At 54.5% G+C, this 109,339-nt stretch overlaps 3 protein-coding genes across 6 annotated transcripts; 1 reads left to right on the top strand and 2 right to left on the bottom strand.

The window, feature by feature from the left end:
• Window positions 1-21,923: 21,923 nt before the first annotated feature.
• Window positions 21,924-63,266, bottom strand: FAM83G (family with sequence similarity 83 member G). Of its 4 annotated transcripts, none has more exons than XR_010408622.1 (6): window positions 62,057-63,254; window positions 49,560-49,727; window positions 41,924-42,048; window positions 39,907-41,152; window positions 22,864-23,215; window positions 21,924-22,739 (listed from the first exon to the last, which is right to left on the bottom strand). XR_010408622.1 is itself a non-coding variant. In XM_064583015.1 (6 exons), the coding sequence occupies exons 2-6, from the start codon at window positions 62,576-62,578 to the stop codon at window positions 35,146-35,148; spliced, it is 2,469 nt and encodes an 822-aa protein (XP_064439085.1). In that variant the 5' UTR covers window positions 62,579-62,719; window positions 63,188-63,266; the 3' UTR covers window positions 32,760-35,145. The 4 variants fall into 4 exon arrangements, 2 of the variants coding, with proteins under 2 accessions (XP_064439085.1, XP_064439084.1); XM_064583015.1 differs by lacking the exons at window positions 21,924-22,739; window positions 22,864-23,215 and adding an exon at window positions 32,760-35,553 and having other exon boundaries at window positions 62,057-62,719; window positions 63,188-63,266; XR_010408621.1 differs by lacking the exons at window positions 21,924-22,739; window positions 22,864-23,215 and adding exons at window positions 35,417-35,553; window positions 35,650-35,896 and having other exon boundaries at window positions 62,057-63,255.
• An 8,324-nt stretch (window positions 63,267-71,590) lies between these two features.
• SLC5A10 (solute carrier family 5 member 10) lies at window positions 71,591-79,134 on the top strand. Its single transcript, XM_045889751.3, has 5 exons — window positions 71,591-74,034; window positions 77,805-77,973; window positions 78,162-78,377; window positions 78,612-78,669; window positions 78,782-79,134. Exons 1-5 carry the CDS (start codon window positions 73,898-73,900, stop codon window positions 78,886-78,888), a joined length of 687 nt encoding a protein of 228 aa, XP_045745707.2. The 5' UTR covers window positions 71,591-73,897; the 3' UTR covers window positions 78,889-79,134.
• Window positions 79,135-80,231: 1,097 nt separating this feature from the next.
• Window positions 80,232-101,628, bottom strand: GRAP (GRB2 related adaptor protein). The gene is made up of 5 exons (XM_045889752.3): window positions 101,472-101,628; window positions 95,216-95,313; window positions 90,687-90,809; window positions 81,892-82,060; window positions 80,232-80,568 (listed from the first exon to the last, which is right to left on the bottom strand). Exons 1-5 carry the CDS (start codon window positions 101,547-101,549, stop codon window positions 80,383-80,385), a joined length of 654 nt encoding a protein of 217 aa, XP_045745708.1. The 5' UTR covers window positions 101,550-101,628; the 3' UTR covers window positions 80,232-80,382.
• Window positions 101,629-109,339: the final 7,711 nt, after the last annotated feature.

Raw genomic sequence — 109,339 nt, 5'->3', positions numbered from 1 at the left:
TGCAACTCAGAACTCTTCAGAGCAGAGGGACAACTCTTAAGTTTAAAGGCAGATGTATTAGCCACTCCTCTTGGGACAAACAATGAAACCATTAAAATCTTGGGAGGAAAGGCTAAGGAATGAGACACTTCACGGGGAAAGGGCTTTGAAAATCTCCCACATGAATGGGAGCGGGATATGAAGAGTGTGGGATTGCACAGAGTTGAGGACATGCTCAGAAAAGACTCAAGAAAGCTTTAAGTTCTCACCTCTGGCAGATTTGCAGGCTCTGTGCAAGCAAGAAGTGAGGGCTAAAGCAGAGTTGTAATCTGCCCAGCTGAGTGTTGAAGGCATGTCGTGAGACATGCAGCCCATCTGCAGACGGTTATTTTTCCTCCCTCCTTCCCTCCCTCCCTTTCACCCTTTCTTTCTCTCTCTCTTTTTTTTTTTTCTTTGTTTTCAGGCTTAAGGAAGCCTGTGATGACTCACATTCAGTTGGCCAAACAGAGATTTCAGTTACCATACACAAAAAGAATACAGACTTTACAAAAATTAGTTCAGAAAAGCCACTGAACAGACAACTACAAGCAGCAACAAACCCTGGGGAAGGAGGAGAATCTGATTTCCAGACTTCCCACATTATAATATTAAAAATGCCCAGTTTTCAACAAAAAAAAAAATTCTGGGCCCACACACAGGAAAAAAAACTTAATAGAAACCATCCTTGAGAAAGTGCATACATTAGATTTACTAAAGACTTTAAGTCAATGGTTATACATATGCCCAAAGAGCTAAAGGAAACCATGAGAAGGATGGCTCACTAAATAGAGAATATCAATAAGAGATAATAAAAATGAACCAAACAAGATTTGGGGAAGACAGTGGAGTGGGAAGCACCAGGAATCTGTCTCTCCACCTAGACAATTGCTGTGGTAAGATTTGATGGTTTTGAGACTCCAGAATCTATCGAGGGTTTGCAACTCCAGGTGGAGTCTTGGGCAGTAAATTGTTAATTTTGGTCAAATTCAGCTCTTAGTACAGTTGCAGATCTCTGACCCCCATACACGCACTCCCAGACTGGTGGCAGGCAGCCGTACCCGTGTTCCTGAAGCCACCTGCACAGCTTGTGGGTGCTGGGGTGGGCAAAAAGGACTCCGTCCTCCAAATAGTGGAGATCCGTGCTCTGACAGCTGGTTGCTGCTTCTGATCACGGAGGTGTAGACAAAGAGGCTGGGAGCTATTGTGATTGCACTTCCTTCATTTGTTGCAAGCCCTCCTCCTCCAGCTGATGAGAATTCTGGGAGATTTAAAGGCTGGTCTCCTTATTCCCAACCTGCACCTCCAATTTTCTCCTTTTCCCTCTTTGGGAGCCAGACATTAAAGATTAGGACTCCTAATTCAAAAACAACTGCATATACAGGGAAAATTAGAAAGTTACTGCACATGCTCAGAGGATATGCAGGCCCAGAATAGAACTGAAGAGACCCTAAGCTCATCCCTCAGGTTGATCCTTGGCACAGAGACAGGCTACAACAGCAACTACTACCAAGATGACTTTAATGAATACTGGGGAAGGGAGAGAAACCAATTTCCAGGGTTACCACATGATTAGATCCAAAAATCCAGCTTTTAATTAAAAAGAAAAAAAAAAGCATGCAAAGAAACAGGAAAGTATGGTCCATTCAAAGGGAAAAAATCAACAGAAATTGATTTCTGAAAAAGAACTGGTGGTAGATCTGCTAGACAGACTTTAAAGCAACTGTCTAAAAGATGCTCAAAAAACTAAAAACAAACCCAAAACAAAACAAAAAACAGATGTGGAGAACAAGAAAATAATGTATGAACAAAGCAGGATATCAATAAGCAGAAAACCTAAAAAGAAACCCAAAGAAATTCTGAAAAGTACAACTAAAATGAAAAATTCACTAGAGGGATTCAAAGGCACATTTGAACAGGCAGAAGAATCAGTGCACTTAAGAAAATGAAACTAAATCTGAGGGACAGAAAGAAGATTGAAGAAAAGGAAACAGAGCCTAAGGGGCCTGTGCGACTCCATTAAGTGGATCAACATACACATTGTGGGAGACCTCCTCCAGAAGGAGAAGAGAGGGGAAAGGGGTAGAGAGAATATTTGAATAAACAATGGCTGAAAACATCAACATTTTATGAAATACATGAATATAAACATCGAAGAAGCTCAATAATCTCCAAGTAAGATGAACTCAGGGACACCCACACCAAGACACATTATAATCAAACTTTAAGAAGTCAGACAAAGAATCTTGAAAGCAGCAAGAGAGAAAAGATGAGTCTGTAACATACAAGGGATTCTCAGTAAGATTATCAGATTTCTTATTGGAACTTTGGAGTTCAGAAAATGGTGGGCTCAAGAATTCAAAGTGCTAAAAGAAACAAAAGATGTCAACCAAGAATTTTATATTTGACAAACTGTCCTTCAAAAGTGAGGGAGAAATTGAGACAATCCTGGGTAAACAAACACTGATGGAGTTCATTACCACTAAACCTGGTCTGCAAGAAATGCTCAGAGGAGTGCTCCAAGGTGAAATGAAAGAACACTAGATAGTAACTTGAAGCTGTATGAAAAAACTATAAAGATCTCAATAAAGGCAAATACACAATTATAAAAGTTACTATTATTGTAACAATGGCTTCTCTTTTCTACATAATTTAAGAGACATATATTTTACAAATTATTAGTCTAAAAGCTAGTATTATTACAACATTAGTGTGTAACTCTGTTTTTGTTTTGTACATAACTTAAGAGGCTAATGCATTTAAAAGATTATGTTTTGTGGAACAAAATGAATAAAGATTTAATTTTATAACAACTGAAAAGGGGTGTAAACAAAGTTGTCAAAGAAGCAGAGTTTTTGTAGTTATTGAAGTTAAGCTGGTATAAATTGAAATTAGTGTGTCATAATCTTAGAATATTAAGTATAATCCCGAAGATAACCATGAAGAAAATAGTCATAGAATATATATCAAAGGAAATTGGAAATGAATTTCAATGTTTTACTACAAAAAAATAAACTAAGCACAAAAGAAGGAAATGAGGGACAGTTGTTAGGCATCTGCCTTCAGCTCAGGTCATGATCCCAGGGTCCTGGGATCAAGCCCCGCATCAGGCTCCCTGCTTGGCGGGGGGCCTGCTTCTCCCTCCCCCACTCCCCCTGCTTGTGTTCCCTCTCTCGCTGTGTCGCTCTCTGTCAAATAAAATCTTTAAAAAATAAATAAAAATAAAACAACTCCCAATAGAGAAAAGCCCAGGATCTGATGGTTTCACTGGTGAATTCTCCCCAACATTCAAGGAATGCCCCAAAGACTGTGCCCCAGTCTGAGGCACCTGGCTGGCTCAGTCGGTGGAGCATGCAACTTTTGATCTTGGGGTTGTAAATTCAAGCCCCACGTTGGGTGTAGAGATTAGTCAAAAAATAATAAAAAAAGAAACAATACCAGTATTTTTCAAACTTTCCCCCAAAAATGTAAGAGGAAAGAATAATTTATAACTCATTCTATGAGGCAGACTTACCCTGATAACAAAGCCAGACAAAGACACTATAAGAAAACTATAGATCAATATCCCTTATGAATATTGATGCAAAAACATCAACAAAATACTAGAAAACTGGTTTTCGGCAGCATATTAAAAAGATTATAGACTTTAACCAAGTGAGATGGTTAGACATATGAAAACTGGTCAGTGTAATACACCATATTAAGAGAATGAAGAAAAATAGCCACATGATCATCTCACTGCAGAAAATGTGTTTGAAAAAATGGTAACTTTTATGATAAAAACACTCAGAAAATTAGGAATACTAGAAAGAAATTACCACAACATTTTTAAAAAACCATGGATGAAAAATCTCCAGTGACCATCATACTCAATGGTGAAAGACGAAACTTTTTTCTAAGATTAATGACAAGGCAAGGATGCTCCTTTCACCACTTCTATTCAATGTATTGCTGAAAGTTCTAACCAGAGCAAGCAAATGAATGAATGAATGAATGAATGAACGAATGAGTGGCATCCAAACTGAAAAGGAAGAAATAAAACTGTCTCTCTTTGCAGCTGATATGATCTTATATTTAGAAAACCCTGAAGATTACACATGCGTGCACGTGCGTGCATGTGCGCACACATGCACACGCGCGCGCGCGCACACACACACACCATCTGTTAGAACTAAGAAATGAATTTAGGAAAATAGCAGGATACAAAGTCAACATGCAAAAATCAGTTGCATTTCTCAGCACTAACAATGGACAACCTGAAAGGGAAATGGAAAAAATGGTTCCATTTACAATAGCATCAAAAAGAATAAAATACTTAGGAATTAATTTAACCAAGGAGATGAAAGACTTGTACAATAAAAAACTACAAGGGGCACCTGGGTGGCTCAGTTGGTTAAGCATTCAACTCCTGATTTCAGCTCAGGTCATAATCTCAGGGTTGTGGTCCAGCTCTGCGCTCAGCACAATAAAGTGAAGTATGCCTCTACATTTATCACTAATCCAAGTCCACTTTTAAATAAAAGTGTACTGTCACAAATAGTTTGATTACCTTATAATAAAATAATCCCACTTCTTCTTTCCCCTCCTTATATCATTGCTGTTATTAACTTCATTTATACACAAGATACACATACCAAATACATTGTTGCTGTTATTATTTTGAACAGATTGTTATCTATTAGATCAATTAAAAATAAGAAAGATAAGTTTTTATTTTACCTTCACTTATTCCCTTTTTTAATGCTCTTCTGTTTTTTATGGAGATCTGAGTTTCTGACCTATATTTTTTCCCCTTCTCTCTAAAGAACTTCTTTAAACATTTCTTGCAAGGCCAATATATTGGCAACAAATCCCCTCAATTTTTGTCTCAAAAAGTCTTTCTTTTTTCTTTTTTCTTTTCTTTTATTTCTTTTTTCATAGGGTACAGAATTCTAAGTTGGTTGGTTTTTTCTCTCAACACTTTAAAATGTCACTCCAATTCTTAATCGCAGGAAACAAACTGAGGGTTGCTGGAGTGGGGGGTGGGGTGGGAGGGATGGGGTGACTGGGTGATAGACACTGGGGAGGTTATGTGCTCTGGTAAGTGCTGTGAATTGTGCAAGACTGTTGAATCTCAGATCTGTACCTCTGAAACAAATAATGCAATATATGTTAAGAAAAAAAAAAAAGAAGAAGGTAGTGGGAGGGGAAGAATGAAGCGGGGGAAATCGGAGGGGTGGACGAACCATGAGAGGCGATGGACTCTGAAAAACAAATGAGGGTTCTAGAGGGGAGGGGGGTGGGAGGATGGGTTAGCCTGGTGGTGGGTATTGAGGAGGGCACATTCTGCATGGAGCACAGGGTGTTGTGCACAAACAATGAATCATGGAACACTACATCTAAAACTAATGGTGTAATGTATGGGGATTAACATAAGAATAAAAAAATGCAAAAAAAAAATGTCACTCCATTCTCTTCTTTATTGCATGGTTTCCAAGGAGAAGCAGGATGTCATTCTTATATTTGTTCATCTATAGGTAAGATGGGTTTTTTCCCCCCTCTGGCTTTCAGGATTTTTTTTTTTTCTTTATCTTTGATTTTCTGTAGTTTGAAAATGGTATGCCTAGGTGTGGCTTTTTTGGTATTTAGCATACTTGGTGTTTCTGACCTTTCTGGGTCTGTGATTTAGTGTCTGAAATTAATTTGGGAGAAATTATTGTTATTATTTCAAATATTTCTTTTGTTCCCATCTCTATTTCTTCTCCTTCTGGTATTCCTACTACATGCATGTTATACCTTTTGTGGTTGTCGCACAGTCCTTGGATATTCTATTTTTTTTCAATCTTTGTTATCTTTACTTTAGCTTTGTAGGTTTCTACTGATATAGCCTCAAATTTGGAGATTCTTTCCTCATCTGTGTTTAGTTTAATAATCCATCAAAAGCATTTATTTCTGTTACAGTGTTTGTTTTTTATCTCTAGCCTTTCTTTTTGGTTCTTTCTTAAGATTTCCCTCTCTCTTCTTACATTGCCCATCTAGTCTTTCATGCTATTCACTTTATTCACTAGCACCCTTAGCATATTAATTATAATTGTATTAAATTCTTGGTCGGATAATTCCAACATCCCTGCCATGTCTGTTTCTGATGCTGGCTCACTTTCTTCAAATTGCGGGGGTTTTTTGTTTTCGTTTTTGCCTTCTGGTATGCCTTGCCATTTTTTCTTGATAGTTGGTCATGGATAAAAGGAACTGCTATAAATAGGTCTTTAGTAATATGATGAGGCGTTGGGGACAGGGGAAGCATTAAATTGTCCTATAACTAGGACTCAGTGAACATATATGCCTTTAGACTCTGAACTTCACAAATGTGTCTCAGTCTTTTTTCTTTTACCAGGTCATTTAGGCTTTGATAATACCCCAGCAATTTAGACTCTGGTTAACTAATTTCTCCTGAGGGCAGGCCTGTTAAGAACAGGATACTCTGACATATTTCAAAATGATTCCTTCTCCCCCTCCCCCTGCCAGAAGCACAAGGGGATTTTTCTCCAATGTTTACTGTGAGAACTTGGTCAAGCTCCTGGAGGTAAAATTTGCAAAAAAGGTGGAGACCACCTCCCCCTCTACCATGACAGGGTCCTCCTGAAGTTTTTAACTCTCGGAGTTGTCCATGCGGAGCTTCCTGCAATTCGCCAATTATTGTTCCGATTTTCCTACCCCAGCCCCACTTCTCACAATGATTTCCATTCATGAGTCTGCTCCCACTCTTGTGGGAGTCCCCAGAACTCACCTGTCTATCTCTCCAATCCTCAGGGCTGCAGTTTATTCTCTGTCCTCATCTCTTAGAGATTCAAGAAGAGTTGTTGATTTTTGGGTCAATTCAGCTTTTTGCTTGTTAGGACAGAGTGGCTCATTCCAAGCTCCTTACATGCAGTATTGGAAACTAGAAGTCCCCATGAAGGTATTTTTTAGTTGTGATTAACCTTTAAGCCAGTAGACCAAGTAAAGTGGATTACTCTCCATTATGTGTGTAGGTCTTATGCAATCAATTGATGGCCTTAAGAGAAGAGACCTGTTCCTTGAGGAAAAAATTCTGCTTCTAGAAGAATAAATTCTGCCTTTGAACTTGAGACTGCCAGGTCAACTCTTTCCTGGTTCTCCAGGCTTCCCTGATTCTTTCCTGCTGGCCCATCCTTACATTTCAAACTTGCTGGCACCCACAAGTGTGTGAGCCATGAGCCAATTCCTTAAAATGAGTCAATTTCCCTCTCTCTATATATAGATAGATAGAGATACAGATATATAGAGATCTATATCCATCTGCATCTATATAGATAGATCTATATAGATACTTCTATATATATAGATGCGATGGATATAGATACATGGATATAGATCTATTTCTATGTCACACACACACACACACACACACACACTTTGGTTTTGTTTCTCCAGAGAACAATAATACACCTGAATATATCAACCTAGTTTGAACTAATATCAATTTAATTTTTTAATTATATACAAATATATATGTATATATACACATATAAACTTGTATATCCCCTTACAGTGTAATTAACAAATTAAAAATTTATACATTGTGTTCATGAACATGAACTTAGAAGTATTGTTTTTTGTTTTTTTTTTTAAAGATTTTATTTATTTATTTGACAGAGAGAGACACAGCCAGAGAGGGAACACAAGCAGGGGGAGATGGAGAAGCAGGCTTCCCGAGGAGCAGGGAGCCGGATGCGGGGCTCGATCCTAGGACTCTGGGATCATGACCTGAGCTGAAGGCAGACGCTTAATGACTGAGCCACCCAGGCACCTCTAGAAGTATTGTTTTATGTAATTCTCTTCTAAATCAGATAGAAAAATAGAGTATTACAAACTAACAATACATTAACTTTTAGTATATGTGCTGCTGAGAGTGAGCACAATATTGACTTCTTTACTTATGTAGTTATCTTTAGTCTTCATGTGGACTTGGGTTATTTTATAGTGTCCTTTCATTTTAGCCTGAAGGACTCCCTTTAATGATCTTATAGGGAATATCTACTTTCAATAGACACCCTCAGCTTTAGTTTATCTTGGAATGTTTTAGTTTCTCCTTTATTTTTTAAGAATTGTTTTGCTGGATAACAGACTTAATGGTAGATGGCAGTGGGGAGGTGGGAGGTCCTTTCAGTATTTTGAATATATCATCCAACTACCTTGTGACCCTCAAGGTTTCTGATGGGAAATCAACTATTACTTACTATTACTTACTGAGTCCTCTGTGACAAATTGCTTCTCTCTTGCTGCTTCAGAAGTCTCTCCTTGTCTTTGGACAGTTTGACTATCATGTGTCTCATTGTGCACCTCTTCATGTTTATTGTATTTGGGATTTGTTGAACTTCTTGGATGTGGACATTCATGTCTTTCTTCAAACTGGGTGGAGTTTTCAGCCAGTATTTATTTAAATATCTTTTCTGCCCCTTCCCTCCTTTTTTTCTGGGATTCCCATTAGGCGTACATTGGTAAACTTGATGATATTCTACTGGTCTCTTAAGCTATGTTCGTATTCTTTTTGTTTCCATTTTTTATTATGGTAAAATATACATAAAATTTAATATCTTAGCCATTTTAAGTATCGAGTACAGTGGCATTAATACATTCATAATGTTGTGCACCATCACCACCATCCATGTCCATATCTCCTTTCATTTTGTGAATCTGAAACTCTATACTCATTAAACAATAACTCCCCCATTTTGCCCTCTCACCAGCCCCCAACACCTACCATTCTATTTTCAGTCTATGGTTTTGAGTAATCTAACTACATCGTTTATGTAGAATCATACAGTATTTTTCTTTTGGAGAATGGCTTGTTTCACTTAGAATAAAGCCCTCAAGTTCATATATGTTATAGCATATGTCAGAATTACCTTCTTTTTAAGGCTGAATAATACTGCATTGTAGGTATACGCAATACACATTTAAAAAAAAAATCCATCAATGGACACTTGGAATTCTACCACATTTTAGCTATTGTGAATAATGTTGCTATGAACATAGTTATACAAATAGCTGTCTGAGATGTTTTCAGTTCTTTTTGGGTATATACCCAGAAGTGGAACTGCTGGATTACACGGTAATTCTATTCTTATTTTTTTAAGGAACTGCTATACTGTTTTCCACAACAGCTGTGCCATTTTATATTCCTGCCAACAGTGCAAAAGTGTTACAATTTCTCCACATCCTTACCAACAATTTATTTTCTGATATTTGAGGCTTTTTTATAGTAGCCATCCTAATGGGTGTGAAGTGGTATCTCATTGTAGTTTTGCCTTGCATTTACCTAATGATTAGTGACATTGAGCATCTTTTCATGTGCTTCTTGGCCATTTGTATGTCTTCTTTGGATAAATGCCTATTCAAATCTTTTGCCTATATATTTTAAAGTAATCTCTATACTGAACATGGGGCTTAAACTCACAACTCCCAAGATCAAGAGTTGTATGCTCTACCGACTAAGCCAGTCAGGCAACCCTCTTTTGCCCATTTCTTAGTTAGGTTGTTTCTGATTTTTTATTGTTGAGTTTTAAGAGTTCTCTATATATTTTGGATATCGATGCCTTAATATATATTTGGACACATACAATATTATGGATATATCCCCAAGAAATCATTGCCCAATACAATGGGCTTTTGTCCTGTTTTCTTCTGAAATTTTATAGTTTTAGGTCTCACATTCAGGTTTTTTAAATTGATTTTGAGTTAATTTTTGTATATGGTGTTAGGTAAGGGTCCACACTCATTCTTTTGTGTTTGGACATCCCATTTTCCCAGCACCATTTGTTAAAAAGACTATCTTTCCCCCATTGAATGGTCTTGGCACCCTTGTCAAAGTCATTTGGCCAGGGGTGACTGAGTGGCTCAGTTGGTTAAGCATCTGCCTTCAGCTCAGGTCATGATCCCAGGGTCCTGGGATCGAGCCCCTAGTCAGTCTCCCTGCTCAGCGGGGAGCCTGCTTCTCCCTCTCCCTTTGCTGCTCCCCCTACTTGTTCTCTCTCTCTCTCTGTCAAATAAATAAATAAAATCTTAAAAAAAAAAGTCATTTGACCATATATGCAGGGGCCTATTTCTGGGCTCTATTCTATTCCATTGGTCTATGTGTGTCTTTATGCCGGTACCACAGTGACTATAGTAGCTTTGTAGTAAGCTTTGAAATCAGGAAATGAGAGTCCGCAAACTGTTCTTTTTCAAGATTGTTTTGGCTATTCAGGGTCCCTTGAGATTCCATATGAATTTTAGAATGGGTTTTCCTGTTTCTGTAAAAAACATCATTGGGATTTTCACAGAGATTACATTGAATCTGTAGTTTGCATTGGGTAATATTGATGTTTTAACACTAGCAAATTTTCCAATCCATTATTAGGGATGTGTTCCCCTTTATTTATGTCTTTTCTAATTTCTCTCAGCACTGTTTTATAGTTTTTAAAAAAGATTTTATTTATCTATTTTAGAAAGAGTGAGAGCGAGTGGGGGAGGGGCAGAGGGAGAGGGAGAGAGAGAATCTCAAGCAGACTCCATACTGAGTGTGGAGCTGACTTGGGGCTCTATCTCATAACCCTGAGATCACAACCTGAGCCAAGACCAAGAGTCAGGCGCCCAACCAACTGTGCCACCCAGGTGCTCCTTAATAAGGGATTTAAAGTATTTATAAAGACTGTCCTCTAAAAATTTCCTCAGATTTTTGAAGAGTAGTCTTGGTCCTGAATATCCAGTGTTATCCTGTATGTTTGAAAGGGTGATCCAGACATGAGAAGCAACTAGGTGGTGCATAAGAAGGGCCTACTTGGCTATTTCATAGCTACCTACAATTGACCAAAATTTTTTTAGGCCAGGAATTATTATTTAGTTTCTCTCCTTCTAATGCAAGAAACTGTAAGCTAGATCAGTAGTTCAACAGCTCAACAGTCATAAAATAGTCATTGTGCATGTTAAATTTCAACTATAAAACAAATTCAGTTTGTATTTACTTACTCATTGTGACAGTATTACTAAATAGGTAAGGATGGGAATATTTTGCTATACCATATATAGCAGATGTATTGCTCTGTCTGTAAAAACTGTGCTTTAAATGATATTTTCATATGTTTTGTTGGGGCCAGAGCACATTAAGTTTGAAAGCAACAGAAATTTGTTTTGAAACTGAAGGCAACTTAATGAATCACAATTCCTGCCAAGAAAAGGTGTTTGGGGTGCCTGGGTGGCTCAGTTGGTTAAGTGTCCGACTGTTGATTTTGGCTCAGGTCATGATCTCAGGGTCTTGAGATTGAGCCCTGAGTCAGGCTCCATGCTTGGTGTACAGCCTGCTTGGGATTCTCCCTCCCTCTGCCCCTCCCCCTCTGCTCTCTCTCTCTCAAAAGAAAAGAAAAACTGCTTATAAATATAAATGAAATCATATTTAAAACAAACTGCCTCTGACACAAAATAAAAAATAATAAAGAGAGAAAGATCTAAAAATATACTACTGTTAACTTAAAAATGGTCTATAACATGAAGTCTTTAAAAAACCCTCCACAACAACGTTTAGACTGGTTTGACCAAAAACTGGGTACTTAGCCAAGTTGACTCATAAAATAACCATGACATTAGGATATTAATTGTAATCCCCAGGGCAACTACTAAGAAAATAGGTAAAAATACATAACAAAAGGAAGAAGGGGATCAAAATGGTAGACTAGAAAATATCTATGTGACACAAAAGAAGGGAGTAGTGAAGAAATTGTGGTTCAAAAAAGATATGACATAGGAAAAAAAATAGCACATTGGCAGAAGTGCTTCCTTATCAGTAATTATGGATTAAACTCTGCAATCAAAAGACAGAGAGATTAGGAGACTGGATTTAAAAAAACATGATCCAATTATATGCTGTCTACAAAAGAATTACTTTATCTACAAAGACACAAATAGGTTGAAAGTGAAAGGATGGAAAAAGATATTTGATACAAAGAGTATCCAAAATAATTGGAGTGGTTTATACAAATATCAGAAAAAATAGACTCTAAGAAGTGCTGCAAGACAAAGAAGGACATTACATGATTATAAAAGGGTCAATCCATTAAGAAGATATAATAATTGTAAATATATCTGCACCTGACAACAAAGCCTCAATATATTGAAGGAGAAACTGACAGAATTGAAGGGAGAAATAGACAATTCAACAGTAATAGTTGGAGATTTCAGCACTCACTTTAATAATGGATAGAACAACGAGATAAAAGATCAGTAAGGAAATAGAGGATTTGAACAACACTATAAACCAATTAGAATTAATGAATATGTAGAAGACACACCACCCAACAACAGTGGAATATACATCTGTCTCAAGTGCACATAGAACATTGTCCAGGACAGACCATATGAGAGATCACAAAACAAGTCTCAATAAATTTAAAGTGATTGAAATCATACAAATATCTTCTCTGACCATAATGTAATAAAACAGAAATCAGTGACAGAAGGAAATCCAGAAAATTCATAAATACATGGAAATTTTAAAAACATTTTATTATTTATTTATTTATTTTTAAGATTTTATTTATTTATTTGACAGAGAGAGACACAGCGAGAGAGGGAACACAAGCAGGGGGAGTGGGAGAGGGACAAGCAGGCTCCCCGCCGAGCAGGGAGCCCGATGTGGGGCTCGATCCCAGGACCCCGGGATCATGCCCTGAGCTGAAGGCAGACACTCAACCGACTGAGCCACCCAGGTGCCCCTAAAAACATTTTAAAGAGGAACACTGGGCCAATGAAGAAATGAGAAGGTGAATTAGAAAAAACGTTGAGATGAATAAAAATGAAAACACAATAGCAAAGGTTATATGATATAGTGAAAACACTTCAGAAAGACATTTATAGCTATAAATGGCTATATTAAAAAAGAAGAAAGAGCTCATATAAATAACTTCATTGAACACTTTAAGACACTAGAAAAAGAAGAACAAACTAAACTGAAAGCTAGCAGGATGGAAATAATCAAGCTTAGAGTAGGGATAAGCAAAAGAGAAAAGAGAAAAACAATGGAGAAAATAGATGAAACCAAAAGTTGGCTCTTTGAAAAGGTCAACACAACTGACAAACTTCTAGCTGGATTGATTAAGAAAAAAACAGCAGGGGCGCCTGGGTGGCTCAGTCGTTAAGTGTCTGCCTTCGGCTCAGGTCATGATCCCAGGGTCCTGGGACTGAGCCCTACATGAAGCTCCCTGCTCCGTGGGAGCCTGCTTGTCCCTCTCCCACTCCCCCTGCTTGTGTTCCCTCTCTCGCTGTGTCTCTCTCTGTCAAATAAATAAATAAAATCTTAAAAAAAAAAACAAAAAACAGCAAAGGCTCAAATTACTGAAATCAGAAATTAAAGTGGGAACATTACTACTGACTTTACAAAAGCAAGAAGGATTGATTATAAGAGAGCACTCAGAGTACACCAACAAATTAGATAACCTATATGAAATGGACAGTTCCTAGAAGCACACAAACTACAAAACTGACTCAAGAAGAAATAGAAAATTTGAATAGACCTATAACAACTAAGGAGATTGAATCAGTATCCAAAAAACTTCAACAAAGAGAAGCCCAGTACAAATGGCTTCACTGGTGAATTCTATGAAACATTTATTTTTTATTTTTTATTTTTTTTTAAAGATTTTTTTATTTATTCATTTGAGACACAGAGATACAGAGAGAGAGAGGGAGGGAGAGAGCATGAGCAGGGAGAGAGGCAGAGGGAGAGGGAGAAGCAGGCTCCCTGCTGAGCAGGAAGCCCGTTGCGGGGCTCGATCCCGGGACTCCAGGATCATGACCTGAGCCGAAGGCAGTCGCTTAACCATCTGAGCCACCCAGGCGCCCCTCTATGAAACATTTAAAGGAGAACTGACACTAATTCTTCCCAAACTCTTCCAAAAAATTAAAGAGGAGTGTTATGGGTTGAATATTTGAGTCCTCCCAAAATTCATGTATTGAAGCCACAACCCCCAAATATGACTGTATTTGGAGATAAGGCCTTGTGGAGGTAATTAAGGTTGAATGAGGTCAAATGTTGGGGTCCTGATCCAGTAAATTAGTGTCCTTATAAGAAGAGACAGAACCGGGCGCCTGGGTGGCTCAGTTGGTTAAGCGACTGCCTTCGGCTCAGGTCATGATCCTGGAGTCCCGGGATCGAGTCCTGCATCGGGCTCCCTGCTCGGCAGGGAGCCTGCTTCTGCCTCTGACCCTCCCCCCTCTCATGTGCTCTCTCTCTCTCATTCTCTCTGTCTCAAATAAATAAATAAAATCTTTAAAAAAAAAAGAAGAAGAGACAGAACCTCTTTCTCTCTCTCCCTCTCTCTTTTTCTCTCTCTCTCTTCCATGTGAGGACATAGTAAGAAGGTGGCCATCCACAAGTCAGAAAGAGAGCTCTAGCCAGGGACAGAAACAGCTGAACATTTTGATCTCGACTTCTAGCCTCCAGCACTGTGAGAAAATAAATTTCTGTTGTTTAAGCTACCCACTCTATGATATTTTGTCAGGGCAGCCTGAGCTAACTAAGACAAGGAGGGGACTCTTCTTAACTCATTCTATGAGGCCAGCATTACCCTGACACTATAGACAGACAAAGATCTCACACAAAAAGAAAACTATAGACTCATATCTTTTATTGAATATGAATGGAAAAATTCTCAACAAAATACTAGCAAACCAAATCCAGTACTATATTGAAGGATTATACACATGACCAAATGGGATTTATTCCAGGAATGCAAGAGTAGATCAACATACAAAAATCAATCAACGTCATATACCAAAGTGATAGAATAAAGGGGGAAAACCCCACACATGATCATCTCAATGGGTGCAGAAAAACATTTGAAAAAATCCAACACCCTTTCATGATAAAAATATTCAACAAACTAGGAATAGTAAGGAAGTTTCTCAACCTGAAAAAGGATATATATGAAAACTCACAGCCAAGATACTTAATAGTGAAAGACTGGAGTTTTACCCTAAAATCAAGACCAAGATAAGATGTCCTCTTTCACCACTCCTATTCAACATTGTGCTGAAAGTTCTAGGAAGAGAAATTAGACAAGAAATAAAATAAGTCATACAACTAGGAAAGGAAGGAGTAAAACTAACTCCATTTGCAGATGACCTAATATCATATATAGAAAATCCTAAAGAATCCCAATTAGCGCTAATAAACAAGTTCAGCAAAGCTGCAGGATGTAAGACCAACAACCAAAAAATCAGTTGTTTCTATACACTAGAAACAGTCCTTGTAATCAAGAGTCTCCTCTGCCTCCCAGCACCTATATGCCTTATACACCCCTTAAATAAGGCATCTGGGGGGCTTACCAAAATCTTACCATTTGTATCTTCTTCAATTTCTTTCATCAATGTTTTAATTTTCAGAGTAAAGCTCTTTCACCTCCTTGGCTAAGTTTATTCCTAAGTATTTTATTGTATTTGATGCTATAGTGAATGGATCATTTTTTAAAATTTATTTTTCAGATAATTTATTGTTAACATATAGAAATTCTACTGATTTTTTGACAAACCATGAGAGACGATGGACTCTGAAAAACAAACTGAGGGTTCTAGAGGGGAGGGGGGTGGGGGGATGGGTTAGCCTGGTGATGGGTATTAAAGAGGGCACGTTCTGCATGGAGCACTGGGTGTTATACGCAAACAATGAATCATAGAACACTACATCAAAAACTAATGATGTAATGTATGGTCATTAACATAACATAATAATTAAAAAAAAGAGAAATTCTACTGATTTTTGTATGTTAATTTTGTATCCTGCAACTTTACTGAATTTGTTGATTAGATCTAACCATTTTTTGATGGAGTCTTTAGGATTTTCTATATATAAAATCATGTCATCTGCAAATACAGACAATTTTACTTCTTCCTTTCCAATGCTGATGACTTTTATTTCTTTTTCTTGCCTGACTCCTCTGGTGAGGATTTCTAGTACTATGGGGAATAGGATTGGTGAGAGTGGGCACCGTTGTCTTGTTCCTGATCTTAGAGGAAAAGCTTTCCAACTTTCATCATTGAATCTAATGTTAGCTGTAGGCTTATCATAAATGGCCTTTATTATGTTGAGGAAGTTCATTCTGTCTCTAATTTGTTAAGAGTTTTTATCATAAATGGATGTTGAATTTTGTCAAATATTTTTTCTGCATCTACTAAAATGGTCATAGGATTTTTTTTTTCTTTTGTTCTAGTAATGTGATGTATCACATTGATTGATTTGCGTATGTTGAACCATCCTTGCATTCCATGTATAAATCCCACTTGATCATGGTGAATGATCCTTTTAATTACTCCTAAATTCTGTTTGTTAGTATTTTATTGAGAATTTTTCTGACTATATTCATCAATGATATTGGTCTGTAGTTTTCTTTTCTGGTACTGTCTTTTTTGGGCTTTGAAATCAGAATGTTGGCCTAATAAAATGAGTCTGGGAGTATTTCCTCCTCCTTTTTTGGAAGGGTTTGAGAAGGATTGGTGCTAATTCTTTAAATGTTTGGTAAAATTCATCAGTAAAGCCATCTGGTCCTGAGTTTTTCTTCATTTGGAGCTTTTCAATTACTGATTCAATCTCCTCACTATTGATTGGTTTATTCAGACTTTCTATGTCTTCCTGATTCAGTCATGGTAGTTTGTATGTTTCTAAGAATATCTTTTTCATTTTCTTCTAGGTTGTCCAGTTTGTTGGTGTATAATTTTTCATAGTAGCCTCTTATGATCCTTTGTATTTCTGTGGCATCAGTTGGTTGTACTGTCTCATTTTTCATTTATTATTTTGTTGGTTTGGGTCTCCTCTATTATTTTCCCTAGTTAGTCTAGTTAAAGATTCATCAGTTTCGTTTATATTTTCATAACCAACTCTTAGTTTAACTAATCTTTTTTATTGTTTTTCTGTTTTCTATTTCATTTTTTTTTAAGATTTTATTTATTTATTTGAGAGAGAATGAGAGACAGAGCACGAGAGGGGAGAGGGTCAGAGGGAGAAGCAGACCCCCTGTTGAGCAGGGAGCCCGATGCGGGACTCGATCCCGGGACTCCAGGATCATGACCTGAGCCGAAGGCAGTCGCTTAACCAACTGAGCCACCCAGGCGCCCTGTTTTCTATTTCATTTATTTCTCCTCTAATCTTTATAATTTCATTCCTCTTGCTAAATTTGGGGTCAATTTGTTCTTCCTTTTCTAGTTCCTTGAGACATAGTGTTAGGTTGTTTATTTGGGAATCTTTCTTACTTTTTTTTTTTAAGATTATTTATTTATTTATTTGAGATTGAGAGCATGAGCAGGGGGGAGGGACGGAGGGAGAGGAAGAAGCAGACTCCCCACTGAGCAGCTATCCCAATGTGGGGCTCAATCTCAGGACCCTGAGATCATAACCTGAACTGAAGGCAGACACTTAACCGACTGAACCACCCAGGCACCCCTTACTTCTTTTTAAAAAGTTTTTATTTTAATTCCAGTGAGTTAACATACAGTGTTATATTAGTTTCAGCTGTACAATATAGTGACTCAACAATTCCTTATATCATCTGGTGCTCATCATTCTTACTTCTTTTTTTTTTTAAAGATTTTATTTATTTATTTTGACAGAGAGAGAGACAGCGAGAGAGGGAACACAAGCTGAGGGAGTGGAAGAGGGAGAAGCAGACTCCCTGCTGAGCAGGGAACCCAATGTGGGGCTGGATCCCAGGACCCTGGGATCATGACCTGAGCTGAAGGCAGACACTTAACAACTGAGCCACCCAAGCGCCCCCATTCTTACTTCTTAATGTAGGCGTTTGTTGCTATGAAGTTCCGTCTTAGAACTGCTTTTGCTGTTTTGGTATATTGTGTTTCCATTTTCATTTGTTTCAAGATACCTTTTTATTTCCCCTTTAATTTCTTCTCTGATCCATTGTTGTTCAGGAGAGTGTTGTTTAATTTCCATGTATTCATGAATTTTTCGGTATTCTTTTCATTACTGATTTCTAGTTTCATACCATTGTGGTCAGAGAATACACTTGGTATGAATTCAGTTTTCTTGAATTTGCTAAGACTTGTTTTGTCTAACGTATGTTTAGCTTAACATATGGTCTATCCTAGAAAATGTTCCATGTGCCCTTGAGAAGAATATTCTATTGTTGTTGAATATAATGTTCTGTGTATGTTAGGTCCATTTGGTCTATAGTATTGTTCAAATCTGCTGTTTCCTTATTGATTCTCTGTCTGAATGATCTATCCATTGTTGGGAGTCGGGCATTAAAGTCCCAACTACTATTGTATTGCTGTTTATTTGAAGAGGAACTTCTAAATGGATACAGGATTTTATGTTGGTTCAGCACATCTATACATACTATCAAGACCTCTAAAGCCTTTTAAATCCCAGAAATCTATTTTTATCAAGGTAAGATGTACATAACATAAAGTTCACCATTTTAAACATTTTAAAGTATACAATTCAGTGGCCCTTAGAGAGCTTCCGGATGGGAACTGGACACCAGAAAGACCAAGGCATGATGAGAGGGTTGGAACTTTTAGCCTTGAGTTAATCATCAGTGGCCAGTGATTTAATCCATCCTTCCTAGGTGATGAAATCTATGTAAAAACCCCTACATGATGAATAGCGTTCAGAGAGCTTCCAGGTTGGACCTCACTCTATGTTCTTCTCCATCTGGCTGTTCACCTGTATCCTTTATAATAATCTGTATCATATACTGATAATGACCAGTTTCCCTGAGTTCTGTGAGCCATTTGGCAAATTATGAAATCTGAGAAGGGGATCATGGGAACTTCCAACAATTATAGATGGTCAGTCAGAAGTACAGGAGGCCTAAGATTTGCACCTGCTGTCTGAAGGGGGGCAGTTTGGTCAGACTAAGCGCTTAAACTGTGGGGTCTGTGCTCAAGTCATCAGTGACAGAACTGAGTCAAATTTTAGGACCCCCAGTTGGCATCCAGAGAGATGGAGAATTCATTGGTGTGGGGGAAAAAAACCCCACACATTTGGCATCAGCAGTGGTGTTGGAAAACACGACATAGGGGCTTCCTCTTGGGACGGATGCAGCTTACGGTGCGTGATATGGCTGGCTTCTTGGCGGGGCAGGTCTTGTCATTCCTGTCCTGGGTGTGTTGGGCCAGAAGAGTTTGATCCGAGTGTGGGTCATGTTGGATAGGATAGGGTGGGAATATGGAATGTGACTGGGCTTAAGTGTGGAATTTCTCACGTCCTTCACAGCCACCCTCTCCTTGCCCCACCCATCCACTCCTTGTGACTTCTTTTCCCCAGAATTTATATCAGAAGGCAGGGGGTTGTTTCCCTGATGGTTTATTTTCTTCTGAGATGCAGACTGAGGCGAGGGGACCAAATACTGTTTTCCAACCACTTTATCCTTAGGAGACTGGTTTAATAAATCCAAATAATCTCCAGTTGGGTCCTTCCAACTGGTATAAAACCATCTTTTGATTCACTATATGCTTCTAGCAATGGCTTGGAAAGTGACCACCATCAGCGAGGCTAAGTGGCCGAAGGTGAGGGCAGCTGGGGAGGGGGCAATCTGAGCCTGCCTGAATTGACTAGAAACAGTGACTTAATTGTTCTTCTCCATCTAGTTTTGCATGTAATCTTTAAACAGTCTACCTCGGGTTACCGAGTAACAAGCACGGTTGCTTTTTGCAGGTCAATGTGTTCCCAGGGGTGGCGGCTCACTCATTAACACTTCTGTAAAAGCTGCGTGTCCCGGTTAAACTCCAAATGCTTCGCAAAGCCGCAGGCCATGTTGGAGACATCCACCAGGCTGTGCGTAATGATTTCGTTAGCGAGGACGCATCCAAGACCCTATGGGCTCCAATGGAAACAGAGCCATCACTGTCACCAGTGGGGAGCGTCTGGGGTCAAATCTGGAGCGGAATCCCAGCTCCGCCCCTTACATGGCCAGACAACAGGTGGCTCAGCCTCCTGGCCTCCATTCCTTGACTGTGATACAGTATCACCTACTCTGAGTGAGCGCAAAATGGGACAGCGCGCAGAAAGGCTAAGCATTGTCCTCAGCTCCTGGCACCTATTAGATGTGTCCCTCCGTGGACATCCTGAGGAGACCACGGGGACCCGAATAGATGGTCAAACGAGGGGCTTGAGATTGTTTCAACTGGCCTAGAAAAAGAAAGCAGAACATTTGGCAACAGACCTTATGGTCCGATACTGGGATGTTCTGGGGCCGGGACAATCTTGGCTGGAAGTGAGCCACGTGATGCAGGAGTCACTGTCCCAAGTCCCTCTCGGTCCACTCATGGCCTGATGGCCACAGGACATGGTTGCTCGCCACAGTGGTGTTCCCAGAGGTGAGGCATCTGTCCCCAACCCTCCATGCTTATACAAATTAAATATAGGTCGAGCCACACATCAGGTAACTGAGCCCTTTCTGGGACTATTCTGGTTGTCTTTGGATGCACGAAACTCCTTTTATTTATGATTATTGGTTTATTTAAAGTAGGCTCCACACCCAATGTGGGGATCAAACTCGCAACCCTGAGATCAAGAGTTGCATGCTCTACCGACTGAGCCAGCCAGGTGCCCCCTAAACTCCCTTTATTTTTCCCAAACCTCCTCTGAGTTTAGGGAGGCTGCCCTCCTCCAAGCCCCTTCCACTCTCCCCCCATCCTCACGGTCAGGATTTGCTTCCCCCCTGGGGGGGGGTGGGGGACACCGAGCTGCACTTGGAAGCCGTTGCCCTGCACGCGGCCACCTTGTGGGCTGGACATGCCACCATCGCGCTCGGTTTAATGATCAATTTATTGTCTGCCAGGAAGCCCTTTCTGACCTGGTTCGGCCCTCAGTTCCTCTTGCTCAGAGCCAGTGCCTGCTGCAGGATGGTGGCAGACAACTCCACCGGCGATCCCCGCACTCCCAGGCCGCAGCTGAGCGTGACCGACATCATCATCATCACTGTGTATTTCGCCCTGAACGTGGCCGTGGGCATATGGGTGAGAGGCCCGCGGTGGGCGGCCAGCCGGGAGGGGCACTGGGGTGTGGGAACCGGGCTGACCTGCTTCGTCTCCCCTGGAGGGAGGCCCAATGTCCTCTGGGGTCCTCCTCCCAGCCCTGGGGTAGATTTGTCCGAGACCTTGACCAAGCCCCTTTGTCTTTGGGCAGTAGCTGCTCAGGCTACAAAGGGAGGAAGAGGAAGACCTCTCTAATGAGCAGGCCTAGGGGGAAGCTCACTGGGCTTTTGTGCGGCCGACAAGCTGGGGGCCCAGTGCGGCACGTCCTCTTCTGGGGCTCCGTCTCCTCCGTGTCAGATGGGCTTGCGGGGTGAACGTTTGCCCAGCTGCACCCCACACCTGCTGGGTCAGAATCCGGAGAAGGGGGGTGCACACAGAGCCTGGGGATCTTTATTTTGCAAAGCTCCTTGTCCGCCTGCCTCTGCCTAGTTCCTAAGCCAGTTTCTCTCACTTTCGATAAGAAAGAGACGTGAGTTAGGCTGTCACAGACTCCAGTGGCAGTGAGGCCCCTCCTAAGCAAGCCCTGTGCTCATCACCTGGCCCCCGTAGCCTCAGGGCAAAGGCCAGCCCCATTTACGGATGAACCCCAGTGCTCTGCGGGCTGGGACTTCCGCAGTGAACCCCGGGTCCCTGCCCACAGGGGAGGCGTTCCTCCCGTCTACTCATAATGCTAACCTCGGAGGCCTTCCTGGTGGGGAGGTGAGCACAAAAGCCAGCTTTGGGTTTGCAGAGGTCAGGCTCTTCCTCCTTGTCCCCAGAGGTCCCCATCCCAGCATCCCTGAGACGTGATACGTGGTGGGCTCCATCTCCTGGGGGAGAATGAGTATCCTTTCTTTTTTTTTTTTTTTAAAGAATTTATTTATTTATTTGACAGAGAGAGACACAGCGAGAGAGGGAACACAAGCAGGGGGAGTGGGAGAGGGAGAAGCAGGCTTCCCGCCGAGCAGTGAGCCCGATGCGGGGCTCGATCCCAGGACCCTGGGATCATGACCTGAGCCGAAGGCAGACGCTTAACGCCTGAGCTACCCAGGCACCCCGAGTATCCTTTCTTACCTTCCCTGGCCCCTGATTTAAGCCCCGAGGGCCAGAGGCAGGAGACTGGTCATGTTCCCAGCTCTGGCATCCTAGGAAGTCGTTCGGCATTCTAGGCCTTGGGGCTCTCCATCTATAAGTCAGACACACCACCTACTTCACCCCAAGCCCTGAGGGCCTGAGTCAGAGGCGTTCTCCTCCCTGAGGTGCCCACACGGGGCACGGACCCTGCCGCTGCTCTCGGTTCCCTAGCAGGAATGGTGCGAGTGGTCCTGGTGGTGGGGGTGCTGGGGGGCTGCTGATGCTGGTGGGGGTGGGGGGTGCTGGGGTTGCTGGGGCAGCGAGTGGCAGCAACAACAGTAATTGGAATTGATTCTTCGGTGATGGAATCGTAAACCACAAGCCGTTCAGAGCTGGTCCCCACTCTGTGGACTTGGAGTAAGTTGCTTAACCTCTCTGGGCATGGCTCCTCAAACACACAATGCGGATCTGGGCAGCCCACTGCTCCTGGCGGTTCCAAGGAGCACAGGAGGTCTGTGGGTGTGAAAATCTGTTGCCAACCGTAGCCCGTTTCTGGGAGAGTTGCTGGCTGCGAAGTCGGGGGAGGGGGCGCCCGCAATGGAGGCTGTCTGGGTGAGGTGAGGTGAGAGCCAGAGGCTGGAGGTCAGCAAGATCTGAAGAAGGAGGAGGAGCAGGTGGGGGATTTATTGGAAGCGCACATCTGAGAAACTGTTTTGGGCTCCTGAGGCCAGGCCACCCGGTGACTGGGGCCCATTAGCCTCGCTGCCCAGGACTCACCTCTCCCAGCTTAGCCTTTCCTTGCAGGCTGGTGCCGCGGGCAGTGGGGTTGTGGGAGCTCTGGCCTGGCCCTCCAAGCAGGCCATGCTGGCCTAGCACGATGCTGATGGCCGGACGGCTGTGAGAGCAGGCAGCAAAGAACAGAGCCAGACGAGGAGTGTGCTGGAGCTGGATCGCACAGGGATCAGATTCAGCCGTTCATCACCCAAATGCAGACGGGACAAGCTGGGTTGGACAGGTGCACCTGCAAAAGTGCTCTGACGGTGGGGTTAGGAGAGCCCAGGGGAGGGCCTTTAAGGAGGTGTTCCTGGATGAAGGACCTTGAGCTGAGCCTTTGTGTCTATTAGGGTATCTGTTAACAAGTGACAGAAAACCTAGATCAGATGAGCTCGAACAATGAAGGAAATGTAATGACGTCCATCCTGAAAGGTCCAACAATAAAGAAGGCTTCAGGTACAGTTGGATCCAGGGGTTCACAGTGTCAAGGCTATCAGTGCGAAATTACTTTGGCTTTCTCAGCCTCCACCCCTGTGTGGCATTGTCCTGAGCCCAGTTTCCCACACAGAGGTGAGATGCCTTGATTAGCCTGGGTTCAGATCCTGACTCCATCACTTACTAGCCACTTTCATCTCTGGAAGCCTTGGTTTCCTCATTGGTAATATGAGGATGATCATAGTACCTACTTCATACAGGTAAAGCCCTTGGAACCAACTCTGCTGCCAAGGGGCCCTCAGTAAATATTAACTAGGTGCACATGGCTGCCAGTGTTCCAAGAGCCCTGGCTTCCTCCTCACCTCCTGGGAGGCCAGGAGCAATCCCAGCCTAAGTCCACGAGTGCCCTGAGCCAGGTGTGACAGCTAAAGAATGTGATAGCCTCCGTCACTTAGGTGAGTCAGGATTCCTGGAGCAGGAGACCCGGTCGGGACCACTCAAGCCACTTGCTAGGAAAGATGAGACCCCTTGAAGAAGGGAAAGGGCAAGAAGGAGGCAATTGGCAATGCCTACCATATCCTCGAAAGATGAGAAGACATGTTAGGAAAAATCACAAGTTAAGAACAGAGCTGCTCTGGAAGTTGCACAGTGCACAGCCTACACAGCTGGATGGGGCTGTCCTGGCCAAGACCATGAGAGCCTTCAGATAGTACGGCATTCAATGTGGCTGGATCACAGCTCACAGAAAGTGATGGGAACTCAGGCAGGAGAGGCAAGCAGGACTCATATCAAAAGCTTTGGATGGCAGATCCAGACAATTCAGGTGAATCATCTTGAATATGATGGGGTCTGTGTGTGTGTGTGTGTGTGTGTGTGTGTGTGAAATTAAAGTTGGGTAGAAAGAGGGCTGTGTATTGATTGAGATCGTGTGATCCAGCCTTATGTTAGGATGTATATGTTGCGAAAAAGGAATGCAAAATATATACCTAAATACACCTGCTGTGTCCTTCTTTTCAAATTTCTCCTGTTCTCAAGGTCACGTCTTTTCATTTTCTCCTGTCCAGACAGCACTAAGTGAGGTCTTGAAAAATCCATATAATCATTGACCCTTATCAGACACCTTTGTCAGAGTGTTATGCGTATTAACTCATTAAACCTCACAGAAGCCTGTGAGGGACTTTTCTTAGGCCCACATCACAGATGAGGAAACCAAGGTACATTGGTGAAGTAACTTGCCCAAGGTCACACGGCTAGGAAACAGAGGAACCAGGATTTGCCCCCAGGCATTTTGATTTCAGATTTTTAAAATTATATTATGGAGCACGAAATTCCATGCTCCCCCCAAAACAAAAGGTATGCAGGAATACTTGAGTGATAATTCTTGGAAATGTATCAGAGATTAAAATATTCGAAGTAAGAGGGCACCTGGGTGGCTCAGTTGGCTAAGCTTCTGGCTCTTAATTTTGGCTCAAGTCATGATCTCAGCATCGTGGGATCGAGCCCCACGTCGGGCTCTATGCTCAGCGGGGAGTCTGCTTGGGATTCTCTCTCTCACTCTGCCTCTGCCCCTCTCCCCACACCCCCCTCTCAAATAAATAAATAAAATCTTTAAAATATGAGAAGAAATCAAAGGCCAAAGCGTTCTCAGAATCCTTGGCTCAAAGTCCTCACCAAGAGGCAAAAGTCTCCGCTTAGGGGCACCTGGCTGGCTCAGTCAGTAGAACCTGCAACTCTTGATCTCAGGGTCATGAGTTTGAGCCCCACGTTGAACATGGAGCCTACTTAAACCATGTTAAAGTGTATAATTCAGTGGTATTTAGTACATTCACAATGTTGTGCAACCATAACCTTTCATCATCCCAAAAGGAACCCCATACCTATTAATAGTCATTCCTCCTACCCTCCTCTCTCCAGCCCCTAGAAACCACTACTGTACTTTCTGCCTCTATGGATTCACCTGTTCTGGACATTTCATATCCATGGACTCATACAATATGTGGCCTTTTGTGTCTGGCTCCTTTCACTTAGCAGAACGTTCCCAAGGGCCACCGTGTCCTAGCAGGTGTCAGAACCTCATTCCATCCTGTGGTTGGGTAATACTCCGTTGTATGGATAGACCCCATTTTGTCCATTCGTCTGGTGATGGGCATCTGGGCTGTTTCCACCATTGGGCTGCTGGGAACAATGTTGCTCTGAGCATCCAGGGACAAGTCTTGTTTGAACACCTGTTTCCAGTTCTCCGGAAGGTCGGAGGGGAATGCTGGGTCATCACGTAGGGGACTGAACTTTGAACGTGGAAGACTTTGAGGGGCCCGAAGACTGTTTTCCACGGCGGGGGCACCATTTTACGTTCCCTCCAGTGTGTGCGAGGTTCCAATTTCTGCCTCTGCCCTTGCAGTCCTCATGCCGGGCCAGCAGGAACACGGTGAAAGGCTACTTCCTGGCGGGCCGGGACATGGCCTGGTGGCCGGTGAGTGCTGACACCCCCAGCTCCTCCTTCTGTGGGATGGGGAACAGCATCTGACCGTCGGCACAGGTGCCGGCTCGGGGCTCATCCCTGAGGATGAGGGATGTCCCAGGCAGGCAGTGAGGGGGCAGGGTGAGGCTGGAAGGGCGTCCCCAAGCTGGGACTGTCGGGTTGGGATGCTGGGAATTGTGTAAAGGGTGGGGGCTTTGGAGTCTGGTAGGGGGAGCCTGCCAATGATTCCTTTTCCTCTCTGTCCTCCAGATCGGAGCCTCTCTCTTCGCCAGCAGCGAGGGCTCGGGCCTCTTTATTGGACTGGCGGGTTCGGGTGCGGCCGGGGGCCTGGCCGTAGCGGGCTTCGAGTGGCATGTGAGCTGCCGGCGGGCAGGGGCAGGTGCAGCTGCGGGAGGGTGCTGGATGGGCCTCCACTGGAGTCTGCCCTCGGCCCAAGGGTCAGCTCCCAGCAACTCCGGGCGGCCAATGTCTAGATGGGTGGTGTTCCTGGGAAAGGTTGGTCTTCAGAATGCCAAAGCGCTGGATAGGCCAGCAGGAGGAGAGCTGTTAGCCTTGGCCAGGGGCCATCAGTATACAGATGCACAGAGAGGGGATGAGGCCACTTCAGGTTCTCCTGGCAAGCCAGGCCTCCAGGCCGCTGGTCCCGGCTACGTCTCTAGAGCGGGTTTGGGGGGAGCTGCACCTGCTGTCCTCACTCTGCCTCTGTCCCCCTCAGGCCACGTATGTGCTGCTGGCCCTGGCTTGGGTGTTCGTGCCCATCTACATCTCCTCGGAGGTGAGTCCACTCCCGGGGCCCCAGGGTGACCTCACCTGGGTCGGGGCCTTGGTCCGGCTTGGTGGTGCTGATGAGCGGGAACCCCGGCTTCGCTCACAAGTTGGTGAGCGAACCCACTGCTCTCCGGGCTGGGTTATTAGTCCAACTAGTGTGCCTATAACTCATGAAGACAGGTCCCCGAGGACCTCAGCCTGGGGGCTTTGCTGGTTTCTACTGCCCCTGCTTGCCGCATCTGGGGGATGATGCTCCGTCTACTCAAGCACATAGGCGGCACACCTGGGCGGCACACCTGGGCGATACTGTCCCTGACTCTCGGGGGAGTGCTTAGTCCCTGCCCCCGTGTCTCCTCCAGATTGTCACCATGCCTGAATACATTCAGAAGCGCTACGGAGGCCAGCGGATTCGCATGTACCTGTCTGTCCTGTCCCTGATGCTGTCCGTCTTCACCAAGATATCGGTGAGCTGCGCCCCCCACTCCCAGCGTCCAGCCAGCACAGCCTGGAATCATTCCTGCTCTGGGGGCCCCTCAAACAGACCTGATATCCTGTCGTCTGTCTCTAGTTCAACAGCTGGGGAAACTGAGGCCCGGAGAGGGACAATCATTGCTCACACAGTGAACCTGGGATAGCTGGACCAGGGCTTCCAGAATGTCAGTTCGGCAGCTCGCATCGTCAGGGGACAAAGCAGGCCTTCTGAGTCCTGCTTTGCCCCAGGCCTAGATATGAGGGTGTTAGGGGTTCTCGCTATGAGGGGTCACTGGTGGGGGTGGGGGTCAGCCTGGGTGTCTTTCTGGGCCAGCGCGGAGGTGAGCCACGACTGCCCACTAGGGGGCGCTGAGAACGCGCACGGTCGCTGGTGGTTCAGAAGCCACCGGGAGCCCATCCTGTGGCTGGTCAGCTCCTTCGCAAAGCTGAACCCTGGCGGCACCCTCCTGGTATTGGGGTGCCGCCCTCGTGGGCACTCCAGGCCTCTTTCCCTTGGGGGCTTGGACTTGGTCCCCCTGGGAGGGTAAGAGCAGAAACACCCCTCGAATGTCAGTCAAGGCTCCCTTTGGGCTCGTCTTGTTGGAACCCCTGATTTCACAGATAGGGAAACTGAGGCCCAGGGCAGGAGAGTAACTTGTCCCAAGCTTCCTGGTGACTTCTTGGCAATACCAGGTCTTCTGGCTCTCACTCCTGAGTCCATGGGCACCCTGCCCTTGACCCCCGAGGCCATCTAGCCCACTTCAGCCCCAGCTTCTGGAAGGACTCGGGAGGTGGGAACCAGGGCCCGAGTCCTACATCGGTCTGCTTCTGGCTGGGTGCACCCCGACGAGACCCGGAGCCTCTGTTTCCTTGTTCGTAAAGAGGGCAGGTCATCTGTGAGGGGGGTGAGGCTGTGGAAGCGCTCTTGGGCTGCTAGTTTCCGACCCCCGGCCTCGAGGGCTGCAGTGGGGGATGAGGCTGCCGGGTTCTGATCGTAAGGGGCCGAAGGACCCAAGGGACCCTGGGGACTCAAAGCAGGGGACTGACACAGTCAGCTCTGCTCTGGCACCTCTCAGTGGGTGGACTGGAGGGGAGAGGAGCAGAGTGGGGAGTGCCCGGTGGGGCCCCATGGGGCCAACCTGTGTGCACGGGGCGGGGGCGATTCTCCTCCCCCCCCAGCTTCATGCTGCTATATGTCTGTGGTAGAGTCGCATCTCATTCAGGGGTGGCGTGGGTAGGACTCCAGAAGGACTGAGCCTTAGGAGGGGACGTCCTAACAGAGATCTCATCCTGCAAGCCCAGTTTACAGATGAGACAATCGAGACCTAGAGAGCAACCGTGACTTGCTTGCTCAGGCGGAGAGCATGGTTAGAACCCAGGCCTCTGCCTTCCCGCCCGGGGCCACAACCTCAGCTCTGTTGCACTGAAACAGCTGGGACTTGACACTTTAAACTCCTTACTGTGATAGGGGATGACTCGACTGACCCTCCTATAAAATGGAAAACAGGGGCGCCTGGGTGGCTCAATTGGTTGGGCGACTGCCTTCGGCTCAGGTCATGGTCCTGGAGTCCCGGGATCGAGTCCCGCATCGGGCTCCTTGCTCAGCAGGGGGTCTGCTTCTCACTCTGACCCTCCCCCCTCTCATGCTCGCTCTCTCTCTCTCATTCTCTCTCTCAAATAAATAAATAAAATCTTAAAAAAATAAAATAAAATAAAATAAAATGGAAAACAGCCCACTGACGTCAAGGCTGGGGCTCCAGAGCCAAGACTGGGTTGCCGGAGGAAGCCCAGAGGAACGCTAATTGCTTGGCTTGGTTTGGGCGGGACTGGGGCCGCCCTGGCTGATGGCTTTGGGCTGAAACTCTTTGAAGTGCATGCGCCCAGCTGGCCCCCGGAGGCCCTGACCGCACTGGGAATGTCCCAGCTGTCTGCACATTCAGCACCCGTCCCAGCTGCAGTCTGTCCGGACAGAGACCACCCGGCTCACCGGCTCCCACCCCTCAGGCAGGGACAGTGGTGTGCCGGGAGAACATTCGATGGCAGGGTGCGGACATTACCGCCCTGACCCTCAGATGGGGACTGGGGCCACTGAGCCCCATCACTGCGTGGCTCTGGGCTAGTCATTTAACCTCTGGAAAATAGAGAAACGTGGCACAAGACCCTAGGTCACGTGGAGTGAAGGCCACATGTGGCCTACAAGATCCTCCAAGATGTGGCCCCTACCACCTCGCCAACCTCTCCTGTCCCTCTCCTCCTGTCACACACATCATTCCAACCACACTGGCCCCCTTGCACATCCATGAACACACCAGGCGTGATCCTGCCCCAGGGCCTTTGCACTTGCTGTGTTCACTGCCTGGAACATTTTTCCCCTGGATATCCACATGGCTCACATCTTCATCTCTGTCAGGTCTTTCAAATTTCACCTTCTCAGTGAGGCCTGCCCCTCCCTGCTTTCCCTCTTTTTCATACTCGCACTATCTTCCGGTATGCTGAATAATTTACTTAGAATGTCTGTTGTCTGTCTCCCCCATTTCTTCTCTCTGTTCACTGATGTGTCTCTGGCGCTCCTATGTGCCTGGCATACCTCATGGGACTGAAGGAAAAAGTATGCCAGGGGCCAGCTAATTCTTTCCGGGAAGGGCCAGAAAGTCAGTATTTGGGGCTTTGCAGGAGTCATAGCTGTTACTCGACTTTGCTGCTGGAGTGCGAAACACAATACCAATGCGTGTGACGGGATTTGGTCTGTGGGCTCTGCTGTGCCAGGCCCTGGGCGAGCCCTGGGTGATAAATACATTCCTTACTTGCAGGGAGTGTAATGTTCCTGATGGAGAAGTACACAGGCCAATATAGTCGTAATAGTAAAGTGTGGTGAAAGAGGCAAAGGTGGGGCTGAATTCTAGAATGATGACAGCAGGAGGAGAGATCAGGCTCCCTTCGGAGAGAGTGGCCTGTGTTGAAAATGCCAGGTTTGCAGGAACAGAAGGAAGGGGTGAGGCTAGAGTGCAGGGAGCCGCATAGCTGTGAGTGAGGAAGGGGATGGGAGGGGGCTGCCTGCCGGGTGGCACAGGGCCTCTGGGCATGGCTAGCTGGATCTTATTCTATGTGCGGTGGAAATGCAGAGAACTTGATTTTCCTCTGGACAAGCCGAGTGCGGGAGGGGCTAGTAAGGGGCTTCCAAAGGGATGGGGCCGGGGGTGGGGACAGCAGACGTGGGAGTATTTTGGAGACAGCCCTGGCCAGTGGGTCGGGTGCAGCGAGTGTGGCAAAGGTGAGAAGTTTCTGGAGCCCTGAAGGGACAGTGATGGCCTCGATGGAGATGGGCAAGGTTTGGGGGCAGGACAGGCTCCCTTGGGGGGTCCTGCCCGCCCTTCCCCCCACCTCCCCGAGGGCGGGGCTCTGCAGGGGGATGGAAGAGGCTGGGCCTGCAATCGTGGCCTGTCTCTCCGCATCCACTTCCCCATTTTCCAGATGAGGGCCACTGAGGCTCAGGAGGTGAGGTGACCTGCTCAAAGCCACGTGGCCAGGACACAGCCGAACAGGGACATAGACCCGGCCCGTGTGGCTCTGGGTTTAGGGCTTTTAGCTTGTACCAGGCCGCAGCTCTCCTGGGCCCACAGAAGCCGGGGCTCCGGCTGTAGGAGAGGTCAGACTGGGTGCCGTCGCAAGTTCCTCGCTGGGACTCCCCGGGAGCCTGCAGGCAACCTCCTAATCGCTGCAGCGGCAAATCTTTTTTTTTTTTTTTTTAAGATTTTATTTATTTATTTGAGAGAGAGAATGAGATAGAGAGAGAGCATGAGAGGGGGGAGGGTCAGAAGGAGAAGCAGACTCCCTGCCGAGCAGGGAGCCCGATGCGGGACTCGATCCCTGGACTCCAGGATCATGACCCGAGCCGAAGGCAGTCGCTTAACCAGCTGAGCCACCCAGGCGCCCTGCAGCGGCAAATCTTTACTGCATGCTTTGCAGGGTCCCGGAGGGAAGAGTGCAGCCCAAGTCCCACGTCCACACCTTTGCCTGTGCTGTTCCTGACACGGTCTAAGTCCTCGTCCCTCCTTGGGGCTCACTGCCATGGAAGGAAGTCCCTGAGGAGGAGAGGTTAGGAGAGAGCATCCGGGAAGAGAGTTCTGGAAGATGGGGCGTGCAGATGGGGCAGCTCCAGGGCACAGGGACCTGGCCGGCCGAAGCCTGGAGGCAGCGAAGTGCAGGGTGTGCAAAGGAGACCAGGCTGGTGTGACCAGAGTCACCTGGGCTGGGAGAGATGGGTGGCCGGGGCCTGAAGGCCAGCCACACAGATCAGGGCTGAGCTCTGAGGGCGGCCTCCATCCAGGAAGGGGTCCTGAGCACCGGCTGGAGGAGGAGCAGGCCAGGGAGAGGGGGTGCTGCTTCCTTCTAGAGACTTCCTGTTCCTCTTCTCCTGGCAGCTCCATCTCTGATACCCTTCGGGGCCTGGCCTCAGGGAAGTCTCTCCCCTCCCCAGGCCTCAGTTTCTCCTCTGGTCTGACGGGGCAGGGGGCTTGAAGAGTCCTTCCTGCTCTGACGTTCACAACCCTGGGCTTCTCTCTTTGGGCTGGAGGTAGACACACTCTCCCCAAGACACATGCACTCACACTCACACACACACACACACACACACACACACACACTCACGTCACCAAAGCCAGTAGCTAGAGTGAGGGGCTGCTGTTCTCCTGAAAGCACCTTGTCAGAGTCCACACTGGCTGATCTCTCCAAGAGAGGGTAAAGGGGAGCCTGGAGGGAGAGGTACAGGGAATGCAGGCTTTGGAATCAGGGGGTCCACGGCCGACTGAGCAGTGCTGCTTGGCTCTATGGTGGGCCAGGCACTGTAGCTCGAAGGGGCCTCTGCCCCCTGGGCCTTGTGCTGAGCGGTCCCCCACATACACAGGCTCGGCTGACCCACTGGCCTTGCCCAGCCTTGTCAGGAGCCCATCGGCCCCAAAGGCTGTATTTCAGGTCATCTCCCCTCCACCAAGCAGGCCCAGAATGGCAGATTCGGAAACTCGGCAGGGTGGAGCCCCTTGTCCGGCCCCTAGTCCCATAGACAGAGTCCTGCCCTCCTTCCCTGGGCTCCCACAATACAGGTGGGGGTGGTGTTGGAATTAGGGTTGTAAGGCTCAACCCAGGACGAGGACTCCAGCCCCACATGCCACCCCGGGGTCTGGGATGACAGCGGCTGGATCCAGTCCAGCCTCTGGGGACCAGCCTGGGCCTGAGACATGGTCCTGGCTTCGGGTCCAGCCCCACCGGAGGGCAGTAAGCAAGACTGCCTGTCTGTTCCCCAGCCTGCCCCCCCACCCAGAACACATCTGGTCTCTTTTCAGGGCCCCCGTCTAATGGGGAGCAGAGAATAGGGGGCACACCCAGACGGATACTGGCCTGCAGACCTGTTTCCTGAGGCCCATTGGTCTTCTTTTTTTTTTTTTTTAAGATTTTATTTATTTATTTGAGACAGAGAGAATGAGAGAGACAGAGAGCACATGAGAGGGGGGAGGGTCAGAGGGAGAAGCAGGCTCCCTGCCGAGCAGGGAGCCCGACGCGGGACTCAATCCCGGGACTCCAGGATCATGACCCGAGCTGAAGGCAGTCGCCCAACCAACTGAGCCACCCAGGCGCCCCCCATTGGTCTTCTTGAGCCTCCCTCAGGAAGCCCTCCTGGACTCCTCCTTTCCCATCTCACCCCCCACCCCCCCACCCCGGCAGGGGCCAGACTCAATGACAACACTGCTCCTCGGTGGACATGGGCCACTTAGGACTTTATTAACATTAGCAACATTCCCTGCACACTGCTTGTCCACATCCAGGACCTCCTCCCACCCTCACGACAGTGCCGGCGGGGGTGCGGGGTGGCTGGGGGTGTCTCTCTCGCCTTGTCCACAGGGCACCGAGGCCACACGGCGCGCGAGTGGTGCCCTGGCTCGAGCCTCCGCGCAAGTTCCTCTCCCATTCCCCAGATCGACCTGTACGCCGGGGCACTCTTCGTGCACATCTGCCTGGGCTGGAACTTCTACCTCTCCACCATCCTCATGCTCACCATCACGGCCCTGTACACCATCGCAGGTATGGCGCCCCGGGGACCCCCCACACAGGGGGCCTGACCGCCAGCCGGCCCGGGCATCCCTGCGGTGGGGCAGATGCATGGGGGGCACGAGCAGGAGGCGGGGGCCCCCTCCTCCCACAGCCTGGCCAGTGGAGCCGTGGAGTTGGTGCTGCCGGCCCAGCCGATTGGCCCCACAGCTGACGCACCTGAGAGGGCAGGGGACACATGTCGTGGAGCTGCTGCCCCTCCCCCCTCGAGCTCCGTCGTTTCTACCCACAGGGGGTCTGGCTGCTGTGATCTACACGGACGCCCTGCAAACGCTCATCATGGTGGTGGGGGCTGTCATCCTGACCGTCAAAGGTGAGCGGGGGGGGGGGGGCTGCGCTGCCAGGACCCAGGTGCCAGCACTGGGTGGGGGTGGGCTCACGAGGTCAAGCCACCCGGCAGTCGGCCGCCCCCGCGGCGGCGGCCTCCCGACGGCGGCCCAGCTGAGCGTGTGGCCCGCCCCGGGCTGGCTCGGGGCTTGATGGAGAGGGAGGGCCGAGGGCACGTGTGCGCACCATCAGCGGACCACAGAGCCGCCCGGGCCTCTGGTCCAATTATTAAAAATCCTGTGCATCACGGCAGAAGCACTGCAACAGCCCGCAGGCCGGGGCCGGGGAGGAGGGGAGAGGGTTGAGACGCGTCGGTGATCCTGGCCTGGGAACCCGGACGAAGCTCCGAGGGCGGCCCCATTAGGGGCTATCAGAGCCAGCAGGATCCCACAGGGGTAAACCGAAGCTCAGACTGGAGGATCCCGTGGCCCGGCAATTTCTGACCTTTGAATAGCGTTCGTACGCTTGCTCTGAGTACTCGGCCCGGCCTGGGCTCGGGGCGGCAGAGAGGCCAGGGCCAGAGTGCCGGCGGCAGGCTCCCAGCCTGGCAAAGGCAGGGCAGAGGGGCGAGGAGCAGGCAGATGAGACAGAGCGTCCCCCGTATTCACACTTATGTGTGTCTGCCTCCTTTCAGACAGGGGCCCACATCCCTGGAACCCACTGCAGGGGAGGGAGCCAGGCAGCCAGGCCCAGGCTGGATGGGGGGGCAGTGACTGCAGACACAGCAGAAGCCACAGATGGGCCGGGGCTTGCCCATGCAGGGCCCTGACCCTGAGGTAGACGGGAACAGTGAGGGAGCGAAAGGAGGGAAATGACTTCTGGCCCGAGCCCCAGCCGGCTGGCCACGTGGCCTCGGTCACTCCTGTGCCCCCTCTGGGACTCGTTCTGTTCTCAGTGCTACATGACTGCCGGGCATCCTCAGCTCTGCCCAAGTCACATCCTTCAGAAGCCCCAGGTCAGGGCTTTAACACTTTAGACTCCTCGGGAAGGTCCTCGAATGCCAAGAAAAAGTACTTTTGCTCCCTTGAGTCAACAATCTGAAGCCTGGCAGAGAACCCCTCGCCCGAGGCCAACAGGCATCCAGGGCCCAAGGGGACACTGTAGGTGTCCACGTGCAAAATGCTCATTTAATAGTCTTATTTTAAATACAAATAGAACAGTCATTTGAATCCCCCACCCCCTTGCTTTTTAAACCCTCTACCCTCCATACCTTTCCAGAGACTGGGAAAGGTGAATGGGAAAAAGTCAAGTTTGATGCACTGGGAAGTGGGGGCCCTGAGTCAGGGCCACCAGCCAGCAACCCGTCCCTGCCCCGCCCTCTCCAGCTTTTGACCAGATCGGTGGGTATGAGCAACTGGCGGCTGCCTATGCCCAGGCCATCCCACGCCGGACCATCGCCAACACGACCTGCCACCTGCCGCGGGCAGACGCTATGCACATGTTCCGAGACCCCTACACAGGGGACCTCCCGTGGACCGGGATGACCTTTGGTCTGACCATCATGGCCACCTGGTATTGGTGCACTGACCAGGTGAGTGTCAACGTCGCTGGCCACCCCACCTTCCTGCCTTCCGGGCCGGGCTCTGGACGGTCCGGGCGGCCCGTCTGCCAGTCCCTGGCACAGCCCCACGGACACCTGCTTGGTGAGTCTGGGCTGGGGCAGAGACCACGGACCGCACGGCTCCAGGCCCAGGGACGGGGTGCTAGGGGTCCTTGCGGTCCCGGGGGGCCTGAGCCCTCTGTTTAGAATCAGAGGAGGCCCACTGGCCACTGCCCGTCCTGGCCTTCAGGTGCTTCGACTGGGACAGTTTGGAGTACGGGATTCCGAAAGGACTTGGCTGCTCTTTAGGGTGCCTGCCATCGGCCTGGGGGCTGGCGTTTCGGGCCGGCCTTGGGGTCCCGGGATCAGCCAGAGTGCGGGACATGGGGCCCGCCTTGACCTGCCAGGGGTATGGGCCTGCCATGGCCGGGCCCGCTTTCCTGGCAGAGCTCTGGGTGCCATCAGCAGCAGGGCGGCAAAGCGGGAGTCCCGAGGTCCTCATCGGCCGCAGGAAGCCATCTTTCTCCCTGGTCCCTGAGGCAGGGACCCTACAGTGGGCGATGGGCTGGCCCTAGAAGAGAAAGAGCAGAGACGGTGAGCCCCCCCAAGGGCTGGGGGCAGGCCGCAGCTAGCACACCTGGGTTTGCCTCCTGGCCTGGCCACTCACCTGCTGGTGGTCCTAGACAAGTCTGTTTCACTACTTTGTGCCTCAGTTTCCCCGAGTCCTATGGGAATAATCCCGCCTTCTGTGGTTACGATAAGGCAAGTTCCTGCTGTGCCCGCCCCAGCCTCCTCCATCCGTAAAGGGGGCTGGACGGGTTTGTTGGAGGGAGCACCTCAATGTGGGCCGGGAAAGTTCTGGTGAGCGCAGGGGCTGGGTCTTCTTCTGGAGTCTGACTCTCGCTCTCCCTGGGCTGTGAACACACCAGGGGACTGTGGGCAGTTCCAGGCAGCCGCCTGGTGGCAAAAGGTCTTGTGAAGCAAGAGATGACCATCTTGCCTCTGGACCTGGCTCCCCAAGGGCCCCACCATGGGCCTGAGGCAGCGAAGCCCAAGAGCCACCCCAGCCAGCCACTAGGGGATGAGTGAGGAGAGCCTTCCCTGCAAGAGAGGCCTGGCCAACCCCAGTCCCAGGCCACAACCCCGAGGCCCAGAAGGTAGACCTGGGATCCGCACCCAGAATAGAGTGACCTCCCCCATGGCCATGGCTCCCGCCCACGAGGGGAGTGTTCAGCGGGCTCAGTCCTGGCTCTCCCTCTCCCAGGCAGCAGGAGCTTAAGGACCGTCTCTGGGCTGTGTCAATGGGAAGTAATCCAGGATAGGAGGCTTCAAGAACCTTGGGAGGCTGGGCCTCAGTTTCCCCAGCTGTAACATGATTCTGGTCTCACACGTGGGCCTCTGGGGCACACACTGAGCTGACAGCAGGTGTCTACCCAGCATCCCGGGAGAGTGGAGGGCCCACCCATGCCCCTTCACCCCAGGACACCTGTCATTTCCTCCCTGGCATGACACTGGCATTTCTGGGCGGGATATTAGTCAAGAGATTTTCCCAGGAAGGCCAAGTGAGTCAGCACCCTGCCAGCCCTCAAGGTCAGGGCTGGATGCGCCTTACTGCCTGGATACCGAGGCAGGACGCTGCTGACCCCAAAGTGGTCCCGAGTACCACTGACATTGGGGCCTCATAGCCTGGCCTGACTTCCCTGTCGTCCTTTGGCTCAGGCTGGGTCTGCCCAGGGGGGACGGCCAGGCCTTGGCCCAGAACCTCACAATACAGGCACCTTTGCACTGAACCCCACGGGGCTGGTCCTACTCCGCCGTGACCCTCAGCAGCAAGCGGGGGCTTGCAGGACGCCAACCGGCCACCGGGCCGGGGCAGCCCTCCGAGACGCCCGGTCTGGTCGGCACCAGGAGGCGGCTCTGTGCGCTGCGACCCCGGGGCTTTTCACTGGCTTTGGACTTTTCACTGCCTCCTGGCTCGTCCGTAATGTGTAGCTGATGCTCTCAAACTCAGGAACAAGCAAACCCCGGCCCAGGAGGCAAAAGGCCCCATGGGCAGCGAGCTCGGCCACGCCCCTCCCTAACCTCGGTGGCCCTGTCTGAGCACCAGTTTTTTTTTTTTTATTCTTATGTTAATCCCCATACATTACATCATTAGTTTTAGATGAAGTGTTCCATGATTCATTGTTTGTGCACAACACCCAGTGCTCCATGCAGAATGTGCCCTCCTCAATACCCACCACCAGGCTAACCCATCCTCCCACCCCCCTCCCCTCTAGAACCCTCAGTTTGTTTTTCAGAGTCCATCGTCTCTCATGGTTCGTCCGCCCCTCCGATCTCCCCCGCTTCATTCTTCCCCTCCCGCTACCTTCTTCTTCTTTTTTTTTTCTTAACATATATTGCATTATTTGTTTCAGAGGTACAGATCTGAGATTCAACAGTCTTGCACAATTCACAGCGCTTACCAGAGCACATACCCTCCCCAGTGTCTATCACCCAGTCACCCCATCCCTCCCACCCCACCCCCCACTCCAACAACCCTCAGTTTGTTTCCTGCGGTTAAGAATTCCTCCTATCAGTGAGATCATATGATACATGTCTTTCTCTGTTTGACTTATTTCACTCAACATAATACCCTCCAGTTCCATCCACATCGTTGCCAATGGCAAGATCTCATTCCTTTTGATGGCTGCATAATATTCCATTGTATATATATATACCACCTCTTCTTTATCCATTCATCTGTCGATGGACATCTTGTGAGCACCAGTTTTTGACAACCAGGCCAGCTCAGGACCTGCCCAGAGAGCGGCGCCAGGGTCCCTATGCTCACGGGCCAGCATCGCACCGTGGCTGACCCTGAAGATGGACCCCCAAGGAAGTCTGAACTCACGGAACCTGTGAGCAGCCAGGCACAGGCTCGGCCCTCTACACAGTGCCTCACTCAGTCCTGCTAGCAACGCCGGGGGTCAGTGGTAGTACCCTGTCTTGCAGACGAGGTCCCACAGCCTCGGGGAGCTTCAGTGGCTGGGCCTGGGGAGTGAGTGCCGGCTTGGGGCCGAGCCTACGCTGAGATGTACTGGGGAGGCGGGAGCCCGCTGACCCCTCAGGGAAGGTCCCGGCCTTGCTGCCTGATGCTCGCTCTGCTGGAGCAGTGGGCCTCAGCTTCTCCAGCTGCAGAATGGGGAGACGGCAGCTGCCCCCCTCCCCCACCTCCCAGGGCTGGCCACCGTGAGCACAGAATAAAATGATGAGAGTTGATGTGCGGGGTTTTAGGGAAATGCTTTCTCTCTCCCACGAGGAGAGCAACCCCGGGCTCTGGCAAACCACAGGACATCAGAGGGGATGAACTACGGAGAACTACGTCTAAACCCCTCCTTGTCCAGACAGGGAAACTGAGGCCCAAAGTCAGGCAAGGACTTGTCCCCAGTCAGAGGCAGCTGTTGGAGAAGCAGGATGGAAGTCAGCCTGTCCTGCACACTCAGGGTCACCACTCTGGCACCCAATAATGATTGTTCTACCAAGAGCCACGTCTTAAAGGGAAATGCAGGGAAGCTCGCATGTTTGGAAAATAAGTTAAAACCACAGATTCTTACTTCTGAACTGCAGCTGGTGATTTCAACTGCAGAACACCAAACATAAACTACTTAAAAGCTGCAGATTGTCCAACCGTGCGAACGTACTAAAAACCACTGAATTGTACCATTTGGGTGGCTGAACTACACAAGAATTCTATCTCTGTGAAGCTGTTTAAAGTTACACTTGAGGGGCGCCTGGGTGGCTCAGTTGGTTAAGTGACTGCCTTCGGCTCAGGTCATGATCCCAGGGTCCTGGGATCGAGTCCCGAATCAGGCTCCCTGCTCGGCGGGGAGTCTGCTTCTCCCTCTACCCCTCCTCCCTGTTTGTGATCTCTCTCTCAAATAAATAAATAAAATCTTCAAAAAACAAAAACAAATAAAGTTACACTTAAAAAAAAAAAAAACAGAAACAAAAGGAAATTATGTCAGAGCTGGGAGGAATCTCAGATGCCATTGGTTCCAACCCATGCTTCCGGCTGGATTGCTGTCGGGCATCAGGCTCAGTTCTCTCAAGCAGCTCTAGGGCTAGAGGGACGGCACCCTATCTCCTGCCGCTCCCTGAGGCACAGCAAGGAGAAAGCCCCCGACAGATGCCCCTGAGGGGGCCTGGGACTCACCCCCTCCTCGTGCCCCCAGGTCATTGTGCAGCGGTCGCTGTCGGCCCGGGACCTGAACCACGCCAAGGCAGGCTCCATCCTGGCCAGCTACCTCAAGATGCTGCCCATGGGCCTGATCATCATGCCAGGCATGATCAGCCGCGTGCTGTTCCCAGGTAGGACAGGCACGGGGGGCTGGGCTGGGGCTGCAGGGGGCCCAGGATTCTGGGTCCTGGACCTGCAGCGGTCACCGGGAGGAGAGGCAATGACGAATGTGAGCCAGGGGAGAGGGGAGGAGAGTGGTCCCCTGGGCCCTCATCAAAGGGACTGACATGGAGGTGGCTTGACATGAGGTCCAGACAGGGACCACTTACTGCTGGGTGACCTTGGGGGGTGTAAAGGACATCTCTGTGCTATCAGCAAATAAGGGAGTGGACCACATGGCAGGGCAGGGTCAACTCCCTAGAACTCCGATGTCTGAAATCTCTGGGTATTTTAAGCGCGTTTCCTTTCGGCTCCCAGTAGCTGGCTTCGGTTGCCTTTATGGGGCACAGGGGCTCCCCAGCGTCGGTAGGGACCAGCCACATGTGTGGCCCTGCGTTGTTGCTACCTGCCCCCCGCCCCCGTTCATCAGTTTCCCCATCTGTAGCATGCAAGGCCATCTAATCTGGGGATCTGGTACCCCAGCAGACGACCACTCTGGCTGCTCAGGCCTGGGGGAGGGACCCCTCATAGGCAGGGACCCCGCCTCACCTGTGTCTCCTTGTCCGTGGAATTCGGAGCCTGCGTCCTCTTCGGAGTACCCGCCTCTCTTCTCTCCTGACCCGGGGCCCACGGCGAGCCATCCAGGGGTCCACCAAAGGTCCCGTGGGTCACGTGGGGGGCACTCAGCTGTCGGCGGGGGGGCTGGGCCGGCCCGTTGGCTACCTGCTCGGAGTGGCGCCTCTGGAGAGGGGCTGAGCGCCCCCTCACCTCAAAATACTCGTCTGACACAGAAGAGGAGGCCACCGAGGGCCGCCGGGGGCCGGGGCCATGGCTGGAGCTGCCCGAGAGGCTGTCCTGGTCACTGAGGGTCACGTAGTCATCATCATCTTCTTCCTCCTCCCCATCTAGCCCATTGGGGATCACCGCTCCCTGGCCGTCAGGGTCATCCTGGGTCACAGACAGCTGTCGCCGGAGCGGGGCGTGGCCTGGGCCCGGTGTCCGGGGCGATGCTCCATCTGTCCCATTCTGGGGCGTCTCCTCTTCTGGGGTCTCCAGGGCCCAGTCAACACCGCCGCTGTCCTGGGCGAGCAGCTCTGCCACAGGGACTGTCCGGGGCTTGGGCACGGGGGGCTGGGGCTCGGGGTCCCCCTGCGGAAGGCCGTTCTCCGCTGGGCCCCCGTCCTGGGGGGCACTGGGCCCGGGGCTGGGGCTGCAGTCCTGGCTCTGCTTCCACAGTTGGGTGCTAGCTTGGGACATGTCTCGGATCTTGATGCGGTTCATCTGGCTGGGCTGGGGGTTCCAGATGTTGGGGTCGATGATATTGATGTAGCCCAGGATGTCACTGCCGGGCTCCGGGTCCGGCTCCACCCACGTGGGCAGGTACTCAAACATGTTGGCCCGCTCCAGGTTGAGCAGGCCGGGGTGGACAGGCAGGGGCGCCTCCGGGACATTTCCGGGCCGCTCGGCCAGGGTGGCGCCCCGCAGTCCGGGGGTCTTCTTGACCTCCTGCTTCTCGGAGGACGTCTTGGCGATTTCATCGGCGCTCTTGGCCTTGACCAGTGCGTACTTGGGGTTGACGAGTTTCTTGGCTACGGTGCCCGAGGGCACCAGTGGCACCACGGAGGGCAGCACGATGGGCTCGGGCTCGGGCTCCTTCTCCATGGGGATGTCCTTGAGGCTGACGCCGTGGGACATGAGGTACAGCTCCTGGAACTGCCGGTCGAACATCTCCACCACCTGGCCCGACAGCACGGAGATCACGTTCCGGTCCGTCCTCGCGGCTGACCACGTGAAGCTGCAGCACAGGGAGACAGGGCGGCCCGGTCAGGCATAGGGGGGCCTGCCTCCTCCCTCCAGCCTCGGGTCCCCAGTCTAGGGAGTCCCCAGCCACGGCAGCGGGCGTGTGAGCAAGGCCCCGAGCACCCAGAGGCTGGCACTCATCAGACTGGCTACGGGGGCCTGGATGGAATCGAGAAGTGAGCACAAGCCTCGGGGTCAGACCTGAGTCTGGGACAAGTCACCTGCACCAGGGCCGCTCCCATCCGTCTAAAATAGCAGTGTGGCACTCCTGCGGGCTGTTAGAGGGCCCCGTAAGGCCGCTCACGGGATGCACAGTACAGCCCCGGCGCCGTCCAGCACACAGGGGCAGGTGCTATCCTCGGTGGCTTGGCTGCGTGGACGGGCGTGGCTGCGGACCGCCCGCCCCCCACCCCCGCCGCCCCCTGCATGGCGGGGTTTGCAGAACTGGGCCACGGCCATCCTCGTCCTGGCCCATCCCTGAAGGTGGCTCTCCGAGTGACCGCCCCGTGTGCTTGGCCCACACCCACCCCCAGGCCGGTGACACCTCTAGGTTGGCACAACAGTTTTGGGGACAGGAGCCCTCCCCTGCCTGCTTCCGGAGACAGGCGGGCGGCGTGCGGGCGTGCCCCAGCCCCGCTCACACCTCAGCAGTTTTGGGACCCACGAACCGGAATAACCAGGGTGTCATAAGGCAGGATGAAGGGCAGAAGCCAGCTGGGAACAGGAGCCACCTCTGTCCCCGGCCCCCAGAAAGCTGGAGAGTCACCTGTAGGAGCCACAGATGGCCCGGTCTCCATCCACGAACATGAACTTCTGGGCCAGGGCACCCTTGAACTTGGTGGCCGACCGTGTGAAGAACTCCGTTCCCCCGCTGCTCCGCACCCTGAGATTCTGTGTTGGGGGACAGGAGGCAGAGTTATGTGACCACAGCCCTGACCACACTGGCGGGGGTGGGGGTGGGCAGCAACCTGTGCCCGGGGCTCAGGCAGGGCTTCGGGGAGGGGGTGCAGAGGGGCTGGAGGCACGGGGTGGTGTGTGTGAGGACCACAGGGTCCCGGCCAAGGCGCAAAGCGGTAGGAAGACAGGAGGGTGGGGCTAGTGACAAAACGCGTGGCGCAGGATGGCCTGGGCGTGGCCTGAAGGCTGTCCACGGAGCAGACGTGGGCAGGACAAGATGTGCGCGGCCAGGCCAGCATGGGACAAGCCGTCACAGGTGGTGGGAGGCCGTTGCAGGGTCTTGAGCAGGAGGGGCGTGCAGACACGTTTTAGAAAAGTCCCACGGGAGCTGTGCAGGGATCGGGGTATTGCTGTCGGGCAAGTGTGTGGCTTTCCCAGGGCGAGTGGCCAGCCGGGCCCCTCTCCCCATCTTCCCTGCACACAGCTGTCTCACTGTCCCCGCTGAGCCCTGCTCACTGAGGACCAGGCTCGCAGCACTCTCCTACTTTCTCACAGGCCAGCTCGCCGCCTGCCACCCAGCAGTGGTTCAGTAAATGGTCAAACCCCACTCCTCACCGGGCTGGTCCTGTGGCACAAAGGCAAGCCACAAAGGCCCCTGCGCAGGTGCGAAAAGACAGGGTTAAGGCACGGCAGGCCCTGGGAAGGGCAAAGAGACCCAGGAGTGGAGGGGACCCCAAAGTAGAGCCTCAGGATAGGAAAGACCCTTGGGCTCTTTGGTCCAAGCACTGCCCCTGTTAGAAACCCAGGCTCCCGCCCCCCCCCCCCCCCCCCGCCCAGAGACGTGCTTCTGGAGGACGGGCGGCAGGCTGCGAGTTTCAGGTTTACCGCAAGCCCCAGTGAATCTGACACCTGCCCAGGGCAGAAACTCCCTCGGCAGCATCCTGCCGGTCCGTCTGCAGGTCCGTGACGGGAGTCACTCCCTCCAGAGGGGGTCTGTGCCGACTTCACTCCCTCCTCGACCCCTACCCAGGCCCCCAGCTGCAGACCAAGGGGATGGTGACGAGGACCCTGCACTGGAGGTGGGGGAGGAGGCAGAGTAGTAAGAACCCCAGCTCTGGGGGAGGGGCTGGGGAGGATCCTGGGTATAGGCTGACATCGGGAAGGCGGGGATGAGTGGGTCGGGTGGGAAAAGGGTGCAGCATTCCAAACGTGGGAGCACAAAGGCCTGGCAGCAGGAGCGGCATCTAAGACCTGGGAGGACTTCCTTGGCGGGAGGACGGTGGGCGATGGAGCCTGCAGAGCAGGCTCAGCCACATGCCGATGAAAGACCCTACCCCTGCTCAAGGGCCTGGCTCTACCCTGGGGGCAGTAGGGAGCCATGGAAGGATTCAGAGCGGGGAGTGATGGAGTTGGAGCTGCCCCTCCAGAATAGCGCCAGTCCTGGCATCCAGCGGGAGGGTGAATGAATGGGGGGTGGGGGGGGTGGGCAGGAAGTGGACAGGCAGGGGGTTTCTGTGAGTGACGGGGTGCACGGCCTGAGTCAGGGCAGGGGAGACAGGGAGGAGGGAATGGGTCTGAGAAAGCCGGAGCCTGCCCTCCATGCGGGCCCCCAGCCCAAGGGTGCTCCTGTGTCTGTTCCTTCTGTGACAGGTCCCAGACCCCTCTCTGCTGGGCAGCCCCAGGGCGGTATCCAGAGGTTACGTGGCCGGCATGGATGCCCACCTGGCCGTGGGGTGAATAATCGTTTGTTGTTGGGCCCAGCCCAGTAGGTAGATAAGCCTCTAGTCCCAGGGCCGGCTCCCCTGCTCCCCAGGCTGCCTGTCGGTACACAGCCAGCTCAGCAGGAAGCTGGCCATAACCCAGGACAATTAGTGCTCGTGACTTTGTACCCAACACAGAGCACGCTCGGGGACCAGAAGTTGGAACAAAGATCCTGGAGGCGGTTTGAGGCCTTCCCCCATCACCTGTGCCCGACCACAGCCCAGCTCTGTGGCTTCTGTGGCTCCCTGCGCAGAGCTCTGCCTGCTAGGGCCACAGACCTCTCCTTGGCCTTGAAGAACAGCCCCCAGCCTTAGTCCCGCTCTCACCAGTGTCTGCCCCCGCCCACCCCAAAGCCTGTCCCCGTGAAGGGCTCAGAAGGTCACCACCTACATCTCAGAAAGACCCAACTCCAAGTGAGAGGCCTTGGCTCCCCTGATTTGCTGTGTGACGCTAAGCAGGTCCCTGGGCCTTCATTTCCCTGCCTGCACGCTACACAGACGGCCTCGGACTCTAAGGCCCATCCGATCCGGGGGCCAGCAGCAGCAGGTGGGGGCTTGCACCCCCCGTTCCCATCATGGCAGCTCCCCTGCTGGTTTGTTCCTGGGTGGGCCCCGCCCCGTGGGATCTGGCCCAGATGAGGTAACGTCTCAGGACTCAGGGCTCGGGTGCGCAGAGGTAGGGGATCCCACAAAGCCGCATTGTCTCTGAGCCCCAGGGCACCCCCAGCAGAGCATGTAGCAGGCAGGGTGGAGGACACCCAGGCTGGCTCCCGTGGGGCGCCTGGGGCAAGGCCCTGGACTCTCTGGAATCTCAGCTTCCTCAGGCACAAAAGGGAGGCAGAGGTCAGTCCCTGCGAGGACCTCAGGGGAGGACAGCTGGGCAGTGCTCCGTCCGCTCCAAGAGTGGCTTTTGCCCCAACCACTGTGGGGCACGACGGGGTGGGCACCCTGCCTGCACCCCCCACTGGGCCTCCTATGCTCACAAAGAGGCCACCTGACCCCGTATCAAGCTGCCCAGGGCCCCACGTGGGCCAGTGGTAGGCAAAGGGGACAAGCTCAGTCCCCCACCGGGGCAGGGTGGGTCACTCAGGCTCTGGTCAAACATGGCTCCAGTCCCAGCTGGGCCTCCCTGGGCCTCAGTTTTCTCACCTGTGAAGTGGGCCCACTGAGCCTTCTGCTTCAGGGCTGCTGTGAAGCCTGACTAGAGCCACGATGCATGGGGTGAGAACCAGCAAGGTGCCCGGCGCTCGACGGGTGCTCCACGAATGGGAGGTGACAAAGGATGTGACAGCTCGTGTAGCGTGACAGGGACGTGACCCCTTCTGCTCGTGGGGGGAAAGAGGGGACTGACATGGAGGACTAGAAAATACCTAGAATGTCGTGGGTCAGGCCCATGGAGGCCAGGACCGCCAGCCATATGTGATGGTCGCGGGGGGCTCAGCGAGGGGGAGTGACCGGCCCACAGTCTCCCAGTCGGTGGGCTCCAGCCCCCCAGCTGTCCTGTGGTGGCTCTCTGCAGGGGCCTGCTGGCATCTCCTGGGCCCAACGGGGAGTCGGGAGGCCTAGAGGCCCTGACCAAGCCTGGCTGGTGACAGCGAGATCGGGCCAGCTGTGCAGACTGCAGGGGACAGAGAGCCCATGTCCCCGTGTCCTGGGCAGCCAACCAGCGTCCACTCACCTCTAAAGGGCCTGTTTCACTCTCTGTGATGGGGGACTGGGAGCCACACTCACCCTGGCCTCCCCGTGCCATCATGAAGCTGGGATGCAGAGGGGACGGGGCAGCGCTGAACCAGCCCAGCTCCAGGGCCTTGACGTCTGAGGGGCTCCTGGCTCCTCCCCCAGGCTGGGTTGCTCAGCCCCGGCACTGCTGATATTCTGGGCCAGGTGATGCCCTGTTGCAGGGTCTGTACACTGCATACAGCACGTTTAACGGTGTCCCTGGCTTCTACCCACCAGCTGCCAATAGTCCCCTCCCAGTCGCAACCATTAAAAATCCTCAGAACGTTGACAAACGGCCCAAGCCAGGCAAAGCCCGCTTGGTGAGAAGCACTGGCCCATCACAGAGCCAGGCCAGGATCAGAGATGGCAGGACAGCAGTGGGAGAAGCCCTGGGCGCCGGAACGGGGCCAAGGCGTGGAACCTGAGCCACAGGCTGCACCCCTGCCTCCTCACCAGGGTGGCTGGAGTTTCCTCGTTCATCAGACAGAGGTCCGGCCTTAGCCCAGTGGCTGCCGGTTTTTCCAGTTTGGCGGCACAAAGCCGACTACCTTTTCAGATCAGCCAGGCATCTCGCTGCTCCCGTCCTGTCTCAGCTGTGAGGCTCGGTCCTGTGTCAGCTGTGAGGCTCGAGGCCCAGCCTAGCTTCCCCTAGCTCCCCCTGCCTCTGGGGCATCCATCAGCTCTCAGTCTCACCCCGAATGTGGCCAGGTCACCTGGTGTGGCGCTGGGCCCCATGGGGACCAGAGGGCGGGTCCTCTTCTCGGGGCCTGGTCTCTGTTTGTAATTCGGGGCGCTCATTCCCACACTCCCTGCCTGAAGGAGTCAGGGGCCAGCTAAGCCAGCAGGCTGGGGTACTTGGGGATGGCTAGGACCCTCACACCCGGGGAAGGTGCTGGTGCATGGCCTGCCACCTCCCCTAGGAAGCAGGAGTTGGCTTGACCCAAGCAATGCAGCATCTGTTTGCAGAACTCAGAGCTCAGGAGGCACGAGGCTGGGGTGGGGGTGGCAGGCTGCCTGGAGGTGAGGGCGTGAGGGTGGCCCCCAGCCAGAACACAGCTGGAAGGAGGAGGGAAGCTCTTAAGACCAGAGCTGGGGTCTCATGAGGAGGGCTGAAGGACAGGTCAGGGAGAAGAGTTCATTACTGACTGCCCTGCCCCCACATGGCTTCTTTTACTCTTCAGAGCAGCCCTGCCAAATAAATGGGGCAAATTCCCATTTCTCAGACAAGGAAACTGAGGCCGACAAAGATTCAGTATCTTTGCCCAGGGTCACGGTGCAGGTGGCAGACCTAGGGCTCAGGCCTGGCTCCCGGCACTGCCCAGACCGGTGCCCGACACCCCCCTGGTCACAAGGATGACCCCACCAGGCACAAGCTACCCCGGGCCCATAGGAGCTGAGGGCAGGTCACTGCAGAGCTGGGCAGGGGCGGCGGGCGGCCGAGGGTGGGCCCAGGGATTACTGGCAAAGGAAGTGCTCCTGAGACAGGCCCGGGCCCAGCTGGCCCATGGGCAGGGAGGTAGACCAAGCAGGCAGGCCCTCGACAAGGTGACACTTGGCCAGGGCCAGGCTCACAGGAGCCTCTGGCCACCTGCCCAGGCTGTGGAGGGGACAGGCTCAACAGCAAGAGTGAGGAGGTCAGGGTCACCCATTCTTTCCCATGAAGAGGCCCGACTCTCCGTGGCATCTGGCTCCTGGGCACATCACTGCAGGGAGGTGGTGAGCACGGACCCCTGGTTCGAGCTGCCCCGACCCTGCTTCGGGCTATGGTCTCATTTCAGCCTAAAGTGTGGGGAGAGGCCGCATACCGCACCCTCCCCTGCCTGGGGCCTGGGGTTTATAATTCCTTAGAGCCAGCAGCTGCCTAACTGCCCTTACTTAGCACACGGAACACTTTTATAATCCTTGTCTCCTCTAATTTCATCCTCAAACAACCCTATTAGGCCACGAGGCGCTGGAGGCTCAGGCAGGTGGAGCCACGTGACCCAGTCCCACAGTGGGTCAGCACGGTGAGCCTTCGTGGGCAGCACTGGGACTGCCCCAATGGCAGGTGCATCCTCAGCCAGGGGCATCAGGCACCGAGGATCGTGCCCTCCTGGTCTGTGCCAACTTCTCATTTCTGGCGGTCAGGCTCAGCTGCTGACTTGGCGGAATGCCTCTGGGCGAGCCACAGCCTCCCTGAGGCCTCAGTTTCCCCACCTGCCACGTGGGAGCCTTGGCCAGGGGGCCCTCAAGGCCCAGCTTGGGCATTCCAGGCCCCTAGGAAGCTGCAGGGCTGCAGCAGATTCTGAGCCCCCCGATGACACCAGGGAACAGAGGGCAGGGTAGGTGGGTGGGCAGTGAGGGCCAGGAACCAACCTCCCAGGGAGGGAGCCGAGCAGCCCCTGGGGCCACGTGCTCCGCCCAGTCCTGCCTGCCTCCCACTTCCCAGGAGCTCCGGAAGCTCTGAGCAGGCTTAACACTTGAGATTTCCCTACCGAGAAGACACACCAGACAGGGGTGAGGCCAGTCCCAGGTTCAGATCCCGCTTGGCATGGACAAGCCCACTCCCTGCGTCTTCATCCCACACGAGGCACGCATGCGGGGGCTGAGCCACGTGACATGTGTAAAGCACCCACTGGGCTCACGGCAGGATGTGGGGGGCGGGGGGGGCCCAGAGGTTCTCTGATCTGCTGCCCACGGGGCAGAGGCTTCTGCAAGTCACCTTTCAAGAGACGCCTTTTCTACACTCCGGACCTCTCCAGCATGAGCTGTCTGTCCCGGGAGTCCATTCTCGGTGCTAATTACACGGCGGGCAGCGCGCGGGGTGAGCGTGGGGCTCGGGGTCAACCCACCACGGAGACCACATAAAAATGTCCCAACAGCCACAGACTCGCTGCCCAGAGAGCTCATAGCCACTTGAAAGGGCTCAGCTGGGATGGGTGGGCATACCTGACGAATACCAACAAATTACAGGCGCAAGAGCCCAGCCCCTTGTTAACCAGCCTGGCGTCGCCCCTTCTCCCGCGATCGTGTTCAGATCACAGGCCGGAAGCCCAAGGAAATCTGACCGGTCAGGAGCAGCTCTGGTGCTGGCCCCCACTCCCCTTACGCTTAACTTACTGGCAGCGAGTGACACCTGGACAAATTAACCAGTCAAGTGCCCAGGATGGGGCCGACCCAAGCCAAATTCTGTGAAAGTATTCGCTCTTGTCATGCATACTGATCCGTACTCTCTGGGGACCGTGCTGCACATAGCAGGGGCCGAGCGACAGCTGGGTGGAAAGAGGGCTCCTCCTGCCCCCAAACATGGGATCAAATTTAGGCTGAGTGCAAGAGCACAGCGACAGTGGCCCACCTGCCCCTCTTCGGGACCAGAGAGATCCTGGAGCCCAGAGACAGGCAGGGATGAGCTCAAGGACACACAGCAAAGCGCTGCTAAGAACCCAGGTTCATCCTGATCCCTCCCCCTCTGCTCCATTGTGTCCTTCCCTAGAAAGCCCTTTCTACCCTGCTCTCCCTCCTCAAATTTATTTCAAGTCTGCAGCCATCAGGGAAGCCTTCCCTGACCTCAGCCCGAGGAAGCTGCCTCTGCCGGAGCCAGATTCTAAAAGGGGCAGGTAGAACATCATACAGAGAAAGATTCTGGCTTCAGCCCAAGAAATAACTTCCTGGGAGTCAGAGCTCTCCAGATAGGATGTGAGCTGCGGGAGCCTGGGTGGTGAGCACCCCGTCACTGGAGGTGTGCAAGCAAAGACAGGGGATCACCGTGGCCTGGGCTGCTCGGAAATCATACGTGATAAAGCACCTTGCCTCGGCTCCAGGACCGGATTAGCCCTTAACCAGCGTTTATCTTATCTCTGACGGTCGGAGGTGGTGTCCTGTCCCTCTGGGTGGTCAGGCAGAGGTCAAGTGACCGCTTGGCAGGAGGCTCTAGGATGCCTGACCTCTCTGTGCCCAGCATAGGGCTCCATCCCTAGGAGGCAGGTGCTGCAAGTGTTTGTGGACCCACCGAATGACCGCTCGGTCAGTCCAGACCAGCCAGCTCACCTTGAGGTGCCCCAGGTGCATGCGGGCCCGCTCACACATGTGCAGAAAGTACTTGACGTTACTCTCGTCCACGATGATGTACACGGCCACCTTCCTCTTGAAGCTGGCGTCCAGCAGGTCCTTGAAGATGTCCACGTCGGTGAACATGTCCATGACCACGGCAATCACCTGTGAGCAGGAAGAGACCAGGGCTCTGGGTGGCAAGGCGGCGGGCACTGGCGCTCGGCAGAACGCACAGCCCTCCACACCCACCGCCCTCTCTGGGCGCCCCTGCTAGCCCTGCCCCACCCCCAGCCTCAGCACTGGGACTGGGCAGCGATGGCCTGGGGGCCTCTCTGGTCCCGAAGTTCTAGGGTTCAAGATTCTCCATCGGTGGCCAGACTGGACTTCGTGGAGCCGCGGGCCTGGAGAAGCACATTCGGCAGGCCCTCTGTCTCCGTAGTACAAGACGACAGAAAACAAAGCCCCGTCTCCTGGCCGGTGAGGCCCATGGAGGGAGGAGAGAATGCCTGGGAGCCAGGCAGGGTCTGCGTCCTGAGGTTGGGAGCGTGCTGGGGCCAGCCCCCAGGGCAGCCTGCCTTCCTCGTGGGTATCAAGGGCCCCGTTTTGGTCCCTTCCTGGCTTGCATTCCCGAGCCCGAGCAGCCCACACCTTCACCTGCCACCAGCCACCCTGAGATGCTGAGGTGGACCAGATGTGTCAACAGCCGGAAGGGCAGCAGCTGGTACAGGTGTTCTTGAAGTCACCTGCGCGTCCCTGCCTGGCGCGGACTTGGCCAGGCTTCCCGCTACCACCTCTCCTGTCTGTCTGAACGGAGCCCAAACCAGCAGGTGTGCCCTATTGTGTGACAACAGCGGACCTCCAGCCTCCTGGACCTGGCTCAGGGTGGGGGCCCAGAGGTCAGAGTGCATCCAGCCCAAGCCCTAGCCCCACGTGGGCAGTGACAGGCAGAGGAGAAGAACAGGGTGGTTGGGATGAGCTCACCTGCCTTGGGGGTAGTCAGCAGATGCTTGGGACGACTGGGGCTCAGTGACCATCTCTGGCCCTCTCTCTGGTCCCCCCCCCCATCCAACTGGGCAGCCAAGGGGAGCATATGGGGGGGTCTGGGCCTGAGGCGGACAACCAACACAGATAATCAGCCCCCTAGCCCTTCGAGACCGGCGCCACCGCCCTGTCCAGGGCCTGAGAATCTTCTGGAGAAGACTTAAGAGGCCAGGGACTTGGCCTTACAATGAGCTGGGAGTGGTCAGGCTAGAACCTACCCAGGCCAGCTAGGGAGCCAAGTTCACCCCCCACCCCCACCGCGAGGGTGGCCCAACAGGCTCCCCTCACTGGGATCTGTAGGCGCAGGGTGAAGGACAGGCAGACTGGGACCTGCTGGGGATGAGTCCACACACTCCGGTGAGCTCACCCAGCTGGCCTCTGCAGGCCCATGTGGGCTCCTCCCTGCCCTGCCCTGCCCTGGCCAGGACACGATCTGTGTGACCCTGAGCAAAGACACCTAGCTTCTCCAGGCCCAGCTCTCTCTGTGGTCCAATGGGGGCAGGGGAGCTGCAGGACCAGCCGGGCTCCATCATGGCCGAGGCCCAGGATTCACTCCATTCTCTGGGGGACAACCGCTCGCTGGCTTTGGGTCTCTGAAGGGCTGTTTCAGGTGGGGCAGAGGGCGTGGCTACAGGCCAGGCAGGGGCTAGGACAAGCAAGGGGAAGCCAACAGAGGCAGATGTTGGGGCCAGTTGAGGAGGCGCTTTCTGACCCAGAGTGAGGCAGGGGTCTTGATAGGGAATGAGCTCCCCATCCCAGGAGGTGTTTAAGGAAAGGCCAGAGATCGCTTAGCAAGGAGGTGGCTGAGGGGACAGATGAGACACAAGGATGGCTGGGTGGGCTCACGATGGCCTTAGATTTCACCAGTTGAACGTGAGACCTTGAGGTGGGTGGGGTGGTAGCGGGGACTTCCTCACCTGGGCCCCCCCAGCCCCAGAGCCAGCCCTGGGAACCCCTTGGATAAGGCGCTCCTGGAGGCAAACAGCCTCACGTGCCACCCCGGAAAGGGCGCAGCCAACACGTTTCTCCTTGGAGGCAGACATCACATCACCCCTTGCTCCCTTGTCATCGCCATCCCCCACCAGATTGGTCAGGCCCGCTTCCAGGCCCCACCTGCCGTGGCAGATGGGGACTTGCCCTGGGCCTGGGCTGGGGGACATGCCCCAGCAGGACCCACTCCTCCTGTGTCCTTCCCCATGTCTCCCTCCAGCAGGTAGCGGACCAGATCTGCTGTTGGGCTGGATCTGTTGGGGCCTGCCCCCCATGGTGGGTCCCTTCCATGGGGCCCTGGGGCTGAGCTCTGGCTCTCCCGGGGTACTGGGTTCGGTGCCAGGCGGCGGTCAGAGGAGGGCTTGTAACAGGAGCCAGCAGATGCTGGGAGTGGGGAGGGGTGCTTGGCGCTCCCTAGGCACTGGGATGATGCTGGGGGAGGGGGCCGGGTGCTCCCCGTGGAGGACCCCACAGCTTGTCCAGTCTGAGCCACAGAGGTTTCTTGGAAGCCTCCCCCCCCATCGTGCATGCTGTTCCCCGTTCTGTACATGGGAGAGCTGGGGCCGGACGCGGAAGGCTGGAACCCGGGTCTCGTGCTGCAGGATGGTGTAACGTTCAGTCCTCAAACACGCAGTGAGGCAGCGGTCGCTGCTCCCATTTCACAGATGAGGAAACTGAGGCATGGAGGGATTCACTCCCTTGCCTAATTATCTTGGGTGGCCTAGCTGGCCCGTGACACTGTGACTTCATCCAGGGCAGAGCCCCCATTCGGAGCCAGCGTGGGGCCTGGTCTACGGCGGGCCTCGGGGGACTGCTGTCAACTGGGAATGTGACCAAATGGTCTGAGTCGCGGGAATGAGGGAAGCCCGGGACAAGCCACGGCCCCTCTCGGGCCCTTGGTTTCGCATCTGCCCAACGGGGATGTCAGCCTGGCTCACTGCTACGGTCTCTCCTGCCCGCACGTCGTGGCCAGAGCCCAAAGCTGCCGGCCCCACCTGGAGGCGTACAGCAGCTGCCCCCTGCAGCCCCAGCTCGCACAGACCCCGCAGGGGTCCCGGGCAAGGCCAGGGCCAAAGCCGTGCAGGCAATGAAGGGGAGGCTGGAATCTGGAGACTAGCCTTGCCCCGCCGTGTGTTAAGAGACTGCACTGGGCAAGAGGCAGGTGGCCTGGGTCCCCGCGTTGAAGCTCACACCTCATGACCACAGGAACCAGTGTGTCCGTGTGAGCATCGGACCAACTGCCCAGTTGCCAGGGGGTGGGGTCGGCAGGCACGTGCGCATCCTGTATCCCAGGCTGGGCGTCGCTGGGGAACCAATGGGGCAGCGCCAGCCCAATACAGAACCGGCACAGAATGCACGGGCTGGCTCCCAAGGGAAGGAAGGTCTCCGGGGGTCCCTGTGCGGAAAGTCCTTGCTTGAAGAAAGGCACAGAACCAGGAGGGGCCAGACACCTGTGACAACCATCCCGGTTCTCAGCCCCAAAGGGCAGCGCAGTGGGGTCTGGATGATACCTAGGGGGAGCTGGAGGATGGCCGTGCCCCAGACAGGGGCCAGCCACGCAGTATAGAAGTGGGTGAGGCTAGAGCAGAGGGGAACATGGCAGGATCAATACAGGCACTGGGCTTGAGTGCGCTTTAGACCCAAATGACCCCTGGCCTCTCTGGGGGGCAGGGGGCGGTGGTATATGCAAGCTCCCAAAATACGTCCCTCCAGTGGTTCCCCAAACCTCCTTTTCCCACGCCCTCCCCATCCAATCTCTGGCACGGCCTCCCATGCCCCCAGCACGAGCACTTTCATTGTTCAGGTGGTTACTGGGGGGACTTGAACAAAGGGGGGGCAGCGTCTGAGCCACGCTCCCAGCTGCTCCCTGCCATTCGGGCATGCACCACGTCTGCATTTCTGGAAATGCCGCAGCAAACCGACCGAGTGGCATGCCGTCTCCTGAAGGCCTGGACTCTGAGAGCCAGGTCAGGGTCCAGCAGGTTCCCACCTGGAGCTCCCTCTCTAACACCTTCCCCACCATCCCTGGCCATGGAGCTGCGTGGAGGAGGCTCAGAAGGAGGCAGCTCTGGTCTCTCCCTTCAAAGTGCTCCAGAGCAGACAGGGGAGACAGACAAGCCCCATCCTCCCTGCAGCCCAGAAGCAGCCACGGAAACAGGGCACTGCAAGCACACAAGTCCCTGACCCTCCGTGGGCCTCGTGTCACCACCTGCAAAGTGTCGGAGGTGAAGAGAACCTCAGAGCTCTGGGTCTGTCCCACTAAGGCCCCGATGGACACCCAGATGGTGGTGGCATGGGCTGCAGAGTGTCCTGGGAAGACGCGTGACCTCGGGCAAGAGCCTTAGTCTCCTCAGGGGGCGGTAAAATGCCCACCTGCACAGATGAGATCAGCCCCAGGATTGCCTCAGCTACCTCCGAGTCTGGCAGTCTCCCTGAGTTGAGGAGACAGGGTGTGCTCAGAGCACAGTTGCCAGAATTTTCAGACACAGGGTGTCCCCTTGAGCCTTCAGCTGGTGACTGAGCATCATGTGCATGGAGGAGACCATCCAGGCTGGGACAAAACTGCTAGAAAAAGGCAGCTGGAACGGTCACCGGTGCTCACGCAGGATTTAGGAGTCATTTACAATCCCCCCACCCCCACCCCTGGCACTGTAGCAGACCCCTCTAAAATTCAGGGCCTGCGGGAGAGTCCTCAGAAGGGTATTACCTGAGTAGTGGGCAAATAAGCCCTAGACCAGAGGCCAACAAACTTTCTGTAAAGGCCACGTGGTAAATACTTCAGGCTTTGCAGGCCACATGGCTCTAACACACTCGACTCTGCCGTGATAGCATGGGGTCCATGGTCCAACTCTGACCCTGGGCTAAATCTGCTCTGGTCCCACCTAATAAAGCTTAAAAAACACCAAACTGAACCTCGAGATGTGAAACTAGTCAACAATTAAGATGAAAAATACACTGGACGGGATGAATACCAGATTAGACACCATAGAAGAAACAATGAGTGAACTTGAAGACACATCAGTAGAAACGATCCAAAATGACCCATGGAAAGGGACTGACAAACCAGGATCGGCCCAGAGCATCAGTGAATGGGGATCTAGAGGATCTAGGATACACATAACTGGAGTCTCAAAAGGTGCCGAGGTGGAGAAGGGGTGGGGAAGACAGAAAAATGAAAAAAATAATGTCCATCATTTTTCCACATTTCAAGAAAACTATCCATCCACGGTCGCGGAAGTTCAGTGAGTTCCAGGCAGAAGAGACAGGAAGAAAACCTCACTGAGGGACATCAAAATCACATCTGAAAAGCAGCCAGAGAGAAAAAGACCTTCACATAATGAGGAACAGAGATAAGTAGGCTTCTCCGCAGAATCACCACAAGCCGGGGAACACAGGAGCAACATCTTTAAGGCACTAAATGCAAAAACAGTTACCCTAGAGTTCTCTGCCCCAGGAAAATAGCTTTCCAAACCAAAACCGAAATAAGGACTTTTTCAGACCGACAGATGCTGAGAGAATGCATCCCTGGGCAGACCCCATACAGAGAAGTGATTACCAGCCCCACGTACACATGGAAGGACTGAGACTCCAGAGGACTACAGTTGTCTCCCTGGTGGAGGCACAGGCCCCCCTCCCTGACTGGAAGGGCAGAGTTACTCCCCTACCTGCCCCCACCACATACCCCCACACCCCTGCCTCCTGGCTGCAGTGCCCCCGTCTCCCATGTCCTCGACATGGCCCTGCACCCCTTCCGTCCCCTGGTGCCAGCAGGATTAAGGAGGCTGAAAGGCCTAGAAGGTTCTCCACGCGCTGGGGAGGACTCCTGGGAGCCCCTGGCCCCACCGTGGGGGGCATTGCTCCTGACTTCTGACACTCTCCAAACCAGTTTGCCCATCTTCTGGCTTACAAAGGCCTGTCCCCGAAGGAACAGCCTGGTCCTGCCTCCCAGGGAGGGAGTCTGCATAGGTCATCACACCTGCTGACCCCAGCCAGGGTCAGGATAACCAGGCCAGCTTTCTGACACTCACGCAGGTGTCCCTTTTCCAGGGACTAAGGATGGGCAGCAGTGACCACTCCCATTTTCCAGAGAGGGAGTCCCTGTCCCAGAGCCGCACGGTCAGCCGGTGGCAGAGGCCTCTTGCTTAGGGCTCTTCCCTTGGTAGGGGAATCCTGTGTACATCCTAGCTGACTCCACCCGCTGACCCCCAGAGCCCACCTTGGGTCCTGAAACAGACTCTTGATCATCAGCTCTGCCTGGAAGGTAAATGCCCCAGGGCCTCCTGGCTCTTCCACTCCTTCCCAGGGTGGCCCAGGACACAGCCTCAGCTTCCCTTCTCGGTAACATGGGGGGGCGCAATGGATAACCTGAGTTTCTCCCTTCTGACATTCATCAACCCTGGCGCTTTCCCCACCCTCTGGACTATTAAAACAGAAGCCTCATTAAGGCCAATTAAAGGAGGCTCGGGCCTCCTGAGTGCCAAATGGCTGCAGCAGGATGGGGTCAAGAGGCGCATATTGGTCACGCCCAGAGCCCTCTGTCCAGCGGCCCGGCCCAGCCCAGCCCAGCAGCGTGGGCCCTGCCGTGAGTCTCCAGCCTTCCCCAGATAGACATTGGCCCCCTCACCAAGGCTCAGCAAAGCTGCAAGGGAAAGGGGCCCTGCAGAGCGTCGGGGAGGGCTGTCAGGGGCTGTGCCTGTGGATGAGCTGGGGGGACAGGCCTCGCCCCCTTCCCCTGCAAACTTCCAGGCCTGCAGGCATAAGGTCCAGCCAACCGGACCCCCACACAGTCATCAGTGAATGGCACCAGCTGAGGATTTTCAAATCGGAAAATTCGAAAGCCTGTAAAACCTCAGTTTCCCCAGGGTCCAGGAGGGACAGAAGCTGTGGTGTCATTGAGCAGCCTAATCCCCAAGGAAGACTGGCCTGGAAAGGGCTTGCCCAAGGTCACGCAGCAAGCCAGAGAAGGCTGATGCCCCTGGGCCACCTGATGCCCACTCGTCTCTACTGCATTCCAGCAAGCCCCTGCTTGAACTCCTCCAGGACGGGGAGCTCACCACTTTGCAACCCAGACTATTCCCAGAGCGAGGCTGTCAGGAGAGAGGGGAGGATGAAGGAAGAGAGGAGAGAACTCGCATTTACGAAACGCCGGCTCGGTGGCAGACACCACACTGCACCCTCTCCGCAACTTTGAGCCGGGTATCGGCAACACCGTGGCAGCGAGGGGGCAGGAACGGAGGGTGAGAGGGGCGAAGGGACCATCCTGGGGCAGCACGGCAAGGTAACAGCAGAGCTGAGGCTTGGCCATGGGTCTGCATGGTCTGGAAGTCCCTCTTCCCACCGCCCTGCACTGCCTGTAGCCTGGGAACACACCTAAGCCTGGAGAGCACCCAGAGCCACAAAGGAGGCAGGCCAGAGCCTGCCAGGATGTGGGGCAGGGTCCTGGAGTGGAGGGGCGGCCCTGCCCCGCACTCAGCATCCTCGGATCACTCAGGAGCTCATGGGTGCTCACCACTGTTACTGTTGCAAGACAAGTGTCCAATCCCCATTTTGCAGATGAAGAAACTGAGGCCCAAGGCTACACAGCAAGGGGGTGGCTGAGCCGGACAGGAGAACCAGGGGACTGTGAGAGGACCGGCCCCTTTCTGCTGGCCCACCCGGAAGGACTCTCGGCCTCAGGATGAGCCTGATGAACCCGGGAGACCAGGAGTGCCATGCAGGCCCGCCAGACCAGAGACCCTCAGGTGAAGGCCAGCAGGCCCTGGCCCGCTCTTAGCGCCCTAACCTCAGTATCCTCATCTGGGACATGAATACGACAGGGTCCCTGGAGGGAGGTCGGCTGCAGGAGGCTGCAGGAGGCTGGCAGCATGCGCCAGGCCCCGAGGTGCTGGCCCTCCTTCCTGGCAGAGCTGCTCCTGGCTCTCTTCAAACTCTCAATTAGATGCAAACGCCGTCAGGTAGGAAGCCTTTGGAGAGGATAGAGCTGACACCTGGGATTATGTTATCAGATCGTTCCCCACCTGGCAGGCGACGGCCCTGGGCCTGGGCTGGGAATTGCTGGAGCAGGCAGGATGCACCTCTGTCACTTCTCGGCCTGAGCCTGGGCCCGGCCCCTGCTCCTTCCAGGGTCCAGTGCACGCCACATGCACTTTGGGAACAGCGCAATGGGCCATCCCTGGGGCCTCTAGAGGACAGCCTCGGTGCCACTGAGCTCAGGGGAAGTGAGAGCCCTCCCTCCTGCTCCAGAGGGACTTGCAGGGGTCTCAGCCTCCGGTCGCCCTGTTCTCCCCAGTCCCGGTGTGGTCATACTTCTACCAGCCCCCCACCGCGCCCCCTCCCCTCCTCGGGAGAGCCCAGTGTTTGGGAGCCTGATGGGGACAAGCAGCCTCATGAAAGGGCTTTTACTGTCCTGAGTCAAGCTGGGGGCAGCAACCAGGCACCAAGGCTCCCATTAGGGGCAGGGCCCAGAGAGTCCAGCCAAGACGCCGCTTCCCCTGGGGACAAGAGGCTCAGAGCCTGCAGACTAGGTTCTGGGCCCAGTTCCTCCAAGACGTCTGCCGTCTCTGAGCTGCACCAAGCCTCGGGTTCCTCATCCGCACTGAGGAGGCAATGTGTCCTTTATGCAGTCGCTGGGAGGGTTCCAGTGTAGGTAAAGTGCCCGCTCAGCACCTGGCATATACCTGGCATTTAATGAGCGCCTCATCAAGCTGCTTTTATTCTCCGGGAGCCAAGCCGTGAGCCAGGACATCAGCGTGTGAAGGCAGGGGGCTGACAGGAAAGACTGTGCGATTAATCAGGCATCAGGAAACCTGGTTCCAGTCTCTTGCTGCTGCGTAGCCCGAGGCAAGAAACTGAACCTCTCTGGGTCTCCGTTCCCAAGCCCGGACCCGGCAGGCACGAGAAGTGGGTTCTAGTCCAGCCTTGCGCACGCACTCTCCCTCGTACTCCCTCAGTGTCCTCACCCGCACACGATTCACCCCTGCCCCTGGGAGCTTCCCCGGACTGTCTGGGGTTGGCGAAGGGATCCCACTAGGGGCCTGCTGGGGGCACCCCCGCCACCGCAGCCCCCTCCAGGACCCAGCCCAGCCTCACCCCTCTCTCTCGGAGGCTGCAGTCAAGCAAGGCTGGGGCTCATCCCTCCTAGGCATGATGCTACAGGCCCGACCTCTGGTATGCAGTTGGAACCCCGAAGCAGGTTTTTCCCCAGGTAAATCACTGGTCTCGGGGAGGAGGGGTGGGGGCTCTGGCTCAGACACTTAGAGCCCACTGGGGCTGGAAGACAGCTCACAGAGCACAGGCTGCCTGCTCAGCGCCGTATAGCCAGTTCGGTTAGACCCAGGACCCAATCTTCAATGCCCGTACCCATTCTACAGATGAGATGACTGGGGCTCCGAGAAGAGCTGGGGCTTATCCCGGGTCCCCCAGCAGTGGAGGAAGAGCAGGGACTCTGGGCTCCTTGTACTGTGGCCCCCTAGTTTCATTCTAGTGTTTTGGGAAAGGGGGGAGTTCAGCAGCCTTGCCGGGAACACAGCCTCTCCCGGGCGGCCACACTGGGACGGGCTGTGTGCTGTGTCATTTCCCTGCCCCAGGGTCTGCCTGCCGTGCTGACGGGCCAGGCAGAGGAGGAGGAGGAGGTGGGCCGGGCCGCCCTGAGTCAGCACCAGCAGCCCCAGCCCAGGTGCCCCGGTGGGCAGGGGGTCAGTGTTCGGGCCAAGCAACCGGACAGCGGGCCCCCCATCCCAGGCCTGGGGAGGGGGGAGTGTTCTCCTCACATTGCTGCTGGGGGGGTGGGGGAGGACACGGGGGCGAAGGTAAAGAGGTGATTCACGGGGAGAGAGAAGGCAGGCAGAGCTCCCGGGGGCGGGCGGGCGGGCAGGCCAGGCAAAGCACCTCGTCAGCATCCGCCGTCAGCATCCGGCAGCGGCTTGGCCCAGCGCTGGAGCCTGGGAAGCCGCAGGAGCAGGGCAGATGGGAGGGTTGCAGGCCGCGTGGCCGAGCTGCCCCTCCCTGCCCTGCCTGTCACCGTGTTCTGTCAAGGCCAGGATGGGCAGGGGACCCGTCCTGGAGTCTAAGGACAACACAGGCCTGGTCCCCACCCCGCCACCCAAGAACTAGCTAGGTGACATCGGCAGGGACGAACCAGTCGGGCCTCAGTTTCTACATCTGGAAAATGGGCAGATCCCACTAGCTGAAATTATGAAGCACCTCACGCTCAAAAACCAGTAGCTAGTGTCATTACGCCCGCCCCCCCCACCCCCCCACACCAAGCTGGCCTCGGGTCCCTGGATGGATGTGACAGGGAAGCACAAAGGATGGGAAGCAGGGGCGTGGCTCACCATGGCGCTGGGGGTGTGAACAAGTCCCTCTTCTCCGTGCTCTCATCTGAAAGACCCCAGATCCTCCTGCTGGGTCCAAGAGTAGCAGGCAGTCTCAGCAGTGGGCCCCCATTCTCAGAGGGGTCAGGCGGCAATGCCAGCTGGTCAGGGGGCCCCGCCGATGGTGGTACCACACAGACCGAGGTTCCAACCCAAGATGGACCTCACCCTGCCATGTCACCTTAGACAGGCGAAGCCAACAGCCTGGTGGGGCTTTTGTGGGGAGCAAATGAAGTTACAAGAGGCCCATGGGACTGCATGGGGTGGCTGGGTCTCAGCCCTGGCCACAGACACGTGGGGAGGATGCCCTGCTGCCCAGCCTGGCCCTGGGTGCCCCTATCTGGCCCCATCACTGGGCCAGGCCATCAGTCTTCCTGTCTGGGGCAGATTAGACTTGCTGGCTGTTGCCATGCCGAGCAGGGATCTGGTGCCAGTCTCCTTCCTACTCCTGGTGGGGAGGAGACAGGTGGAGGAGGCAGAACCCTGGCACAGCAGGTCAGGGCCTCAGTTTCCCCATTTTTAAAAAAGGGGTCATGGGATCCCAACAGGCCCTCCCAGAGGACTGGGTTCCACGACCTCAAGTCAGACATGACATCAGCTGCACCTGCCTACCCCCTAGCAGCTGTGGGGCGGATTATTCAGCCCAAGGGCTACGAAGGCCCCTTCCTCCTCCCACTTTCCCTCCTCTTCCTGCAACTCTTCCTCACTCCGGTCACCCGATTCCATCTTCACAACGGCCAAAGACGCAGCTCCGTTCTCACCTCCACTTTACACACCAGAAACCCAAACCCCAAAGCTGCCTGGGATCAGGTCGAGAGCCAGGCTCCGAGACACAGGCTCTCCGACTCTGCCAGCCCCCTCAGGGGACAGGCACTCTACCTTTCTAGAAACCTAACCCATGGCCACCTTGTCAGCTCCTGACCCACTTCTGGTTTCTCGGCCTAAGAGTTTCCCCAGGCCCTGTCAGCCAGGATGGTCCCCAAAGCCAGCGTTCTGGGCTCGTACGATCTGCTGCCCTGCTCTGGGCCTGGCAAAGGGTTAGACTCTGCTAGAAATACCTCCACCAGCACAGATGTTGCTAACCAGTCACCACCCTCTACTGAGCTCAGACCTGGTCTCAGAATCTTTCTCAGCACAGCTCGCTTGGGCAGGCTTTATCAATCAGCTCGCGATGTGCTCTGAAACCACGGGAAGGCACTTCCCCTCGGCAGGAAGACGCACCAGCTCATGGCCTGGCTCGGCACGTGGTGAGCACCCCTTCTCAGGATGTGCGTCAGTGTGTCGGCTGAGAATGACTACCCACACCAGGGATGCTGCCCATCGCGGCCGGGGTAGAGAAGAAGCAACCCTTGGGGTCCTTTCACCGGCAGAATTCAACCCAGGTGGGCAACCCTCAGCTGACTTCACTGCGCTTCCACCCAAGGACCATCCCCGCCCCCTACATCCCAGCCTGGGAAGATTCTGCATTACAAAGCTCACAAAGAGGCTCAGAGAGGGTGAGCAAGTCACTCTCTGCTGCCCAGCGCAGCCAGGAAATAGACACATTTGAACTCGGACCTCCAGGCCAGCCTCAGATGGACGGACCCAGGCTACTTTTTAGTCTCCGTGCCTCCTCCACCACTCCAGACTCTCTCCACCACCCCAGAAAAGCAACAACAGTGTTTCACGGCGTGCGTGAGAGCTTCCTGCTTCGCAGGAATGAATCAGAGTCCTGTCGAGGGACAGTAAGTGAGAGAAAACCCCGAGATTCCTCCCTGCCCCACCCCATCACAGCACTTTCTTCTGGAGAAACTGCTTGCCTGCCGGGTCTGGGGAAATCAGAATGCGCACCGCCCCCCAACAATGCACAAAGGCCCTTTGAGATGGGGCAGCCCATGGTCACCCGCCAGAGGACCCAGGTATCCTATCCCTGTGCAAAGACACTGAGGAATCCCAGGAGGGCAGGGGAGGAGGCAGCAAAGAGAACCACGGGGGGACGGTGTTTCGGTCTCCGTATTGGTGCTGTGAGTGAACGCGCACTGAATTGGCAGAGATGCTGGGGACCGGCTTCCCCTCGGGGGGACCACCCCCCCCCCCCAGCAGCTGGCTCACCTTCTGGGCCTGGCTGATCATCTTTCGCACCACCTCTTTGATGTGGGCCTGCCCATCGATGGGGGGCTGCATGTAGACACTGGCCCGGGTCACACCACGGTAGGCAATGGTGTCAGGCCAGCCCAGGTCCAGCTGGGGGATGGATCGGTCCGACTTCTGGGGCCAGTACTCCAGAGAGGGCAGTGGCTCGGCCTCAGTGGGGTCCCCACCCGCCCTGCTGGCCTCCTCGCTGTCGCCAACGCCATTGTCCTCAGGACCCCGGGGCCGGCCGGCACCCCTCGGATCCTCGGAGCCTGGGTCATACACCTCAATGGTCTCCAGGATGCGCCTGAGCTCCAGCTCCGACAGGAAGTCCCGAATGTTCTCCCGATTCAGCACCTCATAGAAAGCCTCCCTGCCGCGGGCCACCAGGGCCTCCAGGGCCAGCCGCTGCTCCTCGCTGTAGAAGAACTCGGGCTTGGACTCACTGGAGCGCCAGTTGACGTGGCTGTCGTCCAGACACTGCACCTGGGAGAAGGCCATGTTGCCACTGCCCCGACGCCTGTGGCGGGGTGGGCGGGCGACAGAGCACTCGGCAAGGTCGGGCTCCGAACTCCGGCCCGACTTCGGCAGGGCGCACTCTGGGGCTCCACCTGCGCCTCAGCAGCTCTGCCCATAGGGAGTCTGCGGGAGAGGCCAAGTGAACGCAGAGGTCAGGGCAGGGTGCAGGCGGGACCGGGGAGGGGCGACAGGGTGACAGGGCGGGGGTGGGGCGGCAGTGGGCGAGATGGCGGGGCGGGACCCACGCCTGGGCGCGGTGTGCCTCTCTCAGTAGGGGCGGGGGGGGGGGGGGACCCGCATCCCGGAGGAACTGTGGGGCTGCCTAAAGTCCTAGGCAACTTCTGGGAGGAACCAGGGCAGGCAGGGAACTTCCCAGAAGTTTCCAAGAGTGGGGGTGGCAGGGCACAACTCGGAGGGCCGCTAGACCAGCTCGGCGGCGCCCCGCATTCCGACAGCTTCCGGGAAGGGCACGGGGGTCTTAAAATCTGAGGGCGCCACGACCCCGCAACCCGAGAGGGCTGCCCGGAGGAGGCTCGGGGAAGCGCGGCTGGCGGGCCCGGGATCCGGGGCCGCGGCCCGGGACTCGCTTACCGGGCGGGCGCGGGCGCGGGGCACAGCCGGCAAGGAAAGCCGCGCTGGCGGAGCGAAGCGCACCCGCGGCGGCTACGGGCTGGTGACTAATGCCGCCCCGCCCCCCCCGCCGCCGCCACCTGCGGTCACGTGCCGCCCTGGGGGCGGGGCCGGAAGCTGATTCACCACCCCCGCCAACCCCCCAGGGACATCGGCGCGGGGTGGCCGTGCTCCGCGTTTCCTCCGCTGCTACCCGTGCCGGGGTGGCCGAATTCTGGAAAGCCCAGGTACCAAAGTCCAACAGCTCCTGGAACATTGCAGCCCAGAGAGGGACAGTGTTCCTACTGAGAACACACAGCAAGTCAACAATCTTTGCACCGCCCCTCCCCCTGACCGCGGGGCCTGTTGGTAAACTTGGTCCAACCCTACCAGTATCGTTTCCCAGGTGGGACGGGAAGTCTGTGCAGATACCCAGCTGTCGGGTTGTGGAAGTAGAATTGGGGTACTGGACTGGGAGGCCCCAACGCAAGGATAGGGCACTGTCTGACCCATACTCAGGATGGAGCCTTTACAGAGCCTGGTGTGCAGAGAGCAGATAGATACCCAGTTCTTAGTCCCTAGCCCTGCTCCCTGCTGGGAGGGGTAACCCCCCAGGACTGGTCCCACATGATGAGCAGCGCCCTCCTGAACCCTGGGATGGGGAGAGCCAGAGAGGGCTGCTGTGGGCTGGAGTCAGGCCCAACTCTTGCGCACACACCCCCATCTTCCCCACCCCACTCAGCCACAGAGAAGAGGCAGGCGGTCCCAGGGGGCCAGCACTGCTTTTGGGGTCCTGAAGCCTGATTTATATAGCTTCACTGCCACCAAGGACCCAGAACAAGAGTTTACGGGCCTCAGCTTCTCCTTTTGCTATTATGACTGCACGTAGGCCCTGGGGCTCATGAAGGGAATCCTGGCTCTCGGGGCTGAAAGGCATGAAGCCCTCCAACCTTGCAGTTACCTGACCGTATTTACAGATGCACAGGAAGTTGTTAAAAACAGCAACAACAACACACCAACAGAGAGGTCACTGGGATCCTTCTCTCAGTTTCTCCCCATGGTATCATCTTGTAGAACTCTAGTACAATAATACAATAACCAGAAAATTGACATCAGTGCAATCCAGAACTTGTTCAGATTTCACCAGTTTACAAGTGTTCGTGTGTGTGTGTGTGTATGCAACTTTACCGCATGTGTAGATTTGTGTGGCTGAAACCTCCCTCGCTACCCACATCTCCATCCCTAACCCCTGTCAACCACGAAATCTGTTCTCCATCTCTGCAATGTTGTTATTTCAAGATGTTATATAAGTGGGAAGTACAGCATATAACCTTCGGGGATTAGCTTTTTCTCCCACTCGGCATAATTCTCTGGCAAGTCATCCAGGTCATCGTGCGTATCCGTAGCTTGTTTGTTTCTGTTGCTGGCTAGTATTCATGGCATGCGGGGACCAGAGTCTGTTCAACCATCTCTCCTGTTGAAGGACAATGGGTTGTTTCCAGTTTGGGGCTATTATGAATTTAGCTGCTATGAACATTCATATGCATATTATACATATTCATTTGTATATATGTTGTATTATGTATATTTTACATTCCTACCAATAACATATGAGCAATCCAGTTTCTCCACATCCTTGCCAACATTTTATGTTGTCACAATTTTATTTTATTTTATTTTTTATTTATTTTTTAAAGATTTTATTTATTTGAGAGAGAGAATGAGAGAGAGAGAGAGCACATGAGAGGGGGGAGGATCAGAGGGAGAAGCAGACCCCCTGCTAAGCAAGGAGCCCGATATGGGACTCGATCCCAGGACTCCAGGATCATGACCTGAGCCGAAGGCAGTCGCTTAACCAACTGAGCCACCCAGGCGCCCCACAATTTTTTTATTTTAGCCACGCTGATAGGTGTGTACTAACCTCTTCCTATGGTGTTAATTTGCATTTTCCTAATGACTAATGATATAGAACATATTTTCATGTGCTTATTTGCCAGCTGTCTGACCTCTTCAGTGAAATTCCTGTTCATGTGTTTTGCCCATTTTCTAAGTGGATTGTTCGGTTTTTCCTGTTGAGTTTTGAGAACTCTTTATACTTTTTTTTTTTAAGAGAGAAAGAGAGTGAGTGAGAGTGTGAGTGGGGGTGGGGAAGGGTGGGGGGGAGGAGCAGAGGGAGAGAGACAGAGAGAATCTCAAGCAGGCTCCACACCCAGCATGGAGCCCGACATGGGGCTCTATCCCACGACCCCAAGATCATGACCTGAGCTAAAACCAAGAGTCAGAAGCCTAACCAACTGAGCCAGCAGGGTTCCCTGCTCTTTATATATTCTAAATACAAGGTCTTTGTCAGGTCTATGGTCTGCACATATTTTCTGCTGGTCTGTAACTTTTTTTTTTAATATAAAATACAATATCATTAACTATAATCACTGTGCTGTACGTTAGATCTCCAGAATTTATTCATCTTATAATTGGAAGTTTGTACCCTTTAACTAATATCGCCCCTTTTCTTCCACCCCCCACAGCCCTATCATTCTACTCTCTTTTTCTGAGTTCAGCTTTTTTTGGATTCCACTTATAAGTGAGATCATATAGTATTTGTCTTTCTCTCTCTGACTTACTTCACTTAGCATAATGCCCTCAAGGTCCACCAGTGTTGTCACAAATGGTAGGATTTTCTTCTTTCTCAGGGCTGAATAATATTTCTGTGTGTGTGTGTGTGTGTGTGTATGCCACATCTTTATCCATTCATCTGTTAATGGACGCTTGAGGTTATTTCCATGTCTTGGCTGCTGTGACTAATGCTTCAATGAACATGGAGTACAGATATCTCTTCAAGGTAATGATTTCATTTCCTTAAGATATATACTCAGATGTGGCATTGCTGGATCAAATGGTAGTTCTATTTTTAGTTCTTTGAGAAATCTCCATACCGTTTTTCATAGTACCTGCACTGATATATGTTCCTACCAGTCGCACACCTACACACGCAAAAGGATTCCCTTTTCTCTACATCTTTGCCAACACACGTGATCTCTTGTCTTTTTGATGATAGCCATTCTAACAGGTGTGAGGTGATATTTCATTGTCGTTTTGGTTTGCATAGCCCCAATGACTAGTGATGTTGAGCACTTTTTCATGCACCCGTTGGCCATTTGTATATCTCCTTTGGAAAAATGTCTATTCAGATCTTCTGCCCACTTTTTAAATGGATTTTGTTTTTTTTGGGGGGGGGGGTTGCTATTGAGTTCTATGAATTCTTTATATATTTTGGCTATTAACCCCTGATCAGATCTATGGCTTACAAATATTCTTCCCAATCCATAGGTTGCCTTCTCATTTTGTTGATGGTTTCCTTTGCTGTGCAGAAGCTTTTTAATCTGTTGTAGTCCCATTTGGGTTTTTTTTTCTTTCTTTCGGTGTCAAATAAAAAAAAAAATAATTGCCAAGATCAATGTCAGGGAGCTTACCCCCCATGTTTTCTTCTAGGAGTTTTACATTCAAATCCTTAGTCCATTTTGAGTTGGTTTTTACGTATGGTTTGAGGTAGTAGTCCAGTTTCATTCTTTTGCATGTAGCTGTCTCATTTTCCCAAAACCATTTATTGAAGAGACTGTCCTTTCCCCATTGTATATTCTTGACTCCTTTGTCATAAATTAATCGACTATATATGTGTGGGTTTATTTCTGTGGTCTCTATTGTGTTGTATTGATCTATATGTCTGTTTTTGTGCCAATACTATATTGTTTTGATTACCATAGCTTTGTAATACAGTTTGAAATCAGGGAGAGTGATGTCTCCAGTTTTTCCTCTTCTTTCTTAGGATTGCTTTGGCTATTTGGAGTCTTCTGTGGTTCTATACAAATTTTTAGGATTGTTTTTTTTCTATTTGTGTGAAAAATGCTATTGGAATTTTGATAGGGACTGCACTGAATCTGCAGATGGCTTTTGGTGGTATGGACATTTTAACATGAATTCTTCTAATCTATGAACATGGTATATCTTTCCATTTATTTGTGTCATCTTCAACTTCTTTCATCAGTGTCTTATAATTTTCATTGTACGGGTCTTTCACCTCCTTGGTTAAATTTATTCCTAGATATTTAGTTATTTTTGATGCCATCATGAATGGGATTGTTTTCTTTATTACTCTTTCTGATGGTTCATTGTTAGTGTATAGAAACATGACCGATCTTTGTATACTGATTGTGTATCCTGCAACTTTACTGATTTTGTTCTGTAACTTTTCTTTTCATCCTTTTCACAGGTGTCTCACACTGAACTTTTAATTTTGATGAGGTCTACTCTATCCATTTTCTCTTTTATGGGTAGTGCTTTCGTTGTCAAGTCTAAGAACTCTTTGCCTAGCCCTAGGTCCTGATCTACTATTTTCTCCCTAAAAGTTTGATAGTTTTTACATATTACATTTAAATCTGTGATCTATTTTGAATTAATTTTTGTGTCAGGTGTGACATTTAGGTTGAGGTTGAGTTTTGGCCTCTGGATGTCCCCCAGAAGGACTTTACAGGGGAAGAAACAGCCTCAGAGACCTTAAATAATCACCCAGGATCATACAGTAGAGCGTTGGGATAGTTGGCCTTAAAATCAGGTCTGTGTGCTTTTCTCCTGCTCCTTATTGCAACATCCACATCTGGATTGTCTCCCTGGGATGGGCCAGGCCTGGTTAGGGAGTGGGGAGCAACTTGATTAGCCCTCCTGGTCTTATGTCCAGTGGCCTCCTTGGGAAAGGGTCATTCAGTCCATCAACAGACACTGGCAGAGGCTGTCACGGGTCACAGAGTTATTTGTGCCATGAGGATATTGCCCAAAGCCTGCACAGACATCCATAGGTTGAAAGTATGAATCCATATGAATTCCCTGAGTTTCTGAAAGAGGGAAGGGTATTCCAGAGAGAGGGAACAGCAAACACAGAGGCCCAGAGGTGTGGCTAAGAGGGTAAGGGGCCATGAATGGCACATTTAGAGGCTTGTGATCCCTCCTGCAGGGGATGGAGAGCCACAGAAGTGTGTGAGCAGGAAGGATGGTGGACAGAAATGGTGTTTTTAGAAGTTCCCTCTGCTGCATGCAGGGAGGGTGGGTTAGAGGGGGCAAGGCGGTGCAGTAAGGAGGTGGTGCAGTTCACCTGGTCACCAAGCCCAGTGGCTGGACTTGGTATCGGCCACAGGGAGGGAGGACGTGGGAGACAAGGAGAGGGGCAGCTCCCAGGCTTCTGGTGTGGGCCCTGGCTGGACGGAGGTGCCAATGCAAAAGTAGATCCCAGCTGGGGAGCTCGTAGGCCCACAGAAGCTGGCTCCCTGGCCAACTCAGAAGCCCCCCTCCCCCCCGCTGGCCCTTGCCATCCTGAGTGTGGCACATTCAGGGGACTTTAATGGCGCACCTCTGCCACTGTCATAAAGGAGAGGTTGTTCTTTCTTGCTGTTCAGCACAAACTCAGGCAAGTGAGCCAGTGGTGCCCAGAGGCGGAGGCCCATGCCCACAGCCTGGAATGGGCTGAATAAACTTGGCCAGAATCTCCTGACTCGGGCTTTCTGAGCCATTATGTGGCTGTGACTCCTCACCTGTCTCTACCAGGAGGGCTGGGTCCGGGCACCAGAGCAGGCCAGTCCAGGCCCAGAACCTGTCAGCAGGGGCCCAATCACCTGCCTTCTGTATGCTGGACCCCAGTGCCCCGCCACCCCGAAGTCCTGCCATGGGGCCTGGGGCTTTGTCCTGGGTCCAACTGTGTGTCCCAGGCCAGTCATGCCCTTTGTGGTCCCAAGTTCTCATCTGCGCACCGCTGGCCTGCAGCTGGATCAAATATTGCCTGAACTTCATCAGGACTGTTTTCTGGCATCCTTTCTCCTCCTCCTCTCCTCCTGTGCCTTGCCTCCTTCTTGAGAACAATTCACTCCATTACTCACTCATTCATTCACAAATGTTCGCAGGATCTCTTTTCTGGGCCCAGCCCTACACCGAGTGATACCCGGGACCTGGAGATGATTCAAACCCGGTGTCCGCCCTGGGGGAGCTCCCAGTCTGGTAGGGGAGGTAAAATATGCATACAAACTATCATGATTCAATCCTCGGCCATAGGAGCCTTTGAGAGGAAGCTGCTTTGCCGGCTTAGGGTTGGGGGGAGGGCAGAGGGAGTCAGAGAAAGCCTCAGAGGACCAGCCCTTTGCAATGGGCCAGGGAGCAGGAGGTAAACAAGGGTAGGATGGAGTCCTGGGAGGAGGGGACCTCGTCTGCGAAGGCCCGGAGGCGGCAAAGTGCTGGGTGTGTATGAGAAAACACCAGCAGGTCCGGGCGGCTGATGCATGCACACTGGATGGGAGGATCTGGGACCAGTTGACAAGGACCTGAAAGGCCACAGAAAGGATTCCACCACCACCACCCCCCCCCCGGAAGCTAGGGACTCCAGCAGTGTGTATGTGGGGGTGGGGGGGGGTGGGGGGGGAGGCCTCCTGAGAAGTAAGTAGTGTGAGCAGAGGTGTAATTTGGCAAGGATGGGGAGGATGGAAGGGAGGCGGGGAGGGGCTGGTGCCCAGGAGCAGGGCAGGGAGCCAAGTGAAGCAGGCAGGGATGTGGCAGGAAAAGCCATGGGGCTAGGGGGCTCTGGAGCTCCAGAGAGGGGCTGGGCTAGAGACCCGGGATGCCAGGTCATTGAGGATGGGGGGATGCTGCCCCAGCCCTGCTAGCCTGGAGGAAGGGTTCTGAGACCCACCTGCCATGGGTTGGGCATCCATGGAGGGACTTTTCAGAAGGGGCATTTGGAGGGGACAGTGGTTAACTCAGGAGTGCCTGGCCTGCAAGGGGAGCACCGTGGCTGGGGAACGCCGATGCCTGCTGCCGGATTGAAATGTAAGCGCCCACACTGGCCTCCCTTCCCCCTGGAGCGCTGGTCGGTGGCATCTGTTTCTGAACTTCCCCCACCATCAGCTATGCACGCTGTGGGCCCCCTGCTGAAAATCCCAGGGACACGGGCAGCCCATGGGGCGTGGAGAGAGTACTTCATGGGAGGAGCCCGAGAACGTGGGGTTGACCAGTGTTCTCCGCACTGCGCTGGGGAGCCCGGCTGCCGTGGGCAAGCTCTGGGAGTGAGGTGCCGTGCTTCCTGCCCACCCCGCCCAACAGGGTTCTGCTGGGGCAGCTTGCTAGGGAGGCCCGGATGCAAGGCTCAGTCCATTCAGTCCACAAATGAGCAGTGCGCCCCTCCTGCTGCAGGGCGCCACTTCTGAGCCAGTCCTCCTGGGAAGGCCTGGGCAGAGGGGCTGGTGGGGAAGGCCTCAGGTGACGGCGAGGCCCCTGTGGCTGGAGCAGGGTGGGGGGGCGGCAAGGAAAGGGACACGACTGGAGGAGCCCAGCGTCTCGATGACTGGAGAGTCTTGTGGACAGCAGAACTACTGGAGAGTTCTGACCAGGGTGTGATCTGGCTCCCCTGTGTTTTAAGGGTCCTCCAGGAGCTGCTGGAGATGGCTCCAGGTGGGGGGGTCAGGGGGACAGGACCCGGCCTAAAGCTCTGAGCCCAGGGGTGGGGGAAGGTGTCCCTCTAGCCTGCATTTGCCCCTCTGGGGAGAAGGGGTGGGGGCAGAAGGGGGGTGAGGGAGACCAGCGCCCCAGATGGCTTCTAACAGTGGACTACTCACGTGGGTGAGCAGGTGAGCCCCCTGGCCTGGCCTGGGAGAGGGAGAAGACATTACGACGGAGGACACCAGGCAGGAAAAAAGTTAAGGCTTTAGGGGCCAGAATAGTTCTGAGGCCAGCCCCCTCCTCGTGACCCAGGACCACATAGCTCCTGGTCAGAGGAGGTGACAGAGCAGGGCTGGGCCGGGGGCTGGCCCACCCTCAGGTGCTCACGGCTGTCCGAAGGGCGGGGTGGAGCAGCTGGGATATACTGGGCATCCCTCTGACGCAGATGACGTGGGCTGTGTGGTGCCGTCTGAGTGCCTTCGGGCCTGCGGGGCTGAGATCGGATGCTCCAACATCGCCTACCCTAAGCTGGTCATGGAACTGATGCCCATTGGTGAGACTCTGGGTGGGGTCCCGGCAGGGTGAGGGGTGGAACCTCGCGTGGGACTGGTGAGGGCGAGGGGCACCGGGGGCTGTGGAGGCCACTTTGGGTCCAGTGTGACATCCAAGTGGGATGTTCACTCATCGGGAAAGAGAGGAAGGTAATAATACTGGAAAATACTCACACGCCTCCCCCCCCCCGCCCCACCATGGGCCACGCAGGATTCCAAGGACTTTGCATGGGACTACCTTCCATCATTCCAAGAACCCTAAGTGCTGATATTATCACCCCCATTTTATTTTATTTTATTTTTTATTTTTATCTTTTTTAAAGATTTTATTTATTCATGAGAGATAGAGAGAGAGAGAGGCAGAGGCAGAGGGAGAAGCAGGCTCCCCGCGGAGCAGGGAGCCCAATGCAGGACTCGATCCCAGGACCCTGGGATCATGATCTGAGCCGAAGGCAGACGCTTAACCGACTGAGCCACCCAGGCGTCCCATCACCCCCATTTTAAAGATGGGGAAACTGAGACCCAGAGAGGTTGAAGAGACCTGCCCAAAGTCACGTGGCCAATGAGCCCCAGAGCTGGGTTCTCAACCCGGATAATTTGCCTCCAGAGCTTGTCCTCTTCCCCTGTGCTGTGCCATCCCTTGACAGAGGTCAAACTGCTTCCCACTTCCGGCTATGAGGTAGTTGTTAGCCCCGCTTTACAGATAGGGAAACTGAGGCACCGAGCGGGGAAAGTGACTTCTCCATGGTGACAGAGTGGCTGAGCCACAGACCCCGGTCTGTCCTGCTCCAACCCACTGCCGACTCCGCTGGGATCAGGAGCTCGGGCCCCCATGAGCCCCACGCCTCCTGCCTCCCCCAACAGGTAGAACATGGGGGCAGGTTTTGGCCTTTCCCACATTTCTTGTCCCAGCAGAGCAAAAAGAGGAGATAGCCTTCTGAGACCCTCTGCAGCCTGGTTTCAGCTCCAGATTCTCAGACCCTGAGTGTCTCCCTCCCTCCCCATGGCTTCCCCTATAGAAGCTTCCAGGCCTTGCCCTGCTTTCCCTCTCTCCCGGGGTGTGGAGGCCCAGGGTGAGTTCACAGACCTGGGATCAAATCTCAGCTCTGCCACTTGCTGGCTGAGATATTTGGGGCGTGTCATTTCCCTGCTGGGAGCTTCAGTGTCCTCATTTGTAAATTCCAGATAGTGACACCTACCCACCCCTCGGTGTGTTGTTGCTGGGATTAAACATAATAATGTTGGGACCCTGCCTGGCGCAAGGCTTGGCCTCGCTGTGGGTTCCCACCTCTGGGCCTCACCTTTCTCTTCTGTTCTGGGGGGCGGGGGTAGCTCGCTAAGCCCCCGAGTGCTGACACCCAGCCATTGTTGGGCCATAACCACTCTTTAGGCCTTGAGCTCCCTGTCTGAAAAATGGGTGGAGAAGAAGCCCCAAGTTAATTCCACCTCCCTGAGCAAGAGAAACAGGATGGAGAGATGTTTGAGGGAAAACCGTGATCTAACTCACTTTTCTTTGGGCCCCAGCCCTGTCATCGTGATAACTGAACAGAGAGGGCCATGGGATGCCTGGAAGTCACACAGCGAGTCAGACACAGAACCAAGGGCCAGGCAAAAATAGCACCAGGGAGGCTGAGCCCTCAGGGGAGGGGGGGCCATCAGTCAGGTTTAAACTAGGGCTGGAGGTAGAGGACAGACAGACAATCGGCAGAGATGGAGGGGAGGTGCTTAGACACTTGAAGAAAAGGTGTAAGAGGCCTTGGAGATAGAATCAGAGATGGAGGGGAGGTGCTTAGACACTTGAAGAAAAGGTGTAAGAGGCCTTGGAGATAGAATCAGACCGAGGCCCAGAGAGGGGAGCCGACCAGCCTGACGCCACACAGCACTGAGTCGGAAATTGAGCATCCTTCCGTCTCTCCAGGCTCCCCACCCTCAGCCCCTCTCAAGCCCACGACTCCCAGAAGGCTTTGCAAAGCAGAGCCTCATCCACCTCGATGGGGACCCCTCCCTCGTTTCCAGCCAATCCCTGGGTAGATTTTTCTCTCTCCCCTGGGGAACCGCATCTCCTTTTCCACAGAGCCAACAAGAAAGGGGTCCCCCCTGTGGCTCCTGGGGCCGGCCACACACCGGCCACTGCGCCCTGCCCAGGTTGTGACCTCTAAGCAGAGGGTCCTGGCCCAGGCCTTCCTGTCCCCGCCCCACCCCAGAGTTTTGCCACTGGCCACAGTGAGTCCCTGGGCACCTCTCCTCCCGCTAGGAGCTCCTACTTCCTCCTCTGTCAAACGGGTTAATAATGCTTCCGTCAAATGAAGGCCTGGGTGTGAAAGTGCCTTGTCATCTGCACGGCTCTGTACAAACAGGGTGCTCCTAACTGCACCCAGAACGGCAGAAGCCGTCACGGCTGTGACGATGGGGCCAGCAAGCCGCAAATCCAGAAGTAACCCCCTCCGCCCCGCCCCCTGCATTTGCCCTTGGCCCCCAGCCTCTCGCGACTGGGCCTTTCTCCCTCGAACACCTCCAGCCTCCTTCCTCCAGCCTCCTGGGGCTCTGCTCTCCAGGGCTTGTGAGTGGCCGATGCTCACGGTGGGGCCTCAGACAGGGGGACGCAGGCAGGAGGGGCTCCCGGGCCAGGTCACAGGCGCCCTGTCCCCACCCCCCAGGTCTGCGGGGGCTGATGATCGCAGTGATGATGGCGGCGCTCATGTCGTCGCTGACGTCCATCTTCAATAGCAGTAGTACACTCTTCACCATGGACATCTGGAGGCGGCTGAGGCCCCGCGCTGGCGAGCGGGAGCTGCTGCTGGTGGGCCGGTATGGTGGCTGGCGGGGGCGGGGGGGGAGGCTTGCCGGGCACCGGGGACAGGCTGGGACATGGGCTTCCCCAGCCGCACGATGGATGGCCCCGGAGGCCCCACCAGAGGGGGCCTTTGAGGGGTAAGTCTGAGTTTGCGGGTTGGAGGAAGGTCCATCTCACCTCCCATGTGGCTCTGCCCGCCCCCCCCACCATGGTGACAGCCCTCATCTTCGATGTATCTCTTTCTCTGAGCTGCAACTCTGAGCGAATCTCTGCTGGGGACAGTCCCCCTTCCCCAACCGTCCCAGAGATCTCTCTGTCTTCCCCCAATCTGAGCCCTTAGCCCTCCTGATAGAGGGGGCCCAGAGCCAGTTCTCAGGGGGGGCCACACTCAGGCCACAGCTGTCCCTGGCCCCCCTGAGCTTCTGCCGTTTCCTCCTAGCCCTGCTTGTCCCCTCCTTATCACCTCAATGACTCACCCCACGATCTTTCTAGACTCTGCCCAAGTGTCCCCTCCTCCATGTAGCCCTCCCTGATGTAGGAATGAGCCCCTCTCCCCTCTAAGCCTCCCACAGGGGACTCTTTCTAGACTCTGCCCAAGTGTTCCCTCCTCCATGTAGCCCTCCCGACTAAGGAATGAGCCCCTCTCCCCTCTAAGCCTCCCACAGGGGATCATGGTCAGACTCCTCCCACAGCACATGTGTCTCCCTGACGCCCCCCCAACCTCCACTCCCACGAGGACGGGCAGGGGCTGTGTCTGGCCCAGCCCTCCATCCCCGTACTCAGCAGAGTACCTGGGAGTCCTTTGGGGTGAACTCTGCAAAGTTTGGGGTGAACTGAGTGTGTGCATGTGCCTGCCTGCTTGGGTCCTCTCCCGGGTCCTACCGGCCTGTCTCCCTCCAAGCCATGCAGCCCCCCACTCCGCCGGTCGAGGGCCCCAACGGCCGGTGCCTAGCTTGACCAACAGCGCAGCCTCGGGCTCTGGGCCCATGGCGCCCATCCTCAGGGCAGGGTCTCCCCCGGAGCTCCAGGCAGCTGTCCCAGCGATGCAAAACAGCCGAGCTTCTGTCAGAAGGGCCCTGTTGGGACACGCCACTCAGCAGGTGAGCGTGAGCTCATCTGCAGGCTCACCGCCTCCTCCAAAACAAGGAGCCTCTCCCTCCTGCCTTACGGGATGCTTCTGTGTCACCGGGGCCTGGCCTCTTGACCTCCTCTCCCTGCCATGTGGTTCCCCTGCCTCTCCTCAGTGGCTGTGTGGCCCCGGAAGCCCACCCTCGTCTGACAGACTCCTCCAAAGCCCTTCCAGGCTCAGCATCCGGGGACACCTGACGCCTGAGTGCCCCCTACTTCCTGCCCTCCTCAGAAGCAGGCTTCCCTCCTGCTCCCACCTGAGACCAAAGTCCTAAACTGGCCTCCCCTCTATACCAACTCACCCCCAGCCAGGGGGCTCTTGACCCTCCTTCCCACCTCTCCTACCAAGTCAAGCCCCAGCCAACCCAGGCCCTGCCAGCCTGCCTCTGGGCACGCGGCTGTGTGATGTGGGACAGGTTGCTCACCCTCTCTGGGTCCTAGTTCTCTCAGCTGCCAGTTTGGTCAGGTGGGAAAGGATCCAAGGCTAGGTGTTGGGCGAGGGTTCAGCTCTAATGCATCTCCCTCATGAAACACCCAGACCCCCGCAACACCTCCAGCCTCCTCCTGCCTAAAACAACACTATTTAAGCTGTGTTTCCTGGATTGTATGAGGTCCTGTCTCTGGAGCCTTGATCCAAGGGGATGTGGGACGTACAGAGAGAGGGGCAGCGGAGCATGTGCAGAGGACTGGGGAGGAGGCCACCATGGGTCAGGGACAGGCAGGGGCATGCCGATGACCCTGACAGTCTTATTAGGTGGGGGTGGGGCCAGAGAAACCATCGCAGACCTGGGGCAAGTGACAGTCCCACATCTGGGGCCCTGATCTTTGCCAGGCTCCTCTGCCTGGTACTTCTGCTTCTTCATTTCCCTCCCCTGCTACCCCCGTCTGTCTACCATTCTACCTTCTGCCTATTATTCGGTCCACAAATAGTGCCCGATGCCTCCCTGCATAGAGCTGAACAAGATGGGGGACCCAGAAAGATCTCAAAGCCTTCACCTCGAGCCCTTGAGGGGCTCCCCTGCAACCACGGACGACAGTCAGTCATCCTGATGGCAGTGTGTGTGTGCAGGCGGGAAGGGATGGGGTTGGAAGGCTTCCTGGAGGAGGAGGGCCTTGAGCTGAGCCTTGGAGGAGGAGGGGGTTGGCCAGGGGGGGGAGTTGGGGAAGGCTATTCTAGGCAGAAGGAACAGCCTCTGGGCTTGTGGTCCCCCTGGAAGGGGAAACCCTAGAGGGCAGAGGGAAGGCAAGGGCCCCAGTCCAGGCCACTCTGGAGACACCTGGCCCTGCACAGAGATGCTGAGTCCGGTGTTGGACACAGGAGCCTGTGTGGGGAGGGTGGGGTGGGCCGGGTGTTAATGGAGCCCGCCTATGCCTTTGAAGAGGGCAGTGCCCACCCGCCTGCCAGGCTAAGGGCTAATTAGCCTTAATCAAGGTGGCACCTCCTCCCTCCACCCTCCCCCTCAGGCTTGGAAGGGAAGAAAGGGAGGCAGGCGGGTAGGCAGACAGGAAGGACCCATCCCAGCGGCACACATGGCTTCGCTCGCCCTTGCTGTCCTGTGCAGGGTCCGGGAGGCCTCACCCACCACCCACCTTGGGGGTGAGCGGTGTCCAAGTGAGCCGGGACACAGGGGCGAGGGGTACTCAGCCAAGAAGGAGCAGATGGGATGCCTCACCCCAGCTCTGTCTCCTTAGCTGGCCCCCACAGCTCTTCAAGACTGGAGGAGGTCCTCCTCTGCTTAGAAGCCCTCCTGGGTTACTGCTTCCTCTGGGCCCCCTCAGCCCAGACCCCTAGCACAGGGTAACAGGCTCATCTGCTTTCTTTGCTCTGCTCTCAGTGCTAGGAAGGGACCGGGGCCCACTCGTTATTGAGTCTGGGCTTCTGGCCCAGTGCGCTGCTCTTGGGTGGGCTCCCGATGGGCGGCTGCTGACTGCAGGAAGCATGTCCCTGCGGTGGAGGGCTCCCACCTAGAGGAGAGGCAGGCAGGAGCCAAAAGGAGGAGTCCACACAGGGTAGGGAGGCAAAGGGGCTCCTCTGGCCAGAAGTCTTGAGCTTCAGAGCTGAGGAGTCCACGTCCCAACCCAGACCCAGACTGCCCAGCCCCAGCCCTTGCCCTCTTAGGACAGAGGTCATCTGCGATGGGTGCAGGTCAGCAGCCCTGGGCTACGGGCGTGAGGAGTGTGCCAGCCACAGGCCACCGCTCCTGCCAGACCCCACCAGCGTTAGAGAAACCGCCAGGGGGGCAGTCTGGCTGGAATGCGAGGGCTGCAGGTCATTCTCGAAGCCACCAAATGTTTACGGGGCACCTACTGTGTGCCAGGGGCTGGTGCGTCTAGCCCAGAAGGGGAGCCGGACAGTAAGCAAGTGGGACGAGTGCTTGAGGACAAAGGGGAGAGCCTGGGGGGGCTTGAGGGGGGGGACAAGAAGGAGCAGAGAGGCTGAGTCGGGCGGCTGTACCTGCAGGTGGCCGAAGCCACAGAAGGGTTCGGGGCAGGGCAGGGCTGGCCACATCCCCAGAGGAGGGGACCAGAGGCTGGGGAGGAGGCTGGAGCTGGGGTGGCAGGGGACAGCTGGAGAGCAAATCTTAGTGACCGTGGGAGATGGGGGAGAATGAGAAAGGGTCTTGAGGGACGAGCACGCCCCACCGCCTGCCCACAGGCTGGTCATCGTGGTGCTCATCGGTGTGAGCGTGGCCTGGATCCCCATCCTGCAGGACTCCAACAGTGGGCAGCTGTTCATCTACATGCAGTCAGTGACCAGCTCCCTGGCCCCCCCAGTGACCGCCATCTTTGTTCTGGGCATCTTCTGGCGGCGAGCCAATGAGCAGGTGGGTGGGGGATGGGGAGAGCTGGGGCAGCAGACTGGACGTGGGGGGCAGACTCCGTCGTCTTCCTGCGGACGAGCTGTGTCTGGCTCCCATCTCCCACCCCACCCCTCCCCCTGCTGGCTGTGTGTGTGCTGGGGGAACCCTGGCCTCCCCCTCACGGTGCACCTGCCCCGCCTCCTCTTCCCCAGGGGGCCTTCTGGGGCCTCATGGTGGGGCTGGCCGTGGGCGCCACAAGGCTGGTCCTGGAATTCCTGCACCCTGCCCCCCCCTGCGGTGACCCGGACACGCGGCCGTCCATCCTTGGCAGTATCCACTACCTGCACTTTGCCGTCGCCCTCTTTGTGCTCAGTGGAGTCGTGGTGGTGGCCGGGAGCCTGATGACGCCACCCCCCCGGGGGATTCAGGTGAGCCTGCCCTGGCCCCTGACCCCGACCCCCGACCTTTAACAAACTTTTAACGCTGGTCCCATTCTGACCCCTGACACTCTGCGACTCCGGCATTTTCTAGCTCTGGACCCCTGTCCCTTTTTGAACTCAGCTGCTCACTTACCATCCCTGACCCCTGTCCCCGTCCGGGCCCGGCCCTGTCCTGCCACACCCCCGTCCTGCCACACCCCCCATCCAGATCATTCTCTGCAGATTGAGAACCTTACCTGGTGGACCCTGGCTCAGGATGTGCCCGTGGGAGCCAAAGCAGGTAGGTGTGTGACCCTAGGCCCTGACTCTAACTCCCACCCAAGAAGTCCGGGAGGTGGGGGCGCTGGGTGTGGCCCTGTGGCCCTCACCTGTCTCTTTGCCCTGCCCCCCAGGTGATGGCCGAATACCCCAGAAGCACACTTTCTGGGCCCGCGTGTGTGGCTTCCATGCCATCCTGCTCATGTGTGTCAACATCTTCTTCTACGCCTACTTCGCCTGATGCTGGCCTTGGGGGCAGGAAGGCCAAGCCCTGGGAGTCCTCAGGTCTCCCTCGCTTTCGAGGCCTGGAGAGGTGTGGACTCCCCTCACCTCACGACTACATGGCCAGTCAGCGTCCAGGGACTGGCTGAGCCAGCAAAGCAGGGGCCCTGGAAAGGTCGGGGGGCAATGAACAGAAAGAACGTGGTATTTCAAAAATTGCACAAAGTAGTCTTGACGGCAACGAAAATTAGATTTCCGATGACCATCCTGATACTCATTTTACTGTTTTTATTTTGAAAACATGGGCCCAGGTCAGGAGCAGCTCAGGCCTTGAAGGGTCGCTGGCCAGCCCTGGGCAGAGGGAGAGCCTAGGGCCCCCTCCCCGGGCTCTTGCCCCCATCCCACCTGCTCCCAGCTGCCATGAGATCTTCCTCTCCCTCCCTTCCCGCTCACTGCCCCCTCCTCCACCAGCCTGGCATCCAAAGCACTTTCTGAGTCCCCCTCACTCTTCCTGCTCCCAAAGGTGCCGAGGCCCTGGGCAGGTGCCCCTTGCTACCTGCTGCTGGTTGCACATTCTGTGTGGACACCCCACCTTTCCTCAAGCCAGGGTCCCATTCCAGATGCCGTTAGACCTCCCAGTCCAGCAGCAGCCCTGACTTCCCACCTGGCCTGTAGTTTCGCTGAGCTCGGGGGCCCGGGTCTGGGCAGAACTTGGACCCCAGCAAACGACAGCCAGGGCGGGCAGGTCCTCCAAGTGTCCGTGCCCCAGGCCTGCGCCACGGAGCTTGTCCATTGTGTTGGGCCTGTGGGAGAGGAGAGCCTCCCTCTGTGTCTTTCATCACTGCCCACCTCCTGTGGGTCTCCCCAAAGTGTCCGTGGTGGGGCGGGGGTGTGGGACACGCAAGTGGAGCCCAAAGTTTCATGGGGCTGCCGAGAAGTCGGTCTCCACCTGGAGTCAGTCCATCGGTCCAGGCCAACAGGTGTGCAGCCCCTATCCTGTCCCTCATCACTAAGCCACCTTCCCAGTAGCCAGCACCCCTCAAGGGGCCATCTGAGGGTGGGGCAGGTGGGCCCAGCAGAGGGTCAGCCCAAGGTGAACCCACCTACCATACGCATGGTTCCTTGGGCAGAGCCCCCAAAGGCCTGCAACTTAGGAGTCCTCAACTCTCCCTGAGGTTGGGGCCATTGACGGCTGGAGGTGGGGGGGCTTCTTCCCCCAAGGGCACCCCGCAGCTGGTAGCCAAGGGGAAGAGGCCAGCAGGAATCCCCGGGGGCTCCCCTTGCCTGCCGGGCACTGAACATTACAATGGTTCTTGGGCCCCGGGGCCCACCCCAGTTTGTGCAAAGCAGTGGGCGCCTAGCCCGGCAGTGGGAAGACCCACTTTCGGGTCCAAGACCCTCGGCTGAGTCCTGTGGGCCCCGGGGACGGGGCGTCCACGTCTTCTCTCGGGACCTCAGTGTCTGGCGGGTGGATGATCTGCCGGCTCTGCCCCCGCCCCCGGGCCCCACTGGGTCACAGCTGCACTGGCTGGACGTAGCTCCGCGGGAAGAAGCCGATGCGTCCACACAACCGGCCCCGCCACCAGTGGGGGTCAAGGCGCTCCAGGACCTCGATGATGTCACCGCGGTGGAAGCTGAGCTGTGAGGAGTCCTGGGCTGAGAAGTCAAACTGCGCCTGGGCAAAGCAGGCCTGGGAGGGCTGTGAGGGAAGGGGGTGGTTAGTGGGGACCTTTCAGGAGGCCCCAACAGCGGGTGGGAGAGCAGAATTGAGCTCAAACTCGCTTCTCACTCCAAATCCAGACAGATGGCCACCCCACCCCAAGAGCCCCCCGCTGCCTGCCCCCTGAATGTCTGCCGCACAGAGACTGTGTCTACACAGACCAACAGGACTGTCTGGTCCGCAGGAACAGGCCCTATAAACTGTAAAGTGCTGTGTGGCTGAGAACAGGGTTGACGGCTGTTGCCCTTGACCAGGCTTTGAGGGAGAGGGTGTCACCAAAAAGAGCTGCTCCCAGCTCTCAGGCCTGGGTTCTGCTCCTATCTCTACCCCAAGGTGACCTTGGGTAAGACCCTGCCCTTGTGGGACTTAGTTTCCCCATCTGCAAATGGCAGCAGGACAAAGCTCTCTGCAGGCACGTCGGCCCGGCGCCGTGACGATTATACCCGGTGTCCCGGCCCTGCCTGCCCCACCAGGATCTCTGTTCTGAGCCTGTGGAATCTTATCCAGGATGGGTGATAGGATCAGCAGACAGGCTCTAATTAGCAGTTCTCTGCCCAGGAAGGAGGAGGCGGTAGCATGGGTCCCACAGGGTGGGTGACCCCAGGGCCCAGGCTGGAGTGAAGCAGTGGGTGTGGGGAGCCGTCAGGCAGCCCCCACCCTCCCCAGCTCCATCCTGGCTCCCTCACATTCTCCAAAGGCAGATCTGGCCGACGGTGGAGGGGAGAGAATGGAGGTCGGGGACAGAGGCCTAGCAGGGCCAAAGCTCGCTAAGACTGAGCGCTCACAGCTAAGCCAAGCCCCCACGGTCAGGCTGAGGAGGCCGAGCATCCTGGGGGCACAAACCAGGACGGAGCCGACCCCGCAGGTGGTCTTGGGGGAGCCTCAGTTTCTTCACCTGTACAATGGCGACGATGAGGCCCCCAGCGGACTAAGCCCAGCTCAGTGCATGGCAGCCGCGTGGCTCCGCAGGGTATCAGGACCCTCGTGCATTCAAAACGCGTACCTACTGTGCCCACGCAGGGCGCCGCCGCGAGCTGAGAACGAGCCAGACGCGGGGTGCCCCCTGCAATGTCCACTCTGTTCCTTCCCCTTCTCTCCCTCTGCGTTCCCACCCTTGCTGGTCCTACTGCGGTGCCACCAGAATGGGACTTCAGAGCCTGGCCTGGCCCCCTCCTCCTGGGACACCAGGCTGCGAGGGGCGGGGCGGGGCGGGAGGCCACGCCCACTCCCGGCCCCAGCAGGTGTCGAGCCCCCGTGGAAGGCAGAAGGCGCGGAGAGGCGCCCGCGGGTCCGCCCGCCTACCTTGAGCAGGGGCTCCTCGTCCCGCAGGAAGACCTGCCGCTGCTTGGCGATGGTCGTGGTGCGGTAGAAATCCACCAGCTCGTTCAGGGAGTTGAACTTCTCTTCCCACAGGAAGTACTTCCCCGAGGCCTCGCGCAGCACCTTGAAATGCTGCACCTGGTCGCCGTAGCTGGGGGAGAGGAGCCCCCTGAGCCGGGACTCAGGGTCCCCCCGGGGGGCCCCGTCCCTGCCCGCACAGCCCCGGGGCCTCCCTCCTCATCCCCACCGGGAAGCTGGTCGCTCTGGCTCCCGGGGGGGGGGGCGGGACGGGGATGGGGGGCGGGGAGGGGGGAACACCTGCGGGCAGGAGAAGGGGCAGGTCCGGGAGGGCAGGGGCCGGGCCCACTGACCCGGCGGGACGTGAGACCTGGTGAATCCCCCTCGGCGGTGGACTATGGAATTAAGGGTGTGGGCGCTGGAAGAGGCCACTGGCCTGCTGTGTGACCTTAGGCAAATCACTGAACTTTAAATCTCAGCTTCTTCATAATGGTAGCTCCTCCCTTCTGGGTAAGTGTCCGGAAAGTGCTGCGGATGGCTGATCGGCAACATTAAATGGGTTCCTCGGAAAAAGTGGTCACACAGCTCTTCTCCTCCAGCCGTGACATTTTCCCCCATCCTTCTCCCGGCCTTGCAGTCCCACTGAGGAGTGAGTCCTAAGACCATCCTGACTCAGACAAAGCCTGCCTCCGTATTGGGTGCTTCCTGTCTCTTCCTGCCCCCCTACCTCAAGAACCATCTATGGCTCCCCATTACCCTCCAGATAAAATCTTAACACCTCGGACTCAAGATTTGGCCCCGGTTACGTGCCCAGCCTCATTTCCTTCATAAACTTCATATACTCTCTTCCCACATGCCTCATGTCCCATGCCAGGACAGGCCACAATGGATTGGGACCGGAGAGGGTACCGGCGTGGGTTGGGACAAGGGGTAGCACAAACCATTGTGATTCCCCTCGCTGCTGCAGGCCGGGCCCACCACATGGCCCAGGAGGTGCAAATCGGGCCCTTTGTACAGTGGGGAAACTGACGCTCCAAGTGCAAACTGTGACCTTCCCAGGGTCACACGGCAGCAAAGCCAGGGCTGGGGCCACATTTGTGGCCAGAGCTGGGGCCTCATGTCAAGTGTCATTCCAGCACGCTCCCCTGTTGGTTCTCATCGTATAACAATAGGAATAATAATTATTCCAACTGTGGTATTGATAATGTCCCAGACCTTGTCATCCCAAGTCCAGGACTACTCCCTGGGCTGTGACCCCTAGGAGGCCTTCCCTCTCTCAGCCTCTGTGCCTGGCCGTATCGCAGCCATCCTCCCGGGCTCTGGTCAGCTCACCTGGGCCTCAGTGTCCTCACCTGCCCAAGGAAGGGGAGGGCTCCCGGCAGCTGCAGGGAGAACACAGAAGAGCCCCGGCTTCCCCGCAGGAAGAAGCTGGTTTAGGAACCTGCCCCGGGCTGGTGGAGCTGAGAGCCCAGGAAGCCCGGGACCTGTGGGCGTGGCCACGCATGTGTGCTGGGGGCACAGGCTGGCCACCGGGCGGGCACAGGCCCCTCGGCCACCTGGGCCACGGGTTGTGCTCTCATTTTGTGCAGGACTAAGTGAGAACCAAACAGTGGTCTGGAGACTTGATAGTAAAAAGGAAAAAACATCTCCTGGGTTCTAAATTTAAATCTTGTTAAACAATTTTGTAAGCTGGGGTTTGCCCACAGCCTGGGGTCCTCCAGGCCCACAGTCCAGGGTCTTGCAGGGCCCCAACAGGAGCACGGGACGGTCACCCGCAGCCCCCCAGGTCTCCTGCTGTCTCATCCCAGCCTGCCATTCACCTCCTCCCCCTGTCAGCCCTGGGGTTGTTGTGCCGCTTTGTTAAACGTTTAAGATTAAAGACTGAAGACAAAGAATTGTTCAAGGTGTGTGTGTCTGGGGGGGAGAATGGGGGTCAAAGTGGGATGCCCTCACCTTCCCATGTTAAGGGGTCCAAACCACACAGAACCCCTCTCTTTCCACTCAAACATATCCCCCCTCCAGGACTTTGCATACACGATTGTCTCCAAATTCTTCTCCAGTCAAACTCCTACTCATACTTCGAAGCCCAGGTAAAATGGCCCAACTAAGTCCGAGGCAGAGGTCTCCTTAGGTTCCTCAGCCCCTCATACAGCCTTCTTCTAACCCATTGCTCCTAATGGCTTACACAGAAAAGGCAGGGAGGCAAGACTAGGCCCTGAGGGTCTAGCCCAGTTGGGAGAGGCTGAACTCGGGGAATGGAGCGTCAGGGCCCAAGGCTTAAGTGCTCATCAGGGTGGTTTGCTCCTGAAAACCCTCTCCTGTTTGCTCTGAGCTGTGATTCCAGCCCTCCAGGTGTCCTGGCCCTGAAATAGACCCGACACCCTCTCTAAGACGTATCCAGATCTCAGGGCAGCTTAGCTCCAAAGGGAGCCAGTTCCCCCCACTCCCGCCCCCAAGAGGCTCTGGGACCAGGTGGAGCAAAGATCCCCAAACCTGAGACAAAGCCGCTTGTGTGCTGTCAGCAAGCATTGTTCCCAGGTGACTAAGCGGCCGGTGCTGTCAGCTGGGGGACATCAGGTCTACGTTCCTGGGGCGGAACTAGGGCAGGCAGGCGGAGGGTGCTTCCTGCCCTGTCTGGCCTGCCACAGCTTCCCAGAGGCCACGCACTTTCCTTGAGTCACCTCTGAGCCCGATGACTCCTGAGTGCCCTGTCCCAGCCGATCGGGGTGGCCCCAGCCCCTAGACTTTGGCAGGGGTGCATGGGGAGGAGTGTCTCTCAACCAAACGCTGGGCAAGTGAGAATCTGCCAGGAAAACAGGGACCCCAAGGACTCCGTGTCTGGGCCCCCCAGTGCAGCAGAGGCAGAAGGCTCTGACTCGGGGCTGTCCCCAGAGAGGAGCCTGGGGTATGGGCGGCCCGGCCCCTCTGGGTAAGGGGGCAGAGAAGCTGTGGTAGGTTTGCGAACGAGATCTCAACCCCCAAGTGACCACCTGGAAAGTTCAAAGCCCATTTTACCTGGGCTTTGAAGTATGAGTAGGAGTTTGACTGGAGAAGAATTTGCAGACAATCGTGTATGCAAAGGCCTGGAGGGGAGATATGTTTGAGTGGAAAGAGAGGGGTTCTGTGTGGTTTGGACCCCTTAACATGGGAAGGTGAGGGCATCCCACTTTGACCCCCATTCTCCCTGATCACACAGGAGGATCAGCGAGTAGAGAACGGGAGATGAGATAGGAAAGGGGCAAGTGCCCAGGAGGTTTGTGCGTGTGTCCTGGCCTGTGTGTCCATCTCTATCATATCTGAGTGTGTGTGTCTTTGGGGGGGGGTCCTCTCTCTCTCTGGGGGGGTCCTCTCTCTCTCTGCTCTGCCACAGTGACTTCACATATGGGTCCCTTTCTTTGCAGCCATGGGTGTGTTTGTCTCTGTGTGTGACCCCCACAGCCACCTCCCCAGGGGGCTGAGGGGCAGGGCCTGGCCTCTGGGCTGTCCCAAAAGCCTCAAGGACCAAGTGAGGCCTGATGCTAGCAGCCGTCTGTCCTGCCCAGCAGGTTTTTCTGGCCTGGTGGTGGCAGCAGCTAAGGGGACAATGGCAGCGCAGGGAGGATAAGGAAGGCTGGGGTAAGGTCAGGAGCCCCAGGACTGCCCCAACTAGGGCCCGTGGTGGGTCCTCCTGGGCAGAGGCCTGCGTGCTAACTGCCCGCGGGGTGATGGCCACGAGGCATGGTCCTTCTAGCCTCAGTTTTCTCATCTGTGAAAAGGGCAGGGGTAGAATACATGGACTGCAGCAGGCGTAAAATAGGATCAGAGTGACCTTGGCAGGGACCCGTGGGTCTTTGGGACTCAGAAAAGGTGGATGGAAGGTCGAACGGGTCTGCCCGGGCACAGAAGGTCAATGGACACTTGTTCTGCGCTTCCTTGCTGTGTGACCTTGGGTAAGTTACTGCACCTCTCTGAGCTTCAGTTTCCTGCAAACCAGGCTTCTGGGGATGGCTTCCTCTCCCTCTCCGTCTTTGCCTGCGTAAGGTAGCGCCCTCCACCTTCTGCCACCTCTTCTGTCCTGCTTCATTTTCCCAAGAGCCTTTATCATCTCCCAAGATCTTATATAATCTGCTAATTGTTTCTTGTCTGTCACCCCAGGGGAAATGAGTGCCTAAAGGACAGGGAGCTTTGTCCGATTTTGTTCATGGCTGCATCCCAAGCGCCTGGGACGAGGCCTGGTGCACAGTAGGAACCCACTGGCCAGAGCAAACACACGTGCATTGACTCCAGGGCACCTCTGGCCTGAAAGGAAGCGCAATACCTCACTTGGGAACCAACTGCCATTCACAGCAGAGGAACCTGGATGGGGGTGTGGGGCAAAAGTCACACAGCCCAGGCACTGCGCCCCAACCATGCTTGCCGGTCTGCTGGCTGCCCGCTCAGACATGCCCCTGCAGGTGGAGAGGAAGTAGCCCTCTGTAAGCTCGTAAAGGGCATCTAGCGTGACCACTATCGCTCCACGGGGCAGCCCGAGGCCCATAAACCCCACCTCTGACAGCTTTATGGGGCTTGGCATGAGCATGTGAGAGATGCCACATGTCATGGGGTCAGAGTCCCCAAGAGCCAAGTCAGCGAAGGCAGAGATGCTCTCACGCATGGATTTGCACAGCTGTCACTTTTCTGGAGGGCCACTCGGTCCCCGGACTTTGTGACACCTGGGGTTATTGTCTCCACGCTGTGGATGAAAACATTACAGCCAAGAAGAAAGCCAGGGCCTGCCTCACAGCAGGTTCTGAGCAAAGTCAGGACAAGAACTGGGTTCCCTGCCACTCCATGTCACTGCCCCTTCTCGAATAGCCCCGGATTCGTGGGCAGGGGGCTAGGAAGCACTGTGTGGCTCTTAAAGGGTAATATAATGATGACTACGATCGCCAGCATTTTTAGAGCACTTACTATGTGCTAGGCAGCATACAAAGCACTTGACCTGGATGTTCATTTTACAGATGAGGAAACTGAGGCTCAGAAGGTAACTTGCCCAGGGTTATACAGGTAGGAGGTATCAGAGCTGAGATTCTTGCTCAAAAGCCCACACTCGTAGCCATATATGCCCTCTGAGTCTGTTTCCTACTCTATCCCTGCCCAGTGATCCTCCAAGGGCCACTGAAACGCTCCCATGAGAGACAAGGGACCAAGAATGGGAGCAGGACCTAGGAGGCCTGGCTCCACTGGGACGAAACCAAGGGTGGAGGACGCCACCTGGTGGCGCTGTGCACAAACCACAGCTAGCTGAGCCCAGGAAGCCCCTGCTGGTTCTGACCTTGGGGGGCTTGGCCAGGACGCCTTGGGGGAGGTGCTGAGGGGCACTGTCTGAAGGACACTCCCAGACCTCTTCCCAGGACATTGGTGCTGGCTCCCCTGCTCACCAACCGCATCCTATTACTGCCTGTTGTCCCTCCTGGTCAAACTTGTTGCTATCCAAACCCACCCCTCACTGTCCCAGCTCCGGATCTTTGCACCTGCTGGTCCCCCGTGCCTGCATACCCTCTCCTCTCTTTGTGCACCAAACTCCTACTCAGGCTTCAGGGTCCAGCTCAGATGTCACCTCCTTCATCATGAAGACCCCTGGGCCGGGCGGTGTCTACTTTCCCACCTCATTCCTTGGTTTGACCCCGCCCTGCACACACACACACACACACACACACACTCTCTCTCTCTCTCTCTCTTCTCTCTCCCTGGGTCTGAAGCTGCGCATGTGCACAGGTGGGGCTGCATTTACAGAGAAACGCCAGAAGAGGGCAGTGCACAAGGTCTTAATGCTGGAAGTTCAGGGAGTGTGATCTGTCAGCAGAGGAGGGAGGGGGGATTAGGGGGGCCATTGGGGGCTGGTTGGGAAGGTCACCACCTCCCCTCAGCTTCGGCTGCAGAAGCTATCCCAGTGAGTCTCCTGTGCCCCTGCTTTGCTGGATGATCTTGGACTTTGGAACTGATTCCAGGAGGCACCTGAAGCTGGCCCAGCCTGCCTGATGGGCGCCATTCCCAGATGACCAAGTCCTTGTCCAGCCAGCACATGGAAAACTGACATTTCCTGCTTTTGCAGGGACCCCAGAGGGAAGTGGGGGCTGGGCTGTGGAAGTGGGAAGGTGACCCGGGGGGAGGGCACTCCAGGTGTCCACAACCATGGGCAACGGTGGGGGTGGGGTCAGGACTAAGAACTCACAGCATCTCCCTGACCGTGCTCCCATTTTTTTTTTTAAAGATTTTATTTATTTATTTGAGAGAGAGAGAATGAGAGCGAGCACATGAGAAGGGGGAGGGGCAGAGGAGAAGCAGACTCCCTGCCGAGCAGGGAGCCCGATGCAGGACTCGATCCTGGGACTCCAGGATCATGACCTGAGCCGAAGGCAGTCGCTTAACCAACTGAGCCACCCAGGCGCCCACGGTGCTCCCATTTTTAAGATGGGGAAATAGAGGCTCAAGCCCGGCCAGAGCCACTCCCATCCCCCAGGGTAACCAGCCTGTTCCCCGTTGGGGAGGGATTGACGGGTGCGGAAGAAAGCGAAAAGAGCCCATGGCTGCTTGCAGAGCTTGGAGGGGATCAGTTAAGTGCTGTGACCTCTCATGATGTTGGATCATTTTTACATGCGCGCCCCACCCTCCCCCACCGCCCAGCAGCCTTCCTGACCACAGCAGTCTGCTCCACACGGGTGCCGCCAGGCCCAGACGAGGAGATCACCACCACGCAGCGCTCTGGTGTGCACGTTGCACACCACTCTCCGGAACAGAAATGGACCAGCCAACAGCGCACCAGTCACAGAGCTCACCCCAGAGTCTGAAAGAGCCTGGAAGGCACTGACTTACCTCCTCACCCCCACCCCCTGCATTAACCGTCAAATTAACCATGGTCCCGGGTCCATTCATCCTTTGGACAATCACGCCATCGACTGCAAACCAACCCAGTCCTAGGAAAACGGCCTCTTAGCGGCCACACCGCCAAGCTCCAGAGTCCAGCACCTGGGCCTCCTTCCAGCTGCAAGCTTGCCACCCCAAGACTGCTCTCAGTGACAGTGAGGCTCTGTGCCCACTGCCCACGGAGACCCTAACCGCTGGCCCTGACTTCACAGATCCATGGCATTCCCTGATCCGGCCGCTTTTCATGCCTTCAGCCCCCACCGCAGTCCCTGATACCGTCACCTCCTACCTGGCTCCTCCCTGGCCAACCATCCTTCCTCCTTGTAGCAGCCAGAGGGATCTGCTGAAAAATGGAAGCCCATCACATCTCCCCCTGCTCCAGACCCTCCGTGGCTCCCTATGGCTCGGAGAGAAAACTCTACCTCCTTGCCAGGATCTGTCAGCCCCATCTCTGATCGTATGCCCCACCTCTCTCCACCTGGATTCTCTGCTCCTGTGGATGCCAACATGCCCCAAGTGCATCTTACCTCAGGGCCTTTGCATTTGCTGTTCTGTCTGCCCAGAAATCTCCCCTCCTAGGTCCTCACTCCCGGAGACCTGGGCAGCCTCCGCTTCCAGGTTCAGGTCTTTGTTCAAATGCCACCTCCTCAGAGCGGCCATCTCTGACCACTTGACTCCTGCTGGATGCTTTTGCTTCCTTGTTCGCTGTCTCCCCCACTCAGACATAAATCCATAAGGGCAGTTTTTACTGTCATTTCCCCAGCCTCTAGAATAGCCTGGCCCATGACAGGTAGCTTAATGAATAGTCCTTGAATTTCTGCATCTAAATCCTACTGTTCCAGACACCAAGAATAGGAAAGACGGACCATACCCCTTCATCCCCAACTCCTATTCCTGTTTTCTACCTTCCAGCCTGGGTTCCTCTATTTCCCCAGTTGTGGCCTTTCGGACTGGGTTCCGCACTGCCCAGAGGCTGCCGCATATCACAAAGCGAGACCCTCCCAGCATGGCCACCCCGCTTCAATGTCGGGCACTATTCTAATCGTGCTACATCTGTTGACTCAAAAAATATATAGGGCGCCTGGGTGGCTCAATTGGTTGAGCGGCTGCCTTCGGCTCAGGTCATGATCCTGGAGTCCCAGGATCGAGTCCCACATCGGGCTCCCTGCTTAGCAGGGAGTCTGCTTCTCCCTCTGACCCTCCCCCATCTTGTGCTCTCTCTCTCGCATTCTCTCTCTCAAATAAATAAATAAAATGTTTAAAATACATATATATATATATAGACTCATGTATTCTTTGTATTGACTAATTTCACATCAGAGAAAACAGGCACAGAGAGGTTAAGTGACTTGCCCAAGGTCACACAGCCAGGAAGTGGCAGAACTAGAATAGGAACCCAAGCAGCCTGGCTTCGTAGTCCATCATCTCGGTTACGACACCATATGGCGGGACCCTGTCCGGAGCACGTCCTGCACACCTACCCTGGGTGCCTGGTGTTCTCCCGCCTCCTGCCCCCAGCTGCTCCCATCACCTCAAACCCGGCATCCTTCTTCCTCCCTTCACGATGAGTCCTTGAGGGCTCCTTACCGCTCATAGAATACCAGCCAGACCCTTCACACTGGCACTTGAGACCTTGCAGTGGACTCAAGCCTGTTTTTCAAGCACGGTCCCATGACTCTGGGCCCCACCCTGGGGTGCGTGTCATTCCCCGACCCCCAGACAGTCACCTGCTTCCAGGCTTGGGCTACTCCTCCTTCAAGGATGCCACTCCCTGCACCTCGGTCCGTGAGCCCCTATCCTGTGCTTCCAGGCTCACCTCCAATGTGCCTCCCTGCCCACCCTTCTCCGCACTCCCCCCACGGGTCAGAACTCACTTCACGGAGACCGAGAACTCCCCAGGGGAGCTCTCACTCTCCCGGATCAGGAAAGCTCCCAGATGGTTCCGCTTCATCAGAATCTCTTCGGCCAGCTGCCGGGAAATCCTGCCCGAGTACCACCTGCAGAGGGAGGGGGCAGGTGAGGGCGGTGGGAAAGCCAGGCTGTCCCTTTCCCCATGTGCCAGGCAACGAACGTTGCTGACCCTCACACCAGTCCTGAGACACAGGAGGTATGATTTGCACCCATTTCACAGATGAGTAAGCTGAGGCACAGGGAGGCAAAGTGACGAGCCCAAGGTTACATGCTGCGCAGGCAGGACCTGGGACCCAGTCCCAGCATTTTGGCTCCCGAGCCCAAGCCTTTCCCACCACGCCAGGCCAACATCCCCTTAGGAAAAGAGAAAAATCAAACCTTAGTGAACCTCCACTCAGCCAACCCCAGCTGAGCTCTTCCGTTTTAGATGATAGATTCTTAAAAGTGAAAAAATATAAAAATGGATGACAAAAGCAATTGCAGCTTTGGTCTGATGAAGAAGGATCGCTCCCTGCACCCATTTCACAGATGCACAGACTGAGGCCACCTGGATTTTTTCGTCCCAGGTACAAGTCCCTTTTCTGGCTGACCACATAGAACTGGGAATGAAGAAGCTCCTGGCAAATGCTTAGAGTCTTGCAAGACCCCCATTGCCCCCCGACCCCCAATGCCTTGGGGTGCGGGTGAAAGGCCAGGACTCAGCTTCTCTGCCAGTCCTGCCCATCTTGCTGTGTGGGCCAGGCAAGCTCCCCGGCCTCTGTGGGCCTTGCTGGCCCTCGCAGCGTCCAGGTGGTCTCTGACTGGGCCCTTTATTGTGCAGATGGGGAAACTGAGGCCCAGAGCAGCCCAGGGGCGGGGTCTGGAGACTCCTTTCCTCGTAAAGCTTCCCTTCCCTCTTTCAGCAAATGCTTCCTGAGTCTGAGCTTGGCACCGGGGGCGGCTGTGAGGTGGGACTTTTCCTGTTGTCTCAGGATGTTGCCGAGCTCTTGAAGCCTGGGGCAGGGGCAACAGGTGCAGCGCCCCATGGTGTCCTGCCCTGTCCCCGCTCCCCACGGTGTCGCCTGCCAAATGCGAACACTGGGATCCTGCCCTGGGGCTTTTTTTCTAGCGACTGTGCGCAGGGTGGGCTGAGCCCCCAGAACATTGTGATGTGTTGTGTTTATCCCCTCGGGAGCAGGTGGATAAACATTCAGCTCCCCTGCCCCCGATGGAACATTCTGGGGACACTATGCTGTCTCCCCACCCTCCCCGGTGCCTGTCGCCCGCCCACAGCCACCACTGGTAACACACCCCTAACCACTGGCTCCTTCCCTGCCCACTTCCCACTCCGAAATAAAGTCCTTGTCCTCACACCGTGTCTCAGGCCCTGGTTCTGGGATGCCCACACCCAGAAGTGCGGCTTAGCCCGCTGCTGTCCCCAAACTGGTGGGGACCCCCGGAGCCCGTCTCACGACGGATTTCCTGGGAGGGGAGGGGGTGAAAGATGGTTGCTCAGTGTGGGGGCTCGAGGCAACCATCTGGAAAGCTCAGCCCAGGTCCCTGGAGTTTGGGAGGCCTGGATGGAGGCTTCCAGGCCAGAGGCTGAGCTGGGGGGCGGGGGAAGGAGCTCCTCCACCGGGAAGCCCCCAGCAGGACACAGGTGCAGGCACCACGAAGGAGCAGGGGCCCACTGGGGCCCCGAGTGGGCGTTTCCTGAGGGCCTGGGTGTCTCTAAAGAACCCACAAAACCCCACAGGAGGCGTCAGTGTGTGGGCGCCCGTCACCCTCAAAGGCTTTTGCAATCACACCCTCTGAGGGGGCCAGCCCCGCCCCCATCGGAACAAGGCAAGGCTGGTCCTCAGGTGGCTTGAAGGACAGAGTGCAGGAGCAACATTTCCCGAAGGCCCCAGAACCCGCCTCTCTCAGCCATGCCAGTGCCACGCTTCTTGGGCCACCTTGTATCCTCCCCCATTTCACTGATGTGGAAACTGAGGCTCGGAGGAGGGCAGGGATCCCCCGAAAGGTTGCCCAGCAAGTCCCTGGCCTCAGGCCCTCCCCCAGTGCCACGGTGGGCACAACCCCGGGGTCGGGGGGGAGGCACACAGCACAGGGCTGCAAATCCCATGCTGCCTCTTGCCGGCTGGGCGCGCCTGGACAAGCCAGCCAACCTCTCTGTTCCTCTGTCTCCTTGTCCATGAGACCGTGATGATGGCACCCGGCTTGCAGGGCCCCTGGGAGATTGGGGGCCCTGATGAACTAGCTCACGCCCCTCCCCCCGCAGCACTCCCTTAGGCCTGTCTGCTGCCCTCCCTGGCAAACTTCTAACTCCCAGGCCCAGCGAGCCATGCCTTCTTCTGGAAAGCCTCCCTGCCGTCCACTGGCACAGTGCTGGGTGGGTGCCCTGGGGGCCCCTAGTCTGCATCACGGCCCCCCCAGGGGCTCCCTGGCCAGGCAGGGGAGACAGTGGGTCCTCAGCGAAGGAGCGGGGCTGGTGTAGGCCGAGTGAGGCCCTCTGGGACCCCAGTCCTCCCCCCACTGCCCTGCACCCCAGGGCCTGACAGGCTGAGTCAGATGCTGAGCTGGAGTTCCCCCCTTGCTATTTTGGGGCCAGGGCAGGTGCTGAGGTTAGCCGAGAATATACCCGGGCATGGCCTCCAACAGATTGGTTGGGGGCCTGAGCCCTGTCCCTGCTTTGTCCCAGACACCGGTAACCAGATTTGACCCCAGGGACCCCCAGGGCTTCGGACACCGGGACCCTCCACAGCTTCCAATGGGTAGAGAGTCTTGTCTCAACCACCAGCAGTGCCCAGAAAGGCCTGGCCTTGCCCTGAAGTCTGCTCAAGGCTTCCCAGCAGCTTTGGGCCTTCTGGACTTCCAGCCTTGGCCGGGACACGGCAGCCAGCGGCCCAGGGGGGTCACTCCTACCTGTGGTCGCTCCCCGGGGTGCCTGGTATCTCTCCCTCGTGCCCTCCTTTGATTGGCAGAAAGACTATAAAAGGCCAGGGGGCAGACACCTGCCCCCTGTCACATGGCCCAGGGGGGCCGCTACGGGGCCTGAATCGGGGAGCTGTGGCCAGCATGTAGGCGGGAGGCGGCGGCCTCTGTGTGGGAGGCCGGGGATGCCTGGAGCCCAAGCAGAGGACTAGCCGGGGACCTGGGTGGGTTGGGGCTTGCCCAGCACAGGAAGCTGGAGGCGGGGGCAGCTTTGGAAATAACTCGAAGACAGATAAAGAGGAAACATCGCCCCCCGCCAGACACCGCCCTGGTGGTGCACCTCCCTCCCCTTCCACCCCACAGTCACACACACCTCATGGCCTCCAGTCTGCCCCCTCCAGCCTGCAAGGCCCTGTCACTGTTCTCCACATCTGACGGAGTCCCTCCCCCCGCTCAGCCATCTCCGTGCTCCCCACCACCCCGGGCCCACCATTTGAGGCCTTCCTGCCAGTCCCATTGCCATGGGTTCGCCCTCATCGTCTTCCCTGTCCCCTCTCTGGGGAGTGCCTTTCTCTTCTTCTACCTAGCTAACTCCTACACGCCCTTCAAAACCTCACTCGTTGCTACCTCTTCTGAGAAGCCTTCCCCAGTTACCTCAGGGCTGACTGCCTTCCCATCTTGTACTTTCTTTATGTCCCGTCTCTCCCCCAGGATGGGGCTGTTCCGACTCCCAGGCGCTCCTCATGTGTCTCCAGCATCACCCAGGCCGGCCCCCCTGGGGTGTGGCTAGTGTTTGATGAATGACTGAGTGAGGGGCTACCTGCGCCACCGTCTCAAGCAGATCCAGTTGGTTTTTTCATAGGTTCTTGGCCACTGGGGCCTGTTCTGGGGCTGGGCTCTGCCCCAGCCATTCCCAGGGCGGCAGGCTGGGGTGCCACCTGCTGTGAGCCCGATGGCGGCTTCCCTAGGCTCCACACGTGACTCCTAATCTGCCCCAGTCACAGGGCATTGGTCTGCTCGGCCAACGTCCAGCTCCCCAAAAACCCCCAAAGGCAGGGCCCACAGGATCTGCTTCCCACACCCCCTCACCCCTCCATTGTCCCCTTCACTCCTCATCCTCACACAAGGCTGAGCCAGCCTCTTAGAGAAAGCTCTAGAATCCTCTGCAGATTGAAGCCTCAGCCCTCCTTATGTTACAGATAGGGAAACTGAGGAATAGAGAGACCACACGGCAGCCAGCGGCCCAGCCAGCCGAGAGCGCGGGGCCCTGTCCCTCCAGCACCCTCCTGGATGTTCCCTGCTGTTCCAGATCCTCAGTGTTGTGGCCTGGGCTGGCCCTGACTCTGCCACCACTTTGGTTCTCACATCTCTGTCCCCTGCCCCTGCTCAGGGTAGAGACAGGGGCCCCAGGCAGATGAACGGAAGCCGGAGCGAGGAGTCCCCGTGCCCAAGGTGCGTGCCAGGCCCCGAGCTTTTCGGGCAGCTCGGCTCAGGCTGGGCCAGGCCAGGTGGGGACACTGGGCTGTAGGGGCTGGGGTGGGGGTGCCTTGAGCATAGGCCTGGGGTGGCAGCCACTCACGGATGGGGCTTGATGCGGATGTAGTTCTTGGGAATAAAGCCCTCAGCGCCTCGGAGTTCAGCCTTGTACCAGTTCTGGTCATCTTCCATGTTCAGGATCTGTGGGCAGGAGAGACACGGTCACCCGGTGACCGAAGAGGGACAACTGCCACCTGCTGAGGTCCTGCTGTTCAAGGACCCCAGGTCGGGGATCCCAGGACCTATTTCACAGAGGACAGTTGGGGACCTGCCCAAACTCACAAGGACCATGTCTGATGTCTCAGTCCTGCTTGCTTTCAGGCCCAGGACAGCCTGTCCCCAGGAGGGTCACAGACTCCGCAGGCTGGACAGTTGGGGACCCAGAGGAGGTCAGTGGGTTGAACTTTGGGGGGGCTGGAGCTGGACTCTCAGGATTTGAATCCCAGGCCCCCAGCAAACCACATGGTCTTGGGGGGGCAGATCCGGGGTGCCTCAGTTCCCAAGCTGTGCCCCTGAGCGTGGGGGCTCCACAGCATTCATATGCCACACAGAGCCATGGGGTGGAGGTCTGAGGTCCCCCAGAAGGTCGGGGAGCCCCAGCCCGAGCTTGGTGCCTCCTGGTGGTTCACCTGGGGTCACTTGCCGTTAAACAGCCCTTATAATCTGAGTTGGGGGATGTCATTTCAGGGTGGTGGGGACTCAGGCACCAGGGAGCAAATAAGGGAGGCCTTTGGGCTATGATGGGGCTGCGGCCCGGCCTGCTCAGGTCACCCGGGCCCCTTGTCAGCAGCCGCGCAGGTGGGCCGAGAGGAACTGAAACAGCCCGAGTGGGGGTGGGCCTTGCAGGGGCTGAGCAACCAAGCGGCCGCAGGGAGGAACTGGCCGGGTCTGGGGAGTGGGTACAGTGTGAGTCTTGGGGCTCCTTCCTCCTTCCCCTGGGCCAGCCTCCCACATGGGACAGCTCATCACCCCAAAGGCTACTTCACAGATGAGAACCCTGAGGCCCAGAGATGGGAGGTGAACAAGGCCACACAGCAGTGGGGAGGCAGAGCCCGTACGGCAAGCCAGGACTCTGGGGTCTGGGGTTCTTGGCTCAGCTGCTCTAGGGGAGACCGTAGCCCATGAGTTTTTAACCTCACTCCCCCTCCCACTTGTGTCTGGACCCAAGGCCTGGAGAGCATCTCTCCTGTCAGTCCTGGAGCAAATGCCAACATTAGCTCAATCCTAGTGGGTATTTGTTGGGGGGGGGGGCGGGGAATCAGATATACAACAGCATCCCAAGTAGAGGACATTGGAAGAGCAGAGGGCCGGGGGCAGGCCAATGCAAAGCCATCAATTTAGTTCGATTTTCCTGGGAAGAGCTGAGATTTGCTCCTTTGGGTCCAGGCCTTGCAGGCAGGCACCCCCTTATCTGTCTGCCAGGCCCCGTTGAGTTCCTTCCTGTCTCTGTAGCCTGGGCAAGGTCAGCAGCCCCAGAGGCGGACGGAAGCAGGTGGCTGACTCCGGACAACTTCTGCTGAAAACAAAACAATTCCCCAACTTAATAGGACACTTAAAGCCTGTCAGCTGCCTTCCATGGCCATGGGTTCAAGGAAGATGCCCGGGAGCCTGGCACTACCCTATTCTGTCTGCTTCTGACTCTCTCCATAGTCTCGGCCTCAGTTTCTTCGTCTGTGAAATGGACACATTTGTGGCCTATGCTGAATGTGGCAGTCTTGTAACTACAAAGTCCTGTGTGGCCATGTGACTGTCCTATCTCAAATAGAATCTTCGTTTTGTTTTATTTTGTTTTGTTTTCCTGTCATCTCCCACTCCGAGGACCCAGAAATGTTCTCAATGGTTACATGAGCTGAATTCTTAATGTTCACATTGTTCAAAATCTACAGACCCCCCTGAGACATGAGAATTCGCACAAAGGAAAGAGACCAACTCCTCCCTGGTGAAATCCACACCTTGGTCTGCCCTCAGGGCTTTGCTCCCACCGCGTCCTCCACCCGGGGTGCCATGTGGGGACTGGGAGGGCTGGGAGCAGGGGGAGGCGGCAGGGAGGAGCTTCTGCACTGGCCCAGGTGAGCGAGGGAGGCCCCGACCGGGCGGGCAGTGCGGGAGGGGTGTGGAGAAGTGGTCAGGGTCGGGATAGGGGTCGGCAGAGTCGCTGATGGGACTCAACAGCAGGCCGGGCACGAGACAGGTAGGGAGCGACCAGGACAAGTCCGGGGGTTGGCACCTGCTCTCGTGGCCATCAGCTGCTATCCCACAGCTGTCGAGGAGCAGATTGGGGGGCTCAGGGTCGACTCCACTGGGTCAGAGGTGCCATCGACCATCCCTCTGGAGATGCCGAGGAGGCTGTGGGCTCCCTGAGTCTGGGTCTCGGGGGCCAGGTCATCCACGGAGAGATGGGGGTGAAGCCGCCACCCACCTCCCTCCTCCAGCTGGGAGCGATGGGGTGCTGTGCCCCCAGAAGTGCCTAGCCCGACAGGCAGGACGCTTTGTTCCAGGGAAGTGATGTTTGGGGCCATTTGTCCAGAGTGGGTGCACCTGTCACCCAGGCTTCCTCCAAGACCGGAGCTCAGATTGCTTTATCCACGGGGGCTCCCAGGGGTTGGGAATCCGCCTGCGGGCACTGCTGTGACAGGGTCCCACCTCCAGGGGGCGCGCGGGAAACACTCGCTGGAAGAGTGAATGGAATGGCTCTAGGAGCGCCCCCCCGCCCCCTGCCCCCCCAGCCCAGCCAGGTAAAGGAGGGCCCGCAGACCCACACACCGCCGCCCTGGCCCGGGAGAAGAGGGGACACAGCGTGACATGGCAGTCACGTTTTTACGGTTCTACAGAAAGAGGGCTTCGCAGGAGTGAGACGGCTGAGGCACGTCGGGGACTAAATTTAAGAGGGCGTCAAGAAACTCAGGAATCAAGATAAAGAATATTTTAAGACAAGATGTTGAAAAAATCAAATCAATGCAAAAACTCTGATTACGTTCATGAGTTAACAATAAGGTATCAATACCAGTCCATTAACGGAAAAACGGTAGGGTGCTAATCATGTAAGATGCTACCCACTGGGGCAGATGGGTCCAAGTCCCCCTGTGCTATCTCCTCGATTTTTCTGTAAATCTAAAACTGTTGTGAACATTAAAAAGCTAATGCAAGGGGCGCCTGCGTGGCTCAGTCGGTTTAAGTATCTGTCTTCGGCTCAGGTCACGATCCCGGGATTCTGGGATCCAGTCCCTCATCTGGTTCCCTGTTCAGCAGGGAACCTGCTTCTCCCTCTCCTCCCTGCTCGTGCTCTCTCTCTCAAATAAATAAAATCTTTAGAAAGAAAGAAGGAAAGGAAGGAAGAAGGAAAGGAGGAATAGCTCATGGCCCACCTCCCAAAACCAACCACTGCTAGCTTTTCGGATCATTTCTTTCTAGAAAGTTCTTTTTTTTTTTTTTTTCAGAGCACAAATCCAGTGCATGATGGGTAGTTTTCCTTCCACAAAATTAATACCTATTGATTATCTGTGTAGAGAACGTTTGCATTCTGCTTTTTGCCACTTGATGCTGCTTCATGGGCTTTTTTATGCTGTTAAACACCCTCCCCAAATAGCATTTTCAGGGCTGTATGATATTTGGTACCATCACTAGGTGGGCAGTCAAGACTGATTTCACACTCCGCAAACTTGCACCCATATTCCCCACCCCTCGCCTGCTTCATTCTTTCCCATGCACTGTCTCCTTCTGACAAACTCTGTATGTTACTTATTAATCTGGTTTGTGGCCCTCGGCTGCCACCAGAATGTCAGCTGCATGAGCAGTGCCTGTGTCCATTTTCTCCTTGCTGAGTTGTCACTGCCTAGCCGAGGCCCGCGGACATGCAGAGTGCTCCCTGAATCCCCATGAGAGAACACATGTACATCTCTGATCACGTCTCAGTTTTCCAGAGGCAGAATTTCTGGGTCACAGGACATGGAGATTTGTATGGGTTTTTATATGTTCTCCAAGTTCTCTGCAGAATGATTGTGTCACTTTACCTGTCCACCACCCCCATGTAAAAGTGCACATTTTCCCACACCCTCAATAACCTTGGAGATTCTTTTTAAAATAAAATTTTGCTGATCTGGCAAATGGAAAACAGTTACTTGCTTTAAGTTGGGTGGTTTTGTTACTGGTGAAATTGGGCACTTACTTGCTTACATTGCTTCTTTGGCAATTTTCCCGTTCATATCCTGTGCCCATTTTTCTATTATGCCGTTTGTGATTTTCTTATTGATTTATAACAGCTCTTTACATATTAAGGATATTAATATTTTGCATGATTTTTTTGTGTGTTTGTTTAAACCACCTTCATTTCTTACCTAGGAGACTGCAAGAGCCCCTCTCTGCTTCCATTCCTGTCCCCTCTGTTATCTTTTGAAAATGTAAATTTGATCAAGTTTTTTTCCCTGCTGAAAACTCTTTATAAATTTAGAATGAAATACAAATCTTTCACAGGCCCTGATGCCTGCCTACCTCCAACATCATCCTTACCCTCTCCTTCTCACCCACTGCCCTTCAGCCACAGACCTTTCAACTCTTCAAATACACAAATATGGTCCTGCCTCAGGGCCTTTGCACCAGCTGTTCTCCCCACACCTGGTGCTCTCTTCCCCCGGCTCTTTGCATGGCTGATTCCTGCTCATCCTTCAGGGCTGAGCTAAAGGTGTTATCTCTCTCTCTCTCTTTTTAAGTAAACTCTATGCCCAATGTGGGGCTCGAATTCATGACCCCGAGATCAAGAGTCACATGCTCCATTGACTGAGCCAGCCAGGCGCCCCTAGGTCTTAACTCTTCTGAGAGACTGTCCTGACCACTCCATCTAAAGCTGTCCCCCTGTCCCCTCCCACCCACCGTCACCCTCATTCCGTCTCGCTGTGTTCATTTCCTCAATCCATTCATCACCTCCTGATGTCACTCACTCTCTGGAATGTCAGCTCCCAGAGGGCAGGGACTTTGCTTCGTTCCTTGCTATATCCCCAGCACTTAGGACAATGCCTGGCAAAGGGTAGGTGCTCAATCACTTGACAAATGTTTGTGGAAGGAAGGAATAAAAAGGCAGATCTTCCCACTGCCTGACATTCCTCCATCAGTCTTTGAGCCTGAAAAGTCCCCTCCTCAGTCTCTGTGGACACGAGGTGCAAATCCCCCTGGGAGGGATGCCCCCGTTTCAGCTAACACGTTAATCCTTCCGTCCTTCCTTCTTTCCTACAACATTCCCCATGTTTTATTAGGAGTTTACTGTGGGCCAGACACTGCTTTATGTCCTGATGCTCCAGTGTGGTCCTGGCCTCGTGAGCTCACCCCTTCCTTAGCCAGCACCTCTGTTAGAAGCAAACATGCTGGGAGTTGCCTAATGCTTTAGCAAAAGTTGGTGGAAAACGTGACTCATCTTGGGGTGGGGGTCAGGGGCACCGGAATCTGGGAGGGAAGTGGAGATGTCATAGTCTTTACTATAATTGCCTTGGGGGACACCCAAGGATCCATCCTGTCCACCACTGGCTGATCACTCTGAGCCTCAGCTGGAGCCCAGCACCTACTCCGTTCCTATGTCCTCATTGTCCCACTCCCCACCAAGCCCCAAATCTGGGTCTAGAGACCCCAAACTGCTCTCAAAGCAGTCAGTGAAGCCTCTGAACTAGACCCACCTCTCCCAGGATGTCTCCTGCCCCGGCTAGGTGGTGCTGGTGCTAAGCCTGCCCCTGTCGCCCGCCGGCCACATGTCCCCAGGGCCCCCAGCCAGCAGCTCAGGTGGAGAGAGGAAGGGGATTCCTTAAGGGGACATGGTTCCTCTTGGGGAGCATCACACTCCTGAACCCCAACCCAGGCTGTTCAGTCTCACGGAGACAGAATGAAGGTTCCAGAATCAAGCCGTGGTATGACTTTCTTTTCCCTTTCCTCCACACTGCTGGGAAGCTCCTTCTCTACACTGAAATCACAGTTCTTCACCCTGAAAGCTTTTCTGTCCCTCTCCCCCTCTTTTCAACTGTCTTTTCAAACTCTTCCCAGGAAAACTGGGCGTTGAACCGACTCCTGCCAGGCACTAAGCTAATGTCCCCTTGAATCTTCACAACGCGCCCCCTGAAGGACAGGTCACAGTTATCTCCCCATTTCCAAGATGGGGACACTGAGGCTCAGCGGGAGGAGGCGACTTGTCCAGAATCACACAGCCAATACCTGGAGAAGCCAGGCCTGTCCTCCTCCGGAAGCTGGACCCTGTTTGGGGGGCTGTCCTGGGCCCCTGATTCTTAACACCCTCCCAACTCAGCCCATCCCAGCCACCCTACCTTGAGTGTGTCCCCCTTGTTGAAGGCCAGCTCATCACTCTCCGTGGCCTGGAAGCTGTACAGGGCCACAGACTCCATCCCGCTGGTCCCAGGCCCCAGCAGCTGGGCTCCGAGCAGGGTCGGCTCTTCCTGCTTCCTCTGCAGTCGAGGACCGTCTTCCTTTGTTTTGAGAGCGAGCTGTGCTTTTGAAGTGGCCCCCGAGGGAGGAGAAACAGGAAGCTGACAAGTCACAGAGCACGGCGAGCCTGTGAGCAGCCCAGCCCCTACCTTAGACCCCAAAGGCCAGGTATGGCTCTCGGGGAGTCCCCAGGCAGCCCTGGGAGGGGGTGCCCTCTTCTACCCATGTCACAGATGAGGTACAGAGGTTTCCAGAGAAAAAGTGCCTTCCTGGCAGCTCGGGCAATGTGTCTCATGGTCCCAACCACCCCCACCGGCTTGCCAATCTGCCCTTCACATTTTCTGAACTCCAAGGCCTCTCAGAACTCCCCAGGGCCTGCCTCGTCCACCCCGAGCTCCTTGCCTGACATTCAAGGCACTTCCAAGCCATTACCCCTGCCTACCACTGCTCCTCTCCAGAGCCATCCTTTGTTATCCTCTTGCCCTGTGAACAAACACTGGGCTCCAGCCAAGGGGGGGTGGGTGGGGGACACACTGCTCTTTCATGCCCCTGCCTTTTGCACATGCAGGTCCCTTCCCCTGTCTCTTCCCGGGAGACTCCTATGCATCCCTCAAAGCCCATTTCAGAAGGTGCCTCTTCCGGTTTTAAACACTGGGCATCCTCCATGCAATTGAGATACTAAGGTCAAAGAGAACTGCAAATAAATCTTGACCTCTCCTTAGTAGGTTTATTACGGGTCATGGTATCAGGATAGCAATTCTGCAACAACAGCATGAGTATTACAGGAAAGAGCATCAGTGGATAAATGCGGTGGCGTTGCTTCAAACCCTGGTTCTTTCCGGGAAAGAAAGGAGACACAAACCTGGAAGGGCAAAGCGAGGAAGAGCCCTGTGGCATTGGATGGGAACTGGATGGCTCAGTGTGCAGGCATGCTGTTTTTTTTCTATAAAGGAGTTTTTCCTCCTTTGTTTATATCAGTATGGTTACATCCTGCTTTCCTGTTTTCGTCAATGGGTTAGAATCCATAACTGCAACGATTGATGTGGGATGCTCAAACTGTCCTGGATTTGGCCAGTGGAATCCCTTTCAAGCTGCCTGCTTGTCCTTCTGCCAAGTGCCCGTCCTTCTCTGAACAAGTGCCTTCTGCCGGTATGTTCCAGGCTCATCGAAGTCTTCTCCTGCGTCACCCTGGAATCAGCCTCCTCAGAGAGGTGGAAGATAGTGTTTACCCAGGATTGAGTCGGTGTTAGTTGGGTTTATTACCCTGGAGCTGTTAGAGCTTCTAGACCCACTACACAGGCAAAGAAGGGGGAAAATACACACACACACACACACATCCATTATGTGTAAATATACTCATATATAAACTCATTATATATGTAGATATAAAAGAGAGACTCATTCATATGAGTCCTGAGAAATAGATTTCCTGGGGGACAGAGTATGTCCATATTTCTAAGTTTACTTCTCTGCGTGTCTATATAGTTCTGGATAATAGATTAAAAACTAGGAGCTCAAGCAGATATGAATGGGTGAATGCAGATGAGGGGTCTATGCGTGTCCTTGTGCCCTTCTCACAGTTTTTCTGAAGGCTTGAAATTTTTCTATGTAAAACATTGATAAGCTATAGTTATCTCAAAATAAAAGGTTTAATTAAAAAAAAAAATAAAAAAACAAAAGCCGTGGGGCAAGAAGAGGAACATGGCAGAAGCCATGGCCCGTTCCGGAGCCCCTAAGCCTTGGCCAGCACCCCACAACCCCTTCCTGGTCTTTCCTCCAGGCCCCTCCCTGTCTTCCGCCCAGACCCCAGCGTGACAGGATGTTTTAAGGCTCTTCTTTCCGGCTCAGTTTCAGCTGAGGTTTCAAAGCCTCAGAATGGTGCAGCCAGGGGGTTGGGATCCACCCCACCCCAAATCTGAGGTGCCTAAAGGCAGGCGTGGGGAGGGTTTTCCTTAGGAAGCCGAGCATGTGTCCCCTGGGGCTTGGGGGCCAGCTGGCTGGTTTATTTAATGTTTTTCAAAGTCCTTATTCTGTGCCAAGTCACACACAAAAAGGTGAGTAGCTCTCCAAAGGGCCATGGCTAGTATGTGGCCAGGCTCGGGGGGGGGGGTCAAGCCTGGGCGGACCTGAGCCAGGCCAGGCGGTGACCCCCCTGCCACGTGTGACCTCAGCCTGGAGGCTGAGGAGCACACCGTGAGTCAAGAGAGCCGAGCTGGGGGTGAGCCACAGATTGGAGGAGTACAAATGCACCCAATTCCCAGAGATCACAGAGAACCCCCCAAATGGGACTTGACCGAGAGGACCCTTCGGGACTTTGGGCACCCCAGCTGAGGGTAGACAGTGGGGCCTACAATGAAGGGGGCATCAGATCTGGCAGCTAGGAGCATCAAGCCCCTCAGGGGAATTGCAGCTGGAGTCCCTGGGGAAGTCCCTCAAAAGCTGCCCACAGGAGGAAAAAAAAAAATCAGCATTGGTCACTAGCCACGCCAGGCCACAGCAGAGCCAGCCACGTAAGACTCTCCATCCTTAGGCCCTAATTCCTTGTGGCAGGCTGATCCGTGGCCCCAAGACATCCAGGGCCTCATCCCTGGACCCTGTGAATGTTCCCTCGTCTGACAAAGGGACCTCGCAGACGCGGCTGAGGTCAGCATCTTGAGGTGGGGAGAGGACCCTGGATTGTCCAGGGGCGCCCTCGGTGTGACCTCAGGTATCCTCGGAGAGGGGGATGGAGGCCGCTCTGACACAGAAGCAGGAGGTATGTGACCGAAGCACGATGCTAGGCTCCCCGCTTTGAAGGTGGAGGAAGGGGCCACGAGCCCAGGGATGCGAGGGGCGCGGCTCTGGAAGCTGAGAAAGGCCCCGCACAGAGTCTCCCCTGGAGGCTCCAGAAGGAGCCAGCCTGCCCACGCCTTGACGTTAGCCCAGTGACACTGATTTGGGACTTCTGGTCTCCACAACTGCAGAGAATAGTCTTGTGTTGTTAAATAAGCCACTAAAGCTTGTTACAGAAACCACAGGACACAAATACACCCCATCTCCCTCAGGGGCTGATCCTACGGGGAGGACATTCGGAAAAGGCAGCTTGAGACCTGAAGGCTGGGGGCCAGGTCCAGAGCCAGGGGCGGGGGTCGGGGAACCACAATTTTCAATGCAAGTTGGAGTTCTGTCCTTATTAGACTGGATTATAACCTTGAAACTACAAGGAGGCAGGACGGAGGACTTTTTATCATCAGATGTTAACTGAGAGACATCTGAGGGATCTCCCTGAGTTCTCGTTCTGGGCCGGGAAGGAAGCATTTGTCAAGGAAAGTTTAGCAACAGAGGGGAGAGGAAGGATCAAATTGTTTTCTGAGGCCCATTCACTCAAGAACTCTTTCTTAATGGGGCGCCTGGGTGGCTCAGTCGGTTAAGCGTCCAACTCTTGGTTTCCGCTCAGGTCCTGATCTCAGGATCGTGAGATCGAGGCCCGCATGGGGCCCCGGGCTCAGTGTGGAGTCTGCTTAAGAATCTCTCTTCCTCTCCTTCTGTGCCCCCTCCCCATGCTCTCTCTCAAATAAATCTTTAAAAACTTGGGCGCCTGGGTGGCTCAGTTGGTTAAGCGTCTGCCTTCGGCTCAGGTCATGATCCGGGGGTCCTGGGATCAAGCCCCGCATCGGGCTCCCTGCTCCGCGGGAAGCCTGCTTCTCCCTCTGCCTGCCGCTCCCCCTGCTTGTGCTTTCTTTCTCTGTGTCAAATAAATAAATAAAGTCTTTAAAAAACAACAACAACAAAACTCTTTCTTGAGCCTCTATTCTGTGCCCGGCTCTACGTAAGATTTTGTGTGTGTAACAGAGAGATGGAGAAAACAAAACAAAACAGAACAAATTTCTGCCTTCAGAGATAGACAGCCAGCAGACCCCCGTGAAACCGGTGAAAACTAGTGAACAACCCCTAAAAAATATTTAAAGCTTCTGAAAAGGGTCCAAAGGGTGAACAGAAAATGAAAACTCATTTAAGAACACTTAGGAAAATTTGGTAAAAAAAGGTGAGAGTCTGTGGTATTTGAACCAAGACTGCTCCCTCCCTTTACTCTCCGACCGGTTCAGTGAGGTGAAGACTCCACTCCAGACCACTGGGGCCAACGACACAGGGCCCTGCCCCCCCAGACCAACGACACAGGGCCCTGCCCCCCCAGACCAACGACACAGGGCCCTGCTCCCCCAGAACAACAACACAGACCCCTGCCCCCCCACCAAAACACAGGGCCCCTCTCTCCCCAGACCAACAACACAGGGCCCTCCTCCCCCCAGACCAACAACACAGGGCCTTCCTCCCCCAGACTAACAACACAGGGCCCCTCTCCCCCCAGACCAACGACACAGGGCCCCCCTCCCCCCAGACCAACAACACAGACCCCTGCCCCCCCCCAAAACACAGGGCCCCTCTCTCCCCAGACCAACAACACAGGGCCCTCCTCCCCCCAGACCAACGACACAGGGCCCCCCTCCCCCCAGACCAACAACACAGACCCCTGCCCCCCCCCCAAAACACAGGGCCCCTCTCTCCCCAGACCAACAACACAGGGCCCTCCTCCCCCCAGACCAACGACACAGGGCCCCTCTCCCCCCAGACCAAGGACACAAGGCCCCCCTCCCCCCAGATCAACAACACAGGGCCCCTCTGTGGGCTGACCCAATAGGGCCGAGGCCAGGGGCATGGAAGGTGGGAGAATTCACTCAGGGCAGAACAGAGGAAATAGAAGTTCACTGAATACACTGCGAAGGAGCTGTGGGCAGGACAGCAAGGAGGTGGGGGGGGGGGCTGGAGTTAAGGGGGAAGTGAGGAGGTATGGGAACATACGGAATTTTCCTTTTTGGTGCCTGTGTCCGGGTATAAGTAGCCCATTGGTCAGCCAGGGCTTATGGATATTTTGAGGTGGGTCCCCTAGTGGGCCTGTTTGCATCCAACCCTGTGGTCACTGTGGACCCTTCCTCCTCACTCAGGTTCCCGGTGCTCAAGCCTGGGGCCTAAAAGCAGTCTCTACATCCACCCCTATTGTCCAGACAGATGGACAATGAAAGATCTTTGGCATTCGGGCGGGGATCTTCAGTAGCTGTTTCATGCTGGATGGTGTGTGCGGCGGGGTGGGGGGCACGCTGTCTCTACCTAAACTTGTCGGCCCATCAGGGGTCCTGCGCAATTGTAGACCAGGGCATGGTAGTACATTAATGTACTGATAGGCGATTTGAACGACATTCCTTAGTGGCCAGGTCCATGAGATTTAGGGGGAGGGGACCCTCTGATGGGATGAACTGGAATCCTTGTCAAACCATCATCTGTATATGGAATTGTTGGATTCTAGAAGAAACAAATTTAACCAAGAGATTAAAGAGAGGGGGACCAGTAATTAGGAGTATGAATATGGAGGCCAGGGGTCCTAAGAAAGGAAGAAGCCAGGAGAGCCAGGACCGGGATTCTTTCCAGGAAAACCATCCTTGTGTTGAATGGTCCCGGAGGGAGGCCTGTTGAATCAAATTATGGACATTTTCTTGTGTTTGCCCTGATTGATTGACCCAAAACAATGTCCCTTTTGATGAAGGATAATTGGAAGGCAGGCAGGGACAAGGGGCCCCTGCCCAAGAAGTAACTACCCCTAGAAGGATTTTACACCACCCTGGAAGGAGTCCTCCACCCTTTTCCATATGATAGATAGGTGAGAAAAATCTGATTGGATGACAGGCACAGGGAGGGTTAATCAGATTAAAACAGCCTGCCAACAAGCCCATAAAAACCCCTAGACTTAGAAACTCTGGTGGCAACCCCTTCGGGTCCCCTCCCTCTTTGGGAGCTTTGTACTATCACTTTGCTATCACTCTATAAACCTTGCTTTGCTACCCACCACTCTGTCTGGTCTACCTCTTCATTCTTCGAAGTGGCATGACCAAGAACCACGGGCACTGATGGAGAAAATCCTGAAACACTTTAGCATGGCACAGATACCCCCTGGGGCTACAGCTAGGAGATCTAAGCTGTGTCGGTTGGGCTCAGGTGTGGCTACAAGACCCCAACTGGGTTTGTATAGTTAGGACGGATTTAGCTATTGTTTCTAGGCCTTTTGCAACCTCTAGGGATAGATGACGATAGACCATGGATGATGGTCTAATATTATATAAAACCTCCCACCCCAGTGTGATTCCTGCAGTTATCTCTAGGCCATTGAGAAAGGCGATTATGTGAATAGCACGCTTCATTTGGGGTGAGGTGTCCGATTAGGGGAAGGGCCATTGGAATGGCCTTTGGGGCTATAAGAATATCTGGGAGGAGCACCTGGTTGGCTCAGTCGGTTAAGCATCTGACTCTTGATTTCAGCTCAGGTCATGATCTCAGGGTCATGAGGTTGGGCCCCGGCGTTGTGCTCTGCACTGGGCATGGAACCTGCTTAGGATTCTCTTTCTCCTCTCCCTGTGCCTCCCCCACCCCCACTCATGCTCTCTCTAACTCTAAAAAAGAAAATCTGGAGAGAGCATTACATCTGGAGAGTGCAAGTTCCAGTCCAGTCGGCAGGGAGACAGATATGGACAGCATTTCCACAGAGGAAGAAGCATCCTGAAGTGGCGGAGAAGCAAGCCTACCTGCCAGGAAGGGAAGAAGAAAGACCAATACCATCATAGTGCCCCAGCCAGGGCGGCTGCCGCAAGGGGCTCCTGCAGAATGATTTTCCAGAAAAGCATATGTCCAGTGACATCTGTGAGTTTTCTGAATTTAAGAGAAATTGGGGAAAGGATTGGCAGGGTCCCCATTTTGTGAGCTGCAACCAAAGTGAAGGAGTTGGGGCAGTTTTGAGGTCTGCCTTAGCAGAACTGTGGTGTTTCCTAGACTGAGGGTACTAGAGAATCTAACTTGTCCCTACGACCCTGGAGTAGAGGTAGTGTGTTGAGAATCTGCGATAGTGAAGGTGAGGTGGCATTTTTCGGGTGGCCATGTTCCCACTAGTATTCCCTGTGGTCTTGTGGTCACAATGCAAATGGGTGCCTATAAGGGTAGCTGAATGAAAAGAAGGGTCCCAAGATGGATGGGGTTGGTGCCTATAAGGCTTGAAATCTGTTTGAGACTGCTGTAGATAATCTAAGGCTGCCTGGAGCATATTAGTTTTAGGAAATTTGGTTACAGTGTAGGCTAAGGAGGCCTTTATTGCCATCCATTCTTTAGGGGTGGCCGGGTAAGGGGATCAAGTCCCCCATTGGAGGCATCTATGCATAGCCAACAATTGGAGGAATAGGTTGAATCGGCTGTTTGGAGGAGGCATTGTGCCTCCTTGAGGACCGGGAAATAGGGAGCGGAAAGCGATAGACAACAATATAAGAGTAGAACAGGGGCCATATTTAACAGTGGGAAGGTCTTTTTGCTATTCAGGTTTAGAGCCAATTATGTGAGCATGGAAATCCACGTTTGGGACCAGATATGCACCAAAAGAATGTTACAATAACAAAGACAAAGATTATTTTTTAAGATTTTATTTATTTGAGGGAGAGAGAGAGCGCGCACAAGCCAGGGAAGACACAGAGGGAGGGGGGAGCAGACTCCCTGCGGAGCAGGGACCCCAATGTGGGGCTGGATCCCAGGACCCCGGGATCATGACCTGAGCCAAAGGCAGCCACTTACCTGATTGAGCCACCCAGGTGCCCTAACAAAGACAAAGATTAATCCAAACAGGGGTGTTGATTGTATTGTGAGAACCAGGACATCAAGGGGGGATAGCTCCAGGTAAGTT

The sequence above is a fragment of the Mirounga angustirostris genome, unplaced genomic scaffold (genome assembly GCF_029215605.1).
Source record: "Mirounga angustirostris isolate CCGP_5_RB_7025 unplaced genomic scaffold, mMirAng1.0.hap1 SCAF_17, whole genome shotgun sequence".
In the NCBI taxonomy this organism is placed as follows: domain Eukaryota; kingdom Metazoa; phylum Chordata; class Mammalia; order Carnivora; family Phocidae; genus Mirounga; species Mirounga angustirostris.
Note: the sequence above shows the minus strand (reverse complement) of the source record. Positions and strands in the feature narration are given on the sequence as shown.

What these genes read in the sequence shown, in the direction of transcription:
- FAM83G (XM_064583015.1), bottom strand. Translation starts at nt 62,578, where the DNA reads ATGGCCTTCTCCCAGGTGCAGTGTCTGGACGACAGCCACGTCAACTGG. An exon ending in TGATCAGCCAGGCCCAGAAG is followed by an intron (nt 49,728 to 62,056) that starts GTGAGCCAGCTG and finishes TCCTGCTCACAG; the next exon opens with GTGATTGCCGTGGTCATGGA. An exon ending in TGCACCTGGGGCACCTCAAG is followed by an intron (nt 42,049 to 49,559) that starts GTGAGCTGGCTG and finishes CCCCCAACACAG; the next exon opens with AATCTCAGGGTGCGGAGCAG.
- SLC5A10 (XM_045889751.3), top strand. Translation starts at nt 73,898, where the DNA reads ATGATCGCAGTGATGATGGCGGCGCTCATGTCGTCGCTGACGTCCATC. An exon ending in GGCGGCGAGCCAATGAGCAG is followed by an intron (nt 77,974 to 78,161) that starts GTGGGTGGGGGA and finishes CCTCTTCCCCAG; the next exon opens with GGGGCCTTCTGGGGCCTCAT. An exon ending in GCCCGTGGGAGCCAAAGCAG is followed by an intron (nt 78,670 to 78,781) that starts GTAGGTGTGTGA and finishes CCTGCCCCCCAG; the next exon opens with GTGATGGCCGAATACCCCAG.
- GRAP (XM_045889752.3), bottom strand. Translation starts at nt 101,549, where the DNA reads ATGGAGTCTGTGGCCCTGTACAGCTTCCAGGCCACGGAGAGTGATGAG. An exon ending in ACAAGGGGGACACACTCAAG is followed by an intron (nt 95,314 to 101,471) that starts GTAGGGTGGCTG and finishes TCCTGCCCACAG; the next exon opens with ATCCTGAACATGGAAGATGA. An exon ending in ACGAGGAGCCCCTGCTCAAG is followed by an intron (nt 80,569 to 81,891) that starts GTAGGCGGGCGG and finishes CTTCCCTCACAG; the next exon opens with CCCTCCCAGGCCTGCTTTGC.